The 144,179-nt window shown below is 34.0% G+C and overlaps 22 non-coding genes across 22 annotated transcripts in view; all 22 read right to left on the reverse strand.

Annotated features, from left to right (window-relative positions):
* Positions 1-5,193: 5,193 nt before the first annotated feature.
* On the reverse strand, positions 5,194-11,294 carry IAQ61_001556. The gene has a single exon (XR_010715453.1). It is a non-coding gene; the product is annotated as a 28S ribosomal RNA (ribosomal RNA).
* A 165-nt stretch (positions 11,295-11,459) lies between these two features.
* On the reverse strand, positions 11,460-13,256 carry IAQ61_001557. The gene has a single exon (XR_010715454.1). It is a non-coding gene; the product is annotated as an 18S ribosomal RNA (ribosomal RNA).
* A 6,803-nt stretch (positions 13,257-20,059) lies between these two features.
* On the reverse strand, positions 20,060-21,856 carry IAQ61_001558. The gene has a single exon (XR_010715455.1). It is a non-coding gene; the product is annotated as an 18S ribosomal RNA (ribosomal RNA).
* A 5,617-nt stretch (positions 21,857-27,473) lies between these two features.
* IAQ61_001559 lies at positions 27,474-29,270 on the reverse strand. The gene has a single exon (XR_010715456.1). It is a non-coding gene; the product is annotated as an 18S ribosomal RNA (ribosomal RNA).
* A 5,635-nt stretch (positions 29,271-34,905) lies between these two features.
* On the reverse strand, positions 34,906-36,702 carry IAQ61_001560. Its single transcript, XR_010715457.1, has one exon. It is a non-coding gene; the product is annotated as an 18S ribosomal RNA (ribosomal RNA).
* A 6,044-nt stretch (positions 36,703-42,746) lies between these two features.
* Positions 42,747-44,543, reverse strand: IAQ61_001561. Its single transcript, XR_010715458.1, has one exon. It is a non-coding gene; the product is annotated as an 18S ribosomal RNA (ribosomal RNA).
* A 392-nt stretch (positions 44,544-44,935) lies between these two features.
* IAQ61_001562 lies at positions 44,936-51,726 on the reverse strand. The gene has a single exon (XR_010715459.1). It is a non-coding gene; the product is annotated as a 28S ribosomal RNA (ribosomal RNA).
* Positions 51,727-51,891: 165 nt separating this feature from the next.
* IAQ61_001563 lies at positions 51,892-53,688 on the reverse strand. Its single transcript, XR_010715460.1, has one exon. It is a non-coding gene; the product is annotated as an 18S ribosomal RNA (ribosomal RNA).
* A 5,671-nt stretch (positions 53,689-59,359) lies between these two features.
* IAQ61_001564 lies at positions 59,360-61,156 on the reverse strand. The gene has a single exon (XR_010715461.1). It is a non-coding gene; the product is annotated as an 18S ribosomal RNA (ribosomal RNA).
* Position 61,157: 1 nt separating this feature from the next.
* IAQ61_001565 lies at positions 61,158-68,240 on the reverse strand. The gene has a single exon (XR_010715462.1). It is a non-coding gene; the product is annotated as a 28S ribosomal RNA (ribosomal RNA).
* A 6,800-nt stretch (positions 68,241-75,040) lies between these two features.
* IAQ61_001566 lies at positions 75,041-76,677 on the reverse strand. The gene has a single exon (XR_010715463.1). It is a non-coding gene; the product is annotated as an 18S ribosomal RNA (ribosomal RNA).
* Positions 76,678-82,999: 6,322 nt separating this feature from the next.
* IAQ61_001567 lies at positions 83,000-84,796 on the reverse strand. The gene has a single exon (XR_010715464.1). It is a non-coding gene; the product is annotated as an 18S ribosomal RNA (ribosomal RNA).
* Positions 84,797-90,704: 5,908 nt separating this feature from the next.
* Positions 90,705-92,501, reverse strand: IAQ61_001568. The gene has a single exon (XR_010715465.1). It is a non-coding gene; the product is annotated as an 18S ribosomal RNA (ribosomal RNA).
* A 6,202-nt stretch (positions 92,502-98,703) lies between these two features.
* Positions 98,704-100,500, reverse strand: IAQ61_001569. The gene has a single exon (XR_010715466.1). It is a non-coding gene; the product is annotated as an 18S ribosomal RNA (ribosomal RNA).
* A 6,220-nt stretch (positions 100,501-106,720) lies between these two features.
* IAQ61_001570 lies at positions 106,721-108,517 on the reverse strand. Its single transcript, XR_010715467.1, has one exon. It is a non-coding gene; the product is annotated as an 18S ribosomal RNA (ribosomal RNA).
* A 359-nt stretch (positions 108,518-108,876) lies between these two features.
* Positions 108,877-115,715, reverse strand: IAQ61_001571. Its single transcript, XR_010715468.1, has one exon. It is a non-coding gene; the product is annotated as a 28S ribosomal RNA (ribosomal RNA).
* Positions 115,716-115,880: 165 nt separating this feature from the next.
* On the reverse strand, positions 115,881-117,677 carry IAQ61_001572. The gene has a single exon (XR_010715469.1). It is a non-coding gene; the product is annotated as an 18S ribosomal RNA (ribosomal RNA).
* Positions 117,678-124,092: 6,415 nt separating this feature from the next.
* Positions 124,093-125,889, reverse strand: IAQ61_001573. The gene has a single exon (XR_010715470.1). It is a non-coding gene; the product is annotated as an 18S ribosomal RNA (ribosomal RNA).
* Positions 125,890-126,467: 578 nt separating this feature from the next.
* On the reverse strand, positions 126,468-133,553 carry IAQ61_001574. Its single transcript, XR_010715471.1, has one exon. It is a non-coding gene; the product is annotated as a 28S ribosomal RNA (ribosomal RNA).
* Positions 133,554-133,718: 165 nt separating this feature from the next.
* IAQ61_001575 lies at positions 133,719-135,515 on the reverse strand. The gene has a single exon (XR_010715472.1). It is a non-coding gene; the product is annotated as an 18S ribosomal RNA (ribosomal RNA).
* Positions 135,516-136,760: 1,245 nt separating this feature from the next.
* On the reverse strand, positions 136,761-143,873 carry IAQ61_001576. The gene has a single exon (XR_010715473.1). It is a non-coding gene; the product is annotated as a 28S ribosomal RNA (ribosomal RNA).
* Positions 143,874-144,038: 165 nt separating this feature from the next.
* IAQ61_001577 overlaps positions 144,039-144,179 on the reverse strand; it is a 1,797-nt gene continuing 1,656 nt past the window's right edge. The window contains exon 1 of the ribosomal RNA XR_010715474.1: positions 144,039-144,179. This exon is cut by the window's right edge and continues 1,656 nt beyond it. This is a non-coding gene — a ribosomal RNA (18S ribosomal RNA).

A 144,179-nucleotide genomic window follows, 5' to 3' on the forward strand; every position in this document is an offset into this window, starting at 1 on the left:
TATAGCTATAACCCTCTAGGTTGTAGGCTTAACCTTAGGGACTATAGGGAGCCTGTTAATATTAGGGATCCTAGTAAGCCTAGCTTAACTACTAGCTATTTTCCTTTCTAGACTTCTAATAACTATTTAGGGTTTGTTATTTTATTTAGGATCTTCTAGTAGTAGCTTTATTAGATACTTGTGGTTTTGTTAGATATCTAAAGTTTTTAGTGTAGTTTATTATAGTAGCAGCGGCGCAGGTAGAATATATACAGGAACACGCGTGCCTTCCTATTATACTTGCGCCTTCCTATTATTCTCCTACCTTTACTTTATTCCACCTTTACTTGTTTATTATCCTTCTACCTTTACTTATTTATTACCCTTCTACCTTTACTTTCTTATTATCCTTATTATAATTGCTTATCTGCGCGCAGGTAGGTAGTTAGTATAGCTAATTAGAGCGTTGTATATCTAAAGGGTGAAATTAGCGCACCCTTTAGATACCTATTTAGGACTAGCGCGCTTCCTACCTTCCCCCTACTAATCTTACGCCCGTCCTATAGCGCATCTTTTTCCTAAGTTTTAACACTAAAGTATTAATACTATTAACTCTTAATTATTAATTATCTTCCTCTTAATTACTTTTGCTAGAATCTAAGAGGTTAAAATATTAGTATTCTGCTTATTCTTTATCTAAGAGCGTCCTAGGCCTAATCTTAAGAGTAGGACTACCTATATCTAGTTGCAGGATTTCCTAGTCCTAATTCTCTAATTTAACTTCCTTATTTTCTTCTCTTCCCTCTATACCTAACTTATTAAACTACGTAGGCGGCGCTTAGAAGATATACCTATTTTCCTATAGTGCCCTATCCTATAACTTTATAAGTCCTTAGTCTTCCTAGTTTACCTTATCCTAGCTTCTTTAGTAGAAGATCTTTACCCTCTAGCCTAGTATTATATATATAAACTTACTTCTATCTAAATCTTTTAGCTAATATATCCCTAACTCTAGAAAGCACTACACTACTAGGTATAGACCTAGCTATTTATTACTAAGTTTCCTATCTCTAGATATATCTATCTAGTAGACAAAATCCTATAGTAGTACTAGTAAGCTAGGGCTAATTTCCTCTCTTTAAATTTCCTTGTAGTTATCCTAATATTCTTTCTTCTATAAGCGTAGCCTATTAATTCTTAATACTATATCCTTAAGAAACTAATCTCTTAGGTTAACCTAGGCGGCCCTTACTACTAGTAGCTAAGCCCTATCTATTATCTGCCTAAAGGGAAGCGTCTGCTATATTAGAAGAGCTAGTTTAATAGGGAGCACTAGGTTCTAACTAGTAACTAGCTAGTATATAGAGTATCTAGTATTTTCTTAAATAGATATTTAGTTAGCTAGGAGTACTATTAGTAGATTAGAGACTTAGCTCCCCTAGAGCTTTGCAAGTGCGTTAATAATTAGTTTATATCCTCCTTTAATTTTTCTATTAGCCTAAGGGTTATAGGCAGAGATCTAAACCCTACGTATACTATAAATAGTAGCTAAATTATAAATAACTTTTTAGAAGTTAGGCCCCTTATTAACTATAATCCTTTGCGCTATACTCTATCTATATAGGATGTCTTTAAATATAAATTTAGTAATAGTTTTTAATCTATTATTTAGTAATACTTATGCTTTAGGCCACCTACTTAAATAGTCCTAGGCTATTACTAGGAATTATTTCCTAGAATTATAAGGCATGTAGACTATATTAATAGCTACTATCTCCTATAGCGCATAGGAGTAGGTGTTAGTAAGTATATTAACCTTTTTCTTGCTACTTTATTTCTAATACTTATAACACGTGCGTAAAGTAAGCCTTACTATCTTATATATCCTTTCCTACTAATATCGCTAAGCTATTATTAAGTAGATAGCATTTACCCTATAGTAACTAATAAGGCGATGTATTTCCTATATAGTAGCAATCCTAATATCTTTATTATTAACTACTTGTCTTACTACTATATTTTAAGATATCTTGCAGAAGAGGAACCTATCTCTTATAAAGAAGTTTAATACTTGTTTCTTCTATACCCTTAACTCCTTCTATAGAATGTCTAGGATTTTAAACCTAACTAGAAACTAGGCAATTCCTTCTAATTTAGCGCTATATTTAGGACGTAGTACTTTATCCTTTATTAGATTATATAACTTAACGTTAGCAATTATATGCTTAATAAAGTCTTTAATATTATCTTTAGTTTTATTAGGGGGTTCCTATTTATCCTCTTTTAGATATTGTGATAGAGTATCTATAACTATATTCTTCTTACCTAGAACATGTTAAATTTTAAAGTCCTATACTAAAATAGCAGCAAGCCACCTATTTATTACTCCTCCTAGTATTTTGCTTAAGGACTAATTAAGCTAAGTAATTAAGGTTTAAGCGTCTATCTTAATTATAAATAGTGTTCTATAGAGCTAAACTCTAAACTTTTTTAGGGCCTATAGCACTACTCTATACTCTAGCTTAGTAGAGTGCTACTTTGCTTTAGACTTTAACTATACAGTGCTTTTAAACTAGCATAGGTGTTACCTTCTATCTAGTCCTATTTATTCTAGGGAAGCTCCTACGCCTTCCCTACTAGCGTCTACTATAAGGTAGATAGTTCCTCTAGTCTTGTAATTAATAGTTATTAGGGCTAGTGCTGTAGTAATAAAATGCTTAAGCTCTTTTATTACTTCCCTCTATAGTTCTTCCTATATCTACCTAGTGTTGCCTTGCAGGAGTATAAATAATAGCTTTACTTAGATAGCAAAGCTAGGAACTTATATCTAGTAGTAGACATAGATCCTAATAAATATCTAGACTTCCTTTATATTTCTGCATTCTAGCTATTTTACAATCTTTTCTACCTTTATATAGTTAGGGTATCTTCCTTTAAAACTAATCTTATAGCCTATAATACTAAGATAAGCTATACCCTAATAATATTTCTTTCCTAAAACTATACCCCCTACTTGCTTAATATCTGCTAGGACTTAGTTAAGCTACTGCACATACTTAAGCACAAATCTCTAGACCCTAGGAAGCGCCTCTTTACCCCTATAGTTAGTCTTAGGCCCCCCTATAGTTATATTATCTATAAATAGCATTATATAAGGGGAATAATTACGTAGTATTTTTATTATAATTCTCTAAAAGGCTACTACTAAGTTTATTGCTCCTTATACTATAGTGTAGGATTATAGTAGGCTAATAGGGGTGTGTATAGTAGTTATATCTCTACTATCTAGGTAAAGGGTAATCTAGTTATATCCTAAAAACATGTCTATTAGGGATAATATCTTGCACCTAGCAAATTTCTTAGAGAATTTATCTATAGTTAGAGGTAGGTTTACGTCCCTCTAGCTAACCTTGTTTATATAGATAGTATTTTAGACTAGTTAGTACTTCCTATCTTTCTTTACTACTAAGAAATATAGGTTCTAGTATAGACTATTACACCTCTTAAGTGTTCCTTAATCTAGACACTCTTCTAATATCTAAATAAATTCTTCTTCTATAGCCTTAGCTACTAGGAAACTGCGTATTTACTATACTTTATATAGGATTATCTTTATTTAGTAAGGTAGGCTAATATCTTAAGTAATATGTCTACTTTCTCTAAAGTTAAAGGCAATAGCTACTTCTCTATTAAGAATTATTTCTTAAAACAGATTCCTTTCTACTACTAATAAGTCTAGACTAAATTTCTATTCTTGCATCCTCTTAGTAGTTAGCCTAGACCCTCTTAGAAATAATATATATCTTTTCTTAAAAAGATAGTTAAAAGGGCTAAGGTTAACTCTTTCGCGAATACTAAGCTTTAGTAGTTAGTTTTCCTTAGCTACTATTTTCTAGTCCTCCCTTCTAAACTCTATATCCTTATCCTTCTCTTTTAGGTTATCTACTAGTTAGATTTTCTTGCTAACTTTTTTATACTTAGTGCTTACCTTAGTAACTATTTGCGCTACTTTTTATTATACACCTTAATTTAGCTTATATATTACTAATATTAGGTTTAGCTCTTAGATAGCCTATAGGTCTTCGCTTGCCCCTACACTATATCCTATAGTTTATGCTGCCTATTTTTCTAGTATCTTTTTATCTTCTAAGGTAAATAGTTATCTATATTTACTAAATCCAGCTTATAGCTCTATATAGTCTGCCTCTTGTAGAAATTTTAAATATGCTACATGTTCTACTATATAGTATTTATCTCCTAGGTATTAATTTTATAGGATCTCTTTCCTAAGCAAGGGTCCTGCTATTAGTTTTCTAACTCGTCTTCCTCTTCTATTTTATCTCTATCTTCAAGCTTTAGATCTAAGGCTATAAAGACTATATTCCTTTCCCTATTTAAGGATAGCACCTAGCAGGTAACCCTCCTATAGATATTGTACTAAATAGCTAGCCTAGTAGAGGTACACTATAGCCCTCCTAATATAGCTAAGTAGGTTAGGTTTGTAATTACCCTAAAATAAGTTAGGGTCTCTACCTCCCCTATATATACTAGCACATTCCACGCGGTTCTAAGAAATAGGTCTATCCTGCTGTTAGCTATAACTACCCCCTACGTATACCCTAGGGTCTAGGTTAGTGTCTTAATAGGTACCTATAACGCCTATATAGCACTTAATCTTAAGAGATTTATTTATACCTCTATATTAATTAGGTAGTTTACTATATTCCCTCTTATACTAGTCTAGTAGGTTAGTAGTTCTATATAGAGAGTTATCTAATTTAATTCCTAGTTAGTATAAGACTTGTCTTTTTCTTCTTATATAACTAAATCTTTTCTATACCTTTCTAAGTTTTGTCTAAATTAGAGCCTTACTTAGGTATTAAGTACTTCTAGCATCGCGCGTATATTACGCTAACCTAGTATAGGGCTCTTTACCTCTAGCTCCTCTAATTAGTTAATATATCTAAAGGGTAAAATTAGCGCACCCTTTAGATACCTATTTAGGACTAGCGTACTTTCTAGGCCTCCTAGCTCTACTATATTTACCCTACTAAATCCGCGTGTTTAAACTCGCCACATACATGCCTCAAGTGGAGAAAACCCACGCTTTGCTACGCTTACTAGGAGCGGATGCTAGGCAGGGCTGTCCCCCAAGATCTGTTGAATAGTTTAGTAGTGCTAGCTATCTACAGACCCTAAATTTTGCCTACTGCTAAAACTTTAATAGTAGGACTTTAGGTGCCAACTATAAAACTAGGCGCAATAGCAGGGTTGCTTTAGTATATAGGCCTAGGCCTGCCTAGTTAAGTAGAAGAGTAATCTCTAAGCCCCTAATTACCTACTAATTAGAGCGAATCTAAACTAGGCAGAAATCTAGGAAACAAGGCTAGCTATTATAAAACTAAAACTTTTAAATTTAGTCTAACTGCCACTAAAATAGGCGCAGAGCGCTAACAATAGGGAGTTGTAGGGAGTATAGACGCGGACACGAGCAAAAATTGCCCCCTTAGTGCCTAATAACGCTAGTTTAACTGCCTAATCTAAGAACTACGCGTAGTAGATTTAACCTTAGTTAGTTAGTTAGGTATTTAGTATTTAAGAATCTATTTACCCTCCTTATATATTATAGGAACGGGTTTTAGTTTAATTTTTGCGTTACAGGGTTAGTGTAGTAGAAAATAGCTTAGAGGTACACTTTTTTATATATAAAACTGTGTAGATATACGTAGCCCTATACAAACTATAAACCCGTATTCGCTAGATAAGAGTAACTTAGAATTTTATTAGTAGTAGGTAAATATATAGATAAGGATATCTACTCTAATATCTATACTCTACTATAACTACTGTATCTATATTAACTATAGATATATTAGCTCTATCTATATCTACTTAATATATAAGGCAAGAAATAGAGATAGTATAAAAGAAGAATATAAAGGTATTATTTAATACTAGTAGGTTATAAAAGAAAGTATAGTAGGACTAGCTAGTAGAGAAAAGGTTTTATAAAATATAAGGATATACTTAACAGTAAAGAATAATAGATAATAGTATGATATAATAAGTATTATAAAAAGGATATAATAGCTACTAGTATAGAATAGTCTAAAGTTATAGAAAGGACTAAAGTAATAGAATAAATAAAAGGTATAGAACGCGCTAAAGTTATAGAACACTAACCCTAAAAAATAAAAAGTTATAGAACGCCCTAAAGTTATAGAACGCCCTAAAGTTATAGAACGCCCTAAGCTTATAGAATAGCCTATAGGATTTTTTTAAATATTAATAGAATACCCTAAAGGTTTAAATAATCTATAGTTATAGAATAGCCTAGAGGAATCTTTAAGTATAGAAGGCTATAAAGTTATAGAATAGTACCCCTAAAAAATAAAAAGTTATAGAACGCCCTAATATTATAGAACACTACCTCTAAAAAAGAAAAAGTTATAGAACGCTCTAAAGTTATAGAACACTACCTCTAAAAAAGAAAAAGTTATAGAACGCCCTAAAGTTATAGAACACTACCCCTAAAAAATAAAAAGTTGTAGAACGCCCTAAAATTATAGAACGCCCTAAAGTTATAGAACGCCCTAAAGTTATAGAACGCCCTAAAGTTATAGAACGCCCTAAAGTTACAGAACGCCCTAAAGTTATAGAACGCCCTAAAGTTATAGAACACTACCTCTAAAAAAGAAAAAGTTATAGAACACTCTAATATTATAGAATACTAACCCTAAAAAATAAAAAGTTATAGAACGCCCTAGAGTTATAGAACACTACCCCTAAAAAATAAAAAGTTATAGAACGCCCTAAAGTTATAGAACACTACCTCTAAAAAAGAAAAAGTTATAGAACGCCCTAGAGTTATAGAACACTACCCCTAAAAAATAAAAAGTTATAGAACGCCCTAATATTATAGAACACTACCTCTAAAAAAGAAAAAGTTATAGAACGCCCTAAAGTTATAGAACACTACCCCTAAAAAATAAAAAGTTATAGAACGCCCTAAAGTTATAGAACACTACCTCTAAAAAAAAAAAGTTATAGAACGCCCTAAAGTTATAGAACACTACCCCTAAAAAATAAAAAGTTGTAGAACGCCCTAAAGTTATAGAACGCCCTAAAGTTATAGAACACTACCTCTAAAAAAGAAAAAGTTATAAACGCCCTAAAGTTATAGAACACTACCCTAAAAAATAAAAAGTTATAGAACGCCCTAAAGTTATAGAACGCCCTAAGCTTATAGAATAGCCTACAGGATTTTTTTAAATATTAATAGAATACCCTAAAGGTTTAAATAATCTATAGTTATAGAATAGCCTAGAGGAATTTTTAAGTATAGAAGGCTATAAAGTTATAGAATAGTACCCCTAAAAAATAAAAAGTTATAGAACGCTCTTAAGTTATAGATCACTGCCTAAAAATCTATATAGATTATCTTAAATCCTTTCTTAATCTTCCTATACTATATATTAACTGCCTAAGGTACGTACATATATAACCTATTCTTTTGTATATTTTGCAAGGATTGCTCCTAGCTCTAGCCCTCTCTATCTTGCAATTACTATATAACTTGTTTGCTATAGCCCTCTTCCTTCTATTAATAGCAGCTGTTTAGGCAGTAGTTTTGCAAATAAGGAGGGTATAATATCCTAATTTTAACTAAGCTAGCAACAGGCTTACGCTTAGTAGCTCGTAACAACAAGGCTACTTAACTACTTACACAACCTAGCTAGATAACTAAGTTATTTATAAAGGATTTAATCCTGCGCACTATATAATTATAATACACTAGCTAACAACCCTAACTTTAATAGGGCTGCTAACGCTAATCTAGTAAGGTTCTAGGCTAAAGGCCTATTTATATCTAACTAGTGTAGGCAGAAATCACCCTATTCTAGCATAGATTCTAACTTAGAGGCGTTTAGCTATAATCTAGCAGATAGTAGCTTCGCGGCAATACCTAGTTAGATAGCCGCAAAAACTAATTATCTAAAACCGCAGTTCCTCTCGTACTAAGCGGTATTACTATTAGGGCAAGGTTATTAGTAGGGTAAAACTAACCTATCTTACGACAGTCTAAACCTAGCTTACATTCCCTATTAGTAGGTAAATAATCTAACGCTTACTAAATTCTACTTTAGTATAATAGGAAGAGCTAATATTAAAGGATTAAAAAGCAACGTTGCTATAAACGCTTGGCTGCCACAAGCTAGTTATCCCTATAGTAACTTTTCTAGCACCTTTAGCCTTAAATTTTAAGGGACTAAAGGATTAATAGGCTACACTTTTATAGTTTATATTCACACTAAAAATTAAAATTAAGGGGACTTTTACCCTTTTACTCTACTAGAGATTTCTATTCTCTATAAGTCCCCCTTAGGACACCTACGTTATAGTTTAATAGATATGCCACCCTAGCTAAACTCCCTACCTAATAATATCTTTAACCTAGATTAGCCTATAAAGGACCTTAAACGCTAGAAGTTAGGTAGTAAGGCCTAGCTCTGCTTTATTAAATAAGTAAAAACATAATAAGGGTAGTAGTATTTTACTAGCGCTAAAGCTCCTACCTATTCTACACCCCCTATATCTTTTTATAATATTAAACTAGAGTTAAGCTTAATAGGGTCTTCTTTCCCCGCTAATTTAGCTAAGCCTGTTCCCTTAGCTATAGTTTTGCTAGATAGTAGATAGGGATAGTAGGAATCTTGTTAATCTATTTATGCGCGTTACTAATTAGATAATATGGTATTTAGCTACCTTAAGAGAGTTATAGTTACTCCTACTATTTACCCGCGCTTAGTTAAATCTCTTTACTTTAATATTTAGAGTACTAGGCAGAAATTATATTATATTAATACTACTTTCTAGCTATTATAATGCTATATTTTAATTAGATAGTTAGATTCCCCTTATCTATACTAGTTCTAAGTTAGTTGTTAAACATACGCTAGATAGCTAAAACCTACTAAGGGTGTCTGCACCCTAGCGCTAAGAGGCGCCTACCTTGCAGTTAGTGCCCTTCTGCGCTAGAGGCTTCTCCCTAAGGCCTAACGTACCTAACCCTTAGAGCTAATCCTTTTCCTAAAGTTATAGATCTATTTTGCTAACTTCCCTTATCTATATTATTCTATTAACTAGAGGCTTTTTACCTTAGAGACCTGCTATAGTTATAAGTATAACCTAGCGTAAAAACTATTTCTTTAAGTAGATTTTTAAGGCTTATTAGGAGCGTACTAAATGCTATAAAAGTGTAGCACTCTTCTAGCTATTAAACCCTAGCTCTAGATAAACTAATTTTAGGGTAACAGACTATTAAGAAGAAAAGAGAACTCTTCTTAGGGCTCCTGCTAAGGTCTCTGCTCTTAGTTGCGTTGCCGCAGAGAATCTATATCTAGGTGCTAGAATATTAACTAGCTTCCCTTTTAAGGGCGCAGCGTAAGCACTAATATTAAAATAGAATTACCCTATCTCTTAGGATTAACTAACCTGTGTCTAACTACTGTTTACACAGAACCTTTCCTTACTTTAGTCCTTAAAGTTCTTATTTAAGTATTTGCTACTACTACTAAGATCTGCACTAGAGGCTGTTCTACCTAAGGTTACCCCTAAGGCTTCGTCACGAGCCTCTACGCCTGCCTACTTGCTAGGGCTTAAATCTTGCCCTAGCAGCAGGGTATAGGTAACACGCTTAAGCGCTATCTATTTTTAGGGCTAGTTTATTTAGTAGGTAAGTTATTATATACTCCTTAGTAGATTCTAACTTCTATAGCTACTATCCTGCTATCTAGATAAACTAACACCTTTTGTAGTATCTAATAAGCGTGCATTCTAGCACCTTAACCCTATGTTTAGTTTATCCTATATTGCTAGTTCTGCTTACTAAAAATAGCCTACTAGTAATAGTATATTTAAGTGTCTACGTTTAATTAAGTAATAAGGACTTCTTATATATTTAAAGTTTAAGAATAGGTAAAGGTTATTTTAACCCCTAGGCCTCTAATTATTTACTTTACCTTATAAAACTAAATACGTTACTGCTATCCTAAGGGAAACTTTAGTAGGAACTAGCTACTAGATAGTTTAATTAGTCTTTTGCCCCTAAACCTAAATTTAATGATTAATTTGCATGTTAGAACTACTGCGAGCCTCTACTAGAGTTTCCTCTAGCTTTACCCTATTTAAGTATAGTTCACTATCTTTTAGGTCCTAATAGCTATACTCTTACTTAAATCCTTCTAAAGACATTAGGATTAGTTAATAGTGCACCCTAAAAGGGTTGCTACCTCTGTTTACTTTTATTACGCGTCTAGGCTTAACACCTAAACACTTGCATAGATATTAGACTCCTTAGTCTATGTTTTAAGACAGGCCGCTTATAGCTATTACGCTAGCATCCTAGTAGATGCGCAGACCTTAGTCTAGGCTAGTTGCATGTTGTCTCCCCTATAAGGCCTCCCTAAAGGGAGGTACGTAATAGAGACCTTTATCTAACTGCCTAAACTAATACTAGCCTGCCTATAGAAGAGTGCACTAGATAAAAGCCTAGATAAGTAACTATAGGCAAGTCTAACTGCAAGCGCTTCCCTTTTAACAATTTCACGTGCTATTTAACTCTCTTTTTAAAGTGCTTTTTATTTTTTAATTACTCTACTTATGCGCTATTAGTCTCTAGCTAGTATTTAGCTTTAGAAGAAATTTACCTCCTATTTAGAGCTATATTCCTAAATAACTTAACTTGTTAAAGGGGCTTTACACAGCGAAGGCTAGCGACTACGTATAGGATTCTTACCCTCTATAACGTCCTGTTCTAAGGAACTTAGACTGCTGCTAACGCTAAAGCGCCCTCTGCAAATTACAACTTAGACCCTAAAAGAGCCAGATTTTAAATTTAAGCTGTTGCCACTTTACTTGCTATTACTAGGGCAATCCCTATTAGTTTCTTTTCCTCTACTTATTAATATGCTTAAGTTTAGCGGGTATCCCTACCTAATCTAAGGTTAAGAGCTTAAAAAGTGTCTTAATAGATGCTAATAACTATAATAAGAGGCGCAAAATATGCTGCGCTCTAGGCTAATGTGCTAGCTACTAATTATTTTAAGGCGAGTCCTAAGTAGAATAAACACCTAATACTAAGTAGAGCTTAAGGGTACAAATAACGCTTAAACAGGCATGCCCTATAGAATACTAAGGGGCGCAATATGCGTTTAAAGATTTAATAATTTACTAAATTCTATAATTTACACTACTTATTGCATTTCGCTGCATTCTTTATTAATACTAGAACCAAGAGATCTATTGTTAAAAGTTATAATTTATTATATTATTACTAACGCTAACTATAATTGCAAGTGGTTTTAGGGGATCTAATTAGTAGGTAAGCCTACTAAGGAAACAAATAGTACGCAAAAAACATAGGCAGAATCAAAGTAGACTGCCGCTACTAATTAAGGCGGTAGTACTTTAAAAATAGGTAATAATCCTTCTATAGGTTTACCTACAGAAACCTTATTATAACTTTTACTTCCTCTAAATAACTAAGTTTAACAAACTTTCTAGCTTAGGGTAGTTATTGCTAACCTCCCTAAGCTAGTCTAAAGGCCTTACTAAGCTATTTAATTAGTAGTAGCAATAGGTGGTGTGTACAAAGGGCAGGGACGTAATTAACGCATGCTAATAACACGCGCTTACTAGGTATTCCTTATTAAAGAGTAATAATTGCAATGCTCTATCCCTAGCACAATAGAGTTTAATAAGATTACCTAGACCTTTTAGTTAAGGTAAAGAACTTGTTAGCTCTATTAGTGTAGCGCGCGTGTGGCCTAGAACATCTAAGGGTATTATAGACCTGTTATTGCCTTAAACTTTAATTAGCTTAAGCTAATAGTCCCTCTAAGAAGCTAGCGACTAGCTAAAGCTAGCCTAGCTATTTAGCAGGTTAAGGTCTTGTTTGTTATTGCAATTAAGTAGACAAATCACTCTACTAACTAAGAATAGCTATGCACTACCACCTAAAAAATTAAGAAAGAGCTCTTAATCTATTAATCCTTATTTTATCTAGACCTAGTAAGTTTCCCTATGTTAAGTTAAATTAAGCCGCAGGCTCTACGCCTAGTAGTGCCCTCCCGTTAATTTCTTTAAGTTTTAGCCTAACGACCATACTCCCCCTAGAACCTAAAAACTTTAATTTCTTGTAAGGTGCCAAGCGAGTTAGAAAAAGAACATCACCTAATCCCTAGTTAGCATAGTTTATAGTTAAGACTACGACAGTATCTAATTGTCTTTAATCCCCTAACTTTTATTTACTAATTAATAAAAATATCCTTAGCAAATACTTTTGTAGTAGTTAGTCTTTAATAAATCTAAGAATTTCACCTCTAACAATTAAATACTAATGCCCCTAACTATCCCTATTAATTATTATAGCGGTCCTAGAAACTAATAAAATAGGACCATATGTCCTATTCTATTATTCTATGCTAACGTATTTAAGCAAAGGCCTACTTTAAACACTCTAATTTTTTTAAAGTAAAAGTCCTAGTCCCTAACACGCCTAGTAAAGGGCATAAGGTTCTCTAGAAGGAAGGCCTGGCTAGACAAGTACACGCAGTAAGGCAGACCTGCTAGCTAGACCTAAGTTTTAACTATAAGCTTTTTAACTGCAACAACTTTAATATACGCTATTAGAGCTAGAATTACTGCAGCTGCTAGCACTAGACTTGCCCTCTAATTGTTCCTTATTAAGAGGTTTAAATTATACTTATTCTAATTACAAGACCTAAAAGAGCCCTATATTAGTATTTATTGTTACTACCTCCCTATGCTAGGATTAGGTAATTTGCGCGCCTGCTGCCTTCCTTAGATATGGTAGCTATTTCTTAGGCTCCCTCTCTAGAATTAAACCCTAATTCCCCGTTACCCGTTAAAACTATAGTAAGCTAATACCTTACTATTAAAAGTTAATAGGGTAGAAATTTGAATAAACTATTGCTAGCGTAAGGCTATGCAATCTATAAAGTTATTATAAATTACTAAGAAGCCCTAAAGGGCGTTAGTTTTTTATCTAATAAATACACCCCTTCTAAAGTTAGGGTTTTTAGCATGTATTAGCTCTAGAATTACTATAGTTATCTAAGTAGTAAGGTACTATTAAATAAACGATAACTAATTTAATAAGCTATTCGCAGTTTTATAGTATAATTACTTATACTTAGATATATATAGCTTAATCTTTAAGACAAGTATATAACTACTAGTAGAATTAACTAGGTAATAATCCTAATGCCTAATACGCCAAAGCGCATAAGCACTACCCCTAAAAGGAGGCAGAAAGTACGTGATAAGAAATCGCAGAAGCAATTCTAGCTACTAGCATAACAGCACACAAGGCACTAGTTATAACTAGTAACTAATTTAATTGCCCCTACTAAGTTTCTTAAGGAATAGTCTATAATAAAGCCTAATAGGTATTTCTGCGTGTTTAAACTTGCTATATACATGCCTTAAGTAGAGAAAACCTACGCTTTACTACGCTTACTAGGAGCGGATGCTAGGTAGGGCTGTCCCCTAAGATCTATTAAATAGTTTAGTAGTGCTAGCTATCTATAGACCCTAAATTTTGCCTACTACTAAAACTTTAATAGTAGGACTTTAGGTGCTAACTACAAAACTAGGCGCAATAGCAGGGTTGCTTTAGTATATAGGCCTAGGCCTGCCTAGTTAAGTAGAAGAGCAATCTCTAAGCCCCTAATTACCCACTAATTAGAGCAAATCTAAACTAGGTAGAAATCTAGGAAACAAGGCTAGCTATTATAAAACTAAAACTTTTAAATTTAGTCTAACTACTGCTAAAACAGGCGTAGAGCGCTAATAATAGGGAGTTATAGGGAGTATAGACGCGGACATAAGCAAAAATTGCCCCCTTAGTGCCTAATAATGCTAGTTTAACTGCCTAATCCAAGAACTACGCGTAGCAGATTTAACCTTAGTTAGTTAGTTAGGTATTTAGTATTTAAGAATCTATTTGCCTTCCTTATATATTATAGGAATAGGTTTTAGTTTAATTTTCGCGTTGCAGGGTTAGTGTAGTAGAAAATAGCTTAGAGGTACACTTTTTTGTATATAAAACTATGTAGACATGCGTAGCCCTATATAAACCATAAACCCGCATTCGCTAGATAAGAGTAACTTGGAATTTTATTAGTAGTAGGTAAATATATAGATAAGGATATCTACTCTAATATCTATACTCTACTATAACTACTATATCTATATTAACTATAGATCTATTAGCTCTATCTATATCTACTTAATAGATAAGGCAAGAAATAGAGATAGTATAAAAGAAGAATATAAAGGTATTATTTAATACTAGTAGGTTATAAAAGAAAGTATAGTAGGACTAGCTAGTAGAGAAAAGGTTTTATAAAATATAAGGATATACTTAACAGTAAAGAATAATAGATAATAGTATGATATAATAAGTATTATAAAAAGGATATAATAGCTACCAGTATAGAATAGTCTAAAGTTATAGAAAGGAGTAAAGTAATAGAATAAATAAAAGGTATAGAACGCGCTAAAGTTATAGAACACTAACCCTAAAAAATAAAAAGTTATAGAACGCCCTAAAGTTATAGAACGCCCTAAAGTTATAGAACGCCCTAAGCTTATAGAACGCCCTAAAGTTATAGAACGCTACCCCTAAAAATAAAAAGTTGTAGAACGCCCTAAAGTTATAGAACACTACCTCTAAAAAAGAAAAAGTTATAGAACGCCCTAGAGTTATAGAACACTACCTCTAAAAAAGAAAAAGTTATAGAACGCTCTAAAGTTATAGAACACTACCTGTAAAAAAGAAAAAGTTATAGAACGCCCTAAAGTTATAGAACACTACACCTAAAAAATAAAAAGTTATAGAACGCCCTAAAGTTATAGAACGCCCTAAAGTTATAGAACGCCCTAAAGTTATAGAACACTACCTCTAAAAAAGAAAAAGTTATAGAACACTCTAATATTATAGAACACTACCTCTAAAAAAGAAAAAGTTATAGAACACTCTAATATTATAGAATACTAACCCTAAAAAATAAAAAGTTATAGAACGCCCTAGAGTTATAGAACGCCCTAAAGTTATAGAACACTACCCCTAAAAAATAAAAAGTTGTAGAACGCCCTAAAGTTATAGAACGCCCTAAAGTTATAGAACGCCCTAAAGTTATAGAACACCCTAAGCTTATAGAAGGCCCTAAAGTTATAGAACGCCCTAAAGTTATAGAACGCTACCCCTAAAAATAAAAAGTTGTAGAACGCCCTAAAGTTATAGAATACTACCTCTAAAAAAGAAAAAGTTATAGAACGCCCTAAAGTTATAGAACACTACCCCTAAAAAATAAAAAGTTATAGAACGCCCTAAAGTTATAGAACGCCCTAAAGTTATAGAACACTACCTCTAAAAAAGAAAAAGTTATAGAACGCCCTAGAGTTATAGAACACTACCTCTAAAAAAGAAAAAGTTATAGAACGCCCTAAAGTTATAGAACACTACCCCTAAAAAATAAAAAGTTGTAGAACGCCCTAAAGTTATAGAACGCCCTAAAGTTATAGAATACTACCTCTAAAAAAGAAAAAGTTATAGAACGCTCTAAAGTTATAGAACACTACCTATAAAAAAGAAAAAGTTATAGAACGCCCTAAAGTTATAGAACACTACACCTAAAAAATAAAAAGTTATAGAACGCCCTAAAGTTATAGAACGCCCTAAAGTTATAGAACGCCCTAAAGTTATAGAACGCCCTAAAGTTATAGAACACCCTAAAGTTATAGAACGCCCTAAGCTTATAGAATAGCCTACAGTATTTTTTTAAATATTAATAGAATACCCTAAAGGTTTAAATAATCTATAGTTATAGAATAGCCTAGAGGAATTTTCAAGTATAGAAGGCTATAAAGTTATAGAACAGTACCCCTAAAAAATAAAAAGTTATAGAACGCTCTTAAGTTATAGATTACTGCCTAAAAATCTATATAGATTGTCTTAAATCCTTTCTTAATCTTCCTATGCTATATATTAACTGCCTAAGGTACGTACACATATAACCTATTCTTTTGTATATTTTGCAAGGATTGCTCCTAGCTCTAGCCCTCTCTATCTTGCAATTACTATATAACTTGTTCGCTATAGCCCTCTTCCTTCTATTAATAGTAGCTATTTAGGCAGCAGTTTTGCAAATAAGGAGGGCATAATATCCTAATTTTAACTAAGCTAGTAACAGGCTTACGCTTAGTAGCTTGTAACAATAAGGCTACTTAACTACTTACACGACCTAGCTAGATAACTAAGTTATCTATAAAGGATTTAATCCTGCGCACTATATAATTATAATACACTAGCTAACAACCCTAACTTTAATAGGGCTACTAACGCTAATCTAGTAAGGTTCTAGGCTAAAGGCCTATTTGTATCTAACTAGTGCAGGCAGAAATTACCCTATTCTAGCATAGATTCTAACTTAGAGGCGTTTAGCTATACTCTAGCAGATAGTAGCTTTGCGGCAATACCTAGTTAGATAGCCGCAAAAACTAATTATCTAAAACCGCGGTTCCTCTTGTACTAAGTAGTATTACTATTAGGGCAAGGTTATTAGTAGGGTAAAACTAACCTATCTTATAATAGTCTAAACCTAGCTTACATTCCCTATTAGTAGGTAAATAATCTAACGCTTACTAAATTCTGCTTTAGTATAATAGGAAGAGCTAATATTAAAGGATTAAAAAGCAATATTGCTATAAACGCTTAGCTGCTATAAGCTAGTTATCCCTATAGTAACTTTTCTAGCACCTCTAGCCTTAAATTTTAAGGGACTAAAGGATTAATAGGCCACACTTTTATAGTTTGTATTCACACTAAAAATTAAAATTAAGGGGACTTTTACCCTTTTACTCTACTAGAGATTTCTATTCTCTATAAGTCCCCCTTAGGACACCTGCGTTATAGTTTAATAGATATACCACCCTAGCTAAACTCCCTACCTAACAATATCTTTAACCTAGATTAGCCTATAAAGGACCTTAAACGCTAGAAGTTAGGTAGTAAGGCCTAGCTCTGCTTTATTAAATAAGTAAAAAAACAATAAGGGTAGTAGTATTTTACTAGCGCTAAAGCTCCTACCTATTCTACACCCCCTATATCTTTTTATAATATTAAACTAGAGTTAAGCTTAATAGGGTCTTCTTTCCCTGCTAATTTAGCTAAGCCTGTTCCCTTAGCTGTAGTTTCGCTAGATAGTAAATAGGGATAGTAGGAATCTTATTAATCTATTTATGCGCGTTACTAATTAGATAACAAGGCATTTAGCTACCTTAAGAGAGTTATAGTTACTCCTACTATTTACCCGCGCTTAGTTAAATCTCTTTACTTTAATATTTAGAGCACTAGGCAGAAATTATATTATATTAATACTACTTTCTAGCTATTATAATGCTATATTTTAATTAGATAGTTAGATTCCCCTTATCTATACTAGTTCTAAGTTAGTTGTTAAACATACGCTAGATAGCTAAAACCTGCTAAGGGTGTCTGCACCCTAGCGCTAAGAGGCGCCTACCTTGTAGTTAGTACCCTTCTACGCTAGAGGCTTCTCCCTAAGGCCTAACGTACCTAACCCTTAGAGCTAATCCTTTTCCTAAAGTTACAGATCTATTTTACTAACTTCCCTTATCTATATTATTCTATTAACTAGAGGCTTTTTACCTTAGAGACCTGCTATAGTTATAAGTATAACCTAGCGTAAAAACTATTTCTTTAAGTAGATTTTTAAGGCTTGTTAGGAGCGCACTAAACGCTGTAAAAGTATAGCACTCTTCTAGCTATTAAACCCTAGCTCTAGATAAACTAATTTTAGGGTAACAAACTATTAAGAAGAAAAGAGAACTCTTCTTAGGGCTCCCGCTAAGGTCTCTGCTCTTAGTTGCGTTACTACAGAGAATCTACATCTAGGTGCTAGAATATTAACTAGCTTCCCTTTTAAGGGCGTGGTGTAAGCACTAATATTAAAATAGAATTACCCTATCTCTTAGGATTAACTAACCTGTGTCTAACTACTATTTATATAGAACCTTTCCCTACTTTAGTCCTTAAAGTTCTTATTTAAGTATTTGCTACTACTACTAAGATCTACACTAGAGGCTATTCTACCTAGTATTACCCCTAAGGCTTTGTTACAAGCCTCTACGCTAGCCTACTTGCTAGGGCTTAAATCTTGCCCTAGCGGCGGGGTATAGGTAACACGCTTAAGCGCCATCTATTTTTAGGGCTAGTTTATTTAGTAGGTAAGTTATTATACACTCCTTAGCGGATTCTAACTTCTATAGCTACTATCCTGCTATCTAGATAAACTAACACCTTTTGTAGTGTCTAATAAGCGTGTATTCTAGCACCTTAACCCTGCGTTTAGTTTATCCTGTATTGCTAGTTCTGCTTACTAAAAATAGCCTACTAGTAATAGTATATTTAAGTGTCTATATTTAATTAAGTAATAAGGACTTCTTATATATTTAAAGTTTAAGAATAGGTAAAGGTTATTTTAACCCCTAGGCCTCTAATTATTTGCTTTACCTTATAAAACTAAATACGTTACTGCTATCCTAAGGGAAACTTTAGTAGGAACTAGCTACTAGATAGTTTAATTAGTCTTTCGCCCCTATACCTAAATTTAATAATTAATTTGCACGTTAGAACTGCTGCAAGCCTCTACTAGAGTTTCCTCTAGCTTTACCCTATTTAAGCATAGTTCACTATCTTTTAGGTCCTAATAGCTATGCTCTTACTTAAATCCTTCTAAAGATATTAGGATTAGTTAATAGTGCACCCTAAAAGGGTTCCTACCTCTGTTTACTTTTATTACGCGTCTAGGCTTAATACCTAAACACTTATATAGATATTAGACTCCTTAGTCTATATTTTAAGATAGGCCGCTTATAGCTATTACGCTAGCATCCTAGCAGATACGTAGACCTTAGTCTAGGCTAGTTACATATTGTCTCCCCTATAAGGCCTCCCTAAAGGGAGGTACGTAACAGAGACCTTTATCTAACTACCTAAACTAATACTAGCCTACCTATAGAAGAGTGCACTAGATAAAAGCCTAGATAAGCAACTATAGGCAAGTCTAGCTGCAAGCGCTTCCCTTTTAACAATTTCACGTGCTATTTAACTCTCTTTCTAAAGTGCTTTTTATCTTTTAATTACTCTACTTATACGCTATTAGTCTCTAGCTAGTATTTAGCTTTAGAAGAAATTTACCTCCTATTTAGAGCTATATTCCTAAATAACTTAACTTATTAAAAGGGCTTTATATAGCAAAGGCTAGCGACTATATATAGGATTCTTACCCTCTATAACGTCCTATTCTAAGGAACTTAGACTACTACTAATACTAAAGCGCCCTCTGCAAATTATAACTTGGACCCTAAAAGAGCTAGATTTTAAATTTAAGCTATTGCCGCTTTACTCGCTGTTACTAGGGTAATCCCTATTAGTTTCTTTTCCTCTGCTTATTAATATGCTTAAGTTTAGCAGGTATCCCTACCTAATCTAAGGTTAAGAGCTTAAAAAGTGTCTTAATAGATGCTAATAACTATAATAAGAGGCGTAAAATATGCTGCGCTCTAGGCTAATATGCTAGCTACTAATTATTTTAAGGCAAGTCCTAAGTAGAACAAACACCTAATACTAAGCAGAGCTTAAGGGTACAAATAACGCTTAAACAGGCATGCCCTATAGAATACTAAGGGGCGTAATATGTATTTAAAGATTTAATAATTTACTAAATTCTATAATTTATACTACTTATCACATTTTGCTGCGTTCTTTATTAATACTAGAACTAAGAGATCTATTATTAAAAGTTATAATTTGTTATATTATTACTAACGCTAACTATAATTATAAGTAGTTTTAGGGGATCTAATTAGTAGGCAAGCCTACTAAGGAAACAAATAGTACGCAAAAAATATAGGTAGAATTAAAGTAGACTACTACTACTAATTAAGGCGGTAGTGCTTTAAAAATAGGTAATAATCCTTCTACAGGTTTACCTATAGAAACCTTGTTATGACTTTTACTTCCTCTAAATAACTAAGTTTAACAAACTTTCTAGCTTAGGGTAGTTATTACTAACCTCCCTAAGCTAGTCTAAAGGCCTTACTAAGCTATTTAATTAGTAGTAGCGACAGGCAGTATGTATAAAGGGCAGGGACGTAATTAACGCATGCTAATAACACGCGCTTACTAGGTATTCCTTGTTAAAGAGTAATAATTGCAATGCTCTATCCCTAGTATAATAGAGTTTAACAAGATTACCTAGACCTTTTAGTTAAGGTAAAGAACTTATTAGCTCTGTTAGTGTAGCGCGCGTGTGGCCTAGAACATCTAAGGGTATTATAGACCTGTTATTGCGTTAAACTTCAATTAGCTTAAGCTAATAGTCCCTCTAAGAAGCTAGCAACTAGCTAAAGCTAGCCTAGCTATTTAGCAGGTTAAGGTCTTGTTTGTTATCACAATTAAGTAGACAAATTACTCTACTAACTAAGAATAGCTATGCACCACCACCTAAAAAATTAAGAAAGAGCTCTTAATCTATTAATCCTTATTTTATCTAGACCTAGTAAGTTTCCCTGTGTTAAGTTAAATTAAGCCGCAGGCTCTACGCCTAGTAGTGCCCTTCTATTAATTTCTTTAAGTTTCAGCCTTGCAACTATACTCCCCCTAGAACCTAAAAACTTTGATTTCTTGTAAGGTGCCAAGCGAGTTAGAAAAAGAATATTGCCTAATCCCTAGTTAGCATAGTTTACGGTTAAGACTACAATAGTATCTAATTATCTTTAATCCCCTAACTTTTATTTACTAATTAATAAAAATATCCTTAGCAAATACTTTTGTAGTAGTTAGTCTTTAATAAATCTAAGAATTTCACCTCTAATAATTAAATACTAATGCCCCTAACTATCCCTATTAATTATTATAGCAGTCCTAGAAACTAATAAAATAGGACCACACGTCCTATTCTATTATTCTATGCTAATATATTTAAGCAAAGGCCTGCTTTAAACACTCTAATTTTTTTAAAGTAAAGGTCCTAGTCCCTAACACGCCTAGTAAAGGGTATAAGGTTCTCTAGAAGGAAGGCCTAGCTAGACAAGTACACGTAGTGAGGTGGACCTACTAGCTAGACCTAAGTTTTAACTATAAGCTTTTTAACTGCAATAACTTTAATATACGCTATTAGAGCTAGAATTACTATAGCTACTAGCACTAGACTTGCCCTCTAATTGTTCCTTATTAAGAGGTTTAAATTGTACTTATTCTAATTACAAGACCTAAAAGAGCCCTATATTAGTATTTATTATTACTACCTCCCTATGTTAGGATTAGGTAATTTGCGCGCCTGCTGCCTTCCTTAGATATAGTAGCTATTTCTTAGGCTCCCTCTCTAGAATTAAACCCTAATTCCCTGTTACCTATTAAAACTATAGTAAGCTAATACCTTACTATTAAAAGTTAATAGGGCAGAAATTTAAATAAACTGTTGCTAGCGCAAGGCTATATAATCTGTAAAGTTATTATAAATTACTAAAAAGCCCTAAAGGGCGTTAGTTTTTTATCTAATAAATACACCCCTTCTAAAGTTAGGGTTTTTAGCATGTATTAGCTCTAGAATTACTATAGTTATCTAAGTAGTAAGGTACTATTAAATAAACAATAACTAATTTAATAAGCTATTCGCAGTTTTATGGTATAATTACTTATACTTAGATATATATAGCTTAATCTTTAAGATAAGTATATAACTACTAGTAGAATTAACTAGGTAACAATCCTAATGCCTAATACGCTAAAGCGCATAAGCACTACCCCTAAAAGGAGGTAGAAAGTACGTGATAAGAAATCGCAGAAGCAATTCTAGCTACTAGCATAACAGCACACAAGGCACTAGTTATAAATAGTAACTAATTTAATTGCCCCTACTAAGTTTCTTAAGGAATAGTCTGTAATAAAGCCTAATAGGTATTTCTGCGTGTTTAAACTCGCTACATATATACCTTAAGTAGAGAAAACCCACGCTTTACCACGCTTACTAGGAGCAGATGCTAGGCAGGGCTGTCCCCTAAGATCTGTTAAATAGTTTAGCAGTGCTAGCTATCTATAGACCCTAAATTTTGCCTACTACTAAAACTTTAATAGTAGGACTTTAGGTGCTAACCACAAAACTAGGCGCAATAGCAGGGTTGCTTTAGTATATAGGCCTAGGCCTGCCTAGTTAAGTAGAAGAGTAATCTCTAAGCCCCTAATTACCTACTAATTAGAGCAAATCTAAACTAGGCAGAAATCTAGGAAACAAGGCTAGCTATTATAAAACTAAAACTTTTAAATTTAGTCTAACTACTGCTAAAACAGGCGTAGAGCGCTAATAATAGGGAGTTATAGGGAGTATAGACGCGGACATAAGCAAAAATTGCCCCCTTAGTACCTAATAATGCTAGTTTAACTGCCTAATCCAAGAACTACGCGTAGCAGATTTAACCTTAGTTAGTTAGTTAGGTATTTAGTATTTAAGAATCTATTTGCCTTCCTTATATATTATAGGAATAGGTTTTAGTTTAATTTTCGCGTTGCAGGGTTAGTGTGGTAGAAAATAGCTTAGAGGTACACTTTTTTGTATATAAAACTATATAGACATGCGTAGCCCTATATAAACTATAAACCTGTATTCGCTAGATAAGAGTAACTTAGAATTTTATTAGTAGTAGGTAAATATATAGATAAGGATATCTACTCTAATATCTATACTCTACTATAACTACTATATCTATATTAACTATAGATCTATTAGCTCTATCTATATCTACTTAATAGATAAGGCAAGAAATAGAGATAGTATAAAAGAAGAATATAAAGGTATTATTTAATACTAGTAGGTTATAAAAGAAAGTATAGTAGGACTAGCTAGTAGAGAAAAGGTTTTATAAAATATAAGGATATACTTAATAGTAAAGAATAATAGATAATAGTATGATATAATAAGTATTATAAAAAGGATATAATAGCTACTAGTATAGAATAGTCTAAAGTTATAGAAAGGAGTAAAGTAATAGAATAAATAAAAGGTATAGAACGCGCTAAAGTTATAGAACACTAACCCTAAAAAATAAAAAGTTATAGAACGCCCTAAAGTTATAGAACGCCCTAAGCTTATAGAATAGCCTACAGGATTTTTTTAAATATTAATAGAATACCCTAAAGGTTTAAATAATCTATAGTTATAGAATAGCCTAGAGGAATTTTTAAGTATAGAAGGCTATAAAGTTATAGAATAGTACCCCTAAAAAATAAAAAGTTATAGAACGCTCTTAAGTTATAGATCACTGCCTAAAAATCTGTATAGATTATCTTAAATCCTTTCTTAATCTTCCTATGCTATATATTAACTGCCTAAGGTACATACATATATAACCTGTTCTTTTGTATATTTTGCAAGGATTGCTCCTAGCTCTAGCCCTCTCTATCTTGCAATTACTATATAACTTGTTTGCTATGGCCCTCTTCCTTCTATTAATAGTAGCTGTTTAGGCAGTAGTTTTGCAAATAAGGAGGGTATAATATCCTAATTTTAACTAAGCTAGCAACAGGCTTACGCTTAGTAGCTCGTAACAATAAGGCTACTTAACTACTTACACGACCTAGCTAGATAACTAAGTTATTTATAAAGGATTTAATCCTGCGCACTATACAATTACAATACACTAGCTAACAACCCTAACTTTAATAGGGCTACTAACGCTAATCTAGTAAGGTTCTAGGCTAAAGGCCTATTTGTATCTAACTAGTGCAGGCAGAAATCACCCTATTCTAGCATAGATTCTAACTTAGAGGCGTTTAGCTATAATCTAGCAGATAGTAGCTTTGCGGCAATGCCTAGTTAGATAGCCACAAAAACTAATTATCTAAAACCGCAGTTCCTCTTGTACTAAGTAGTATTACTATTAGGGTAAGGTTATTAGTAGGGTAAAACTAACCTATCTTACAACAGTCTAAACCTAGCTTACGTTCCCTATTAGTAGGTAAATAATCTAACGCTTACTAAATTCTGCTTTAGTATAATAGGAAGAGCTAATATTAAAGGATTAAAAAGCAATATTGCTATAAACGCTTAGCTGCTATAAGCTAGTTATCCCTATAGTAACTTTTCTAGCACCTCTAGCCTTAAATTTTAAGGGACTAAAGGATTAATAGGCCACACTTTTATAGTTTGTATTCACACTAAAAATTAAAATTAAGGGGACTTTTACCCTTTTACTCTACTAGAGATTTCTATTCTCTATAAGTCCCCCTTAGGACACCTGCGTTATAGTTTAATAGATGTGCCGCCCTAGCTAAACTCCCTACCTAATAATATCTTTAACCTAGATTAGCCTATAAAGGACCTTAAACGCTAGAAGTTAGGTAGTAAGGCCTAGCTCTGCTTTATTAAATAAGTAAAAAAACAATAAGGGTAGTAGTATTTTACTAGCGCTAAAGCTCCTACCTATTCTACACCCCCTATATCTTTTTACAATATTAAACTAGAGTTAAGCTTAATAGGGTCTTCTTTCCCTGCTAATTTAGCTAAGCCTGTTCCCTTAGCTATAGTTTCGCTAGATAGTAGATAGGGATAGTAGGAATCTTGTTAATCTATTTATGCGCGTTACTAATTAGATAACAAGGTATTTAGCTACCTTAAGAGAGTTATAGTTACTCCTACTATTTACCTGCGCTTAGTTAAATCTCTTTGCTTTAATATTTAGAGCACTAGGCAGAAATTATATTATATTAATACTACTTTCTAGCTATTATAATGCTATATTTTAATTAGATAGTTAGATTCCCCTTATCTATACTAGTTCTAAGTTAGTTGTTAAATATACGCTAGATAGCTAAAACCTGCTAAGGGTGTCTGCACCCTAGCGCTAAGAGGCGCCTACCTTATAGTTAGTACCCTTCTACGCTAGAGGCTTCTCCCTAAGGCCTAACGTACCTAACCCTTAGAGCTAATCCTTTTCCTAAAGTTACAGATCTATTTTACTAACTTCCCTTATCTATATTATTCTATTAACTAGAGGCTTTTTACCTTAGAGACCTGCTATAGTTATAAGTATAACCTAGCGTAAAAACTATTTCTTTAAGTAGATTTTTAAGGCTTATTAGGAGCGCACTAAACGCTGTAAAAGTGTAGCACTCTTCTAGCTATTAAACCCTAGCTCTAGACAAACTAATTTTAGGGTAACAAACTATTAAGAAGAAAAGAGAACTCTTCTTAGGGCTCCTGCTAAGGTCTCTGCTCTTAGTTGCGTTACCACAGAGAATCTACATCTAGGTGCTAGAATATTAACTAGCTTCCCTTTTAAGGGCGCGGCGTAAGCACTAATATTAAAATAGAATTACCCTATCTCTTAGGATTAACTAACCTATGTCTAACTGCTATTTACATAGAACCTTTCCCTACTTTAGTCCTTAAAGTTCTTATTTAAGTATTTGCTACTACTACTAAGATCTACACTAGAGGCTGTTCTACCTAGGGTTACCCCTAAGGCTTTGTCACAAGCCTCTACGCTAGCCTACTTGCTAGGGCTTAAATCTTGCCCTAGCGGCGGGGTATAGGTAACACGCTTAAGCGCCATCTATTTTTAGGGCTAGTTTATTTAGTAGGTAAGTTATTATACACTCCTTAGCAGATTCTAACTTCTATAGCTACTATCCTGCTATCTAGATAAACTAACACCTTTTGTAGTGTCTAATAAGCGTGCATTCTAGCACCTTAACCCTACGTTTAGTTTATCCTGTATTGCTAGTTCTGCTTACTAAAAATAGCCTACTAGTAATAGTATATTTAAGTGTCTATATTTAATTAAGTAATAAGGACTTCTTATATATTTAAAGTTTAAGAATAGGTAAAGGTTATTTTAACCCCTAGGCCTCTAATTATTTGCTTTACCTTATAAAACTAAATACGTTACTGCTATCCTAAGGGAAACTTTAGTAGGAACTAGCTACTAGATAGTTTAATTAGTCTTTCGCCCCTATACCTAAATTTAACAATTAATTTGCACGTTAGAACTGCTGCAAGCCTCTACTAGAGTTTCCTCTAGCTTTACCCTATTTAAGCATAGTTTACTATCTTTTAGGTCCTAATAGCTATGCTCTTACTTAAATCCTTCTAAAGATATTAGGATTAGTTAATAGTGCACCCTAAAAGGGTTCCTACCTCTGTTTACTTTTATTACGCATCTAGGCTTAACACCTAAACACTTATATAGATATTAGACTCCTTAGTCTATATTTTAAGATAGGCCGCTTATAGCTATTACGCTAGCATCCTAGCAGATACGCAGACCTTAGTCTAGGCTAGTTACATATTGTCTCCCCTATAAGGCCTCCCTAAAGGGAGGTACGTAATAGAGACCTTTATCTAACTACCTAAACTAATACTAGCCTACCTATAGAAGAGTGCACTAGATAAAAGCCTAGATAAGTAACTATAGGCAAGTCTAGCTGCAAGCGCTTCCCTTTTAACAATTTCACGTGCTATTTAACTCTCTTTCTAAAGTGCTTTTTATCTTTTAATTACTCTACTTATACGCTATTAGTCTCTAGCTAGTATTTAGCTTTAGAAGAAATTTACCTCCTATTTAGAGCTATATTCCTAAATAACTTAACTTATTAAAAGGGCTTTACATAGCAAAGGCTAGCAACTATATATAGGATTCTTACCCTCTATAACGTCCTATTCTAAGGAACTTAGACTACTACTAATGCTAAAGCGCCCTCTGCAAATTATAACTTGGACCCTAAAAGAGCTAGATTTTAAATTTAAGCTATTGCCGCTTCACTTGCTGTTACTAGGGTAATCCCTATTAGTTTCTTTTCCTCTGCTTATTAATATGCTTAAGTTTAGCAGGTATCCCTACCTAATCTAAGGTTAAGAGCTTAAAAAGTGTCTTAATAGATGCTAACAACTATAATAAGAGGCGTAAAATATGCTGCGCTCTAGGCTAATATGCTAGCTACTAATTATTTTAAGGCAAGTCCTAAGTAGAATAAACACCTAATACTAAGCAGAGCTTAAGGGTACAAATAACGCTTAAACAGGCATGCCCTATAGAATACTAAGGGGCGTAATATGTATTTAAAGATTTAATAATTTACTAAATTCTATAATTCACACTACTTATCACATTTTGCTGCGTTCTTTATTAATACTAGAACTAAGAGATCTATTATTAAAAGTTATAATTTATTATATTATTACTAACGCTAACTATAATTATAAGTAGTTTTAGGGGATCTAATTAGTAGGCAAGCCTACTAAGGAAACAAATAGTACGCAAAAAATATAGGTAGAATTAAAGTAGACTACTACTACTAATTAAGGCGGTAGTGCTTTAAAAATAGGTAATAATCCTTCTACAGGTTTACCTATAGAAACCTTGTTATAACTTTTACTTCCTCTAAATAACTAAGTTTAACAAACTTTCTAGCTTAGGGTAGTTATTACTAACCTCCCTAAGCTAGTCTAAAGGCCTTACTAAGCTATTTAATTAGTAGTAGCGACAGGCAGTATATATAAAGGGCAGGGACGTAATTAACACATACTAATAACACGCGCTTACTAGGTATTCCTTGTTAAAGAGTAATAATTGCAATGCTCTATCCCTAGTATAATAGAGTTTAATAAGATTACCTAGACCTTTTAGTTAAGGTAAAGAACTTATTAGCTCTGTTAGTGTAGCGCGCGTGTGGCCTAGAACATCTAAGGGTATTATAGACCTGTTATTACGTTAAACTTCAATTAGCTTAAGCTAATAGTCCCTCTAAGAAGCTAGCAACTAGCTAAAGCTAGCCTAGCTATTTAGCAGGTTAAGGTCTTGTTTGTTATTACAATTAAGTAGACAAATTACTCTACTAACTAAGAATAGCTATACACCACCACCTAAAAAATTAAGAAAGAGCTCTTAATCTATTAATCCTTATTTTATCTAGACCTAGTAAGTTTCCCTGTGTTAAGTTAAATTAAGCCGCAGGCTCTACGCCTAGTAGTGCCCTTCTATTAATTTCTTTAAGTTTCAGCCTTGCAACTATACTCCCCCTAGAACCTAAAAACTTTAATTTCTTATAAGGTGCCAAGCGAGTTAGAAAAAGAATATTGCCTAATCCCTAGTTAGCATAGTTTATGGTTAAGACTACAATAGTATCTAATTATCTTTAATCCCCTAACTTTTATTTACTAATTAATAAAAATATCCTTAGCAAATACTTTTGTAGTAGTTAGTCTTTAATAAATCTAAGAATTTCACCTCTAATAATTAAATACTAATGCCCCTAACTATCCCTATTAATTATTATAGCAGTCCTAGAAACTAATAAAATAGGACCACACGTCCTATTCTATTATTCTATGCTAATATATTTAAGCAAAGGCCTGCTTTAAACACTCTAATTTTTTTAAAGTAAAGGTCCTAGTCCCTAACACGCCTAGTAAAGGGTATAAGGTTCTCTAGAAGGAAGGCCTAGCTAGACAAGTACACGTAGTGAGGTGGACCTACTAGCTAGACCTAAGTTTTAACTATAAGCTTTTTAACTGCAATAACTTTAATATACGCTATTAGAGCTAGAATTACTATAGCTACTAGCACTAGACTTGCCCTCTAATTGTTCCTTATTAAGAGGTTTAAATTGTACTTATTCTAATTACAAGACCTAAAAGAGCCCTATATTAGTATTTATTATTACTACCTCCCTATGTTAGGATTAGGTAATTTGCGCGCCTGCTACCTTCCTTAGATGTAGTAGCTATTTCTTAGGCTCCCTCTCTAGAATTAAACCCTAATTCCCTGTTACCTATTAAAACTATAGTAAGCTAATACCTTACTATTAAAAGTTAATAGGGCAGAAATTTAAATAAACTGTTGCTAGCGCAAGGCTATATAATCTGTAAAGTTATTATAAATTACTAAAAAGCCCTAAAGGGCGTTAGTTTTTTATCTAATAAATACACCCCTTCTAAAGTTAGGGTTTTTAGCATGTATTAGCTCTAGAATTACTATAGTTATCTAAGTAGTAAGGTACTATTAAATAAACGATAACTAATTTAATAAGCTATTCGCAGTTTTATAGTATAATTACTTATACTTAGATATATATAGCTTAATCTTTAAGATAAGCATATAACTACTAGTAGAATTAACTAGGTAATAATCCTAATACCTAATACGCTAAAGCGCATAAGCACTACCCCTAAAAGGAGGTAGAAGGTACGTGATAAGAAATCGCAGAAGCAATTCTAGCTACTAGTATAACAGCACACAAGGCACTAGTTATAAATAGTAACTAATTTAATTGCCCCTACTAAGTTTCTTAAGGAATAGTCTATAATAAAGCCTAATAGGCGTTTCTGCGTGTTTAAACTCGCTATATACATGCCTTAAGTAGAGAAAACCTACGCTTTACCACGCTTACTAGGAGCGGATACTAGGCAGGGCTGTCCCCTAAGATCTGTTAAATAGTTTAGCAGTGCTAGCTATCTATAGACCCTAAATTTTGCCTACTACTAAAACTTTAATAGTAGGACTTTAGGTGCTAACTACAAAACTAGGCGCAATAGCAGGGTTGCTTTAGTATATAGGCCTAGGCCTGCCTAGTTAAGTAGAAGAGTAATCTCTAAGCCCCTAATTACCTACTAATTAGAGCGAATCTAAACTAGGTAGAAATCTAGGAAACAAGGCTAGCTATTATAAAACTAAAACTTTTAAATTTAGTCTAACTACTACTAAAATAGGCGCAGAGCGCTAATAATAGGGAGTTGTAGGGAGTATAGACGTGGATATAAGCAAAAATTGCCCCCTTAGTACCTAATAACGCTAGTTTAACTACCTAATCTAAGAACTGCGCGTAGCAGATTTAACCTTAGTTAGTTAGTTAGGTATTTAGTATTTAAGAATCTATTTGCCTTCCTTATATATTATAGGAATAGGTTTTAGTTTAATTTTTGCGTTATAGGGTTAGTGTAGTAGAAAATAGCTTAGAGGTACACTTTTTTGTATATAAAACTATATAGACATGCGTAGCCCTATATAAACTATAAACCTGTATTCGCTAGATAAGAGTAACTTAGAATTTTATTAGTAGTAGGTAAATATATAGATAAGGATATCTACTCTAATATCTATACTCTACTATAACTACTATATCCATATTAACTATAGATCTATTAGCTCTATCTATATCTACTTAATAGATAAGGCAAGAAATAGAGATAGTATAAAAGAAGAATATAAAGGTATTATTTAATACTAGTAGGTTATAAAAGAAAGTATAGTAGGACTAGCTAGTAGAGAAAAGGTTTTATAAAATATAAGGATATACTTAACAGTAAAGAATAATAGATAATAGTATGATATAATAAGTATTATAAAAAGGATATAATAGCTACTAGTATAGAATAGTCTAAAGTTATAGAAAGGAGTAAAGTAATAGAATAAATAAAAGGTATAGAACGCGCTAAAGTTATAGAACACTAACCCTAAAAAATAAAAAGTTATAGAACGCCCTAAAGTTATAGAACGCCCTAAAGTTATAGAACGCCCTAAGCTTATAGAATAGCCTACAGGATTTTTTTAAATATTAATAGAATACCCTAAAGGTTTAAATAATCTATAGTTATAGAATAGCCTAGAGGAATTTTTAAGTATAGAAGGCTATAAAGTTATAGAATAGTACCCCTAAAAAATAAAAAGTTATAGAACGCTCTTAAGTTATAGATCACTGCCTAAAAATCTGTATAGATTATCTTAAATCCTTTCTTAATCTTCCTATGCTATATATTAACTGCCTAAGGTACATACATATATAACCTGTTCTTTTGTATATTTTGCAAGGATTGCTCCTAGCTCTAGCCCTCTCTATCTTGCAATTACTATATAACTTGTTCGCTATAGCCCTCTTCCTTCTATTAATAGTAGCTATTTAGGCAGCAGTTTTGCAAATAAGGAGGGCATAATATCCTAATTTTAACTAAGCTAGTAACAGGCTTACGCTTAGTAGCTTGTAACAATAAGGCTACTTAACTACTTACACGACCTAGCTAGATAACTAAGTTATCTATAAAGGATTTAATCCTACGCACTATATAATTATAATACACTAGCTAACAACCCTAACTTTAATAGGGCTACTAACGCTAATCTAGTAAGGTTCTAGGCTAAAGGCCTATTTGTATCTAACTAGTGCAGGCAGAAATTACCCTATTCTAGCATAGATTCTAACTTAGAGGCGTTTAGCTATAATCTAGCAGATAGTAGCTTTACGGCAATACCTAGTTAGATAGCCGCAAAAACTAATTATCTAAAACCGCGGTTCCTCTTGTACTAAGTAGTATTACTATTAGGGCAAGGTTATTAGTAGGGTAAAACTAACCTATCTTACGATAGTCTAAACCTAGCTTATATTCCCTATTAGTAGGTAAATAATCTAACGCTTACTAAATTCTGCTTTAGTATAATAGGAAGAGCTAATATTAAAGGATTAAAAAGCAATATTGCTATAAACGCTTAGCTGCTATAAGCTAGTTATCCCTATAGTAACTTTTCTAGCACCTCTAGCCTTAAATTTTAAGGGACTAAAGGATTAATAGGCTACACTTTTATAGTTTGTATTCACACTAAAAATTAAAATTAAGGGGACTTTTACCCTTTTGCTCTACTAGAGATTTCTATTCTCTATAAGTCCCCCTTAGGACACCTACGTTATAGTTTAATAGATGTGCCACCCTAGCTAAACTCCCTACCTAATAATATCTTTAACCTAGATTAGCCTATAAAGGACCTTAAACGCTAGAAGTTAGGTAGTAAGGCCTAGCTCTGCTTTATTAAATAAGTAAAAAAACAATAAGGGTAGTAGTATTTTACTAGCGCTAAAGCTCCTACCTATTCTACACCCCCTATATCTTTTTATAATATTAAACTAGAGTTAAGCTTAATAGGGTCTTCTTTCCCTGCTAATTTAGCTAAGCCTGTTCCCTTAGCTGTGGTTTTGCTAGATAGTAGATAGGGATAGTAGGAATCTTATTAATCTATTTATGCGCGTTACTAATTAGATAATAAGGTATTTAGCTACCTTAAGAGAGTTATAGTTACTCCTACTATTTACCTGCGCTTAGATAAATCTCTTTGCTTTAATATTTAGAGCACTAGGTAGAAATTACATTATATTAATACTACTTTCTAGCTATTATAATGCTATATTTTAATTAGATAGTTAGATTCCCCTTATCTATACTAGTTCTAAGTTAGTTGTTAAATATACGCTAGATAGCTAAAACCTGCTAAGGGTGTCTGCACCCTAGCGCTAAGAGGCGCCTACCTTACAGTTAGTGCCCTTCTACGCTAGAGGCTTCTCCCTAAGGCCTAATGTACCTAACCCTTAGAGCTAATCCTTTTCCTAAAGTTATAGATCTATTTTGCTAACTTCCCTTATCTATATTATTCTATTAACTAGAGGCTTTTTACCTTAGAGACCTGCTATAGTTATAAGTATAACCTAGCGTAAAAACTATTTCTTTAAGTAGATTTTTAAGGCTTGTTAGGAGCGTACTAAATACTGCAAAAGTGCAGCGCTCTTCTAGCTATTAAACCCTAGCTCTAGATAAACTAATTTTAGGGTAATAGACTATTAAGAAGAAAAGAGAACTCTTCTTAGGGCTCCTGCTAAGGTCTCTGCTCTTAGTTGCGTTGCTGCAGAGAATCTATATCTAGGTGCTAGAATATTAACTAGCTTCCCTTTTAAGGGCGCGGCGCAAGCACTAATATTAAAATAGAATTACCCTATCTCTTAGGATTAACTAACCTGTGTCTAACTGCTATTTACATAGAACCTTTCCCTACTTTAGTCCTTAAAGTTCTTATTTAAGTATTTACTACTACTACTAAGATCTACACTAGAGGCTATTCTACCTAGGGTTACCCCTAAGGCTTTGTTATAAGCCTCTACGCCTGCCTACTCGCTAGGGCTTAAATCTTGCCCTAGCGGCGGGGTATGGGTAACACGCTTAAGCGCTATCTATTTTTAGGGCTAGTTTATTTAGTAGGTAAGTTGTTACACACTCCTTAGCAGATTCTAACTTCTATAGCTACTATCCTGCTATCTAGATAAACTAACACCTTTTGTAGTGTCTAATAAGCGTGTATTCTAGCACCTTAACCCTATATTTAGTTTATCCTATATTACTAGTTCTACTTACTAAAAATAGCCTACTAGTAATAGTATATTTAAGTGTCTACGTTTAATTAAGTAATAAGGACTTCTTACATATTTAAAGTTTAAGAATAGGAAAAGGTTATTTTAACCCCTAGGCCTCTAATTATTCGCTTTACCTTATAAAACTAAATACGTTACTACTATCCTAAGGGAAACTTTAGTAGGAACTAGCTACTAGATAGTTTAATTAGTCTTTCGCCCCTATGCCTAAATTTAATAATTAATTTGCACGTTAGAACTGCTGCGAGCCTCTACTAGAGTTTTCTCTAGCTTTACCCTATTTAAGCATAGTTTACTATCTTTTAGGTCCTAATAGCTATACTCTTACTTAAATCCTTCTAAAGATATTAGGATTAGTTAATAGTGCACCCTAAAAGGGTTCCCACCTCTGTTTACTTTTATTACGCGTCTAGGCTTAACACCTAAACACTTGTATAGATATTAGACTCCTTAGTCTATATTTTAAGATAGGCCGCTTATAGCTATTACGCTAGTATCCTAGTAGATGCGCGGACCTTAGTCTAGGCTAGTTGCATATTATCTCCCCTATAAGGCCTCCCTAAAGGGAGGTACGTGATAGAGACCTTTATCTAACTACCTAAACTAATGCTAGCCTGCCTATAGAAGAGTGCACTAGATAAAAGCCTAGATAAGTAACTATAGGCAAGTCTAGCTGCAAGCGCTTCCCTTTTAATAATTTTACGTGCTATTTAACTCTCTTTCTAAAGTGCTTTTTATCTTATAATTACTCTACTTGTGCGCTATTAGTCTCTAGCTAGTATTTAGCTTTAGAAGAAATTTACCTCCTATTTAGAGCTATATTCCTAAATAACTTAACTTATTAAAGGGGCTTTATATAGCAAAGGCTAGCAACTACGTATAGGATTCTTACTCTCTATAACATCCTATTCTAAGGAACTTAGACTACTACTAACGCTAAAGCGCCCTCTGCAAATTATAACTTAGACCCTAATAGAGCTAGATTTTAAATTTAAGCTGTTGCCGCTTTACTTGCTGTTACTAGGGCAATCCCTATTAGTTTCTTTTCCTCCGCTTATTAATATGCTTAAGTTTAGTAGGTATCCCTACCTAATCTAAGGTTAAGAGCTTAAAAAGTATCTTAATAGATACTAACAACTATAACAAGAGGCGTAAAATATGCTGCGCTCTAGGCTAATATACTAGCTGCTAATTATTTTAAGGCGAGTCCTAAGTAGAATAAACACCTAATACTAAGCAGAGCTTAAGGGTATAAATAACGCTTAAACAGGCATGCCCTATAGAATACTAAGGGGCGCAATGTGCGTTTAAAGATTTAATAATTTACTAAATTCTATAATTTACACTACTTATTATATTTCACTACGTTCTTTATTAATGCTAGAACTAAGAGATCTATTATTAAAAGTTGTAATTTATTACATTATTACTAACGCTAACTATAATTATAAGTGGTTTTAGGGGATCTAATTAGTAGGTAAGCCTACTAAGGAAACAAATAGTACGCAAAAAACATAGGCAGAATTAAAGTAGACTACTACTACTAATTAAGGCGGCAGTGCTTTAAAAATAGGTAATAATCCTTCTGCAGGTTTACCTATAGAAACCTTGTTATAACTTTTACTTCCTTTAAATAACTAAGTTTAACAAACTTTCTAGCTTAGGGTAGTTATTACTAACCTCCCTAAGCTAGTCTAAAGGCCTTACTAAGCTATTTAATTAGTAGTAGCAATAGGCAGTGTGTATAAAGGGCAGGGACGTAATTAACGCATACTAATAACACGCGCTTACTAGGTATTCCTTGTTAAAGAGCAATAATTGTAATGCTCTATCCCTAGCACAATAGAGTTTAACAAGATTACCTAGACCTTTTAGTTAAGGTAAAGAATATATTAGCTCTGTTAGTGTAGCGCGCGTGTAGCCTAGAATATCTAAGGGTATTATAGACCTGTTATTGCCTTAAACTTCTATTAGCTTAAGCTAATAGTCCCTCTAAGAAGCTAGTAACTAGCTAAAGCTAGCCTAGCTATTTAGCAGGTTAAGGTCTTATTTGTTATCGCAATTAAGCAGACAAATTACTCTACTAACTAAGAATAGCTATGCACCACTACCTAAAAAATTAAGAAAGAGCTCTTAATCTATTAATCCTTATTTTATCTAGACCTAGTAAGTTTCCCCGTGTTAAGTTAAATTAAGCTGTAGGCTCCACGCCTAGTAGTGCCCTTCTGTTAATTTCTTTAAGTTTTAGCCTTGCGACCATACTCCCCCTAGAACCTAAAAACTTTAATTTCTTGTAAGGTGCTAAGCAAGTTAGAAAAAGAACATTACCTAATCCCTAGTTAGCATAGTTTATAGTTAAGACTACAATAGTATCTAATTGTCTTTAATCCCCTAACTTTTGTTTACTAATTAATAAAAATATCCTTAGTAAATGCTTTTGCAGTAGTTAGTCTTTAATAAATCTAAGAATTTCACCTCTAATAATTAAATACTAATACCCCTAACTATCCCTATTAATTATTACAGTAGTCCTAGAAACTAACAAAATAGGACTGCACGTCCTATTCTATTATTCTATGCTAACGTATTTAAGCAAAGGCCTGCTTTAAACACTCTAATTTTTTTAAAGTAAAAGTCCTAGTCCCTAACACGCCTAGTAAAGGGTATAAGGTTCTCTAGAAGGAAGGCCTAGCTAGACAAGTACATGCGGTAAGGTAGACCTGCTAGCTAGACCTAAGTTTTAACTACAAGCTTTTTAACTGCAACAACTTTAATATACGCTATTAGAGCTAGAATTACTATAGCTACTAGCACTAGACTTGCCCTCTAATTGTTCCTTATTAAGAGGTTTAAATTATACTTATTCTAATTACAAGACCTAAAAGAGCCCTATATTAGTATTTATTATTACTACCTCCCTGTGTTAGGATTAGGTAATTTGCGCGCCTGCTGCCTTCCTTAGATATAGTAGCTGTTTCTTAGGCTCTGTCTCTAGAATCAAACCCTAATTCCCTGTTACCTGTTAAAACTATAGTAAGCTAATACCTTACTATTAAAAGTTAATAGGGCAGAAATTTAAATAAACTGTCGCTAGCGTAAGGCTATGCAATCTGTAAAGTTATTATAAATTACTAAGAAGCCCTAAAGGGCGTTAGTTTTTTATCTAATAAATACACCCCTTCTAAAGTTAGGGTTTTTAGTATGTATTAGCTCTAGAATTACTACAGTTATCTAAGTAGTAAGGTACTATTAAATAAATAATAACTGATTTAATAAGCTATTCGCAGTTTTATAGTATAATTACTTATACTTAGATATGCATAGCTTAATCTTTAAGACAAGTATATAACTACTAGCAGAATTAACTAGGTAACAATCCTAATACCTAATACGCTAAAGCGCACAAGCACTACCCCTAAAAGGAGGTAGAAAGTACGTGATAAGAAATTATAGAAGCAATTCTAGCTACTAGCATAACAGCACACAAGGCACTAGTTACAACTAGCAACTAATTTAATTGCCCCTACTAAGTTTCTTAAGGAATAGTCTGCAACAAAGCCTAATAGGCGTTTCTGCATGTTTAAACTCGCCATATACATGCCTTAAGTAGAGAAAACCTACGCTTTACCACGCTTACTAGGAGCGGATACTAGGTAGGGCTATCCCCTAAGATCTATTAAATAGTTTAGCAGTGCTAGCTATCTATAGACCCTAAATTTTGCCTACTGCTAAAACTTTAATAGTAGGACTTTAGGTGCTAACCACAAAACTAGGCGCAATAGCAGGGTTGCTTTAGCATATAGGCCTAGGCCTGCCTAGTTAAGTAGAAGAGTAATCTCTAAGCCCTTAATTACCTACTAATTAGAGCAAATCTAAACTAGGTAGAAATCTAGGAAACAAGGCTAGCTATTATAAAACTAAAACTTTTAAATTTAGTCTAACTACTGCTAAAATAGGCGCAGAGCGCTAATAATAGGGAGTTATAGGGAGTATAGACGCAGACATAAGCAAAAATTGCCCCCTTAGTGCCTAATAACGCTAGTTTAACCGCCTAATCCAAGAACTACGCGTAGCAGATTTAACCTTAGTTAGTTAGTTAGGTATTTAGTATTTAAGAATCTATTTGCCCTCCTTATATATTATAGGAACAGGTTTTGGTTTAATTTTTGTATTGCAGGGTTAGTGTAGTAGAAAATAGCTTAGAGGTACACTTTTTTATATGTAAAACTATGTAGATATGCGCAGCCCTATACAAACTATAAACCTGTATTCGCTAGATAAGAGTAACTTAGAATTTTATTAGTAGTAGGTAAATATATAGATAAGGATATCTACTCTAATATCTATACTCTACTATAACTACTATATCTATATTAACTATAGATCTATTAGCTCTATCTATATCTACTTAATAGATAAGGCAAGAAATAGAGATAGTATAAAAGAAGAATATATAGGTATTATTTAATACTAGTAGGTTATAAAAGAAAGCATAGTAGGACTAGCTAGTAGAGAAAAGGTTTTATAAAATATAAGGATATACTTAACAGTAAAGAATAATAGATAATAGTATAATATAATAAGTATTATAAAAAGGATATAATAGCTACTAGTATAGAATAGTCTAAAGTTATAGAAAGGACTAAAGTAATAGAATAAATAAAAGGTATAGAACGCGCTAAAGTTATAGAATACTAACCCTAAAAAATAAAAAGTTATAGAACGCCCTAAAGTTATAGAACGCCCTAAAGTTATAGAACACTACCTCTAAAAAAGAAAAAGTTATAGAACACTCTAATATTATAGAACACTACCTCTAAAAAAGAAAAGTTATAGAACACTCTAATATTATAGAATACTAACCCTAAAAAATAAAAAGTTATAGAACACTCTAATATTATAGAACACTACCTCTAAAAAAGAAAAAGTTATAGAACACTCTAATATTATAGAATACTACACCTAAAAAATAAAAAGTTGTAGAACGCCCTAAAGTTATAGAACGCCCTAAAGTTATAGAACACTACCTCTAAAAAAGAAAAAGTTATAGAACACTCTAATATTATAGAATACTAACTCTAAAAAAGAAAAAGTTATAGAACGCCCTAAAGTTATAGAACACTACCCCTAAAAAATAAAAAGTTGTAGAACGCCCTAAAGTTATAGAACGCCCTAAGCTTATAGAATAGCCTACAGGATTTTTTTAAATATTAATAGAATACCCTAAAGGTTTAAATAATCTATAGTTATAGAATAGCCTAGAGGAATTTTTAAGTATAGAAGGCTATAAAGTTATAGAATAGTACCCCTAAAAAATAAAAAGTTATAGAACGCTCTTAAGTTATAGATCACTGCCTAAAAATCTATATAGATTATCTTAAATCCTTTCTTAATCTTCCTATGCTATATATTAACTGCCTAAGGTACGTACACATATAACCTGTTCTTTTGTATATTTTGCGAGGATTGCTCCTAGCTCTAGCCCTCTCTATCTTGCAATTACTATATAACTTGTTTGCTATAGCCCTCTTCCTTCTATTAATAGCAGCTATTTAGGCAGTAGTTTTGCAAATAAGGAGGGTATAATATCCTAATTTTAACTAAGCTAGCAATAGGCTTACGCTTAGTAGCTTGTAACAACAAGGCTACTTAACTACTTACACGACCTAGCTAGACAACTAAGTTATTTATAAAGGATTTAATCCTGCGCACTATACAATTGCAATACACTAGCTAATAACCCTAACTTTAATAGGGCTGCTAACGCCAATCTAGTAAGATTCTAGGCTAAAGGCCTATTTGTATCTAACTAGTGCAGGCAGAAATTACCCTATTCTAGTATAGATTCTAACTTAGAGGCGTTTAGCTATAATCTAGCAGATAGTAGCTTTGCAGCAATGCCTAGTTAGACAGCCACAAAAACTAATTATCTAAAACCGCAGTTCCTCTTGTACTAAGTAGTATTACTATTAGGGCAAGGTTATTAGTAGGGTAAAACTAACCTATCTTATAATAGTCTAAACCTAGCTTACGTTCCTTATTAGTGGGTAAATAATCTAACGCTTACTAAATTCTACTTTAGTATAATAGGAAGAGCTAATATTAAAGGATTAAAAAGCAATATTGCTATAAACGCTTAGCTGCCATAAGCTAGTTATCCCTATAGTAACTTTTCTAGCACCTCTAGCCTTAAATTTTAAGGGACTAAAGGATTAATAGGCCACACTTTTATAGTTTGTATTCACACTAAAAATTAAAATTAAGGGGACTTTTACCCTTTTACTCTACTAGAGATTTCTGTTCTCTATAAGTCCCCCTTAGGACACCTGCGTTATAGTTTAATAGATGTGCTGCCCTAGCTAAACTCCCTACCTAACAATATCTTTAACCTAGATTAGCCTATAAAGGACCTTAAACGCTAGACGTTAGGTAGTAAGGCCTAGCTCTACTTTATTAAATAAGTAAAAAAATAATAAGGGTAGTAGTATTTTACTAGCGCTAAAGCTCCTACCTATTCTACACCCCCTATATCTTTTTATAATGTTAAACTAGAGTTAAGCTTAATAGGGTCTTCTTTCCCCGCTAATTTAGCTAAGCCTGTTCCCTTAGCTATAGTTTTGCTAGATAGTAGATAGGGATAGTAGGAATCTTATTAATCTATTTATGCGCGTTACTAATTAGATAATAAGGTATTTAGCTACCTTAAGAGAGTTATAGTTACTCCTACTATTTACCTGCGCTTAGTTAAATCTCTTTGCTTTAATATTTAGAGCACTAGGTAGAAATTATATTATATTAATACTACTTTCTAGCTATTGCAATACTATATTTTAATTAGATAGTTAGATTCCCCTTATCTATACTAGTTCTAAGTTAGTTGTTAAACGTACGCTAGATAGCTAAAACCTACTAAGGGTGTCTGCACCCTAGCGCTAAGAGGCGCCTACCTTGCGGTTAGTGCCCTTCTGCGCTAGAGGCTTCTCCCTAAGGCCTAACGTACCTAACCCTTAGAGCTAATCCTTTTCCTAAAGTTACAGATCTATTTTACTAACTTCCCTTATCTATATTATTCTATTAACTAGAGGCTTTTTACCTTAGAGACCTGCTATAGTTATAAGTATAACCTAGCGTAAAAACTATTTCTTTAAGTGGATTTTTAAGGCTTATTAGAAGCGCACTAAATACTACAAAAGTGCAGCACTCTTCTAGCTATTAAACCCTAGCTCTAGATAAACTAATTTTAGGGTAACAGACTATTAAGAAGAAAAGAGAACTCTTCTTAGGGCTCCCGCTAAGGTCTCTGCTCTTAGTTGCGTTGCCGCGGAGAATCTATATCTAGGTGCTAGAATATTAACTAGCTTCCCTTTTAAGGGCGTGGCGCAAGTACTAATATTAAAACAGAATTACCCTATCTCTTAGGATTAACTAACCTGTGTCTAACTACTATTTATATAGAACCTTTCCCTACTTTAGTCCTTAAAGTTCTTATTTAAGTATTTACTACTACTACTAAGATCTGTACTAGAGGCTATTCTACCTAGGGTTACCCCTAAGGCTTTATTATAAGCCTCTACGCCTGCCTACTTGCTAGGGCTTAAATCTTGCCCTAGCGGCGGGGTATAGGTAACACGCTTAAGCGCCATCTATTTTTAGGGCTAGTTTATTTAGTAGGTAAGTTATTACACACTCCTTAGTAGATTCTAACTTCTATAGCTACTATCCTGCTGTCTAGATAAACTAACACCTTTTGTAGTGTCTAATAAGCGTGTATTCTAGCACCTTAACCCTGCGTTTAGTTTATCCTGTATTACTAGTTCTACTTACTAAAAATAGCCTACTAGTAATAGTATATTTAAGTATCTATATTTAATTAAGTAATAAGGACTTCTTACATATTTAAAGTTTAAGAATAGGTAAAGGTTATTTTAACCCCTAGGCCTCTAATTATTTGCTTTACCTTATAAAACTAAATACGTTACTACTATCCTAAGGGAAACTTTAGTAGGAACTAGCTACTAGATAGTTTAATTAGTCTTTTGCCCCTATGCCTAAATTTAATGATTAATTTGCACGTTAGAACTGCTGCGAGCCTCTACTAGAGTTTTCTCTAGCTTTACCCTATTTAAGCATAGTTTACTATCTTTTAGGTCCTAATAGCTATGCTCTTACTTAAATCCTTCTAAAGATATTAGGATTAGTTAATAGTGCACCCTAAAAGGGTTCCTACCTCTGTTTACTTTTATTACGCGTCTAGGCTTAATACCTAAATACTTGTATAGATGTTAGACTCCTTAGTCTATGTTTTAAGATAGGCCGCTTACAGCTATTACGCTAGCATCCTAGTAGATGCGCAGACCTTAGTCTAGGCTAGTTGCATGTTATCTCCCCTATAAGGCCTCCCTAAAGGGAGGTACGTGACAGAGACCTTTATCTAACTACCTAAACTAATGCTAGCCTACCTATAGAAGAGTGCACTAGATAAAAGCCTAGATAAGTAACTATAGGCAAGTCTAGCTGCAAGCGCTTCCCTTTTAATAATTTCACGTGCTATTTAACTCTCTTTCTAAAGTGCTTTTTATCTTTTAATTACTCTACTTGTGCGCTATTAGTCTCTAGCTAGTATTTAGCTTTAGAAGAAATTTACCTCCTATTTAGAGCTACATTCCTAAATAACTTAACTTGTTAAAGGGGCTTTATATAGCAAAGGCTAGTAACTACGTATAGGATTCTTACCCTCTATAACGTCCTGTTCTAAGGAACTTAGACTACTACTAACGCTAAAGCGCCCTCTGTAAATTATAACTTAGACCCTAAAAGAGCTAGATTTTAAATTTAAGCTATTGCCGCTTTACTTGCCGTTACTAGGGCAATCCCTATTAGTTTCTTTTCCTCCGCTTATTAATATGCTTAAGTTTAGTAGGTATCCCTACCTAATCTAAGGTTAAGAGCTTAAAAAGTATCTTAATAGATACTAACAACTATAACAAGAGGCGTAAAATATACTACGCTCTAGGCTAATATACTAGCTGCTAATTGTTTTAAGGCGAGTCCTAAGTAGAATAAACACCTAATACTAAGCAGAGCTTAAGGGTACAAATAACGCTTAAATAGGCATGCCCTATGGAATACTAAGGGGCGTAATGTGCGTTTAAAGATTTAATAATTTACTAAATTCTATAATTTACACTACTTATTATATTTTGCTGCGTTCTTTATTAATACTAGAACTAAGAGATCTATTATTAAAAGTTGTAATTTATTATATTATTACTAACGCTAACTGCAATTATAAGTGGTTTTAGGGGATCTAATTAGTAGGTAAGCCTACTAAGGAAACAAATAGTACGCAAAAAACATAGGCAGAATTAAAGTAGACTGCCGCTACTAATTAAGGCGGCAGTGCTTTAAAAATAGGTAATAATCCTTCCGCAGGTTTACCTATAGAAAGCTTGTTACAACTTTTACTTCCTCTAAATAACTAAGTTTAACAAACTTTCTAGCTTAGGGTAGTTATTACTAACCTCCCTAAGCTAGTCTAAAGGCCTTACTAAGCTATTTAATTAGTAGTAGCGACAGGTGGTGTATATAAAGGGTAGGGATGTAATTAACGTATACTAATAACACGCGCTTACTAGGTATTCCTTGTTAAAGAGTAATAATTGTAATGCTCTATCCCTAGCACAACAGAGTTTAACAAGATTACCTAGACCTTTTAGTTAAGGTAAAGAACTTATTAGCTCTATTAGTGTAGCGCGCGTGCGGCCTAGAATATCTAAAGGTATTATAGACCTGTTATTGCCTTAAACTTCTATTAGCTTAAGCTAATAGTCCCTCTAAGAAGCTAGTAACTAGCTAAAGCTAGCCTAGCTATTTAGCAGGTTAAGGTCTTATTTGTTATCGCAATTAAGCAGACAAATCACTCTACTAACTAAGAATAGCTATGCACTACTACCTAAAAAATTAAGAAAGAGCTCTTAATCTATTAATCCTTATTTTATCTAGACCTAGTAAGTTTCCCTGTGTTAAGTTAAATTAAGCCGCAGGCTCCACGCCTAGTGGTGCCCTTCTATTAATTTCTTTAAGTTTTAGCCTTGCGACTATACTCCCCCTAGAACCTAAAAACTTTAATTTCTTGTAAGGTGCTAAGCAAGTTAGAAAAAGAACATCGCCTAATCCCTAGTTAGCATAGTTTATAGTTAAGACTACGATAGTATCTAATTGTCTTTAATCCCCTAACTTTTGTTTACTAATTAATAAAAATATCCTTAGTAAATGCTTTTGCAGTAGTTAGTCTTTAATAAATCTAAGAATTTCACCTCTAATAATTAAATACTAATACCCCTAACTATCCCTATTAATTATTATAGTAGTCCTAGAAACTAACAAAATAGGACTGCACGTCCTATTCTATTATTCTATGCTAACGTATTTAAGCAAAGGCCTGCTTTAAACACTCTAATTTTTTTAAAGTAAAAGTCCTAGTCCCTAACACGCCTAGTAAAGGGCATAAGGTTCTCTAGAAGGAAGGCCTAGCTAGACAAGTACATGCGGTAAGGTAGACCTGCTAGCTAGACCTAAGTTTTAACTACAAGCTTTTTAACTGCAACAACTTTAATATACGCTATTAGAGCTAGAATTACTATGGCTACTAGCACTAGACTTGCCCTCTAATTGTTCCTTGTTAAGAGGTTTAAATTATACTTATTCTAATTACAAGACCTAAAAGAGCCCTATATTAGTATTTATTGTTACTACCTCCCTATGTTAGGATTAGGTAATTTGCGCGCCTGCTGCCTTCCTTAGATGTGGTAGCTGTTTCTTAGGCTCCCTCTCTAGAATTAAACCCTAATTCCCCGTTACCTATTAAAACTATAGTAAGCTAATACCTTACTATTAAAAGTTAATAGGGTAGAAATTTAAATAAACTATTACTAGCGTAAGGCTATGCAATCTATAAAGTTATTATAAATTACTAAGAAGCCCTAAAGGGCGTTAGTTTTTTATCTAATAAATACACCCCTTCTAAAGTTAGGGTTTTTAGCATATATTAGCTCTAGAATTACTATAGTTATCTAAGTAGTAAGGTACTATTAAATAAATAATAACTAATTTAATAAGCTATTCGCAGTTTTATAGTATAATTACTTATACTTAGATATACATAGCTTAATCTTTAAGACAAGTATATAACTACTAGTAGAATTAACTAGGTAATAATCCTAATACCTAATACGCTAAAGCGCACAAGCACTACCCCTAAAAGGAGGCAGAAAGTACGTGATAAGAAATTGTAGAAGCAATTCTAGCTACTAGCATAATAGCACACAAGGCACTAGTTATAACTAGCAACTAATTTAATTGCCCCTACTAAGTTTCTTAAGGAATAGTCCGCAATAAAGCCTAATAGGCGTTTCTGTGTGTTTAAACTCGCCACATACATGCCTTAAGTAGAGAAAACCTACGCTTTGCCACGCTTACTAGGAGCGGATGCTAGGTAGGGCTGTCCCCTAAGATCTATTAAATAGTTTAGCAGTGCTAGCTATCTATAGACCCTAAATTTTGCCTACTACTAAAACTTTAATAGTAGGACTTTAGGTGCTAACCACAAAACTAGGCGCAATAGCAGGGTTGCTTTAGTATATAGGCCTAGGCCTGCCTAGTTAAGTAGAAGAGTAATCTCTAAGCCCCTAATTACCTACTAATTAGAGCAAATCTAAACTAGGTAGAAATCTAGGAAACAAGGCTAGCTATTATAAAACTAAAACTTTTAAATTTAGTCTAACTACTACTAAAACAGGCGTAGAGCGCTAATAATAGGGAGTTATAGGGAGTATAGACGTAGACACAAGCAAAAATTGCCCCCTTAGTGCCTAACGACGCTAGTTTAACTGCCTAATCTAAGAACTGCGCGCAGCAGATTTAACCTTAGTTAGTTAGTTAGGTATTTAGTATTTAAGAATCTATTTGCCCTCCTTATATATTATAGGAATAGGTTTTAGTTTAATTTTCGCGTTGCGGGGTTAGTGCAGTAGAAAATAGCTTAGAGGTACACTTTTTTATATGTAAAACCGTGTAGATATGCGCAGCCCTATACAAACTATAAACCTGTATTCGCTAGATAAGAGTAACTTGGAATTTTATTAGTAGTAGGTAAATATATAGATAAGGATATCTACTCTAATATCTATACTCTACTATAACTACTATATCTATATTAACTATAGATCTATTAGCTCTATCTATATCTACTTAATAGATAAGGCAAGAAATAGAGATAGTATAAAAGAAGAATATAAAGGTATTATTTAATACTAGTAGGTTATAAAAGAAAGTATAGTAGGACTAGCTAGTAGAGAAAAGGTTTTATAAAATATAAGGATATACTTAATAGTAAAGAATAATAGATAATAGTATAATATAATAAGTATTATAAAAAGGATATAATAGCTACTAGTATAGAATAGTCTAAAGTTATAGAAAGGACTAAAGTAATAGAATAAATAAAAGGTATAGAACGCGCTAAAGTTATAGAACACTAACCCTAAAAAATAAAAAGTTATAGAACGCCCTAAAGTTATAGAACGCCCTAAAGTTATAGAACGCCCTAAGCTTATAGAAGGCCCTAAAGTTATAGAACGTCCTAAAGTTATAGAACGCTACCCCTAAAAATAAAAAGTTGTAGAACTCCCTAAAGTTATAGAACACTACCTCTAAAAAAGAAAAAGTTATAGAACGCCCTAAAGTTATAGAACACTACACCTAAAAAATAAAAAGTTGTAGAACGCCCTAAAGTTATAGAACGCCCTAAAGTTATAGAACGCCCTAAAGTTATAGAACACTACCTCTAAAAAAGAAAAAGTTATAGAACACTCTAATATTATAGAACACTACCTCTAAAAAAGAAAAAGTTATAGAACACTCTAATATTATAGAATACTAACCCTAAAAAATAAAAAGTTATAGAACACTCTAATATTATAGAACACTACCTCTAAAAAAGAAAAAGTTATAGAACACTCTAATATTATAGAATACTAACCCTAAAAAATAAAAAGTTATAGAACGCCCTAAAGTTATAGAACGCCCTAAAGTTATAGAACGCCCTAAAGTTATAGAACACTACCACTAAAAAAGAAAAAGTTATAGAACACTCTAATATTATAGAATACTAACCCTAAAAAATAAAAAGTTGTAGAACGCCCTAAAGTTATAGAACGCCCTAAAGTTATAGAATACTACCTCTAAAAAATAAAAAGTTATAGAACGCCCTAGAGTTATAGAACACTACCCCTAAAAAATAAAAGGTTATAGAACGCCCTAATATTATAGAACACTACCTCTAAAAAAGAAAAAGTTATAGAACACTCTAATATTATAGAATACTAACCCTAAAAAATAAAAAGTTATAGAACGCCCTAGCGTTATAGAACACTACCCCTAAAAAATAAAAAGTTATAGAACGCCCTAAAGTTATAGAACACTACCTCTAAAAAAGAAAAAGTTATAGAACGCCCTAGAGTTATAGAATACTACCTCTAAAAAAGAAAAAGTTATAGAACACTCTAAAGTTATAGAACACTACCTCTAAAAAAGAAAAAGTTATAGAACGCCCTAGAGTTATAGAATACTACCTCTAAAAAAGAAAAAGTTATAGAACGCTCTAAAGTTATAGAACAATACCTCTAAAAAAGAAAAAGTTATAGAACGCCCTAAAGTTATAGAACACTACACCTAAAAAATAAAAAGTTGTAGAACGCCCTAAAGTTATAGAACGCCCTAAAGTTATAGAACGCCCTAAAGTTATAGAACACTACCTCTAAAAAAGAAAAAGTTATAGAACACTCTAATATTATAGAACACTACCTCTAAAAAAGAAAAAGTTATAGAACACTCTAATATTATAGAATACTAACCCTAAAAAATAAAAAGTTGTAGAACGCCCTAAAGTTATAGAACGCCCTAAAGTTATAGAACGCCCTAAAGTTATAGAACGCCCTAAAGTTATAGAACACTACCCCTAAAAAATAAAAAGTTGTAGAACGCCCTAAAGTTGTAGAACGCCCTAAAGTTATAGAACGCTACCTCTAAAAAAGAAAAAGTTATAGAACACTCTAATATTATAGAATACTAACCCTAAAAAATAAAAAGTTGTAGAACGCCCTAAAGTTATAGAACGCCCTAAAGTTATAGAACGCCCTAAGCTTATAGAAGGCCCTAAAGTTATAGAACGCCCTAAAGTTATAGAATACTAACCCTAAAAAATAAAAAGTTATAGAACGCCCTAAAGTTATAGAACGCCCTAAAGTTATAGAACGCCCTAAGCTTATAGAATAGCCTACAGGATTTTTTTAAATATTAATAGAATACCCTAAAGGTTTAAATACTCTATAGTTATAGAATAGCCTAGAGGAATTTTCAAGTATAGAAGGCTATAAAGTTATAGAATAGTACCCCTAAAAAATAAAAAGTTATAGAACGCTCTTAAGTTATAGATCACCACCTAAAAATCTGTATAGATTATCTTAAATCCTTTCTTAATCTTCCTATGCTATATATTAACTGCCTAAGGTACGTACATACATAACCTATTCTTTTGTATATTTTGCGAGGATTGCTCCTAGCTCTAGCCCTCTCTATCTTGCAATTACTATATAACTTGTTTGCTATAGCCCTCTTCCTTCTATTAATAGTAGCTGTTTAGGTAGTAGTTTTGCAAATAAGGAGGGTATAATATCCTAATTTTAACTAAGCTAGCAACGGGCTTACGCTTAGTAGCTTATAACAACAAGGCTACTTAACTACTTACACGACCTAGCTAGATAACTAAGTTATCTATAAAGGATTTAATCCTGCGCACTATACAATTGCAATACACTAGCTAATAACCCTAACTTTAATAGGGCTGCTAACGCTAATCTAGTAAGGTTCTAGGCCAAAGGCCTATTTGTATCTAACTAGTGTAGGCGGAAATTACCCTATTCTAGCATAGATTCTAACTTAGAGGCGTTTAGCTATAATCTAGTAGATAGTAGCTTTGCAGCAATGCCTAGTTAGACAGCTGCAAAAACTAATTATCTAAAACCGCGGTTCCTCTCGTACTAAGCAGTATTACTATTAGGGCAAGGTTATTAGTAGGGTAAAACTAACCTATTTTACAACAGTCTAAACCTAGCTTACGTTCCCTATTAGTAGGTAAACAATCTAACGCTTACTAAATTCTACTTTAGTATAATAGGAAGAGCTAATATTAAAGGATTAAAAAGCAATATTACTATAAACGCTTGGCTGCCACAAGCTAGTTATCCCTATAGTAACTTTTCTAGCACCTCTAGCCTTAAATTTTAAGGGACTAAAGGATTAATAGGCTACACTTTTATAGTTTGTATTCACACTAAAAATTAAAATTAAGGGGACTTTTACCCTTTTACTCTACTAGAGATTTCTATTCTCTATAAGTCCCCCTTAGGACACCTATGTTATAGTTTAATAGATATGCCGCCCTAGCTAAACTCCCTACCTAATAATATCTTTAACCTAGATTAGCCTATAAAGGACCTTAAACGCTAGAAGTTAGGTAGTAAGGCCTAGCTCTGCTTTATTAAATAAGTAAAAAAACAATAAGGGTAGTAGTATTTTACTAGCGCTAAAGCTCCTACCTATTCTACACCCCCTATATCTTTTTACAATATTAAACTAGAGTTAAGCTTAATAGGGTCTTCTTTCCCTGCTAATTTAGCTAAGCCTGTTCCCTTAGCTATAGTTTTGCTAGATAGTAGATAGGGATAGTAGGAATCTTGTTAATCTATTTATGCGCGTTACTAATTAGATAATAAGGCATTTAGCTACCTTAAGAGAGTTATAGTTACTCCTACTATTTACCTGCGCTTAGTTAAATCTCTTTACTTTAATATTTAGAGCACTAGGTAGAAATTATATTATATTAATACTACTTTCTAGCTATTGCAATACTATATTTTAATTAGATAGTTAGATTCCCCTTATCTATACTAGTTCTAAGTTAGTTATTAAATATACGCTAGATAGCTAAAACCTACTAAGGGTGTCTGCACCCTAGCGCTAAGAGGCGCCTACCTTGCGGTTAGTGCCCTTCTACGCTAGAGGCTTCTCCCTAAGGCCCAACGTACCTAACCCTTAGAGCTAATCCTTTTCCTAAAGTTATAGATCTATTTTGCTAACTTCCCTTATCTATATTATTCTATTAACTAGAGGCTTTTTACCTTAGAGACCTGCTATAGTTATAAGTATAACCTAGCGTAAAAACTATTTCTTTAAGTAGATTTTTAAGGCTTGTTAGGAGCGCACTAAATGCTGTAAAAGTGTAGCACTCTTCTAGCTATTAAACCCTAGCTCTAGACAAACTAATTTTAGGGTAACAAACTATTAAGAAGAAAAGAGAACTCTTCTTAGGGCTCCTGCTAAGGTCTCTGCTCTTAGTTGCGTTACCACAGAGAATCTACATCTAGGTGCTAGAATATTAACTAGCTTCCCTTTTAAGGGCGTGGCGTAAGCACTAATATTAAAATAGAATTACCCTATCTCTTAGGATTAACTAACCTATATCTAACTACTATTTACATAGAACCTTTCCCTACTTTAGTCCTTAAAGTTCTTATTTAAGTATTTACTACTACTACTAAGATCTACACTAGAGGCTGTTCTACCTAAGGTTACCCCTAAGGCTTTGTTACAAGCCTCTACGCCTGCCTACTTGCTAAGGCTTAAATCTTGCCCTAGCAGCAGGGTATAGGTAACACGCTTAAGCGCTATCTATTTTTAGGGCTAGTTTATTTAGTAGGTAAGTTGTTACACACTCCTTAGTAGATTCTAACTTCTATAGCTACTATCCTACTATCTAGATAAACTAACACCTTTTGTAGTATCTAATAAGCGTGTATTCTAGCACCTTAACCCTATATTTAGTTTATCCTATATTGCTAGTTCTGCTTACTAAAAATAGCCTAGTAGTAATAGTATATTTAAGTGTCCACGTTTAATTAAGTAATAAGGACTTCTTACATATTTAAAGTTTAAGAATAGGTAAAGGTTATTTTAACCCCTAGGCCTCTAATTATTTGCTTTACCTTATAAAACTAAATACGTTACTGCTATCCTAAGGGAAACTTTAGTAGGAACTAGCTACTAGATAGTTTAATTAGTCTTTCGCCCCTATACCTAAATTTAACGATTAATTTGCATGTTAGAACTGCTACGAGCCTCTACTAGAGTTTCCTCTAGCTTTATCCTATTTAAGCATAGTTCACTATCTTTTAGGTCCTAATAGCTATGCTCTTACTTAAATCCTTCTAAAGATATTAGGATTAGTTAATAGTGCACCCTAAAAGGGTTCCTACCTCTGTTTACTTTTATTACGCGTCTAGGCTTAACACCTAAACACTTATATAGATATTAGACTCCTTAGTCTATATTTTAAGATAGGCCGCTTATAGCTATTACGCTAGCATCCTAGCAGATACGCGGACCTTAGTCTAGGCTAGTTACATGTTATCTCCCCTATAAGGCCTCCCTAAAGGGAGGTACGTAATAGAGACCTTTATCTAACTACCTAAACTAATACTAGCCTACCTATAGAAGAGTGCACTAGATAAAAGCCTAGATAAGTAACTATAGGCAAGTCTAGCTGCAAGCGCTTCCCTTTTAATAATTTCACGTGCTATTTAACTCTCTTTCTAAAGTGCTTTTTATCTTTTAATTACTCTACTTGTGCGCTATTAGTCTCTAGCTAGTATTTAGCTTTAGAAGAAATTTACCTCCTATTTAGAGCTATATTCCTAAATAACTTAACTTGTTAAAGGGGCTTTACACAGCAAAGGCTAGCAACTACGTATAGGATTCTTACCCTCTATAACGTCCTATTCTAAGGAACTTAGACTACTACTAACGCTAAAGCGCGCTCTGCAAATTACAACTTAGACCCTAAAAGAGCTAGATTTTAAATTTAAGCTGTTGCCGCTTTACTTGCTATTACTAGGGCAATCCCTATTAGTTTCTTTTCCTCCGCTTATTAATATGCTTAAGTTTAGTAGGTATCCCTACCTAATCTAAGGTTAAGAGCTTAAAAAGTGTCTTAATAGATGCTAATAACTATAATAAGAGGCGCAAAATGTGCTGCGCTCTAGGCTAATGTGCTAGCTACTAATTATTTTAAGGCGAGTCCTAAGTAGAATAAACACCTAATACTAAGCAGAGCTTAAGGGTATAAATAACGCTTAAACAGGCATGCCCTATAGAATACTAAGGGGCGCAATGTGCGTTTAAAGATTTAATAATTTACTAAATTCTATAATTTACACTACTTATTGCATTTCACTACGTTCTTTATTAATGCTAGAACTAAGAGATCTATTATTAAAAGTTATAATTTATTATATTGTTACTAACGCTAACTACAATTGCAAGTGGTTTTAGGGGATCTAATTAGTAGGTAAGCCTACTAAGGAAACAAATAGTACGCAAAGAACATAGGCAGAATTAAAGTAGACTGCCGCTACTAATTAAGGCGGCAGTACTTTAAAAATAGGTAATAATCCTTCTATAGGTTTACCTATAGAAACCTTATTATAACTTTTACTTCCTCTAAATAACTAAGTTTAACGAACTTTCTAGCTTAGGGTAGTTATTGCTAACCTCCCTAAGCTAGTCTAAAGGCCTTACTAAGCTATTTAATTAGTAGTAGCAATAGGCAGTGTGTATAAAGGGTAGGGACGTAATTAACGCATGCTAATAACACGCGCTTACTAGGTATTCCTTGTTAAAGAGTAATAATTGCAATGCTCTATCCCTAGCACAATAGAGTTTAATAAGATTACCTAGACCTTTTAGTTAAGGTAAAGAACTTGTTAGCTCTGTTAGTGTAGCGCGCGTGTGGCCTAGAATATCTAAGGGCATTATAGACCTGTTATTGCCTTAAACTTCTATTAGCTTAAGCTAATAGTCCCTCTAAGAAGCTAGCGACTAGCTAAAGCTAGCCTAACTATTTAGCAGGTTAAGGTCTTGTTTGTTATTGCAATTAAGTAGACAAATCACTCTACTAACTAAGAATAGCTATGCACTACCACCTAAAAAATTAAGAAAGAGCTCTTAATCTATTAATCCTTATTTTATCTAGACCTAGTAAGTTTCCCTGTGTTAAGTTAAATTAAGCCGCAGGCTCTACGCCTAGTAGTGCCCTTCTATTAATTTCTTTAAGTTTTAGCCTTGCGACTATACTCCCCCTAGAACCTAAAAACTTTGATTTCTTGTAAGGTGCTAAGCGAGTTAGAAAAAGAACATTGCCTAATCCCTAGTTAGCATAGTTTACAGTTAAGACTACAATAGTATCTAATTATCTTTAATCCCCTAACTTTTATTTACTAATTAATAAAAATATCCTTAGCAAATACTTTTGTAGTAGTTAGTCTTTAATAAATCTAAGAATTTCACCTCTAACAATTAAATACTAATGCCTCTAACTATCCCTATTAATTATTATAGCGGTCCTAGAAACTAATAAAATAGGACCACACGTCCTATTCTATTATTCTATGCTAACGTATTTAAGCAAAGGCCTACTTTAAACACTCTAATATTGTTAAAGTAAAAGTCCTAGTCCCTAACACGCCTAGTAAAGGGCATAAGGTTCTCTAGAAGGAAGGCCTGGCTAGACAAGTACACGCAGTAAGGCAGACCTGCTAGCTAGACCTAAGTTTTAACTACAAGCTTTTTAACTGCAACAACTTTAATATACGCTATTAGAGCTAGAATTACTGCAGCTGCTAGCACTAGACTTGCCCTCTAATTGTTCCTTGTTAAGAGGTTTAAATTATACTTATTCTAATTACAAGACCTAAAAGAGCCCTATATTAGTATTTATTGTTACTACCTCCCTGTGTTAGGATTAGGTAATTTGCGCGCCTGCTGCCTTCCTTAGATATAGTAGCTGTTTCTTAGGCTCCCTCTCTAGAATTAAACCCTAATTCCCTATTACCTGTTAAAACTATAGTAAGCTAATACCTTACTATTAAAAGTTAATAGGGCAGAAATTTAAATAAACTGTTACTAGCGTAAGGCCATACAATCTGTAAAGTTATTATAAATTACTAAGAAGCCCTAAAGGGCGTTAGTTTTTTATCTAATAAATACACCCCTTCTAAAGTTAGGGTTTTTAGCATGTATTAGCTCTAGAATTACTATAGTTATCTAAGTAGTAAGGTACTATTAAATAAACGATAACTAATTTAATAAGCTATTCGCAGTTTCACAGTATAATTACTTATACTTAGATATATATAGCTTAATCTTTAAGATAAGCATATAACTACTAGTAGAATTAACTAGGTAATAATCCTAATACCTAATACGCTAAAGCGCACAAGCACTACCCCTAAAAGGAGGTAGAAAGTACGTGATAAGAAATCGCAGAAGCAATTCTAGCTACTAGCATAATAGCACACAAGGCACTAGTTACAACTAGCAACTAATTTAATTGCCCCTACTAAGTTTCTTAAGGAATAGTCTATAACAAAGCCTAATAGGTGTTTCTACGTGTTTAAACTCGCCACATACATGCCTTAAGTAGAGAAAACCCACGCTTTACCACGCTTACTAGGAGCGGATACTAGGTAGGGCTGTCCCCTAAGATCTGTTAAATAGTTTAGTAGTGCTAGCTATCTATAGACCCTAAATTTTGCCTACTACTAAAACTTTAACAGTAGGACTTTAGGTGCTAACTACAAAACTAGGCGCAACAGCAGGGTTACTTTAGTATATAGGCCTAGGCCTGCCTAGTTAAGTAGAAGAGCAATCTCTAAGCCCCTAATTACCTACTAATTAGAGCAAATCTAAACTAGGCAGAAATCTAGGAAACAAGGCTAGCTATTATAAAACCAAAACTTTCAAATTTAGTCTAACTGCCGCTAAAACAGGCGCAGAGCGCTAACAACAGGGAGTTGTAGGGAGTATAGACGCGGACATAAGCAAAAATTGCCCCCTTAGTACCTAATAACGCTAGTTTAACTGCCTAATCCAAGAACTGCGCGCAGCAGATTTAACCTTAGTTAGTTAGTTAGGTATTTAGTATTTAAGAATCTATTTGCCTTCCTTATATATTATAGGAATAGGTTTTAGTTTAATTTTCGCGTTGCAGGGTTAGTGTAGTAGAAAATAGCTTAGAGGTACACTTTTTTATATATAAAACTATATAGACATGCGTAGCCCTATATAAACTATAAACCTGTATTCGCTAGATAAGAGTAACTTGGAATTTTATTAGTAGTAGGTAAATATATAGATAAGGATATCTACTCTAATATCTATACTCTACTATAACTACTATATCTATATTAACTATAGATCTATTAGCTCTATCTATATCTACTTAATAGATAAGGCAAGAAATAGAGATAGTATAAAAGAAGAATATAAAGGTATTATTTAATACTAGTAGGTTATAAAAGAAAGTATAGTAGGACTAGCTAGTAGAGAAAAGGTTTTATAAAATATAAGGATATACTTAACAGTAAAGAATAATAGATAATAGTATGATATAATAAGTATTATAAAAAGGATATAATAGCTACTAGTATAGAATAGTCTAAAGTTATAGAAAGGACTAAAGTAATAGAATAAATAAAAGGTATAGAACGCGCTAAAGTTATAGAACACTAACCCTAAAAAATAAAAAGTTATAGAACGCCCTAAAGTTATAGAACGCCCTAAAGTTATAGAACGCCCTAAAGTTATAGAACGCCCTAAAGTTATAGAACGCCCTAAGCTTATAGAATAGCCTACAGGATTTTTTTAAATATTAATAGAATACCCTAAAGGTTTAAATAATCTATAGTTATAGAATAGCCTAGAGGAATTTTTAAGTATAGAAGGCTATAAAGTTATAGAATAGTACCCCTAAAAAATAAAAAGTTATAGAACGCTCTTAAGTTATAGATCACTGCCTAAAAATCTGTATAGATTATCTTAAATCCTTTCTTAATCTTCCTATGCTATATATTAACTGCCTAAGGTACATATATATATAACCTGTTCTTTTGTATATTTTGCGAGGATTGCTCCTAGCTCTAGCCCTCTCTATCTTGTAATTACTATATAACTTGTTCGCTATGGCCCTCTTCCTTCTATTAATAGTAGCTATTTAGGCAGTAGTTTTGCAAATAAGGAGGGTATAATATCCTAATTTTAACTAAGCTAGCAATAGGCTTACGCTTAGTAGCTTGTAACAGTAAGGCTACTTAACTACTTACACAACCTAGCTAGATAACTAAGTTATTTATAAAGGATTTAATCCTGCGCACTATACAATTACAATACACTAGCTAACAACCCTAACTTTAATAGGGCTGCTAACGCTAATCTAGTAAGGTTCTAGGCTAAAGGCCTATTTATATCTAACTAGTGTAGGCAGAAATCACCCTGTTCTAGCATAGATTCTAACTTAGAGGCGTTTAGCTATAATCTAGCAGATAGTAGCTTCGCGGCAATGCCTAGTTAGATAGCCACAAAAACTAATTATCTAAAACCGCAGTTCCTCTTGTACTAAGTAGTATTACTATTAGGGTAAGGTTATTAGTAGGGTAAAACTAACCTATCTTACAATAGTCTAAACCTAGCTTACGTTCCCTATTAGTAGGTAAATAATCTAACGCTTACTAAATTCTACTTTAGTATAATAGGAAGAGCTAATATTAAAGGATTAAAAAGCAATATTACTATAAACGCTTGGCTGCCACAAGCTAGTTATCCCTATAGTAACTTTTCTAGCACCTCTAGCCTTAAATTTTAAGGGACTAAAGGATTAATAGGCTACACTTTTATAGTTTGTATTCACACTAAAAATTAAAATTAAGGGGACTTTTACCCTTTTACTCTACTAGAGATTTCTATTCTCTATAAGTCCCCCTTAGGACACCTGCGTTATAGTTTAATAGATATGCCGCCCTAGCTAAACTCCCTACCTAATAATGTCTTTAACCTAGATTAGCCTATAAAGGACCTTAAACGCTAGAAGTTAGGTAGTAAGGCCTAGCTCCGCTTTATTAAATAAGTAAAAAAACAATAAGGGTAGTAGTATTTTACTAGCGCTAAAGCTCCTACCTATTCTACACCCCCTATATCTTTTTATAATATTAAACTAGAGTTAAGCTTAATAGGGTCTTCTTTCCCTGCTAATTTAGCTAAGCCTGTTCCCTTAGCTGTGGTTTCGCTAGATAGTAGATAGGGATAGTAGGAATCTTATTAATCTATTTATACGCGTTACTAATTAGATAATAAGGTATTTAGCTACCTTAAGAGAGTTATAGTTACTCCTACTATTTACCTGCGCTTAGTTAAATCTCTTTGCTTTAATATTTAGAGCACTAGGTAGAAATTATATTATATTAATACTACTTTCTAGCTATTACAATACTATATTTTAATTAGATAGTTAGATTCCCCTTATCTATACTAGTTCTAAGTTAGTTGTTAAATATACGCTAGATAGCTAAAACCTGCTAAGGGTGTCTACACCCTAGCGCTAAGAGGCGCCTACCTTGTAGTTAGTGCCCTTCTACGCTAGAGGCTTCTCCCTAAGGCCTAATATACCTAACCCTTAGAGCTAATCCTTTTCCTAAAGTTATAGATCTATTTTACTAACTTCCCTTATCTATATTATTCTATTAACTAGAGGCTTTTTACCTTAGAGACCTACTATAGTTATAAGTATAACCTAGCGTAAAAACTATTTCTTTAAGTAGATTTTTAAGGCTTATTAGGAGCGCACTAAACGCTGTAAAAGTGTAGCGCTCTTCTAGCTATTAAACCCTAGCTCTAGATAAACTAATTTTAGGGTAATAGACCGTTAAGAAGAAAAGAGAACTCTTCTTAGGGCTCCTGCTAAGGTCTCTGCTCTTAGTTGCGTTGCTGCAGAGAATCTACATCTAGGTGCTAGAATATTAACTAGCTTCCCTTTTAAGGGCGTGGCGCAAGCACTAATATTAAAATAGAATTACCCTATCTCTTAGGATTAACTAACCTGTGTCTAACTACTATTTACATAGAACCTTTCCCTACTTTAGTCCTTAAAGTTCTTATTTAAGTATTTACTACTACTACTAAGATCTGCACTAGAGGCTATTCTACCTAGGGTTACCCCTAAGGCTTTGTTACAAGCCTCTACGCCTGCCTACTCGCTAGGGCTTAAATCTTGCCCTAGCGGCGGGGTATAGGTAACACGCTTAAGCGCTATCTATTTTTAGGGCTAGTTTATTTAGTAGGTAAGTTATTATACACTCCTTAGTAGATTCTAACTTCTATAGCTACTATCCTACTATCTAGATAAACTAACACCTTTTGTAGTGTCTAATAAGCGTGTATTCTAGCACCTTAACCCTACGTTTAGTTTATCATGTATTACTAGTTCTACTTACTAAAAATAGCCTACTAGTAATAGTATATTTAAGTGTCTACATTTAATTAAGTAATAAGGACTTCTTACATATTTAAAGTTTAAGAATAGGAAAAGGTTATTTTAACCCCTAGGCCTCTAATTATTCGCTTTACCTTATAAAACTAAATACGTTACTACTATCCTAAGGGAAACTTTAGTAGGAACTAGCTACTAGATAGTTTAATTAGTCTTTCGCCCCTATACCTAAATTTAACAATTAATTTGCACGTTAGAACTGCTACAAGCCTCTACTAGAGTTTCCTCTAGCTTTACCCTATTTAAGCATAGTTCACTATCTTTTAGGTCCTAATAGCTATGCTCTTACTTAAATCCTTCTAAAGATATTAGGATTAGTTAATAGTGCACCCTAAAAGGGTTCCTACCTCTGTTTACTTTTATTACGCGTCTAGGCTTAACACCTAAACACTTGTATAGATGTTAGACTCCTTAGTCTATATTTTAAGATAGGCCGCTTATAGCTATTACGCTAGCATCCTAGCAGATGCGCGGACCTTAGTCTAGGCTAGTTACATGTTGTCTCCCCTATAAGGCCTCCCTAAAGGGAGGTACATAATAGAGACCTTTATCTAACTACCTAAACTAATGCTAGCCTGCCTATAGAAGAGTGCACTAGATAAAAGCCTAGATAAGTAACTATAGGCAAGTCTAGCTACAAGCGCTTCCCTTTTAATAATTTTACGTGCTATTTAACTCTCTTTCTAAAGTGCTTTTTATCTTTTAATTACTCTACTTGTACGCTATTAGTCTCTAGCTAGTATTTAGCTTTAGAAGAAATTTACCTCCTATTTAGAGCTATATTCCTAAATAACTTAACTTGTTAAAGGGGCTTTACATAGCAAAGGCTAGCGACTACGTATAGGATTCTTACCCTCTATAACGTCCTATTCTAAGGAACTTAGACTACTACTAACGCTAAAGCGCCCTCTGCAAATTATAACTTAGACCCTAATAGAGCTAGATTTTAAATTTAAGCTGTTGCCGCTTTACTTGCTGTTACTAGGGCAATCCCTATTAGTTTCTTTTCCTCCGCTTATTAATATGCTTAAGTTTAGTAGGTATCCATACCTAATCTAAGGTTAAGAGCTTAAAAGGTATCTTAATAGATGCTAACAACTATAACAAGAGGCGTAAAATATGCTGCGCTCTAGGCTAATATACTAGCTGCTAATTATTTTAAGGCGAGTCCTAAGTAGAATAAACACCTAATACTAAGCAGAGCTTAAGGGTATAAATAACGCTTAAACAGGCATGCCCTATAGAATACTAAGGGGCGCAATGTGCGTTTAAAGATTTAATAATTTACTAAATTCTATAATTTACACTACTTATTGCATTTCACTACGTTCTTTATTAATGCTAGAACTAAGAGATCTATTATTAAAAGTTATAATTTATTACATTATTACTAACGCTAACTACAATTATAAGTGGTTTTAGGGGATCTAATTAGTAGGTAAGCCTACTAAGGAAATAAATAGTACGCAAAAAATATAGGCAGAATTAAAGTAGACTACTACTACTAATTAAGGCGGCAGTGCTTTAAAAATAGGTAATAATCCTTCTGCAGGTTTACCTATAGAAACCTTGTTACAACTTTTACTTCCTCTAAATAACTAAGTTTAACAAACTTTCTAGCTTAGGGTAGTTATTACTAACCTCCCTAAGCTAGTCTAAAGGCCTTACTAAGCTATTTAATTAGTAGTAGCAACGGGTAGTGTGTATAAAGGGTAGGGACGTAATTAACGCATACTAATAACACGCGCTTACTAGGTATTCCTTGTTAAAGAGCAATAATTGCAATGCTCTATCCCTAGCACGACAGAGTTTAACAAGATTACCTAGACCTTTTAGTTAAGGTAAAGAACTTGTTAGCTCTGTTAGTGTAGCGCGCGTGCGGCCTAGAATATCTAAGGGTATTACAGACCTGTTATTACCTTAAACTTCTATTAGCTTAAGCTAATAGTCCCTCTAAGAAGCTAGCGACTAGCTAAAGCTAGCCTAGCTATTTAGCAGGTTAAGGTCTTGTTTGTTATCGCAATTAAGCAGACAAATTACTCTACTAACTAAGAATAGCTATGCACTACTACCTAAAAAATTAAGAAAGAGCTCTTAATCTATTAATCCTTATTTTATCTAGACCTAGTAAGTTTCCCTGTGTTAAGTTAAATTAAGCCGCAGGCTCTACGCCTAGTAGTGCCCTTCTATTAATTTCTTTAAGTTTTAGCCTTGCGACTATACTCCCCCTAGAACCTAAAAACTTTAATTTCTTGTAAGGTGCCAAGCGAGTTAGAAAAAGAACATCGCCTAATCCCTAGTTAGCATAGTTTACAGTTAAGACTACAACAGTATCTAATTATCTTTAATCCCCTAACTTTTGTTTACTAATTAATAAAAACATCCTTAGCAAATGCTTTTGTAGTAGTTAGTCTTTAATAAATCTAAGAATTTCACCTCTAATAATTAAATACTAATACCCCTAACTATCCCTATTAATTATTATAGCAGTCCTAGAAACTAACAAAATAGGACTGCACGTCCTATTCTATTATTCTATGCTAACGTATTTAAGCAAAGGCCTGCTTTAAACACTCTAATTTTTTTAAAGTAAAAGTCCTAGTCCCTAACACGCCTAGTAAAGGGTATAAGGTTCTCTAGAAGGAAGGCCTAGCTAGACAAGTACACGCGGTAAGGCAGACCTGCTAGCTAGACCTAAGTTTTAACTACAAGCTTTTTAACTGCAACAACTTTAATATACGCTATTAGAGCTAGAATTACTACAGCTGCTAGCACTAGACTTGCCCTCTAATTGTTCCTTGTTAAGAGGTTTAAATTATACTTATTCTAATTACAAGACCTAAAAGAGCCCTATATTAGTATTTATTATTACTACCTCCCTATGTTAGGATTAGGTAATTTGCGCGCCTGCTGCCTTCCTTAGATATAGTAGCTGTTTCTTAGGCTCCCTCTCTAGAATTAAACCCTAATTCCCTGTTACCTGTTAAAACTATAGTAAGCTAATACCTTACTATTAAAAGTTAATAGGGCAGAAATTTAAATAAACTGTCGCTAGCGTAAGGCTATGCAATCTGTAAAGTTATTATAAATTACTAAGAAGCCCTAAAGGGCGTTGGTTTTTTATCTAATAAATACACCCCTTCTAAAGTTAGGGTTTTTAGCATGTATTAGCTCTAGAATTACTATAGTTATCTAAGTAGTAAGGTACTATTAAATAAACAATAACTAATTTAATAAGCTATTCGCAGTTTTATAGTATAATTACTTATACTTAGACATGCATAGCTTAATCTTTAAGACAAGTATATAACTACTAGCAGAATTAACTAGGTAACAATCCTAATACCTAATACGCTAAAGCGCATAAGCACTACCCCTAAAAGGAGGCAGAAAGTACGTAATAAGAAATTGCAGAAGCAATTCTAGCTACTAGCATAATAGCACACAAGGCACTAGTTACAACTAGCAACTAATTTAATTGCCCCTACTAAGTTTCTTAAGGAATAGTCTGCAATAAAGCCTAATAGGCGTTTCTGCGTGTTTAAACTCGCCATATACATGCCTTAAGTAGAGAAAACCTACGCTTTGCCACGCTTACTAGGAGCGGATGCTAGGCAGGGCTGTCCCCTAAGATCTGTTAAATAGTTTAGCAGTGCTAGCTATCTATAGACCCTAAATTTTGCCTACTACTAAAACTTTAACAGTAGGACTTTAGGTGCTAACCACAAAACTAGGCGCAATAGCAGGGTTGCTTTAGCATATAGGCCTAGGCCTGCCTAGTTAAGTAGAAGAGCAATCTCTAAGCCCCTAATTACCTACTAATTAGAGCGAATCTAAACTAGGCAGAAATCTAGGAAACAAGGCTAGCTATTATAAAACCAAAACTTTTAAATTTAGTCTAACTACTACTAAAACAGGCGCAGAGCGCTAATAACAGGGAGTTATAGGGAGTATAGACGCGGACACAAGCAAAAATTGCCCCCTTAGTGCCTAACAACGCTAGTTTAACTGCCTAATCCAAGAACTGCGCGCAGCAGATTTAACCTTAGTTAGTTAGTTAGGTATTTAGTATTTAAGAATCTATTTGCCCTCCTTATATATTATAGGAACAGGTTTTGGTTTAATTTTTGCGTTGCGGGGTTAGTGCAGCAGAAAATAGCTTAGAGGTACACTTTTTTGTATGTAAAACCGTGTAGACATGCGCAGCCCTATACAAACCATAAACCCGTATTCGCTAGATAAGAGTAACTTAGAATTTTATTAGTAGTAGGTAAATATATAGATAAGGATATCTACTCTAATATCTATACTCTACTATAACTACTATATCTATATTAACTATAGATCTATTAGCTCTATCTATATCTACTTAATAGATAAGGCAAGAAATAGAGATAGTATAAAAGAAGAATATAAAGGTATTATTTAATACTAGTAGGTTATAAAAGAAAGTATAGTAGGACTAGCTAGTAGAGAAAAGGTTTTATAAAATATAAGGATATACTTAACAGTAAAGAATAATAGATAATAGTATAATATAATAAGTATTATAAAAAGGATATAATAGCTACTAGTATAGAATAGTCTAAAGTTATAGAAAGGACTAAAGTAATAGAATAAATAAAAGGTATAGAACGCGCTAAAGTTATAGAACACTAACCCTAAAAAATAAAAAGTTATAGAACGCCCTAAAGTTATAGAACGCCCTAAAGTTATAGAACACACTTAAAGAAAGTTATAGAACGCCCTAAAGTTATAGAACACTACCCCTAAAAAATAAAAAGTTGTAGAACGCCCTAAAGTTATAGAACCCCAAAGTTATAGAACGCCCTAAAGTTATAGAACACTACCTCTAAAAAAGAAAAAGTTATAGAACACTCTAATATTATAGAACACTACCTCTAAAAAAGAAAAAGTTATAGAACACTCTAATATTATAGAATACTAACCCTAAAAAATAAAAAGTTATAGAACACTCTAATATTATAGAACACTACCTCTAAAAAAGAAAAAGTTATAGAACACTCTAATATTATAGAACACTACCCCTAAAAAATAAAAAGTTGTAGAACGCCCTAAAGTTATAGAACGCCCTAAAGTTATAGAACACACCCTAAAAAAAAAAAGTTATAGAACGCCCTAAAGTTATAGAACGCCCTAAAGTTATAGAACGCCCTAAAGTTATAGAACACTACCCCTAAAAAATAAAAAGTTATAGAACGCCCTAAATAGAACGCCCTAAAGTTATAGAACACTACCTCTAAAAAAGAAAAAGTTATAGAACACTCTAATATTATAGAATACTAACCCTAAAAAATAAAAAGTTATAGAACGCCCTAAAGTTATAGAACGCCCTAAAGTTATAGAACACTACCTCTAAAAAAGAAAAAGTTATAGAACACTCTAATATTATAGAATACTAACCCTAAAAAATAAAAAGTTATAGAACGCCCTAAAGTTATAGAACGCCCTAAAGTTATAGAACGCCCTAAAGTTATAGAACACTACCTCTAAAAAAGAAAAAGTTATAGAACACCCTAATATTATAGAATACTAACCCTAAAAAATAAAAAGTTATAGAACGCCCTAAAGTTATAGAACGCCCTAAAGTTATAGAACGCCCTAAAGTTATAGAACACTACCCCTAAAAAATAAAAAGTTGTAGAACGCCCTAAAGTTATAGAACGCCCTAAAGTTATAGAACGCCCAAAGTTATAGAACACTACCCCTAAAAAATAAAAAGTTGTAGAACGCCCTAAAGTTATAGAACGCCCTAAAGTTATAGAACGCCCTAAAGTTATAGAACACTACCTCTAAAAAATAAAAAGTTATAGAACGCCCTAAAGTTATAGAACACTACCCCTAAAAAATAAAAAGTTATAGAACGCCCTAAAGTTATAGAACCCCTAAAGTTATAGAACCCCTAAAGTTATAGAACACTACCTCTAAAAAAGAAAAAGTTATAGAACGCCCTAAAGTTATAGAACACTACACCTAAAAAATAAAAAGTTGTAGAACGCCCTAAAGTTATAGAACGCCCTAAAGTTATAGAACACTACCCCTAAAAAATAAAAAGTTATAGAACGCCCTAAAGTTATAGAACTCCCTAAAGTTATAGAACACTACCTCTAAAAAAGAAAAAGTTATAGAACGCCCTAAAGTTATAGAACACTACACCTAAAAAATAAAAAGTTGTAGAACGCCCTAAAGTTATAGAACGCCCTAAAGTTATAGAACACTACCTCTAAAAAAGAAAAAGTTATACAACGCCCTAAAGTTATAGAACACTACACCTAAAAAATAAAAAGTTATAGAACGCCCTAAAGTTATAGAACGCCCTAAGCTTATAGAATAGCCTACAGGATTTTTTTAAATATTAATAGAATACCCTAAAGGTTTAAATAATCTATAGTTATAGAATAGCCTAGAGGAATTTTTAAGTATAGAAGGCTATAAAGTTATAGAACAGTACCCCTAAAAAATAAAAAGTTATAGAACGCTCTTAAGTTATAGATCACCGCCTAAAAATCTGTATAGATTATCTTAAATCCTTTCTTAATCTTCCTATGCTATATATTAACTGCCTAAGGTACGTATACATATAACCTGTTCTTTTGTATATTTTGCGAGGATTGCTCCTAGCTCTAGCCCTCTCTATCTTGCAATTACTATATAACTTGTTTGCTATAGCCCTCTTCCTTCTATTAATAGTAGCCGTTTAGGCAGTAGTTTTGCAAATAAGGAGGGCATAATATCCTAATTTTAACTAAGCTAGCAACGGGCTTACGCTTAGTAGCTCGTAACAATAAGGCTACTTGACTACTTACACGACCTAGCTAGACAACTAAGTTATCTACAAAGGATTCAATCCTGCGCACTGTACAATTGCAATACACTAGCTAACAACCCTAACTTTAATAGGGCTGCTAACGCCAATCTAGTAAGGTTCTAGGCTAAAGGCCTATTTGTATCTAACTAGTGCAGGCGGAAATCACCCTATTCTAGCATAGATTCTAACTTAGAGGCGTTTAGCTATAATCTAGCAGATAGTAGCTTCGCGGCAATATCTGGTTAGATAGCTGCAAAAACTAATTATCTAAAACCGCGGTTCCTCTTATACTAAGCGGTATTACTATTAGGGCAAGGTTATTAGTAGGGTAAAACTAACCTGTCTTACGACGGTCTAAACCTAGCTTACGTTCCCTATTAGTGGGTGAACAATCTAACGCTTACTAAATTCTGCTTTAGTATAATAGGAAGAGCTAATATCAAAGGATTAAAAAGCAACGTCGCTATAAACGCTTGGCTGCCACAAGCTAGTTATCCCTGTAGTAACTTTTCTAGCACCTCTAGCCTTAAATTTTAAGGGACTAAAGGATTAATAGGCTACACTTTTATGGTTTGTATTCACACTAAAAATCAAAATTAAGGGGACTTTTGCCCTTTTACTCTACTAGAGATTTCTGTTCTCTATAAGTCCCCCTTAGGATACCTGCGTTATAGTTTAATAGATGTGCTGCCCTAGCCAAACTCCCTACCTAATAATATCTTTAACCTAGATTAGCCTACGAAGGACCTTAAACGCTAGAAGTTAGGTAGTGAGGCCTAGCTCTGCTTTATCAAATAAGTAAAAAAATGATAAGGGTAGTGGTATTTTACTAGCGCTAAAGCTCCTACCTATTCTACACCCCCTATGTCTTTTTATAATATTAAACTAGAGTTAAGCTTAACAGGGTCTTCTTTCCCTACTAATTTAGCTAAGCCCGTTCCCTTAGCTGTGGTTTCGCTAGATAGTAGATAGGGACAGTAGGAATCTTGTTAATCTATTTATACGCGTTACTAATTAGATAACAAGGTATTTAGCTACCTTAAGAGAGTTATAGTTACTCCTGCTATTAACCCGCGCTTAGTTAAATCTCTTTACTTTAATATTTAGAGCACTAGGTAGAAATTATATTGCGTTAACACTACTTTCTAGCTATTGCAATGCTATATTTTAATTAGATAGTTAGATTCCCCTTATCTATACTAGTTCTAAGTTAGTTGTTAAACGTACGCTAGACGGCTAAAACCTGCTAAGGGTGTCTGCACCCCAGTGCTAAGAGGCGCCTACCTTGCGGTTAGTGCCCTTCTGCGCTAGAGGCTTCTCCCTAAGGCCTAACGTACCTAACCCTTAGAGCTAATCCTTTTCCTAAAGTTACAGATCTATTTTGCTAACTTCCCTTATCTACATTATTCTATTAACTAGAGGCTTTTTACCTTAGAGACCTGCTACAGTTATAAGTACGACCTAGCGTAAAAACTATTTCTTTAAGTAGATTTTTAAGGCTTGTTAGGAGCGTACTAAACGCCGCAAAAGTGCAGCGCTCTTCTAGCTATTAAACCCTAGCTCTAGACAAACTAATTTTAGGGTGATAGACTGTTAAGAAGAAAAGAGAACTCTTCTTAGGGCTCCTGCTAAGGTCTCTGCTCTTAGTTGCGTTGCCGCAGAGAATCTATATCTAGGTGCTAGAATATTAACTAGCTTCCCTTTTAAGGGCGCGGCGCAAGCACTAATATTAAAACAGAATTACCCTATCTCTTAGGATTAACTAACCTGTGTCTAACTACTATTCACACAGAACCTTTCCCTACTTTAGTCCTTAAAGTTCTTATTTAAGTATTTGCTACTACTACTAAGATCTGCACTAGAGGCCGTTCTACCTAGGGTTACCCCTAAGGCTTCGTCACAAGCCTCCACGCCTGCCTACTCGCTAGGGCTTAAATCTTGCCCTAGCGGCGGGGTATAGGTAACACGCTTAAGCGCTATCTATTTTTAGGGCTAGTTTATTTAGCAGGTAAGTTATTACACACTCCTTAGCAGATTCTAACTTCTATAGCTACCGTCCTGCTGTCTAGATAAACTAACACCTTTTGTAGTGTCTAATAAGCGTGCATTCTAGCACCTTAACCCTGCGTTTAGTTTATCCTGTATTGCTAGTTCTGCTTACTAAAAATAGCCTACTAGTAACAGTACATTTAAGTGTCTACGTTTAATTAAGTAACAAGGACTTCTTACATATTTAAAGTTTAAGAATAGGTAAAGGTTATTTTAACCCCTAGGCCTCTAATTATTTGCTTTACCTTATAAAACTAAATACGTTACTGCTATCCTAAGGGAAACTTTAGTAGGAACTAGCTACTAGATAGTTTAATTAGTCTTTCGCCCCTATGCCTAAATTTAATAATTGATTTGCACGTTAGAACCGCTGCGAGCCTCTACTAGAGTTTCCTCTAGCTTTACCCTATTTAAGCATAGTTTACCATCTTTTAGGTCCTAATAGCTATGCTCTTACTTAAATCCTTCCAAAGACATTAGGATTAGTTAATAGTGCACCCTAAAAGGGTTCCTACCTCCATTCACTTTTATTACGCGTCTAGGCTTAACACCTAAACACTTGCATAGATATTAGACTCCTTAGTCTATGTTTTAAGACAGGCCGCTTACAGCTATTACGCTAGCATCCTAGCAGATGCGCGGACCTTAGTCTAGGCTAGTTACATGTTGTCTCCCCTATAAGGCCTCCCTAAAGGGAGGTACGTGACAGAGACCTTTATCTAACCGCCTAAACTAATACTAGCCTACCTATAGAAGAGTGCACTAGATAAAAGCCTAGATAAGCAACTACAGGCAAGTCTAGCTACAAGCGCTTCCCTTTTAACAATTTCACGTGCTATTTAACTCTCTTTCTAAAGTGCTTTTTATCTTTTAATTACTCTACTTGTGCGCTATTAGTCTCTAGCTAGTATTTAGCTTTAGAAGAAATTTACCTCCTATTTAGAGCTGCATTCCTAAATAACTTAACTTGTTAAAGGGGCTTTACACGGCGAAGGCTAGTAACTACGTATAGGATTCTTACCCTCTATAACGTCCTATTCTAAGGAACTTGGACTACTGCTAACGCTAAAGCGCCCTCTGCAAATTATAACTTAGACCCTAAAAGAGCTAGATTTTAAATTTAAGCTGTTGCCGCTTTACTTGCTGTTACTAGGGCAATCCCTGTTAGTTTCTTTTCCTCTGCTTATTAATATGCTTAAGTTTAGCAGGTATCCCTACCTAATCTAAGGTTAAGAGCTTAAAAAGTGTCTTAATGGATGCTAACAACCATAACAAGAGGCGTAAAATGTGCTGCGCTCTAGGCTAATATACTAGCTGCTAATTATTTTAAGGCGAGTCCTAAGTAGAATAAACACCTAACACTAAGCAGAGCTTAAGGGTACAAATAACGCTTAAACAGGCATGCCCTATAGAATACTAAGGGGCGCAATATGCGTTTAAAGATTTAATAATTTACTAAATTCTGCAATTCACACTACTTATCGCATTTCGCTGCGTTCTTTATTAATGCTAGAACTAAGAGATCTGTTATTAAAAGTTGTAATTTATTATAGTGTTACTAACGCTAACTACAATTGCAAGTAGTTTTAGGGGATCTAATTAGTAGGCAAGCTTACTAAGGAAACAAATAGTACGCAAAAAACATAGGCAGAATTAAAGTAGACTGCCGCCACTAATTAAGGTAGTAGTACTTTAAAAATAGGTAATAATCCTTCTACAGGTTCACCTATAGAAACCTTGTTACGACTTTTACTTCCTCTAAATAACTAAGTTTAACGAACTTTCTGGCTTAGGGTAGTTGTTACTAACCTCCCTAAGCTAGTCTAAAGGCCTTACTAAGCTATTTAATTAGTAGTAGCGACAGGCAGTGTGTACAAAGGGCAGGGACGTAATTAACGCATGCTAATAACACGCGCTTACTAGGTATTCCTTGTTAAAGAGCAATAATTGCAATGCTCTATCCCTAGCACGACAGAGTTTAACAAGATTACCTAGACCTTTTAGTTAAGGTAAAGAACTTGTTAGCTCTATTAGTGTAGCGCGCGTGCGGCCTAGAACATCTAAGGGTATTATAGACCTGTTATTGCCTTAAACTTCTATTAGCTTAAGCTAATAGTCCCTCTAAGAAGCTAGCGACTAGCCAAAGCTAGCCTAGCTATTTAGCAGGTTAAGGTCTTGTTTGTTATTACAATTAAGCAGATAAATTACTCTACTAACTAAGAACGGCCATGCACTACTACCTAAAAAATCAAGAAAGAGCTCTTAATCTGTTAATCCTTATTTTATCTAGACCTAGTAAGTTTCCCCGTGTTAAGTTAAATTAAGCCGCAGGCTCTACGCCTAGTAGTGCCCTTCTGTTAATTTCTTTAAGTTTTAGCCTTGTAACTATCCCCCCCTAGAACCTAAAAACTTTAATTTCTCGTAAGGTGCTGAGCGAGTTAGAAAAAGAACATCGCCTAATCCCTAGTTAGCATAGTTTACGGTTAAGACTACAACAGTATCTAATCGTCTTTAAATTTATTATTTTTAAGAGTAAGCGGGGTTCTATTAATAAGATATTGTAAGACTTCACACCTGCGCGCGACTACAGGACCCCTTTCTCTTTATTACTATGTTTACCTTAATAGGTTAAGTTTTAGTTTAAAATTTATTGCAGTATTAAGTTAAAGTTTCTAGGAAGCGTTTGCAGCCCTAATTATACATGTACCTACGCCGCTAGCAGCAGGAGAGTATTATTATTTATTGTTAGATATTATCTATAACTTGTAGGAAGTTAGATATAGCTTTTTCGCGTGGGTTGTGCCTAAAGAGTTTTAAGAACTCTTTGCTAAGCTCTGGGTCTTGTCTATTAATAGCCACTAGGCGGCGTGATTTAATTTCTACCTTTACTAGTAGTTTAAACTCACGTACTATATCTCCTTCTGTTATGTTAGCTTTTTCTTAGAAAGACCACCTGCACCTCTCTCTCTAGATTGCCTACATAGTAGTGCCCTATAGGAGACGCCATCGCTTATTATATATTAATCTTGATCCACCTTTATTATAAAGTGAATAAATTAACATAGAAGTCTATATTTTAGGGAACCTTAGTTTCTTTTTCTTATTTAGCCTTGCTATAAGTTTCTAAACTTCTCTTAATTTCTGGTATACTTTTTGTGCCATAGGGCAGTCCTAGAAGAGATGTTTAGCAAGTTGTAAGGTTCCACATTGTGGACACTGTCCGCCATTTGGCATCTAGTTAAGCCTAGTATTAAGAGCTCCATGGTATAATCCCTAGAGTAAGTCTAAGAATTTTGGCCAATTAAAAGATCTTACAATTACTAAATTCTAGATTTAGGTATCTGTTATTCGTGTTATATTTGTACGGTTAATAGTGCAAGCTGCTTTAAAGTTTTCAAGATTATCTACAGGAGGTTTTGCAATTTCTGTATTATCTCTATGCGCAAAAGGAAGGAGGAAGTGGTATACATTATGGTTTATCTAGTTCTTAAGAGGGTAATAGCCTATGCCCACTCTATTATCTTTATTAACTATCTAGGGGGAGTATAGCCTATACATCTGTTATGCCACTAGATATTTTAGGGGAAATCTATAACTTTCTAGTATATTACATATTTGACCACTTCCTTTTCTCTAGTAAACTCCCTCTGCCTTGATAAATTTATTATACCACATTTTAGGCATATTCTTAAGGAAGGTGGCTGCAGCTCGCTCTTAAGTCTGCGTTGTTCTATTTACTCTTCCATTTGCAACTTTAACTAAGTTGCCTAGCTTTTGGATAGGGCTAATTAAATTAGCTCCTGTCCTTATTTCTCTCTAGCATCGTGCACCCTATCTTGGGTGGCTAGCTTTTAAGATATCTAAGTCTGGGTGGAACTAAAAATTAAGGGTTAGCACCCCTCTTAAATTTGGTGGCTTAACTATATGTGACTTATAATAATCCTACTATCTAATCTATGCCTTTATAGATAGAGGGAATCTTTTACTCCCTTTCCCTAAAGACTTTATCTAGGGTTAGGTAATTAGATTCTTTGCTTCCTTATAGCTTAAACACCTTTACATGACTTCTTAAACTATGTAATACTAGACTAGCTTGGTCTTAGACCAAATTCCTTCCTTAAGTTTAGCTGCCCACTTAAGGGTTAATGCCTTTCTTATAGTTCGAATGTCTAGGAGTCCTAGCCCTCCTTCTTCTAGGGGTTAGTAAGTATATTTATAGGCTATTGGCCCTCTACAGACTTTTATATTAGCTTTAGTCTTATGTATAAACCTGTGGATTACTCTTATAAACTTAGTGATTTCACTATCTGTGATATAACATACCCTTAAGAAGTGTGTTAGTAATCCTTCTAGGGCCTAGTTTGCATATGCCACCCTTTGGAACCTAGACAGATATTTAGCTCTTTGTTTAATTCCCCTAAGTTTATTTTTAATTTTCTCTATTTGGTTTTCCTATATTAGCGAATAATTAACGTCTACTCCTACTAGGACTCTAAGGTGTTTTATAGTGTTATGTTCACTATGTATAACTTTAACCCTATCGTCTAATTGTGTAGGAATATTCTAACTAGCATTAATTGCTATAATCCTTGTCTTATTAAGGTGTAGTTTCTGCCTAGACGCTTTTGCATAACGTTAATACACTTTCTTAAAGACTCTCTATTGCGATAGTAATGTAAGGATTAACACTATGTTATCTGCATACATTAATATCTTGTGCACATTTCTATTAGAATCTTAAAAGCCTAGTAGTGCTTTACACTCTTTTACTGCTAGCGCAAGTGGCTTAATAGCCACGTTATACAGCGGACACGACAAGGGATTACCTTGTCTTAATCTACGAAGGATGCGAAATGTTTTTAACATTTCTCTATTAATCTTAACTGCTATAGTAGCATTTTAAGCTATTGTTTGTAGGCACTAAATCTACCCTTTAGGGAACCTAATCTGCTTTAAGCATTTCCACAGATATTTATGTTCCACCTAATTATAGGCTTTTTCTTGGTCTAGAAAACATATATAGACTTCTTCCTCCCTACTTTTAGCTAAGTTAATTATTAATTAAATGTGCATAATATTATTATAAATATTTCGCCTAGGTATAAAGCCTGTCTAATGCTCCCTAATAACTTTATTAAAGCCTATTTGCGCCTTATAGGTAATAATGCCTATAACCAATTTTGACAATGGGTTAGTTAGACTTAGTGGTTAATAATTTTCTGGTAGGGTTGGATCCCCTTTTTTATACAGGATTTTTATAACGGAATTCTACTAATCTTGTGGTAGTGTAACCCTCTTAAAGTCCTAGGGGTTAAGCACTATGTTAGCATATAATGCCAGCATGTTAATAAGTTCTAGGCTCTCCTTATTATCTCTAGTACCTGCGTTAGCAAGGCGCTTATAGAGTTTATAGGGGATACCCTGGTTGCCTAGTGCACAACCATTTTTCTATTTTGCTAGTATAATTTTAACATTGTCCTGGTCTATGTGTCTGTACCCTATAGTGAGCTATTTGTTACTTTTAGGTAGTAACTTTATAATCCTTTTAGCACTCTTATTATGTGAACCCTAAGAAGTGTACAGTTCTTTATAAAACTTCCTATAAATACGTAGTATATGTTTTTGTCTAGTTCTAAGTTTGCCTTTATTATTAGTTACTGCCTTAATTAAATAGGGTGGCAGTCTATCCTTTAGTCTCCGCCAGAATTGCGCAGTGTTGCCTGCTAAGGATTTAATCACTCCCTAAAATCCTCGTAGCTGCCTATTATGGTTTATAGCTAAGTTATGGGCATCTAATCTTATTTTTAGTGCTTTAAGACAGTCTCCTTGTAGTGAAGTTAGTTGGGGTTTTTGATCTAACATAATAATTTTGCTTATTATCTTATTCTTTGATCTCTTCCTTCTTTGAAGGAGCTTTTGTTGGTTACTTTTCACAGTATCCCTTAGCCTATTTAGGAATAATTTGATTTAATCCATGACCTGTTAAGGTTTAACCCCCTCTATTATTTTATACTAGTTTCTGTTATTAGTAATATTCTTAGTACCTTTTATTGCCTTAGCTATATTCTTAGCTACAAAGTTGTGCAAGTTCTTAGATATTTGCGGACTATTTGTTAAATCTGCATTTATTCTCTAAAAACTTGGGCCTATTTTTACATAACCTCCTACTGCAATTTTAGTTATTGTAGCAGCGTGGTTAGTCCATGGTTGCTTTATTCTAATGGTCCACTTACTAGTGCAACCCTAAAGGCTGTTACAAATATAGATACGGTTAATACGACTTGCAGACCTAAGGGCATTAGATGCCTAAAATGTATACTGCCTTTTATTTTGATGTGTCTTTCGCTATCTATCTTTAAAGTTAGAAGGGTGTACAGCCTTATTTAGGGCTTTAAGGATTCTTAAGTCTTCTAATCTAGCTAGATTTCGATCCTTAGCTATAGAAGTCTTATTCTAGTCTCCTGCTATTATTATAGGTTGTAGATTTTGTATTTTATCTACTAACCTTTTAAAGTAAGCTACACTTTTAGTTTTAGCATTTGGGGTATATATGCCTATTACTGTAAGTTCTTTCCTATAATAAGTAAACTTCACCCCTAGCTATCTACTATCTATATCTATTGTTATGGTTTTAATAGTTTAATTTAGGACTAAGTGTTTATTAAGTATTACAATAGTAACCCTACAGGAATCCTAGTAGGGAGCATTAGAGACCTATAATGCGTCTCTATACATCTTATTTACACTATTTATTTGATTAAGCGTAAGATAGGTTTTAGTTAAGATTGCCACCTTAGCTTTTTAATCCTTAAGATAGGCTATTATTTGCTATATCTTTTCTAATCCTGCACCCTTTATATTTACTGTAAGTACTCTTATTTTAGTAATGCAAGGGAAAGAATTAAAAATCACACAAGTAAGCTAGAATTCGCAATGTAGATTAAATTACTACACTGCTATAAGAGGCCTATCTAGTAGTACAAATTTAAGGCACCACACTTTGTTATTTGCCTATATCTATCCTACGCTGTTCTGTCGAAAAATCCTATATTTAGTTAGCATAAAATCACTGTTAAAAAAAGAAATACAAACCTGCTATCCTTAAGTCACACTTTATCCTTGAAAAAAATTAGCTGCTTAATTAGTGCGACTAGTATTTAGCGGCTTTCGCTAGCTTTACTTAGCGTTAGACAAGTATAATTGTTTACTCCCTTCTTGCTCTTCTTGTTCGCCTACTTTAGCTCTGTTTAAGGAGAAGTTAGCAGCAGCGCAAGTTAGGTAGTGCTTTTCTTTAGTAGATAGTGTTAATTGGGCGTTAGGTGTCTTGCAATCCTAGGATGTATAGCTAGCAGTGCTATAGAGTCTACAGGCGCCTTTAGGATTAGTGGTAACTAACAGTGGAGAGCTATCTTCTGTCTTGATGCGCTTGATAAATGTTAGTGTTAAACTAAATTTTAGCACCTAAGTTCCGTTAATAATGCCCTACTTCTACTATTTCTATCCCTTAAACTATAGTATATAGTAACTAGCAGCGACGAATACAGACTGTACAGCGGTTCTAACTTCTAACGCGGTATAGCCTAGAGCAGGTATGTGCTAGATTGCGTCTAACTTACTATCTGTCTAGCTAAAAGGATAACACTAAACTAGAACTATAGTATCTTGCTAATAAAAAACTGCACCTTTAATCTTTACAATGCCGCGGTCTTAAGACGCTGTGTCTTTAAATGTAGCAGTAATGTATAATACTGCTACTTTTGTAATCTTATCTAGTCCCTTAATGCCTTTTAACTGCGTTCTAATAAACGAGTCTAAGTGCAAGAAAAGAGCGGTGCGGTTCTTTGTCTGTCTATAGGTAAGACCTATCTAGATAGTGCAGTTATCCCTCGTAAGCCTCGCCTTCTAACTTTTAGTTAGGCGTGTCCTAGTAGGTTCCCTTGGTGTAGGGGCCTTCTTTCGCGTTTTGGTCGTCTTCTTCTAGGCTGCTTAGTTAGTTTTCTAGGTCCTGCTTTAAAATTAGTAGGGTTCCTGTAAATAAACAGGGGGAAAAAGAACAACTCTTGGTCCTTAGCAAATGCTTTCTAGGCCTTGTCCTTCTCTTTTACTAGCTTATTACTCTTAACCTTCTTCTTCTTAGTTAGTCTTAAAGGTATTAGCAGGTCTTTGGTTAGTGGTGTCGTGTTAGGCGAAGTATTAGTCGTGCGCTTTCGCTTGGTCTAGTCCTTCTTCTTCTCTACTCTACCCTTCTTACCTTCTCCTTCCTTCTCCTTCCCCTTTTTACAGGGGATAGGGGTAGATTTAGGCACTACACAAGTTAATATGTGATACTAACTTTTTATAATATGCCTATTTAAACTTACTCTTAAGTTAATTGTTTAGGGTCCTAACTCTCTTCCCTTTGTCTACTTTTAAATATAATGCGGTTTTTAGCCTAAGTGACTTAGAACTTAGACTACGTTAAAGGGCGATTAGCTTAAAGGGCTTAGAGGTAGACAGCGGAGTTTTTAGATTTAAATACTATAAACGAGGTATTTGGTCCTTCTACACTAAAGTTTCCTAAGGTGTTTCTAAACTAGACTAGGATACAGGGCAAAAAATTAGTGTTAAAGTAGAGTTATAGCTATTATTGTAAAAGTGTGTGTAAGGTTAAAAATTTTACGCTATTATTATAAGCGCTATTAATTATTTGTACAAATAATCTCTAGGGGGGGTAAGAACCTCTTTAAGGACTTAGGTAGGCATTTAGCCGTAAGTCGTGTGATAACTATTAACTATATTATACCTTATAGTTAACAGCTTTACATAAATATATATACTTCTAGCGTTACTCCTCCCCTCTGCGTTAGTATTGTACCTACTAACTTATAGAAGTAGCCTTAGACTCCCTAAAATGTAGTGCACTTTTTATAGTAACCACAGGAGTTGTTTGTTAATAATGCACTAGTATATGCATTGCCTCCCTAGGGAGGGACAGTATCTAATTATCTTTGATCCCCTAACTTTTGTTTACTAATTAATAAAAATATCCTTAGTAAATGCTTTTGCAGTAGTTAGTCTTTAATAAATCTAAGAATTTTACCTCTAATAATTAAATACTAATGCCCCTAACTGTCCCTATTAATTATTACGGCGGTCCTAGAAACTAACAAAATAGGACTGCACGTCCTATTCTATTATTCTATACTAACGTATTTAAGCAAAGGCCTACTTTAAACACTCTAATTTTTTTAAAGTAAAAGTCCTAGTCCCTAACACGCCTAGTAAAGGGCATAAGGTTCTCTAGAAGGAAGGCCTGGCCAGACAAGTACACGCGGTGAGGTGGACCTACTAGCTAGACCTAAGTTTTAACTACAAGCTTTTTAACTGCAATAACTTTAATATACGCTATTAGAGCTAGAATTACTGTAGCTGCTAGCACTAGACTTGCCCTCTAATTATTCCTTATTAAGAGGTTTAAATTATACTTATTCTAATTATAAGACCCAAAAGAGCCCTATATTAGTATTTATTGTTACTACCTCCCTGTGTTAGGATTAGGTAATTTGCGCGCCTGCTGCCTTCCTTAGATGTGGTAGCTGTTTCTTAGGCTCCCTCTCTAGAATTAAACCCTAATTCCCTGTTACCTATTAAAACTATAGTAAGCTAATACCTTACTATTAAAAGTTAATAGGGCAGAAATTTAAATAAACTGTCGCTGGCGCAAGGCTATGCGATCTGTAAAGTTATTATAAATTACTAAGAAGCCCTAAAGGGCGTTAGTTTTTTATCTAATAAATACACCCCTTCTAAAGTTAGGGTTTTTAGCATGTATTAGCTCTAGAATTACTATAGTTATCTAAGTAGTAAGGTACTATTAAATAAACAATAACTAATTTAATAAGCTATTCGCAGTTTTACAGTATAATTGCTTATACTTAGATATGTATAGCTTAATCTTTAAGATAAGCATATAACTACTAGCAGAATTAACTAGGTAACAATCCTAATGCCTAATACGCTAAAGCGCACAAGCACTACCCCTAAAAGGAGGTAGAAAGTACGTGATAAGAAATCGCAGAAGCAATTCTAGCTACTAGTATAATAGCACATAAGGCACTAGTTATAACTAGCAACTAATTTAATTACCCCTACTAAGTTTCTTAAGGAATAGTCTATAACAAAGCCTAATAGGTGTTTCTGCGTGTTTAAACTCGCCACATACATGCCTTAAGTAGAGAAAACCTATACTTTGCCACGCTTACTAGGAGCAGATGCTAGGTAGGGCTGTCCCCTAAGATCTATTAAATAGTTTGGCAGTGCTAGCTATCTATAGACCCTAAATTTTGCCTACTACTAAAACTTTAATAGTAGGACTTTAGGTGCTAACCACAAAACTAGGCGTAATAGCAGGGTTGCTTTAGCATATAGGCCTAGGCCTGCCTAGTTAAGTAGAAGAGCAATCTCTAAGCCCCTAATTACCTACTAATTAGAGCGAATCTAAACTAGGCAGAAATCTAGGAAACAAGGCTAGCTATTATGAAACTAAAACTTTTAAATTTAGTCTAACTGCTGCTAAAATAGGCGCAGAGCGCTAATAACAGGGAGTTATAGGGAGTATAGACGCGGACACGAGCAAAAATTGCCCCCTTAGTGCCTAATAACGCTAGTTTAACCGCCTAATCTAAGAACTGCGCGCAGCAGATTTAACCTTAGTTAGTTAGTTAGGTATTTAGTATTTAAGAATCTATTTGCCCTTCTTATATATTATAGGAATAGGTTTTAGTTTAATTTTCGCGTTACGGGGTTAGTGTAGCAGAAAATAGCTTAGAGGTACACTTTTTTATATGTAAAACTGTGTAGACATACGTAGCCCTATATAAACTATAAACCTGTATTCGCTAGATAAGAGTAACTTGGAATTTTATTAGTAGTAGGTAAATATATAGATAAGGATATCTACTCTAATATCTATACTCTACTATAACTACTATATCTATATTAACTATAGATCTATTAGCTCTATCTATATCTACTTAATAGATAAGGCAAGAAATAGAGATAGTATAAAAGAAGAATATAAAGGTATTATTTAATACTAGTAGGTTATAAAAGAAAGTATAGTAGGACTAGCTAGTAGAGAAAAGGTTTTATAAAATATAAGGATATACTTAACAGTAAAGAATAATAGATAATAGTATAATATAATAAGTATTATAAAAAGGATATAATAGCTACTAGTATAGAATAGTCTAAAGTTATAGAAAGGACTAAAGTAATAGAATAAATAAAAGGTATAGAACGCGCTAAAGTTATAGAACACTAACCCTAAAAAATAAAAAGTTATAGAACGCGCTAAAGTTATAGAACGCCCTAAAGTTATAGAACGCCCTAAGCTTATAGAAGGCCCTAAAGTTATAGAACGCCCTAAAGTTATAGAACGCTACCCCTAAAAATAAAAAGTTATAGAACGCCCTAAAGTTATAGAACACTACCTCTAAAAAAGAAAAAGTTATAGAACGCTCTAAAGTTATAGAACACTACCTCTAAAAAAGAAAAAGTTATAGAACGCCCTAAAGTTATAGATCACTACCCCTAAAAAATAAAAAGTTGTAGAACGCCCTAAAGTTATAGAACGCCCTAAAGTTATAGAACGCCCTAAAGTTATAGAACGCCCTAAAGTTATAGAACACTACCCCTAAAAAATAAAAAGTTATAGAACACTCTAATATTATAGAACACTACCTCTAAAAAAGAAAAAGTTATAGAACACTCTAATATTATAGAATACTAACCATAAAAAATAAAAAGTTATAGAACACTCTAATATTATAGAACACTACCTCTAAAAAAGAAAAAGTTATAGAACACTCTAATATTATAGAATACTAACCCTAAAAAATAAAAAGTTGTAGAACGCCCTAAAGTTATAGAACGCCCTAACGTTAAAGAACGCCCTAAGCTTATAGAAGGCCCTAAAGTTATAGAACGCCCTAAAGTTATAGAATACTAACCCTAAAAAATAAAAAGTTATAGAACGCCCTAAAGTTATAGAACGCCCTAAAGTTATAGAACGCCCTAAGCTTATAGAATAGCCTACAGGATTTTTTTAAATATTAATAGAATACCCTAAAGGTTTAAATAATCTATAGTTATAGAATAGCCTAGAGGAATTTTCAAGTATAGAAGGCTATAAAGTTATAGAATAGTACCCCTAAAAAATAAAAAGTTATAGAACGCTCTTAAGTTATAGATCACCGCCTAAAAATCTATATAGATTATCTTAAATCCTTTCTTAATCTTCCTATACTATATATTAACTGCCTAAGGTACGTACACACATAACCTGTTCTTTTGTATATTTTGCGAGGATTACTCCTAGCTCTAGCCCTCTCTATCTTACAATTACTATATAACTTGTTTACTATAGTCCTCTTCCTTCTATTAATAGTAGCTATTTAGGCAGCAGTTTTGCAAATAAGGAGGGCATAATATCCTAATTTTAACTAAGCTAGCAATAGGCTTACGCTTAGTAGCTTGTAACAACAAGGCTACTTAACTACTTACACGACCTAGCTAGATAACTAAGTTATCTATAAAGGATTTAATCCTGCGCACTATATAATTACAATATACTAGCTAATAACCCTAACTTTAATAGGGCTGCTAACGCCAATCTAGTAAGGTTCTAGGCCAAAGGCCTATTTGTATCTAACTAGTATAGGCGGAAATTACCCTATTCTAGCATAGATTCTAACTTAGAGGCGTTTAGCTATAATCTAGCAGATAGTAGCTTTGCGGCAATGCCTAGTTAGACAGCCGCAAAAACTAATTATCTAAAACCGCGGTTCCTCTTGTACTAAGCGGTATTACTATTAGGGCAAGGTTATTAGTAGGGTAAAACTAACCTATCTTACAACAGTCTAAACCTAGCTTACGTTCCCTATTAGTAGGTAAACAATCTAACGCTTACTAAATTCTGCTTTAGTATAATAGGAAGAGCTAATATTAAAGGATTAAAAAGCAATATTACTATAAACGCTTAGCTACCACAAGCTAGTTATCCCTATAGTAACTTTTCTAGCACCTCTAGCCTTAAATTTTAAGGGACTAAAGGATTAATAGGCTACACTTTTATAGTTTGTATTCACACTAAAAATTAAAATTAAGGGGACTTTTACCCTTTTGCTCTACTAGAGATTTCTATTCTCTATAAGTCCCCCTTAGGACACCTACGTTATAGTTTAATAGATGTGCCACCCTAGCTAAACTCCCTACCTAATAATATCTTTAACCTAGATTAGCCTATAAAGGACCTTAAACGCTAGAAGTTAGGTAGTAAGGCCTAGCTCTGCTTTATTAAATAAGTAAAAAAACGATAAGGGTAGTAGTATTTTACTAGCGCTAAAGCTCCTACCTATTCTACACCCCCTATATCTTTTTATAATGTTAAACTAGAGTTAAGCTTAATAGGGTCTTCTTTCCCCGCTAATTTAGCTAAGCCTGTTCCCTTAGCTATAGTTTCGCTAGATAGTAAATAAGGATAGTAGGAATCTTATTAATCTATTTATGTGCGTTACTAATTAGATAATAAGGTATTTAGCTACCTTAAGAGAGTTATAGTTACTCCTACTATTTACCCGCGCTTAGTTAAATCTCTTTGCTTTAATATTTAGAGCACTAGGCAGAAATTACATTATATTAATACTACTTTCTAGCTATTGTAATACTATATTTTAATTAGATAGTTAGATTCCCCTTATCTATACTAGTTCTAAGTTAGTTGTTAAACGTACGCTAGATAGCTAAAACCTGCTAAGGGTGTCTGCACCCTAGCGCTAAGAGGCGCCTACCTTGCAGTTAGTGCCCTTCTACGCTAGAGGCTTCTCCCTAAGGCCTAACGTACCTAACCCTTAGAGCTAATCCTTTTCCTAAAGTTATAGATCTATTTTGCTAACTTCCCTTATCTACATTATTCTATTAACTAGAGGCTTTTTACCTTAGAGACCTACTATAGTTATAAGTACAACCTAGCGTAAAAACTATTTCTTTAAGCGGATTTTTAAGGCTTGTTAGGAGCGCACTAAATACTATAAAAGTGTAGCACTCTTCTAGCTATTAAACCCTAGCTCTAGACAAACTAATTTTAGGGTAACAGACTGTTAAGAAGAAAAGAGAACTCTTCTTAGGGCTTCTGCTAAGGTCTCCGCTCTTAGTTACGTTACTGCAGAGAATCTATATCTAGGTGCTAGAATATTAACTAGCTTCCCTTTTAAGGGCGTAGTGTAAGCACTAACATTAAAATAGAATTACCTTATCTTTTAGGATTAACTAACCCGTGTCTAACTACTGTTTACACAGAACCTTTCCCTACTTTAGTCCTTAAAGTTCTTATTTAAGTATTTGCTACTACTACTAAGATCTGCACTAGAGGCTATTCTACCTAGGGTTACCCCTAAGGCTTTGTCACGAGCCTCTACGCCTGCCCACTCGCTAGGGCTTAAATCTTGCCCTAGCGGTAGGGTATAGGTAACACGCTTAAGCGCTATCTATTTTTAGGGCTAGTTTATTTAGCAGGTAAGTTATTACACACTCCTTAGTAGATTCTAACTTCTATAGCTACTATCCTGCTGTCTAGATAAACTAACACCTTTTGTGGTATCTAATAAGCGTGCATTCTAGCACCTTAACCCCACGTTTAGTTTATCCTACATTGCTAGTTCTACTTACTAAAAATAGCCTACTAGTAACAGTACATTTAAGTGTCCACGTTTAATTAAGTAATAAGGACTTCTTATATATTTAAAGTTTAAGAATAGGTAAAGGTTATTTTAACCCCTAGGCCTCTAATTATTTGCTTTACCTTATAAAACTAAATACGTTACTACTATCCTAAGGGAAACTTTAGTAGAAACTAGCTACTAGATAGTTTAATTAGTCTTTCGCCCCTATGCCTAAATTTAACAATTAATTTGCACGTTAGAACTGCTGCGAGCCTCTACTAGAGTTTCCTCTAGCTTTACCCTATTTAAGCATAGTTTACTATCTTTTAGGTCCTAATAGCTATGCTCTTACTTAAATCCTTCTAAAGATATTAGGATTAGTTAATAGTGCACCCTAAAAGGGTTCCTACCTCTATTTACTTTTATTACGCGTCTAGGCTTAATACCTAAATACTTGTATAGATATTAGACTCCTTAGTCTATATTTTAAGATAGGCCGCTTATAGCTATTACGCTAGCATCCTAGTAGATACGCAGACCTTAGTCTAGGCTAGTTGCATATTGTCTCCCCTATAAGGCCTCCCTAAAGGGAGGTACGTAATAGAGACCTTTATCTAACTACCTAAACTAATACTAGCCTGCCTATAGAAGAGTGCACTAGATAAAAGCCTAGATAAGTAACTATAGGCAAGTCTAGCTACAAGCGCTTCCCTTTTAACAATTTCACGTGCTATTTAACTCTCTTTCTAAAGTGCTTTTTATCTTTTAATTACTCTACTTGTACGCTATTAGTCTCTAGCTAGTATTTAGCTTTAGAAGAAATTTACCTCCTATTTAGAGCTACATTCCTAAATAACTTAACTTGTTAAAGGGGCTTTACACAGCAAAGGCTAGTAACCACGTATAGGATTCTCACCCTCTATAACGTCCTGTTCTAAGAAACTTAGACTACTACTAACGCTAAAGCGCCCTCTGCAAATTATAACTTAGACCCTAAAAGAGCTAGATTTTAAATTTAAGCTGTTACCGCTTCACTCGCCGTTACTAGGGTAATCCCTATTAGTTTCTTTTCCTCCGCTTATTAATATGCTTAAGTTTAGCAGGTATCCCTACCTAATCTAAGGTTAAGAGCTTAAAAAGTGTGTTAATAGATACTAACAACTATAACAAGAGGCGTAAAATATGCTGCGCTCTAGGCTAATATACTAGCTGCCAATTATTTTAAGGCGAGTCCTAAGTAGAATAAACACCTAATACTAAGCAGAGCTTAAGGGTACAAATAACGCTTAAACAGGTATACCCTATAGAATACTAAGGGGCGCAATATGCGTTTAAAGATTTAATAATTTACTAAATTCTGTAATTTACACTACTTATTACATTTCGCTGCATTCTTTATTAATGCTAGAACCAAGAGATCTATTGTTAAAAGTTGTAATTTATTATATTGTTACTAACGCTAACTGCAATTGCAAGTGGTTTTAGGGGATCTAATTAGTAGGTAAGCCTACTAAGGAAACAAATAGTACGCAAAAAACATAGGCAGAATTAAAGTAGACTACTACTACTAATTAAGGCGGCAGTGCTTTAAAAATAGGTAATAATCCTTCTGCAGGTTTACCTATAGAAACCTTGTTACAACTTTTACTTCCTCTAAATAACCAAGTTTAACAAACTTTCTAGCTTAGGGTAGTTATTACTAACCTCCCTAAGCTAGTCTAAAGGCCTTACTAAGCTATTTAATTAGTAGTAGTGACGGGCGGTGTGTATAAAGGGCAGGGACGTAATTAACGCATGCTAATAACACGCGCTTACTAGGCATTCCTTATTAAAGAGTAATAATTGCAATACTCTATCCCTAGCACGACAGAGTTTAACAAGATTACCTAGACCTTTTAGTTAAGGTAAAGAACTTGTTAGCTCTGTTAGTGTAGCGCGCGTGCAGCCTAGAATATCTAAGGGCATTACAGACCTGTTATTGCCTTAAACTTCTATTAGCTTAAGCTAATAGTCCCTCTAAGAAGCTAGTAACTAGCTAAAGCTAGCCTAGCTATTTAGTAGGTTAAGGTCTTGTTTATTATCGTAATTAAGCAGACAAATCACTCTACTAACTAAGAACAGCTATGCACCACTACCTAAAAAATCAAGAAAGAGATCTTAATCTGTTAATCCTTATTTTATCTAGACCTAGTAAGTTTCCCTATGTTAAGTTAAATTAAGCTGCAGGCTCCACGCCTAGTAGTGCCCTTCTATTAATTTCTTTAAGTTTTAGCCTTGCGACTATACTCCCCCTAGAACCTAAAAACTTTAATTTCTTGTAAGGTGCTAAGCGAGTTAGAAAAAGAATATCGCCTAATCCCTAGTTAGCATAGTTTATGGTTAAGACTACGACAGTATCTAATTATCTTTAATCCCCTAACTTTTGTTTACTAATTAATAAAAACATCCTTAGCAAATACTTTTGCAGTAGTTAGTCTTTAATAAATCTAAGAATTTTACCTCTAATAATTAAATACTAATGCCCCTAACTATCCCTATTAATTATTATAGTAGTCCTAGAAACTAACAAAATAGGACCATACGTCCTATTCTATTATTCTATGCTAATATATTTAAGCAAAGGCCTGCTTTAAACACTCTAATTTTTTTAAAGTAAAAGTCCTAGTCCCTAACACGCCTAGTAAAGGGCATAAGGTTCTCTAGAAGGAAGGCCCAGCTAGACAAGTACACGCGGTAAGGCGGACCTGCTAGCTAGACCTAAGCTTTAACTACAAGCTTTTTAACTACAACAACTTTAATATACGCTATTAGAGCTAGAATTACCACAGCTACTAGCACTAGACTTGCCCTCTAATTATTCCTTATTAAGAGGTTTAAATTATACTTATTCTAATTACAAGACCTAAAAGAGCCCTATATTAGTATTTATTGTCACTACCTCCCTATGTTAGGATTAGGTAATTTGCGCGCCTGCTGCCTTCCTTAGATGTGGTAGCTATTTCTTAGGCTCCCTCTCTAGAATTAAACCCTAATTCCCCATTACCCGTTAAAACTATAGTAAGCTAATACCTTACTATTAAAAGTTAATAGGGCACAAATTTGAATAAACTGTTACTAGCGTAAGGCTATACAATCTGTAAAGTTATTATAAATCACTAAGAAGCCCTAAAGGGCGTTAGTTTTTTATCTAATAAATACACCCCTTCTAAAGTTAGGGTTTTTAGCATGTATTAGCTCTAGAATTACTATAGTTATCTAAGTAGTAAGGTACTATTAAATAAACAATAACTAATTTAATAAGCTATTCGCAGTTTCACAGTATAATTGCTTATACTTAGACATGCATAGCTTAATCTTTAAGATAAGCATATAACTACTAGTAGAATTAACTAGGTAATAATCCTAATGCCTAATACGCTGAAGCGCACAAGCACTACCCCTAAAAGGAGGTAGAAAGTACGTAATAAGAAATTATAGAAGCAATTCTAGCTACTAGCATAACAGCACATAAGGCACTAGTTACAACTAGCAACTAATTTAATTACCCCTACTAAGTTTCTTAAGGAATAGTCTGTAATAAAGCCTAATAGGCGTTTCTGCGTGTTTAAACTCGCCACATACATGCCTTAAGTAGAGAAAACCTACGCTTTACCACGCTTACTAGGAGCGGATACTAGGTAGGGCTATCCCCTAAGATCTATTAAATAGTTTAGCAGTGCTAGCTATCTATAGACCCTAAATTTTGCCTACTGCTAAAACTTTAACAGTAGGACTTTAGGTGCTAACCACAAAACTAGGCGCAATAGCAGGGTTGCTTTAGCATATAGGCCTAGGCCTGCCTAGTTAAGTAGAAGAGCAATCTCTAAGCCCTTAATTACCTACTAATTAGAGCAAATCTAAACTAGGTAGAAATCTAGGAAACAAGGCTAGCTATTATAAAACTAAAACTTTTAAATTTAGTCTAACTACTGCTAAAACAGGCGCAGAGCGCTAATAACAGGGAGTTATAGGGAGTATAGACGCGGACACAAGTAAAAATTGCCCCCTTAGTGCCTAATAACGCTAGTTTAACTGCCTGATCCAAGAACTACGCGCAGTAGATTTAACCTTAGTTAGTTAGTTAGGTATTTAGTATTTAAGAATCTATTTGCCCTCCTTATATATTATAGGAACAGGTTTTGGTTTAATTTTCGCGTTGCGGGGTTAGTGCAGTAGAAAATAGCTTAGAGGTACACTTTTTTATATGTAAAACTGTGTAGACATACGTAGCCCTATACAAACTATAAACCTGTATTTGCTAGATAAGAGTAACTTAGAATTTTATTAGTAGTAGGTAAATATATAGATAAGGATATCTACTCTAATATCTATACTATACTATAACTACTGTATCTATATTAACTATAGATCTATTAGCTCTATCTATATCTACTTAATAGATAAGGCAAGAAATAGAGATAGTATAAAAGAAGAATATAAAGGTATTATTTAATACTAGTAGGTTATAAAAGAAAGTATATTAGGACTAGCTAGTAGAGAAAAGGTTTTATAAAATATAAGGATATACTTAACAGTAAAGAATAATAGATAATAGTATAATATAATAAGTATTATAAAAAGGATATAATAGCTACTAGTATAGAATAGTCTAAAGTTATAGAAAGGACTAAAGTAATAGAATAAATAAAAGGTATAGAACGCGCTAAAGTTATAGAACACTAACCCTAAAAAATAAAAAGTTATAGAACGCCCTAAAGTTATAGAACGCCCTAAAGTTATAGAACGCCCTAAGCTTATAGAAGGCCCTAAAGTTATAGAACGCCCTAAAGTTATAGAACGCCCTAAAGTTATAGAACGCCCTAAAGTTATAGAACACTACCCCTAAAAAATAAAAAGTTGTAGAACGCCCTAAAGTTATAGAACGCCCTAAAGTTATAGAACGCCCTAAAGTTATAGAACACTACCTCTAAAAAAGAAAAAGTTATACAACGCCCTAAAGTTATAGAACACTACACCTAAAAAATAAAAAGTTATAGAACGCCCTAAAGTTATAGAACGCCCTAAGCTTATAGAATAGCCTACAGGATTTTTTTAAATATTAATAGAATACCCTAAAGGTTTAAATAATCTATAGTTATAGAATAGCCTAGAGGAATTTTCAAGTATAGAAGGCTATAAAGTTATAGAACAGTACCCCTAAAAAATAAAAAGTTATAGAACGCTCTTAAGTTATAGATCACCGCCTAAAAATCTGTATAGATTATCTTAAATCCTTTCTTAATCTTCCTATGCTATATATTAACTGCCTAAGGTACGTACACACATAACCTATTCTTTTGTATATTTTGCGAGGATTGCTCCTAGCTCTAGCCCTCTCTATCTTGCAATTACTATATAACTTGTTTGCTATAGCCCTCTTCCTTCTATTAATAGTAGCTATTTAGGCAGCAGTTTTGCAAATAAGGAGGGCATAATATCCTAATTTTAACTAAGCTAGCAACGGGCTTACGCTTAGTAGCTTGTAACAACAAGGCTACTTAACTACTTACACGACCTAGCTAGATAACTAAGTTATCTGTAAAGGATTTAATCCTGCGCACTGTATAATTACAATACACTAGCTAATAACCCTAACTTTAATAGGGCTGCTAACGCTAATCTAGTAAGGTTCTAGGCCAAAGGCCTATTTGTATCTAACTAGTGTAGGCAGAAATCACCCTATTCTAGCATAGATTCTAACTTAGAGGCGTTTAGCTATAATCTAGCAGATAGTAGCTTTGTAGCAATACCTAGTTAGATAGCTATAAAAACTAATTATCTAAAACCGCGGTTCCTCTTGTACTAAGCAGTATTACTATTAGGGCAAGGTTATTAGTAGGGTAAAACTAACCTATCTTACAACAGTCTAAACCTAGCTTACGTTCCCTATTAGTAGGTGAACAATCTAACGCTTACTAAATTCTGCTTTAGTATAATAGGAAGAGCCAATATTAAAGGATTAAAAAGCAACGTCGCTATGAACGCTTGGCTGCCACAAGCTAGTTATCCCTATGGTAACTTTTCTAGCACCTCTAGCCTTAAATTTCAAGGGACTAAAGGATTAATAGGCTACACTTTTATAGTTTGTATTTACACTAAAAATTAAAATTAAGGGGACTTTTGCCCTTTTACTCTACTAGAGATTTCTATTCTCTATAAGTCCCCCTTAGGACACCTATATTATAGTTTAATAGATGTGCTGCCCTAGCTAAACTCCTTACCTAATAATATCTTTAACCTAGATTAGCCTATAAAGGACCTTAAACGCTAGAAGTTAGGTAGTAAGGCCTAGCTCTACTTTATTAAATAAGTAAAAAAACGATAAGGGTAGTAGTATTTCACTAGCGCTAAAGCTCCTACCTATTCTACACCCCCTATATCTTTTTACAATGTTAAACTAGAGTTAAGCTTAATAGGGTCTTCTTTCCCCGCTAATTTAGCTAAGCCTATTCCCTTAGCTATAGTTTCGCTAGATAGTAGATAGGGATAGTAGGAATCTTGTTAATCTATTTATGCGCGTTACTAATTAGATAATAAGGTATTTAGCTACCTTAAGAGAATTATAGTTACTCCTGCTGTTTACCCGCGCTTAGTTAAATCTCTTTACTTTAATATTTAGAGCACTAGGCAGAAATTATATTATATTAACACTACTTTCTAGCTATTATAATACTATATTTTAATTAGATAGTTAGATTCCCCTTATCTATACTAGTTCTAAGTTAGTTATTAAATGTACGCTAGACAGCTAAAACCTGCTAAGGGTGTCTGTACCCTAGCGCTAAGAGGCGCCTACCTTGTAGTTAGTGCCCTTCTACGCTAGAGGCTTCTCCCTAAGGCCTAACGTACCTAACCCTTAGAGCTAATCCTTTTCCTAAAGTTATAGATCTATTTTGCTAACTTCCCTTATCTATATTATTCTATTAACTAGAGGCTTTTTACCTTAGAGACCTACTATAGTTATAAGTACGACCTAGCGTAAAAACTATTTCTTTAAGTAGATTTTTAAGGCTTGTTAGGAGCGTACTAAATGCTGCAAAAGTGCAGCGCTCTTCTAGCTATTAAACCCTAGCTCTAGACAAACTAATTTTAGGGTGACAGACTATTAAGAAGAAAAGAGAACTCTTCTTAGGGCTCCTGCTAAGGTCTCTACTCTTAGTTACGTTGCCGCGGAGAATCTATATCTAGGTGCTAGAATATTAACTAGCTTCCCTTTTAAGGGCGCGGCGTAAGCACTAATATTAAAATAGAATTACCCTATCTCTTAGGATTAACTAACCTATATCTAACTACTATTTATACAGAACCTTTCCCTACTTTAGTCCTTAAAGTTCTTATTTAAGTATTTGCTACTACTACTAAGATCTGCACTAGAGGCTATTCTACCTAGGGTTACCCCTAAGGCTTTGTTACGAGCCTCTACGCCTGCCTACTTGCTAGGGCTTAAATCTTGCCTTAGCGGCGGGGTATAGGTAACACGCTTAAGCGCCATCTATTTTTAGGGCTAGTTTATTTAGTAGGTAAGTTATTACACACTCCTTAGTAGATTCTAACTTCTATAGCTACTATCCTGCTGTCTAGATAAACTAACACCTTTTGTAGTGTCTAATAAGCGTGTATTCTAGCACCTTAACCCTACGTTTAGTTTATCCTGTATTACTAGTTCTGCTTACTAAAAATAGCCTACTAGTAATAGTACATTTAAGTGTCTATATTTAATTAAGTAACAAGGACTTCTTACATATTTAAAGTTTAAGAATAGGTAAAGGTTATTTTAACCCCTAGGCCTCTAATTATTTGCTTTACCTTATAAAACTAAATACGTTACTGCTATCCTAAGGGAAACTTTAGTAGGAACTAGCTACTAGATAGTTTAATTAGTCTTTTGCCCCTATGCCTAAATTTAATAATTAATTTGCACGTTAGAACCACTGCGAGCCTCTACTAGAGTTTCCTCTAGCTTTACCCTATTTAAGCATAGTTTACTATCTTTTAGGTCCTAATAGCTATACTCTTACTTAAATCCTTCTAAAGATATTAGGATTAGTTAATAGTGCACCCTAAAAGGGTTCCTACCTCTATTTACTTTTATTACGCGTCTAGGCTTAACACCTAAACACTTGCATAGATATTAGACTCCTTAGTCTATATTTTAAGACAGGCCGCTTATAGCTATTACGCTAGCATCCTAGTAGATGCGCGGACCTTAGTCTAGGCTAGTTGTATATTGTCTCCCCTATAAGGCCTCCCTAAAGGGAGGTACGTAATAGAGACCTTTATCTAACTACCTAAACTAATACTAGCCTGCCTATAGAAGAGTGCACTAGATAAAAGCCTAGATAAGCAACTATAGGCAAGTCTAGCTGCAAGCGCTTCCCTTTTAACAATTTCACGTGCTATTTAACTCTCTTTCTAAAGTGCTTTTTATCTTTTAATTACTCTACTTGTACGCTATTAGTCTCTAGCTAGTATTTAGCTTTAGAAGAAATTTACCTCCTATTTAGAGCTACATTCCTAAATAACTTAACTTATTAAAGGGGCTTTACACAGCAAAGGCTAGTAACTACGTATAGGATTCTTACCCTCTATAACGTCCTATTCTAAGGAACTTAGACCGCTGCTAACGCTAAAGCGCCCTCTGTAAATTACAACTTAGACCCTAAAAGAGCTAGATTTTAAATTTAAGCTGTTGCCGCTTCACTCACCGTTACTAGGGCAATCCCTATTAGTTTCTTTTCCTCTGCTTATTAATATACTTAAGTTTAGCGGGTATCCCTACCTAATCTAAGGTTAAGAGCTTAAAAAGTGTCTTAATAGATACTAACAACTATAACAAGAGGCGTAAAATATGCTGCGCTCTAGGCTAATATACTAGCTACTAATTATTTTAAGGCAAGTCCTAAGTAGAATAAACACCTAACACTAAGCAGAGCTTAAGGGTACAAATAACGCTTAAACAGGCATGCCCTATAGAATACTAAGGGGCGCAATATGCGTTTAAAGATTTAATAATTTACTAAATTCTATAATTCACACTACTTATCGCATTTTGCTGCGTTCTTTATTAATACTAGAACTAAGAGATCTATTGTTAAAAGTTGTAATTTATTATAGTGTTACTAACGCTAACTATAATTATAAGTGGTTTTAGGGGATCTAATTAGTAGGTAAGCCTACTAAGGAAACAAATAGTACGCAAAAAACATAGGCAGAATTAAAGTAGACTGCTGCTACTAATTAAGGCGGCAGTGCTTTAAAAATAGGTAATAATCCTTCTACAGGTTCACCTATAGAAACCTTGTTACGACTTTTACTTCCTCTAAATAAGTAAGTTTAACAAACTTTCTAGCTTAGGGTAGTTATTACTAACCTCCCTAAGCTAGTCTAAAGGCCTTACTAAGCTATTTAATTAGTAGTAGTGACGGGCGGTGTGTATAAAGGGTAGGGACGTAATTAACGCATGCTAATAACACGCGCTTACTAGGCATTCCTTGTTAAAGAGCAATAATTGTAATGCTCTATCCCTAGCACAATAGAGTTTAATAAGATTACCTAGACCTTTTAGTTAAGGTAAAGAACTTGTTAGCTCTATTAGTGTAGCGCGCGTGCGGCCTAGAATATCTAAGGGCATTATAGACCTGTTATTGCCTTAAACTTCTATTAGCTTAAGCTAATAGTCCCTCTAAGAAGCTAGCAACTAGCTAAAGCTAGCCTAGCTATTTAGCAGGTTAAGGTCTTGTTCGTTATTGCAATTAAGCAGACAAATTACTCTACTAACTAAGAATAGCTATGCACTACTACCTAAAAAATCAAGAAAGAGCTCTTAATCTATTAATCCTTATTTTATCTAGACCTAGTAAGTTTCCCTGTGTTAAGTCAAATTAAGCTGCAGGCTCCACGCCTAGTGGTGCCCTTCTATTAATTTCTTTAAGTTTCAGCCTTGCGACCATACTCCCCCTAGAACCTAAAAACTTTAATTTCTCGTAAGGTGCTAAGCGAGTTAGAAAAAGAACATCGCCTAATCCCTAGTTAGCATAGTTTATAGTTAAGACTACAATAGTATCTAATTATCTTTAATCCCCTAACTTTTATTTACTAATTAATAAAAACATCCTTAGTAAATGCTTTTGTAGTAGTTAGTCTTTAATAAATCTAAGAATTTCACCTCTAACAATTAAATACTAATACCCCTAACTATCCCTATTAATTATTATAGTAGTCCTAGAAACCAACAAAATAGGACCGCACGTCCTATTCTATTATTCTATGCTAACGTATTTAAGCAAAGGCCTGCTTTAAACACTCTAATTTTTTTAAAGTAAAAGTCCTAGTCCCTAACACGCCCAGTAAAGGGTATAAGGTTCTCTAGAAGGAAGGCCTAGCTAGACAAGTACACGCGGTAAGGCGGACCTGCTAGCTAGACCTAAGCTTTAACTACAAGCTTTTTAACTGCAACAACTTTAATATACGCTATTAGAGCTAGAATTACTACGGCTGCTAGTACTAGACTTGCCCTCTAATTATTCCTTGTTAAGAGGTTTAAATTATACTTATTCTAATTATAAGACCTAAAAGAGCCCTATATTAGTATTTATTATTACTACCTCCCTATGTTAGGATTAGGTAATTTGCGCGCCTGCTACCTTCCTTAGATGTGGTAGCTATTTCTTAGGCTCCCTCTCTAGAATTAAACCCTAATTCCCCGTTACCTGTTAAAACTATGGTAAGCTAATACCTTACTATTAAAAGTTAATAGGGCAGAAATTTGAATAAACTATCGCTGGCGCAAGGCTATGCGATCCATAAAGTTATTATAAATTACTAAGAAGCCCTAAAGGGCGTTGGTTTTTTATCTAATAAATACACCCCTTCTAAAGTTAGGGTTTTTAGCATGTATTAGCTCTAGAATTACTATAGTTATCTAAGTAGTAAGGTACTATTAAATAAACAATAACTAATTTAATAAGCTATTCGCAGTTTCACAGTATAATTGCTTATACTTAGATATGCATAGCTTAATCTTTAAGATAAGCATATAACTACTAGTAGAATTAACTAGGTAATAATCCTAATGCCTAATACGCCGAAGCGCACAAGCACTACCCCTAAAAGGAGGTAGAAAGTACGTAATAAGAAATTGTAGAAGCAATTCTAGCTACTAGTATAATAGCACACAAGGCACTAGTTATAACTAGCAACTAATTTAATTGCCCCTACTAAGTTTCTTAAGGAATAGTCTATAACAAAGCCTAATAGGCGTTTCTACGTGTTTAAACTCGCCACATATATGCCTTAAGTAGAGAAAACCCACGCTTTGCTACGCTTACTAGGAGCAGATGCTAGGTAGGGCTGTCCCCTAAGATCTGTTAAATAGTTTAGCAGTGCTAGCTATCTACAGACCCTAAATTTTGCCTACTACTAAAACTTTAATAGTAGGACTTTAGGTGCTAACCACAAAACTAGGCGCAATAGTAGGGTTGCTTTAGCATATAGGCCTAGGCCTGCCTAGTTAAGTAGAAGAGCAATCTCTAAGCCCCTAATTACCCACTAATTAGAGCAAATCTAAACTAGGCAGAAATCTAGGAAACAAGGCTAGCTATTATAAAACTAAAACTTTTAAATTTAGTCTAACTACCACTAAAATAGGCGCAGAGCGCTAACAATAGGGAGTTGTAGAGAGTATAGACGCAGACACAAGCAAAAATTGCCCCCTTAGTGCCTAATAACGCTAGTTTAACTGCCTGATCCAAGAACTACGCGCAGCAGATTTAACCTTAGTTAGTTAGTTAGGTATTTAGTATTTAAGAATCTATTTGCCCTCCTTATATATTATAGGAACAGGTTTTAGTTTAATTTTCGCGTTATAGGGTTAGTGCAGTAGAAAATAGCTTAGAGGTACACTTTTTTATATATAAAACTGTGTAGACATGCGCAGCCCTATATAAACTATAAACCTGTATTTGCTAGATAAGAGTAACTTAGAATTTTATTAGTAGTAGGTAAATATATAGATAAGGATATCTACTCTAATATCTGTACTCTACTATAACTACTGTATCTATATTAACTATAGATCTATTAGCTCTATCTATATCTACTTAATAGATAAGGCAAGAAATAGAGATAGTATAAAAGAAGAATATAAAGGTATTATTTAATACTAGTAGGTTATAAAAGAAAGTATAGTAGGACTAGCTAGTAGAGAAAAGGTTTTATAAAATATAAGGATATACTTAACAGTAAAGAATAATAGATAATAGTATGATATAATAAGTATTATAAAAAGGATATAATAGCTACTAGTATAGAATAGTCTAAAGTTATAGAAAGGACTAAAGTAATAGAATAAATAAAAGGTATAGACCGCGCTAAAGTTATAGAACACTAACCCTAAAAAATAAAAAGTTATAGAACGCCCTAAAGTTATAGAACGCCCTAAAGTTATAGAACGCCCTAAGCTTATAGAAGGCCCTAAAGTTATAGAACGCCCTAAAGTTATAGAACGCCCTAAAGTTATAGAACACTACCTCTAAAAAAGAAAAAGTTATAGAACACTCTAATATTATAGAATACTACCTCTAAAAAAGAAAAAGTTATAGAACACTCTAATATTATAGAATACTAACCCTAAAAAATAAAAAGTTATAGAACACTCTAATATTATAGAACACTACCTCTAAAAAAGAAAAAGTTATAGAACACTCTAATATTATAGAATACTAACCCTAAAAAATAAAAAGTTGTAGAAAGCCCTACAGTTATAGAACGCCCTAAAGTTATAGAACGCCCTAAAGTTATAGAACACTACCTCTAAAAAATAAAAAGTTATAGAACGCCCTAGAGTTATAGAACACTACCCCTAAAAAATAAAAAGTTATAGAACGCCCTAATATTATAGAACACTACCTCTAAAAAAGAAAAAGTTATAGAACACTCTAATATTATAGAATACTAACCCTAAAAAATAAAAAGTTATAGAACGCCCTAAAGTTATAGAACGCCCTAAAGTTATAGAACGCCCTAAGCTTATAGAATAGCCTACAGGATTTTTTTAAATATTAATAGAATACCCTAAAGGTTTAAATACTCTATAGTTATAGAATAGCCTAGAGGAATTTTTAAGTATAGAAGGCTATAAAGTTATAGAATAGTACCCCTAAAAAATAAAAAGTTATAGAACGCTCTTAAGTTATAGATCACTGCCTAAAAATCTATATAGATTATCTTAAATCCTTTCTTAATCTTCCTATGCTATATATTAACTGCCTAAGGTACATACACACACAACCTATTCTTTTGTATATTTTGCGAGGATTGCTCCTAGCTCTAGCCCTCTCTATCTTACAATTACTATATAACTTGTTCGCTATAGCCCTCTTCCTTCTATTAATAGTAGCTATTTAGGCAGCAGTTTTGCAAATAAGGAGGGCATAATATCCTAATTTTAACTAAGCTAGCAACGGGCTTACGCTTAGTAGCTTGTAACAACAAGGCTACTTAACTACTTACACGACCTAGCTAGATAACTAAGTTATCTGTAAAGGATTTAATCCTGCGCACTGTATAATTACAATACACTAGCTAATAACCCTAACTTTAATAGGGCTGCTAACGCTAATCTAGTAAGGTTCTAGGCCAAAGGCCTATTTGTATCTAACTAGTGCAGGTGGAAATTACCCTATTCTAGCATAGATTCTAACTTAGAGGCGTTTAGCTATAATCTAGTAGATAGTAGCTTCGCGGTAATGCCTAGTTAGATAGCTGCAAAAACTAATTATCTAAAACTGTAGTTCCTCTCGTACTAAGCGGTATTACTATTAGGGCAAGGTTATTAGTAGGGTAAAACTAACCTATCTTACGACGGTCTAAACCTAGCTCACGTTCCCTATTAGTAGGTGAATAATCTAACGCTTACTAAATTCTACTTTAGTATAATAGGAAGAGCTAATATTAAAGGATTAAAAAGCAACGTCGCTATAAACGCTTGGCTGCCACAAGCTAGTTATCCCTATGGTAACTTTTCTAGCACCTCTAGCCTTAAATTTCAAGGGACTAAAGGATTAATAGGCCACACTTTTATGGTTTATATTTACACTAAAAATCAAAATTAAGGGGACTTTTGCCCTTTTACTCTACTAGAGATTTCTATTCTCTATAAGTCCCCCTTAGGACACCTACATTATAGTTTAATAGATATACCGCCCTAGCTAAACTCCCTACCTAACAATATCTTTAACCTAGATTAGCCTATAAAGGACCTTAAACGCTAGAAGTTAGGTAGTAAGGCCTAGCTCTGCTTTATTAAATAAGTAAAAAAACAATAAGGGTAGTAGTATTTCACTAGCGCCAAAGCTCCTACCTATTCTACACCCCCTATATCTTTTTATAATGTTAAACTAGAGTTAAGCTTAACAGGGTCTTCTTTCCCCGCTAATTTAGCTAAGCCTGTTCCCTTAGCTGTGGTTTCGCTAGATAGTAGATAGGGATAGTAGGAATCTTGTTAATCTATTTATACGCGTCACTAATTAGATAACAAGGCATTTAGCTACCTTAAGAGAGTTATAGTTACTCCTGCTGTTTACCTGTGCTTAGTTAAATCTCTTTGCTTTAATATTTAGAGCACTAGGCAGAAATTATATTATATTAATACTACTTTCTAGCTATTATAATACTATATTTTAATTAGATAGTTAGATTCCCCTTATCTATACTAGTTCTAAGTTAGTTGTTAAACGTACGCCAGACAGCTAAAACCTACTAAGGGTGTCTGCACCCTAGCGCTAAGAGGCGCCTACCTTGTAGTTAGTGCCCTTCTACGCTAGAGGCTTCTCCCTAAGGCCTAACGTACCTAACCCTTAGAGCTAATCCTTTTCCTAAAGTTATAGATCTATTTTGCTAACTTCCCTTATCTATATTATTCTATTAACTAGAGGCTTTTTACCTTAGAGACCTGCTATAGTTATAAGTACAACCTAGCGTAAAAACTATTTCTTTAAGTAGATTTTTAAGGCTTATTAGGAGCGCACTAAACGCTGCAAAAGTGTAGCACTCTTCTAGCTATTAAACCCTAGCTCTAGACAAACTAATTTTAGGGTAATAGACTGTTAAGAAGAAAAGAGAACTCTTCTTAGGGCTCCTGCTAAGGTCTCCGCTCTTAGTTGCGTTGCCACAGAGAATCTACATCTAGGTACTAGAATATTAACTAGCTTCCCTTTTAAGGGCGCAGCGTAAGCACTAATATTAAAACAGAATCACCCTATCTCTTAGGATTAACTAACCTGTATCTAACTACTATTTACACGGAACCTTTCCCTACTTTAGTCCTTAAAGTTCTTATTTAAGTATTTGCTACTACTACTAAGATCTACACTAGAGGCTGTTCTACCTAGGGTTACCCCTAAGGCTTCGTCACAAGCCTCTATGCCTGCCTACTTGCTAGGGCTTAAATCTTGCCCTAGCGGCAGGGTATAGGTAACACGCTTAAGCGCTATCTATTTTTAGGGCTAGTTTATTTAGCAGGTAAGTTATTACACACTCCTTAGTAGATTCTAACTTTTATAGCTACTATCCTGCTATCTAGATAAACTAACACCTTTTATAGTGTCTAATAAGCGTGCATTCTAGCACCTTAACCCTACGTTTAGTTTATCCTGTATTACTAGTTCTACTTACTAAAAATAGCCTACTAGTAATAGTACATTTAAGTGTCTACGTTTAATTAAGTAACAAGGACTTCTTATATATTTAAAGTTTAAGAATAGGTAAAGGTTATTTTAACCCCTAGGCCTCTAATTATTTGCTTTACCTTATAAAACTAAATACGTTACTACTATCTTAAGGGAAACTTTAGTAGGAACTAGCTACTAGATAGTTTAATTAGTCTTTCGCCCCTATACCTAAATTTAATAATTAATTTGCACGTTAGAACTACTGCAAGCCTCTACTAGAGTTTCCTCTAGCTTTACCCTATTTAAGCATAGTTTACTATCTTTTAGGTCCTAATAGCTATACTCTTACTTAAATCCTTCTAAAGATATTAGGATTAGTTAATAGTGCACCCTAAAAGGGTTCCTACCTCTGTTTACTTTTATTACGCGTCTAGGCTTAACACCTAAACACTTATATAGATATTAGACTCCTTAGTCTATATTTTAAGATAGGCCGCTTATAGCTATTACGCTAGTATCCTAGTAGATACGCAGACCTTAGTCTAGGCTAGTTGCATGTTATCTCCCCTATAAGGCCTCCCTAAAGGGAGGTACGTGACAGAGACCTTTATCTAACTACCTAAACTAATACTAGCCTGCCTGTAGAAGAGTGCACTAGATAAAAGCCTAGATAAGCAACTATAGGCAAGTCTAGCTATAAGCGCTTCCCTTTTAATAATTTCACGTGCTATTTAACTCTCTTTCTAAAGTGCTTTTTATCTTTTAATTACTCTACTTATACGCTATTAGTCTCTAGCTAGTATTTAGCTTTAGAAGAAATTTACCTCCTATTTAGAGCTATATTCCTAAATAACTTAACTTATTAAAGGGGCTTTACACGGCGAAGGCTAGCGACTATATATAGGATTCTTACCCTCTATAACGTCCTATTCTAAGGAACTTAGACTGCTACTAACGCTAAAGCGCCCTCTGCAAATTATAACTTGGACCCTAAAAGAGCTAGATTTTAAATTTAAGCTATTGCCGCTTCACTCGCCGTTACTAGGGCAATCCCTATTAGTTTCTTTTCCTCTGCTTATTAATATGCTTAAGTTTAGTAGGTATCCCTACCTAATCTAAGGTTAAGAGCTTAAAAAGTGTCTTAATAGATACTAATAACTATAATAAGAGGCGTAAAATGTGCTGCGCTCTAGGCTAATATGCTAGCTACTAATTGTTTTAAGGCGAGTCCTAAGTAGAATAAACACCTAACACTAAGCAGAGCTTAAGGGTACAAATAACGCTTAAACAGGCATGCCCTATAGAATACTAAGGGGCGCAATATGCGTTTAAAGATTTAATAATTTACTAAATTCTATAATTTACACTACTTATTGTATTTTGCTGCGTTCTTTATTAATGCTAGAACCAAGAGATCTATTATTAAAAGTTATAATTTATTATAGTGTTACTAATGCTAACTGCAATTGCAAGTGGTTTTAGGGGATCTAATTAGTAGGTAAGTCTACTAAGGAAATAAATAGTACGCAAAAAACATAGGCAGAATTAAAGTAGACTACTACTACTAATTAAGGCGGCAGTGCTTTAAAAATAGGTAATAATCCTTCTGCAGGTTTACCTATAGAAACCTTGTTACAACTTTTACTTCCTCTAAATAACTAAGTTTAACGAACTTTCTAGCTTAGGGTGGTTATTGCTAACCTCCCTAAGCTAGTCTAAAGGCCTCACTAAGCTATTTAATTAGTAGTAGCGACGGGTAGTATATACAAAGGGCAGGGACGTAATTAACGCATGCTAATAACACGCGCTTACTAGGCATTCCTTGTTAAAGAGCAATAATTACAATGCTCTATCCCTAGCACAATAGAGTTTAACAAGATTACCTAGACCTTTTAGTTAAGGTAAAGAACTTGTTAGCTCTATTAGTGTAGCGCGCGTGCGGCCTAGAATATCTAAGGGCATCACAGACCTGTTATTGCCTTAAACTTCTATTAGCTTAAGCTAATAGTCCCTCTAAGAAGCTAGCGACTAGCTAAAGCTAGCCTAGCTATTTAGCAGGTTAAGGTCTTGTTTGTTATTGTAATTAAGCAGACAAATTACTCTACTAACTAAGAATAGCTATACACCACTACCTAAAAAATCAAGAAAGAGCTCTTAATCTATTAATCCTTATTTTATCTAGACCTAGTAAGTTTCCCTGTGTTAAGTTAAATTAAGCCGCAGGCTCTACGCCTAGTGGTGCCCTTCTATTAATTTCTTTAAGTTTTAGCCTTGCGACTATACTCCCCCTAGAACCTAAAAACTTTAATTTCTTGTAAGGTGCCAAGCAAGTTAGAAAAAGAACATTGCCTAATCCCTAGTTAGCATAGTTTACGGTTAAGACTACGACGGTATCTAATTATCTTTAATCCCCTAACTTTTGTTTACTAATTAATAAAAACATCCTTAGCAAATACTTTTGCAGTAGTTAGTCTTTAATAAATCTAAGAATTTCACCTCTAATAATTAAATACTAATACCCCTAACTATCCCTATTAATTATTACAGCAGTCCTAGAAACTAACAAAATAGGACTATACGTCCTATTCTATTATTCTATACTAACGTATTTAAGCAAAGGCCTACTTTAAACACTCTAATTTTTTTAAAGTAAAAGTCCTAGTCCCTAACACGCCTAGTAAAGGGCATAAGGTTCTCTAGAAGGAAGGCCCAGCCAGACAAGTACACGCGGTAAGGCGGACCTGCTAGCTAGACCTAAGTTTTAACTACAAGCTTTTTAACTGCAACAACTTTAATATACGCTATTAGAGCTAGAATTACTATAGCTACTAGCACTAGACTTGCCCTCTAATTGTTCCTTGTTAAGAGGTTTAAATTATACTTATTCTAATTACAAGACCTAAAAGAGCCCTATATTAGTATTTATTATCACTACCTCCCTATGTTAGGATTAGGTAATTTGCGCGCCTGCTGCCTTCCTTGGATGTGGTAGCTATTTCTTAGGCTCCCTCTCTAGAATTAAACCCTAATTCCCTATTACCCGTTAAAACTATAGTAAGCTAATACCTTACTATTAAAAGTTAATAGGGCAGAAATTTAAATGAACTATTACTAGCGCAAGGCTATGCGATCTGTAAAGTTATTATAAATTACTAAGAAGCCCTAAAGGGCGTTAGTTTTTTATCTAATAAATACACCCCTTCTAAAGTTAGGGTTTTTAGCATGTATTAGCTCTAGAATTACTATAGTTATCTAAGTAGTAAGGTACTATCAAATAAATGATAACTAATTTAATAAGCCATTTGCAGTTTCACGGTATAATTGCTTATACTTAGACATGCATAGCTTAATCTTTAAGATAAGTATATAACTACTAGTAGAATTAACTAGGTAACAATCCTAATGCCTAATACGCCAAAGCGCACAAGCACTACCCCTGAAAGGAGGCAGAAAGTATGTAATAAGAAATTGCAGAAGCAATTCTAGCTACTAGCATAATAGCATATAAGGCACTAGTTACAACTAGTAACTAATTTAATTGCCCCTATTAAGTTTCTTAAGGAATAGTCCGCAACAAAGCCTAATAGGCGTTTCTGCGTGTTTAAACTCGCCACATACATGCCTTAAGTAGAGAAAACCTACGCTTTGCTACGCTTACTAGGAGCAGATACTAGGTAGGGCTGTCCCCTAAGATCTGTTAAATAGTTTAGCAGTGCTAGCTATCTACAGACCCTAAATTTTGCCTACTGCTAAAACTTTAATAGTAGGACTTTAGGTACTAACCACAAAACTAGGCGTAATAGCAGGGTTGCTTTAGTATATAGGCCTAGGCCTGCCTAGTTAAGTAGAAGAGTAATCTCTAAGCCCCTAATTACCTACTAATTAGAGCAAATCCAAACTAGGCAGAAATCTAGGAAACAAGGCTAGCTATTATAAAACTAAAACTTTTAAATTTAGTCTAACTACCGCTAAAATGGGCGCAGAGCGCTAATAATAGGGAGTTATAGGGAGTATAGACGCGGACATAAGCAAAAATTGCCCCCTTAGTGCCTAACAACGCTAGTTTAACTACCTAATCCAAGAACTGCGCGTAGCAGATTTAACCTTAGTTAGTTAGTTAGGTATTTAGTATTTAAGAATCTATTTGCCCTCCTTATATATTATAGGAATAGGTTTTGGTTTAATTTTTGCGTCGCGGGGTTAGTGTAGTAGAAAATAGCTTAGAGGTACACTTTTTTGTATATAAAACCGTGTAGACATACGCAGCCCTATACAAACTATAAACCTGTATTTGCTAGATAAGAGTAACTTGGAATTTTATTAGTAGTAGGTAAATATATAGATAAGGATATCTACTCTAATATCTATACTCTACTATAACTACTATATCTATATTAACTATAGATCTATTAGCTCTATCTATATCTACTTAATAGATAAGGCAAGAAATAGAGATAGTATAAAAGAAGAATATAAAGGTATTATTTAATACTAGTAGGTTATAAAAGAAAGTATAGTAGGACTAGCTAGTAGAGAAAAGGTTTTATAAAATATAAGGATATACTTAACAGTAAAGAATAATAGATAATAGTATGATATAATAAGTATTATAAAAAGGATATAATAGCTACTAGTATAGAATAGTCTAAAGTTATAGAAAGGACTAAAGTAATAGAATAAATAAAAGGTATAGAACGCGCTAAAGTTATAGAACACTAACCCTAAAAAATAAAAAGTTATAGAACGCCCTAAAGTTATAGAACGCCCTAAAGTTATAGAACGCCCTAAGCTTATAGAAGGCCCTAAAGTTATAGAACGCCCTAAAGTTATAGAACGCCCTAAAGTTATAGAACACTACCTCTAAAAAAGAAAAAGTTATAGAACACTCTAATATTATAGAACACTACCTCTAAAAAAGAAAAAGTTATAGAACACTCTAATATTATAGAATACTAACCCTAAAAAATAAAAAGTTATAGAACACTCTAATATTATAGAACACTACCTCTAAAAAAGAAAAAGTTATAGAACACTCTAATATTATAGAATACTAACCCTAAAAAATAAAAAGTTATAGAACGCCCTAAAGTTATAGAACGCCCTAAAGTTATAGAACGCCCTAAAGTTATAGAACGCCCTAAAGTTATAGAACACTACCTCTAAAAAATAAAAAGTTATAGAACGCCCTAGAGTTATAGAACACTACCCCTAAAAAATAAAAAGTTATAGAACGCCCTAATATTATAGAACACTACCTCTAAAAAAGAAAAAGTTATAGAACACTCTAATATTATAGAATACTAACCCTAAAAAATAAAAAGTTATAGAACGCCCTAAAGTTATAGAACGCCCTAAAGTTATAGAACGCCCTAAGCTTATAGAATAGCCTACAGGATTTTTTTAAATATTAATAGAATACCCTAAAGGTTTAAATAATCTATAGTTATAGAATAGCCTAGAGGAATTTTTAAGTATAGAAGGCTATAAAGTTATAGAACAGTACCCCTAAAAAATAAAAAGTTATAGAACGCTCTTAAGTTATAGATCACTGCCTAAAAATCTATATAGATTATCTTAAATCCTTTCTTAATCTTCCTATACTATATATTAACTGCCTAAGGTACGTACATACACAACCTGTTCTTTTGTATATTTTGCGAGGATTGCTCCTAGCTCTAGCCCTCTCTATCTTGCAATTACTATATAACTTGTTCGCTATAGCCCTCTTCCTTCTATTAACAGCAGCTATTTAGGCAGCAGTTTTACAAATAAGGAGGGCATAATATCCTAATTTTAACTAAGCTAGCAACAGGCTTACGCTTAGTAGCTTGTAACAATAAGGCTACTTAACTACTTACACGACCTAGCTAGATAACTAAGTTATCTATAAAGGATTTAATCCTGCGCACTATATAATTACAATACACTAGCTAACAACCCTAACTTTAATAGGGCTACTAACGCCAATCTAGTAAGGTTCTAGGCTAAAGGCCTATTTATATCTAACTAGTGCAGGCGGAAATTACCCTATTCTAGCATAGATTCTAACTTAGAGGCGTTTAGCTATAATCTAGCAGATGGTAGCTTTGCAGTAATGCCTAGTTAGACAGCTATAAAAACTAATTATCTAAAACTGCGGTTCCTCTTATACTAAGTGGTATTACTATTAGGGCAAGGTTATTAGTAGGGTAAAACTAACCTGTCTTATAATAGTCTAAACCTAGCTTACGTTCCCTATTAGTAGGTGAACAATCTAACGCTTACTAAATTCTACTTTAGTATAATAGGAAGAGCTAATATTAAAGGATTAAAAAGCAATATTACTATAAACGCTTAGCTGCCACAAGCTAGTTATCCCTGTGGTAACTTTTCTAGCACCTCTAGCCTTAAATTTTAAGGGACTAAAGGATTAATAGGCCACACTTTTATAGTTTGTATTCACACTAAAAATCAAAATCAAGGGGACTTTTGCCCTTTTACTCTACTAGAGATTTCTATTCTCTATAAGTCCCCCTTAGGACACCTACGTTATAGTTTAACAGATATGCTGCCCTAGCTAAACTCCCTACCTAACAATATCTTTAACCTAGATTAGCCTACAAAGGACCTTAAACGCTAGAAGTTAGGTAGTAAGGCCTAGCTCTACTTTATTAAATAAGTAAAAAAACAATAAGAGTAGTAGTATTTCACTAGCGCTAAAGCTCCTACCTATTCTACACCCCCTATATCTTTTCACAATGTTAAACTAGAGTCAAGCTTAATAGGGTCTTCTTTCCCCACTAATTTAGCTAAGCCTGTTCCCTTAGCTGTGGTTTTGCTAGATAGTAGATAGAGATAGTAGGAATCTTGTTAATCTATTTATACGCGTTACTAATTAGATAATAAGGTATTTAGCTACCTTAAGAGAGTTATAGTTACTCCTACTATTTACCTACGCTTAGTTAAATCTCTTTGCTTTAATATTTAGAGCACTAGGCAGAAATCACATTATATTAACACTACTTTCTAGCTATTACAATACTATGTTTTAATTAGACAGTTAGATTCCCCTTATCTATACTAGTTCTAAGTTAGTTGTTAAATGTACGCTAGACAGCTAAAACCTGCTAAGGGTGTCTACACCCTAGCGCTAAGAGGCGCCTACCTTGTAGTTAGTGCCCTTCTACGCTAGAGGCTTCTCCCTAAGGCCTAACGTACCTAACCCTTAGAGCTAATCCTTTTCCTAAAGTTACAGATCTATTTTACTAACTTCCCTTATCTATATTATTCTATTAACTAGAGGCTTTTTACCTTAGAGACCTGCTATAGTTATAAGTATAACCTAGCGTAAAAACTATTTCTTTAAGTAGATTTTTAAGGCTTATTAGGAGCGCACTAAATACTATAAAAGTGCAGCACTCTTCTAGCTATTAAACCCTAGGTCTAGATAAACTAATTTTAGGGTAATAGACTATTAAGAAGAAAAGAGAACTCTTCTTAGGGCTCCTGCTAAGGTCTCCGCTCTTAGTTGCGTTACCGCGGAGAATCTACATCTAGGTACTAGAATATTAACTAGCTTCCCTTTTAAGGGCGCGGTGTAAGCACTAATATTAAAATAGAATTACCCTATCTCTTAGGATTAACTAACCTGTGTCTAACTACTATTTACACAGAACCTTTCCCTACTTTAGTCCTTAAAGTTCTTATTTAAGTATTTGCTACTACTACTAAGATCTATACTAGAGGCTATTCTACCTAGGGTTACCCCTAAGGCTTTGTTACAAGCCTCTACGCCTGCCTACTCGCTAGGGCTTAAATCTTGCCCTAGCGGCGGGGTATAGGTAACACGCTTAAGCGCTATCTATTTTTAGGGCTAGTTTATTTAGCAGGTAAGTTATTACACACTCCTTAGTAGATTCTAACTTCTATAGCTACTATCCTACTATCTAGATAAACTAACACCTTTTGTAGTGTCTAATAAGCGTGTATTCTAGTACCTTAACCCTGCGTTTGGTTTATCCTACATCGCTAGTTCTGCTTACTAAAAATAGCCTACTAGTAACAGTATATTTAAGTGTCTACGTTTAATTAAGTAATAAGGACTTCTTATATATTTAAAGTTTAAGAATAGGTAAAGGTTATTTTAACCCCTAGGCCTCTAATTATTTGCTTTACCTTATAAAACTAAATACGTTACTACTATCCTAAGGGAAACTTTAGTAGGAACTAGCTACTAGATAGTTTAATTAGTCTTTCGCCCCTATGCCTAAATTTAACAATTAATTTGCACGTTAGAACCACTGCAAGCCTCTACTAGAGTTTCCTCTAGCTTTACCCTATTTAAGCATAGTTTACTATCTTTTAGGTCCTAATAGCTATACTCTTACTTAAATCCTTCTAAAGATATTAGGATTAGTTAATAGTGCACCCTAAAAGGGTTCCTACCTCTATTTACTTTTATTACGCGTCTAGGCTTAACACCTAAACACTCGCATAGATGTTAGACTCCTTAGTCTATGTTTTAAGACAGGCCGCTTACAGCTATTACGCTAGCATCCTAGCAGATGCGTAGACCTTAGTCTAGGCTAGTTGCATGTCGTCTCCCCTATAAGGCCTCCCTAAAGGGAGGTACGTAACAGAGACCTTTATCTAACTGCCTAAACTAATGCTAGCCTACCTATAGAAGAGTGCACTAGATAAAAGCCTAGATAAGTAACTATAGGTAAGTCTAGCTGCAAGCGCTTCCCTTTTAACAATTTTACGTGCTATTTAACTCTCTTTCTAAAGTGCTTTTTATCTTTTAATTACTCTACTTATACGCTATTAGTCTCTAGCTAGTATTTAGCTTTAGAAGAAATTTACCTCCTATTTAGAGCTATATTCCTAAATAACTTAACTTGTTAAAGGGGCTTTACATAGCAAAGGCTAGCGACCACGTATAGGATTCTTACCCTCTATAACATCCTATTCTAAGGAACTTAGACTACTGCTAACGCTAAAGCGCCCTCTATAAATTACAACTTAGACCCTAAAAGAGCTAGATTTTAAATTTAAGCTATTGCCGCTTTACTCGCTGTTACTAGGGCAATCCCTATTAGTTTCTTTTTCTCCGCTTATTAATATGCTTAAGTTTAGTAGGTATCCCTACCTAATCTAAGGTTAAGAGCTTAAAAAGTGTCTTAATAGATGCTAACAACTATAACAAGAGGCGCAAAATGTGCTGTGCTCTAGGCTAATGTGCTAGCTACTAATTATTTCAAGGCAAGTCCTAAGTAGAACAAACACCTAACACTAAGTAGAGCTTAAGGGTACAAATAACGCTTAAACAGGCATACCCTATAGAATACTAAGGGGCGCAATATGCGTTTAAAGATTTAATAATTTACTAAATTCTACAATTCACACTACTTATCGCATTTCGCTGCGTTCTTTATTAATACTAGAACTAAGAGATCTATTATTAAAAGTTATAATTTATTATAGTATTATTAACGCTAACTATAATTACAAGTGGTTTTAGGGGATCTAATTAGTAGGCAAGCCTACTAAGGAAACAAATAGTACGCAAAAAACATAGGCAGAATTAAAGTAGACTGCTACTACTAATTAAGGCGGCAGTGCTTTAAAAATAGGTAATAATCCTTCTGCAGGTTTACCTATAGAAACCTTGTTACGACTTTTACTTCCTCTAAATAACCAAGTTTAACAAACTTTCTAGCTTAGGGTAGTTATTACTAACCTCCCTAAGCTAGTCTAAAGGCCTTACTAAGCTATTTAATTAGTAGTAGTGATGGGCGGTGTGTATAAAGGGCAGGGACGTAATTAACGCATGCTAATAACACGCGCTTACTAGGCATTCCTTATTAAAGAGTAATAATTGCAATACTCTATCCCTAGCACGACAGAGTTTAACAAGATTACCTAGACCTTTTAGTTAAGGTAAAGAACTTGTTAGCTCTGTTAGTGTAGCGCGCGTGCAGCCTAGAATATCTAAGGGCATTACAGACCTGTTATTGCCTTAAACTTCTATTAGCTTAAGCTAATAGTCCCTCTAAGAAGCTAGTAACTAGCTAAAGCTAGCCTAGCTATTTAGTAGGTTAAGGTCTTGTTTATTATCGCAATTAAGCAGACAAATCACTCTACTAACTAAGAACAGCTATGCACCACTACCTAAAAAATCAAGAAAGAGATCTTAATCTGTTAATCCTTATTTTATCTAGACCTAGTAAGTTTCCCTATGTTAAGTTAAATTAAGCTGCAGGCTCCACGCCTAGTAGTGCCCTTCTATTAATTTCTTTAAGTTTTAGCCTTGCGACCATACTCCCCCTAGAACCTAAAAACTTTAATTTCTTGTAAGGTGCTAAGCGAGTTAGAAAAAGAACATCGCCTAATCCCTAGTTAGCATAGTTTATGGTTAAGACTACGACAGTATCTAATTATCTTTAATCCCCTAACTTTTGTTTACTAATTAATAAAAACATCCTTAGCAAATACTTTTGCAGTAGTTAGTCTTTAATAAATCTAAGAATTTTACCTCTAATAATTAAATACTAATGCCCCTAACTATCCCTATTAATTATTATAGTAGTCCTAGAAACTAACAAAATAGGACCATACGTCCTATTCTATTATTCTATGCTAATATATTTAAGCAAAGGCCTGCTTTAAACACTCTAATTTTTTTAAAGTAAAAGTCCTAGTCCCTAACACGCCTAGTAAAGGGCATAAGGTTCTCTAGAAGGAAGGCCCAGCTAGACAAGTACACGCGGTAAGGCGGACCTGCTAGCTAGACCTAAGCTTTAACTACAAGCTTTTTAACTACAACAACTTTAATATACGCTATTAGAGCTAGAATTACCACAGCTACTAGCACTAGACTTGCCCTCTAATTATTCCTTATTAAGAGGTTTAAATTATACTTATTCTAATTACAAGACCTAAAAGAGCCCTATATTAGTATTTATTGTCACTACCTCCCTATGTTAGGATTAGGTAATTTGCGCGCCTGCTGCCTTCCTTAGATGTGGTAGCTATTTCTTAGGCTCCCTCTCTAGAATTAAACCCTAATTCCCCATTACCCGTTAAAACTATAGTAAGCTAATACCTTACTATTAAAAGTTAATAGGGCACAAATTTGAATAAACTGTTACTAGCGTAAGGCTATACAATCTGTAAAGTTATTATAAATCACTAAGAAGCCCTAAAGGGCGTTAGTTTTTTATCTAATAAATACACCCCTTCTAAAGTTAGGGTTTTTAGCATGTATTAGCTCTAGAATTACTATAGTTATCTAAGTAGTAAGGTACTATTAAATAAACGATAACTAATTTAATAAGCTATTCGTAGTTTCACAGTATAATTACTTATACTTAGACATGCATAGCTTAATCTTTAAGACAAGCATATAACTACTAGCAGAATTAACTAGGTAACAATCCTAATGCCTAATACGCTAAAGCGCACAAGCACTACCCCTAAAAGGAGGCAGAAAGTACGTGATAAGAAATCGCAGAAGCAATTCTAGCTACTAGCATAATAGCATATAAGGCACTAGTTATAACTAGCAACTAATTTAATTGCCCCTACTAAGTTTCTTAAGGAATAGTCTGCAACAAAGCCTAATAGGCGTTTCCGCGTGTTTAAACTCGCCACATACATGCCTTAAGTAGAGAAAACCTACGCTTTGCCACGCTTACTAGGAGTAGATACTAGGTAGGGCTGTCCCCTAAGATCTGTTAAATAGTTTAGTAGTGCTAGCTATCTATAGACCCTAAATTTTACCTACTGCTAAAACTTTAATAGTAGGACTTTAGGTGCTAACCATAAAACTAGGCGTAATAGTAGGGTTGCTTTAGCATATAGGCCTAGGCCTGCCTAGTTAAGTAGAAGAGCAATCTCTAAGCCCCTAATTACCTACTAATTAGAGCAAATCTAAACCAGGCAGAAATCTAGGAAACAAGGCTAGCTATTATAAAACTAAAACTTTTAAATTTAGTCTAACTGCCGCTAAAACAGGCGCAGAGCGCTAACAATAGGGAGTTATAGGGAGTATAGACGCGGACACAAGCAAAAATTGCCCCCTTAGTGCCTAACAACGCTAGTTTAACTGCCTAATCTAAGAACTACGCGCAGTAGATTTAACCTTAGTTAGTTAGTTAGGTATTTAGTATTTAAGAATCTATTTGCCCTCCTTATATATTATAGGAATAGGTTTTAGTTTAATTTTCGCGTTGCGGGGTTAGTGTAGTAGAAAATAGCTTAGAGGTACACTTTTTTGTATGTAAAACTGTGTAGACATGCGCAGCCCTATATAAACTATAAACCTGTATTCGCTAGATAAGAGTAACTTAGAATTTTATTAGTAGTAGGTAAATATATAGATAAGGATATCTACTCTAATATCTATACTCTACTATAACTACTGTATCTATATTAACTATAGATCTATTAGCTCTATCTATATCTACTTAATAGATAAGGCAAGAAATAGAGATAGTATAAAAGAAGAATATAAAGGTATTATTTAATACTAGTAGGTTATAAAAGAAAGTATAGTAGGACTAGCTAGTAGAGAAAAGGTTTTATAAAATATAAGGATATACTTAACAGTAAAGAATAATAGATAATAGTATGATATAATAAGTATTATAAAAAGGATATAATAGCTACTAGTATAGAATAGTCTAAAGTTATAGAAAGGACTAAAGTAATAGAATAAATAAAAGGTATAGAACGCGCTAAAGTTATAGAACACTAACCCTAAAAAATAAAAAGTTATAGAACGCCCTAAAGTTATAGAACGCCCAAAAGTTATAGAACGCCCTAAGCTTATAGAAGGCCCTAAAGTTATAGAACGCCCTAAAGTTATAGAACGCTACCCCTAAAAATAAAAAGTTGTAGAACGCCCTAAAGTTATAGAACACTACCTCTAAAAAAGAAAAAGTTATAGAACGCTCTAAAGTTATAGAACACTACACCTAAAAAATAAAAAGTTGTAGAACGCCCTAAAGTTATAGAACGCCCTAAAGTTATAGAACGCCCTAAAGTTATAGAACACTACCCCTAAAAAATAAAAAGTTGTAGAACACTCTAATATTATAGAACACTACCTCTAAAAAAGAAAAAGTTATAGAACACTCTAATATTATAGAATACTAACCCTAAAAAATAAAAAGTTATAGAACACTCTAATATTATAGAACACTACCTCTAAAAAAGAAAAAGTTATAGAACACTCTAATATTATAGAACACTACCTCTAAAAAAGAAAAAGTTATAGAACACTCTAATATTATAGAATACTAACCCTAAAAAATAAAAAGTTATAGAACGCCCTAAAGTTATAGAACGCCCTAAAGTTATAGAACGCCCTAAAGTTATAGAACACTACCTCTAAAAAAGAAAAAGTTATAGAACACTCTAATATTATAGAATACTAACCCTAAAAAATAAAAAGTTATAGAACGCCCTAAAGTTATAGAACGCCCTAAAGTTATAGAACACTACCCCTAAAAAATAAAAAGTTATAGAACGCCCTAAAGTTATAGAACGCCCTAAAGTTATAGAACGCCCTAAAGTTATAGAACACTACCCCTAAAAAATAAAAAGTTGTAGAACGCCCTAAAGTTATAGAACGCCCTAAAGTTATAGAACGCCCTAAAGTTATAGAACACTACCCCTAAAAAATAAAAAGTTGTAGAACGCCCTAAAGTTATAGAACGCCCTAAAGTTATAGAACGCCCTAAAGTTATAGAACACTACCCCTAAAAAATAAAAAGTTGTAGAACGCCCTAAAGTTATAGAACGCCCTAAAGTTATAGAACGCCCTAAAGTTATAGAACACTACCCCTAAAAAATAAAAAGTTGTAGAACGCCCTAAAGTTATAGAACGCCCTAAAGTTATAGAACGCCCTAAAGTTATAGAACACTACCCCTAAAAAATAAAAAGTTGTAGAACGCCCTAAAGTTATAGAACGCCCTAAAGTTATAGAACGCCCTAAAGTTATAGAACACTACCCCTAAAAAATAAAAAGTTGTAGAACGCCCTAAAGTTATAGAACGCCCTAAAGTTATAGAACGCCCTAAAGTTATAGAATACTACCCCTAAAAAATAAAAAGTTGTAGAACGCCCTAAAGTTATAGAACGCCCTAAAGTTATAGAACGCCCTAAAGTTATAGAACACTACCCCTAAAAAATAAAAAGTTGTAGAACGCCCTAAAGTTATAGAACGCCCTAAAGTTATAGAACGCCCTAAAGTTATAGAACACTACCCCTAAAAAATAAAAAGTTGTAGAACGCCCTAAAGTTATAGAACTCCCTAAAGTTATAGAACACTACCTCTAAAAAAGAAAAAGTTATAGAACGCCCTAAAGTTATAGAACACTACACCTAAAAAATAAAAAGTTGTAGAACGCCCTAAAGTTATAGAACGCCCTAAAGTTATAGAACACTACCTCTAAAAAAGAAAAAGTTATACAACGCCCTAAAGTTATAGAACACTACACCTAAAAAATAAAAAGTTATAGAACGCCCTAAAGTTATAGAACGCCCTAAGCTTATAGAATAGCCTACAGGATTTTTTTAAATATTAATAGAATACCCTAAAGGTTTAAATAATCTATAGTTATAGAATAGCCTAGAGGAATTTTTAAGTATAGAAGGCTATAAAGTTATAGAATAGTACCCCTAAAAAATAAAAAGTTATAGAACGCTCTTAAGTTATAGATTACTGCCTAAAAATCTGTATAGATTATCTTAAATCCTTTCTTAATCTTCCTATGCTATATATTAACTGCCTAAGGTACGTACACACATAACCTGTTCTTTTGTATATTTTGCGAGGATTACTCCTAGCTCTAGCCCTCTCTATCTTGCAATTACTATATAACTTGTTTGCTATAGCCCTCTTCCTTCTATTAATAGTAGCCGTTTAGGCAGCAGTTTTGCAAATAAGGAGGGCATAATATCCTAATTTTAACTAAGCTAGCAACAGGCTTACGCTTAGTAGCTTGTAACAACAAGGCTACTTAACTACTTACACGACCTAGCTAGACAACTAAGTTATCTATAAAGGATTTAATCCTGCGCACTATATAATTGCAATACACTAGCTAACAACCCTAACTTTAATAGGGCTGCTAACGCCAATCTAGTAAGGTTCTAGGCTAAAGGCCTATTTATATCTAACTAGTGCAGGCGGAAATTACCCTATTCTAGCATAGATTCTAACTTAGAGGCGTTTAGCTATAATCTAGCAGATGGTAGCTTTGCGGTAATGCCTAGTTAGACAGCTGTAAAAACTAATTATCTAAAACTGCGGTTCCTCTTGTACTAAGCGGTATTACTATTAGGGCAAGGTTATTAGTAGGGTAAAACTAACCTATCTTACAACAGTCTAAACCTAGCTTACGTTCCCTATTAGTAGGTGAACAATCTAACGCTTACTAAATTCTGCTTTAGTATAATAGGAAGAGCTAATATTAAAGGATTAAAAAGCAACGTCGCTATAAACGCTTAGCTGCCACAAGCTAGTTATCCCTATAGTAACTTTTCTAGCACCTCTAGCCTTAAATTTTAAGGGACTAAAGGATTAATAGGCTACACTTTTATAGTTTGTATTCACACTAAAAATTAAAATTAAGGGGACTTTTGCCCTTTTGCTCTACTAGAGATTTCTATTCTCTATAAGTCCCCCTTAGGACACCTGCGTTATAGTTTAATAGATGTGCCGCCCTAGCTAAACTCCCTACCTAATAATATCTTTAACCTAGATTAGCCTATAAAGGACCTTAAACGCTAGAAGTTAGGTAGTAAGGCCTAGCTCCGCTTTATTAAATAAGTAAAAAAACAATAAGGGTAGTAGTATTTTACTAGCGCTAAAGCTCCTACCTATTCTACACCCCCTATATCTTTTTATAATATTAAACTAGAGTTAAGCTTAACAGGGTCTTCTTTCCCTGCTAATTTAGCTAAGCCTGTTCCCTTAGCTGTGGTTTCGCTAGATAGTAGATAGGGATAGTAGGAATCTCGTTAATCTATTTATGCGCGTTACTAATTAGATAACAAGGTATTTAGCTACCTTAAGAGAGTTATAGTTACTCCTGCTGTTTACCTGCGCTTAGTTAAATCTCTTTGCTTTAATATTTAGAGCACTAGGCAGAAATCACATTATATTAATACTACTTTCTAGCTATTATAATGCTATATTTTAATTAGATAGTTAGATTCCCCTTATCTATACTAGTTCTAAGTTAGTTGTTAAACGTACGCTAGACAGCTAAAACCTGCTAAGGGTGTCTGCACCCTAGCGCTAAGAGGCGCCTACCTTGCAGTTAGTGCCCTTCTACGCTAGAGGCTTCTCCCTAAGGCCTAACGTACCTAACCCTTAGAGCTAATCCTTTTCCTAAAGTTATAGATCTATTTTGCTAACTTCCCTTATCTATATTGTTCTATTAACTAGAGGCTTTTTACCTTAGAGACCTGCTACAGTTATAAGTACAACCTAGCGTAAAAACTATTTCTTTAAGTAGATTTTTAAGGCTTGTTAGGAGCGCACTAAACGCCGCAAAAGTGCAGCGCTCTTCTAGCTATTAAACCCTAGCTCTAGATAAACTAATTTTAGGGTAATAGACTATTAAGAAGAAAAGAGAACTCTTCTTAGGGCTCCTGCTAAGGTCTCCGCTCTTAGTTGCGTTACTGCAGAGAATCTACATCTAGGTGCTAGAATATTAACTAGCTTCCCTTTTAAGGGCGTAGCGTAAGCACTAATATTAAAATAGAATTACCCTATCTCTTAGGATTAACTAACCTATATCTAACTACTATTTACATAGAACCTTTCCCTACTTTAGTCCTTAAAGTTCTTATTTAAGTATTTACTACTACTACTAAGATCTATACTAGAGGCTATTCTACCTAGGGTTACCCCTAAGGCTTCGTCACAAGCCTCTACGCCTGCCTACTTGCTAGGGCTTAAATCTTGCCCTAGCGGCGGGGTATAGGTAACACGCTTAAGCGCTATCTATTTTTAGGGCTAGTTTATTTAGCAGGTAAGTTATTACACACTCCTTAGTAGATTCTAACTTCTATAGCTACTATCCTACTGTCTAGATAAACTAACACCTTTTGTAGTGTCTAATAAGCGTGCATTCTAGCACCTTAACCCCGCGTTTAGTTTATCCTGTATTGCTAGTTCTGCTTACTAAAAATAGCCTACTAGTAACAGTACATTTAAGTGTCTACATTTAATTAAGTAATAAGGACTTCTTATATATTTAAAGTTTAAGAATAGGTAAAGGTTATTTTAACCCCTAGGCCTCTAATTATTTGCTTTACCTTATAAAACTAAATACGTTACTACTATCCTAAGGGAAACTTTAGTAGGAACTAGCTACTAGATAGTTTAATTAGTCTTTCGCCCCTATGCCTAAATTTAACAATTAATTTGCACGTTAGAACCACTGCAAGCCTCTACTAGAGTTTCCTCTAGCTTTACCCTATTTAAGCATAGTTTACTATCTTTTAGGTCCTAATAGCTATACTCTTACTTAAATCCTTCTAAAGATATTAGGATTAGTTAATAGTGCACCCTAAAAGGGTTCCTACCTCTGTTTACTTTTATTACGCGTCTAGGCTTAACACCTAAACACTTGCATAGATATTAGACTCCTTAGTCTATGTTTTAAGATAGGCCACTTATAGCTATTACGCTAGTATCCTAGCAGATGCGCGGACCTTAGTCTAGGCTAGTTGCATGTTGTCTCCCTTATAAGGCCTCCCTAAAGGGAGGTACGTGACAGAGACCTTTATCTAACTGCCTAAACTAATACTAGCCTGCCTATAGAAGAGTGCACTAGACAAAAGCCTAGATAAGCAACTACAGGCAAGTCTAGCTATAAGCGCTTCCCTTTTAACAATTTCACGTGCTATTTAACTCTCTTTCTAAAGTGCTTTTTATCTTTTAATTACTCTACTTATGCGCTATTAGTCTCTAGCTAGTATTTAGCTTTAGAAGAAATTTACCTCCTATTTAGAGCTACATTCCTAAATAACTTAACTTGTTAAAGGGGCTTTACACGGCAAAGGCTAGTAACTATATATAGGATTCTTACCCTCTATAACGTCCTATTCTAAGGAACTTAGACTACTGCTAACGCTAAAGCGCCCTCTGTAAATTACAACTTGGACCCTAAAAGAGCTAGATTTTAAATTTAAGCTATTGCCACTTTACTCGCTGTTACTAGGGCAATCCCTATTAGTTTCTTTTCCTCCGCTTATTAATATACTTAAGTTTAGCAGGTATCCCTACCTAATCTAAGGTTAAGAGCTTAAAAAGTGTCTTAATAGATGCTAATAACTATAAGAAGAGGCGCAAAATGTGCTGCGCTCTAGGCTAATGTGCTAGCTACTAATTGTTTTAAGGCGAGTCCTAAGTAGAATAAATACCTAACACTAAGTAGAGCTTAAGGGTACAAATAACGCTTAAATAGGCATGCCCTATAGAATACTAAGGGGCGCAATATGTGTTTAAAGATTTAATAATTTACTAAATTCTGCAATTCACACTACTTATCGCATTTTGCTGCGTTCTTTATTAATGCTAGAACCAAGAGATCTATTATTAAAAGTTGTAATTTATTATAGTGTTACTAACGCTAACTGTAATTATAAGTGGTTTTAGGGGATCTAATTAGTAGGCAAGCCTACTAAGGAAACAAATAGTACGCAAAAAACATAGGCAGAATTAAAGTAGACTACCGCCACTAATTAAGGCGGTAGTGCTTTAAAAATAGGTAATAATCCTTCTACAGGTTTACCTACAGAAACCTTGTTACGACTTTTACTTCCTCTAAATAACTAAGTTTAACGAACTTTCTAGCTTAGGGTAGTTATTACTAACCTCCCTAAGCTAGTCTAAAGGCCTTACTAAGCTATTTAATTAGTAGTAGCGACGGGTAGTGTGTATAAAGGGCAGGGACGTAATTAACGTATGCTAATAACACGCGCTTACTAGGTATTCCTTGTTAAAGAGTAATAATTGCAATACTCTATCCCTAGCATAACAGAGTTTAACAAGATTACCTAGACCTTTTAGTTAAGGTAAAGAACTTGTTAGCTCTGTTAGTGTAGCGCGCGTGCAGCCTAGAATATCTAAGGGCATTATAGACCTGTTATTGCCTTAAACTTCTATTAGCTTAAGCTAATAGTCCCTCTAAGAAGCTAGCGACTAGCTAAAGCTAGCCTAGCTATTTAGTAGGTTAAGGTCTTGTTTGTTATTGCAATTAAGCAGACAAATTACTCTACTAACTAAGAATAGCTATGCACTACCACCTAAAAAATTAAGAAAGAGCTCTTAATCTGTTAATCCTTATTTTATCTAGACCTAGTAAGTTTCCCCGTGTTAAGTTAAATTAAGCCGCAGGCTCTACGCCTAGTGGTGCCCTTCTATTAATTTCTTTAAGTTTTAGCCTTACAACTATACTCCCCCTAGAACCTAAAAACTTTGATTTCTTGTAAGGTGCCAAGCGAGTTAGAAAAAGAACATCGCCTAATCCCTAGTTAGCATAGTTTATAGTTAAGACTACAACAGTATCTAATTATCTTTAATCCCCTAACTTTTGTTTACTAATTAATAAAAACATCCTTAGCAAATGCTTTCGTAGTAGTTAGTCTTTAATAAATCTAAGAATTTCACCTCTAATAATTAAATACTAATGCCCCTAACTGTCCCTATTAATTATTATAGTAGTCCTAGAAACTAATAAAATAGGACCACATGTCCTATTCTATTATTCTATGCTAACGTATTTGAGCAAAGGCCTGCTTTAAACACTCTAATTTTTTTAAAGTAAAAGTCCTAGTCCCTAACACGCCTAGTAAAGGGCATAAGGTTCTCTAGAAGGAAGGCCTGGCTAGATAAGTACACGTAGTAAGGTGGACCTGCTAGCTAGACCTAAGTTTTAACTACAAGCTTTTTAACTGCAACAACTTTAATATACGCTATTAGAGCTAGAATTACTGCGGCTGCTAGCACTAGACTTGCCCTCTAATTGTTCCTTGTTAAGAGGTTTAAATTGTACTTATTCTAATTACAAGACCTAAAAGAGCCCTGTATTAGTATTTATTGTCACTACCTCCCTATGTTAGGATTAGGTAATTTGCGCGCCTACTGCCTTCCTTAGATGTGGTAGCCATTTCTTAGGCTCCCTCTCTAGAATTAAACCCTAATTCCCTATTACCTGTTAAAACTATAGTAAGCTAATACCTTACTATTAAAAGTTAATAGGGCAGAAATTTAAATAAACTGTCGCTGGTGCAAGGCTATGCGATCTGTAAAGTTATTATGAATTACTAAGAAGCCCTAAAGGGCGTTAGTTTTTTATCTAATAAATACACCCCTTCTAAAGTTAGGGTTTTTAGCATGTATTAGCTCTAGAATTACTACAGTTATCTAAGTAGTAAGGTACTATCAAATAAACGATAACTAATTTAATAAGCTATTTGCAGTTTCACAGTATAATTGCTTATACTTAGACATGCATAGCTTAATCTTTAAGACAAGCATATAACTACTAGCAGAATTAACTAGGTAACAATCCTAATGCCTAATACGCCAAAGCGCACAAGCACTACCCCTAAAAGGAGGCAGAAAGTACGTGATAAGAAATCGCAGAAGCAATTCTAGCTACTAGCATAATAGCACACAAGGCACTAGTTATAACTAGCAACTAATTTAATTGCCCCTACTAAGTTTCTTAAGGAATAGTCCGCAACAAAGCCTAATAGGCGTTTCTGCGTGTTTAAACTCGCCACATACATGCCTTAAGTAGAGAAAACCTACGCTTTGCCACGCTTACTAGGAGCGGATGCTAGGCAGGGCTGTCCCCTAAGATCTGTTAAATAGTTTAGCAGTGCTAGCTATCTACAGACCCTAAATTTTGCCTACTACTAAAACTTTAACAGTAGGACTTTAGGTGCTAACCACAAAACTAGGCGTAATAGCAGGGTTGCTTTAGTATATAGGCCTAGGCCTGCCTAGTTAAGTAGAAGAGTAATCTCTAAGCCCCTAATTACCTACTAATTAGAGTAAATCTAAACTAGGTAGAAATCTAGGAAACAAGGCTAGCTATTATAAAACTAAAACTTTTAAATTTAGTCTAACTGCCGCTAAAATAGGCGTAGAGCGCTAACAATAGGGAGTTATAGGGAGTATAGACGCGGATATAAGCAAAAATTGCCCCCTTAGTGCCTAACAACGCTAGTTTAACTGCCTAATCTAAGAACTACGCGCAGCAGATTTAACCTTAGTTAGTTAGTTAGGTATTTAGTATTTAAGAATCTATTTGCCCTCCTTATATATTATAGGAATGGGTTTTAGTTTAATTTTTGCGTTGCAGGGTTAGTGTAGCAGAAAATAGCTTAGAGGTACACTTTTTTGTATATAAAACCATGTAGATATACGCAGCCCTATACAAACTATAAACCCGTATTCGCTAGATAAGAGTAACTTGGAATTTTATTAGTAGTAGTTAAATATATAGATAAGGATATCTACTCTAATATCTATACTCTACTATAACTACTGTATCTATATTAACTATAGATCTATTAGCTCTATCTATATCTACTTAATAGATAAGGCAAGAAATAGAGATAGTATAAAAGAAGAATATAAAGGTATTATTTAATACTAGTAGGTTATAAAAGAAAGTATAGTAGGACTAGCTAGTAGAGAAAAGGTTTTATAAAATATAAGGATATACTTAACAGTAAAGAATAATAGATAATAGTATGATATAATAAGTATTATAAAAAGGATATAATAGCTACTAGTATAGAATAGTCTAAAGTTATAGAAAGGACTAAAGTAATAGAATAAATAAAAGGTATAGAACGCGCTAAAGTTATAGAACACTAACCCTAAAAAATAAAAAGTTATAGAACGCCCTAAAGTTATAGAACGCCCTAAAGTTATAGAACGCCCTAAGCTTATAGAAGGCCCTAAAGTTATAGAACGCCCTAAAGTTATAGAACGCTACCCCTAAAAATAAAAAGTTGTAGAACGCCCTAAAGTTATAGAACACGACCTCTAAAAAAGAAAAAGTTATAGAACGCTCTAAAGTTATAGAACACTACCTCTAAAAAAGAAAAAGTTATAGAACGCCCTAAAGTTATAGAACACTACACCTAAAAAATAAAAAGTTGTAGAACGCCCTAAAGTTATAGAACGCCCTAAAGTTATAGAATACTACCTCTAAAAAAGAAAAAGTTATAGAACACTCTAATATTATAGAACACTACCTCTAAAAAAGAAAAAGTTATAGAACACTCTAATATTATAGAATACTAACCCTAAAAAATAAAAAGTTATAGAACACTCTAATATTATAGAACACTACCTCTAAAAAAGAAAAAGTTATAGAACACTCTAATATTATAGAACACTACCTCTAAAAAAGAAAAAGTTATAGAACACTCTAATATTATAGAATACTAACCCTAAAAAATAAAAAGTTGTAGAACGCCCTAAAGTTATAGAACGCCCTAAAGTTATAGAACGCCCTAAAGTTATAGAACACTACCTCTAAAAAAGAAAAAGTTATAGAACACTCTAATATTATAGAATACTAACCCTAAAAAATAAAAAGTTGTAGAACGCCCTAAAGTTATAGAACGCCCTAAAGTTATAGAACACTACACCTAAAAAATAAAAAGTTATAGAACGCCCTAAAGTTATAGAACGCCCTAAAGTTATAGAACGCCCTAAGCTTATAGAATAGCCTACAGGATTTTTTTAAATATTAATAGAATACCCTAAAGGTTTAAATAATCTATAGTTATAGAATAGCCTAGAGGAATTTTTAAGTATAGAAGGCTATAAAGTTATAGAATAGTACCCCTAAAAAATAAAAAGTTATAGAACGCTCTTAAGTTATAGATTACTGCCTAAAAATCTATATAGATTATCTTAAATCCTTTCTTAATCTTCCTATACTATATATTAACTGCCTAAGGTACGTACACACATAACCTGTTCTTTTGTATATTTTGCGAGGATTGCTCCTAGCTCTAGCCCTCTCTATCTTGCAATTACTATATAACTTGTTTGCTATAGCCCTCTTCCTTCTATTAATAGCAGCCGTTTAGGCAGCAGTTTTGCAAATAAGGAGGGCATAATATCCTAATTTTAACCAAGCTAGCAACAGGCTTACGCTTAGTAGCTTATAACAATAAGGCTACTTAACTACTTACACGACCTAGCTAGACAACTAAGTTATCTATAAAGGATTTAATCCTGCGCACTGTACAATTACAATACACTAGCTAACAACCCTAACTTTAATAGGGCTGCTAACGCTAATCTAGTAAGGTTCTAGGCCAAAGGCCTATTTGTATCTAACTAGTGCAGGCAGAAATTACCCTATTCTAGCATAGATTCTAACTTAGAGGCGTTTAGCTATAATCTAGTAGATAGTAGCTTTGCGGCAATACCTAGTTAGATAGCCGCAAAAACTAATTATCTAAAACCGCGGTTCCTCTTATACTAAGTGGTATTACTATTAGGGCAAGGTTATTAGTAGGGTAAAACTAACCTATCTTACAACGGTCTAAACCTAGCTCACGTTCCCTATTAGTAGGTGAACAATCTAACGCTTACTAAATTCTACTTTAGTATAATAGGAAGAGCTAATATTAAAGGATTAAAAAGCAACGTCGCTATAAACGCTTGGCTGCCACAAGCTAGTTATCCCTGTGGTAACTTTTCTAGCACCTCTAGCCTTAAATTTTAAGGGACTAAAGGATTAATAGGCTACACTTTTATAGTTTGTATTCACACTAAAAATTAAAATTAAGGGGACTTTTGCCCTTTTACTCTACTAGAGATTTCTATTCTCTATAAGTCCCCCTTAGGACACCTACGTTATAGTTTAATAGATGTGCTACCCTAGCTAAACTCCCTACCTAATAATATCTTTAACCTAGATTAGCCTATAAAGGACCTTAAACGCTAGAAGTTAGGTAGTAAGGCCTAGCTCTACTTTATTAAATAAGTAAAAAAACAATAAGGGTAGTAGTATTTTACTAGCGCTAAAGCTCCTACCTATTCTACACCCCCTATATCTTTTTATAATATTAAACTAGAGTTAAGCTTAATAGGGTCTTCTTTCCCTGCTAATTTAGCTAAGCCTGTTCCCTTAGCTATAGTTTTGCTAGATAGTAGATAGGGATAGTAGGAATCTTATTAATCTATTTATGCGCGTTACTAATTAGATAATAAGGTATTTAGCTACCTTAAGAGAGTTATAGTTACTCCTACTATTTACCCGCGCTTAGTTAAATCTCTTTACTTTAATATTTAGAGTACTAGGCAGAAATTATATTATATTAATACTACTTTCTAGCTATTATAATACTATATTTTAATTAGATAGTTAGATTCCCCTTATCTATACTAGTTCTAAGTTAGTTATTAAACGTACGCTAGATGGCTGAAACCTGCTAAGGGTGTCTGCACCCTAGCGCTAAGAGGCGCCTACCTTGCAGTTAGTGCCCTTCTACGCTAGAGGCTTCTCCCTAAGGCCTAACGTACCTAACCCTTAGAGCTAATCCTTTTCCTAAAGTTATAGATCTATTTTACTAACTTCCCTTATCTATATTGTTCTATTAACTAGAGGCTTTTTACCTTAGAGACCTGCTGCAGTTATAAGTACAACCTAGCGTAAAAACTATTTCTTTAAGCAGATTTTTAAGGCTTGTTAGAAGCGTACTAAATACTATAAAAGTGCAGCGCTATTCTAGCTATTAAACCCTAGCTCTAGATAAACTAATTTTAGGGTAATAGACTGTTAAGAAGAAAAGAGAACTCTTCTTAGGGCTCCTGCTAAGGTCTCTGCTCTTAGTTGCGTTGCCGCGGAGAATCTATATCTAGGTGCTAGAATATTAACTAGCTTCCCTTTTAAGGGCGCAGCGCAAGCACTAATATTAAAATAGAATTACCCTATCTCTTAGGATTAACTAACCTGTGTCTAACTGCTGTTTATATAGAACCTTTCCCTACTTTAGTCCTTAAAGTTCTTATTTAAGTATTTGCTACTACTACTAAGATCTGCACTAGAGGCTATTCTACCTAGGGTTACCCCTAAGGCTTCGTCACAAGCCTCTACGCCTGCCTACTTGCTAGGGCTTAAATCTTGCCCTAGCGGCGGGGTATAGGTAACACGCTTAAGCGCTATCTATTTTTAGGGCTAGTTTATTTAGCAGGTAAGTTGTTACACACTCCTTAGTAGATTCTAACTTCTATAGCTACTGTCCTGCTGTCTAGATAAACTAACACCTTTTGTAGTGTCTAATAAGCGTGCATTCTAGCACCTTAACCCTGCGTTTAGTTTATCCTACATCGCTAGTTCTACTTACTAAAAATAGCCTACTAGTAACAGTATATTTAAGTGTCCACGTTTAATTAAGTAATAAGGACTTCTTATATATTTAAAGTTTAAGAATAGGTAAAGGTTATTTTAACCCCTAGGCCTCTAATTATTTGCTTTACCTTATAAAACTAAATACGTTACTGCTATCCTAAGGGAAACTTTAGTAGAAACTAGCTACTAGATAGTTTAATTAGTCTTTCGCCCCTATACCTAAATTTAACAATTAATTTGCACGTTAGAACCGCTGCAAGCCTCTACTAGAGTTTCCTCTAGCTTTACCCTATTTAAGCATAGTTTACTATCTTTTAGGTCCTAATAGCTATGCTCTTACTTAAATCCTTCTAAAGATATTAGGATTGGTTAATAGTGCACCCTAAAAGGGTTCCTACCTCTGTTTACTTTTATTACGCGTCTAGGCTTAACACCTAAACACTTACATAGATATTAGACTCCTTAGTCTATGTTTTAAGATAGGCCGCTTACAGCTATTACGCTAGTATCCTAGCAGATACGCGGACCTTAGTCTAGGCTAGTTACATGTCGTCTCACCTATAAGGCCTCCCTAAAGGGAGGTATATAACAGAGACCTTTATCTAACTACCTAAACTAATACTAGCCTACCTATAGAAGAGTGCACTAGATAAAAGCCTAGATAAGTAACTATAGGCAAGTCTAGCTATAAGCGCTTCCCTTTTAACAATTTTACGTGCTATTTAACTCTCTTTCTAAAGTACTTTTTATCTTTTAATTACTCTACTTGTGCGCTATTAGTCTCTAGCTAGTATTTAGCTTTAGAAGAAATTTACCTCCTATTTAGAGCTATATTCCTAAATAACTTAACTTATTAAAGGGGCTTTACACAGCGAAGGCTAGCAACTACGTATAGGATTCTTACCCTCTATAACGTCCTATTCTAAGGAACTTGGACTACTACTAACGCTAAAGCGCCCTCTGCAAATTACAACTTAGACCCTAAAAGAGCTAGATTTTAAATTTGAGCTATTGCCGCTTTACTCGCTATTACTAGGGCAATCCCTATTAGTTTCTTTTCCTCTGCTTATTAATATGCTTAAGTTTAGCGGGTATCCCTACCTAATCTAAGGTTAAGAGCTTAAAAAGTGTCTTAATAGATACTAACAACTATAACAAGAGGCGCAAAATATGCTGCGCTCTAGGCTAATATGCTAGCTACTAATTGTTTTAAGGCAAGTCCTAAGTAGAACAAACACCTAACACTAAGCAGAGCTTAAGGGTACAAATAACGCTTAAACAGGCATGCCCTATAGAATACTAAGGGGCGTAATATGTATTTAAAGATTTAATAATTTACTAAATTCTATAATTTACACTACTTATAGCATTTCGCTGCGTTCTTTATTAATGCTAGAACTAAGAGATCTGTTGTTAAAAGTTGTAATTTATTATAGTATTACTAACGCTAACTGCAATTGCAAGTGGTTTTAGGGGATCTAATTAGTAGGCAAGCCTACTAAGGAAACAAATAGTACGCAAAAAACATAGGCAGAATTAAAGTAGACTACTACTACTAATTAAGGCGGCAGTGCTTTAAAAATAGGTAATAATCCTTCTGCAGGTTCACCTACAGAAACCTTGTTACAACTTTTACTTCCTCTAAATAACTAAGTTTAACAAACTTTCTAGCTTAAGGTGGTTATTACTAACCTCCCTAAGCTAGTCTAAAGGCCTTACTAAGCTATTTAATTGGTAGTAGTAATAAGCGGTGTGTACAAAGGGCAGGGACGTAATTAACGCATGCTAATAACACGCGCTTACTAGGCATTCCTTGTTAAAGAGTAATAATTGCAATGCTCTATCCCTAGCATAATAGAGTTTAACAAGATTACCTAGACCTTTTAGTTAAGGTAAAGAACTTGTTAGCTCTGTCAGTGTAGCGCGCGTGCGGCCTAGAATATCTAAGGGCATTATAGACCTGTTATTGCCTTAAACTTCTATTAGCTTAAGCTAATAGTCCCTCTAAGAAGCCAGCAACTAGCCAAAGCTAGCCTAGCTATTTAGCAGGTTAAGGTCTTGTTTGTTATTGTAATTAAGCAGACAAATTACTCTACTAACTAAGAATAGCTATGCACCACTACCTAAAAAATTAAGAAAGAGCTCTTAATCTATTAATCCTTATTTTATCTAGACCTAGTAAGTTTCCCTATGTTAAGTTAAATTAAGCCGCAGGCTCCACGCCTAGTAGTGCCCTTCTGTTAATTTCTTTAAGTTTTAGCCTTGCGACTATACTCCCCCTAGAACCTAAAAACTTTAATTTCTTGTAAGGTGCTAAGCGAGTTAGAAAAAGAACATTGCCTAATCCCTAGTTAGCATAGTTTATGGTTAAGACTACGACAGTATCTAATTGTCTTTAATCCCCTAACTTTTGTTTACTAATTAATAAAAATATCCTTAGCAAATGCTTTTAAAGTAGTTAGTCTTTAATAAATCTAAGAATTTCACCTCTAACAATTAAATACTAATGCCCCTAACTGTCCCTATTAATTATTACAGCGGTCCTAGAAACTAACAAAATAGGACTATACGTCCTATTCTATTATTCTATGCTAACGTATTTAAGCAAAGGCCTGCTTTAAACACTCTAATTTTTTCAAAGTAAAAGTCCTAGTCCCTAACACGCCTAGTAAAGGGTATAAGGTTCTCTAGAAGGAAGGCCTAGCTAGACAAGTACACGCGGTGAGGCGGACCTGCTAGCTAGACCTAAGTTTTAACTATAAGCTTTTTAACTGCAACAACTTTAATATACGCTATTAGAGCTAGAATTACTATAGCTACTAGCACTAGACTTGCCCTCTAATTGTTCCTCGTTAAGAGGTTTAAATTATACTTATTCTAATTACAAGACCTAAAAGAGCCCTATATTAGTATTTATTGTTACTACCTCCCTATATTAGGATTAGGTAATTTACGCGCCTGCTGCCTTCCTTGGATGTGGTAGCTATTTCTTAGGCTCCCTCTCTAGAATTAAACCCTAATTCCCCGTTACCCGTTAAAACCATAGTAAGCCAATACCTTACTATTAAAAGTTAATAGGGCAGAAATTTGAATAAACTGTTGCTAGCGCAAGGCCATGCGATCTGTAAAGTTATTATAAATTACTAAGAAGCCCTAAAGGGCGTTGGTTTTTTATCTAATAAATACACCCCTTCTAAAGTTAGGGTTTTTAGCATGTATTAGCTCTAGAATTACTATAGTTATCTAAGTAGTAAGGTACTATCAAATAAACGATAACTAATTTAATAAGCCATTTGTAGTTTTACAGTATAATTACTTATACTTAGACATGTATAGCTTAATCTTTAAGATAAGTATATAACTACTAGCAGAATTAACTAGGTAATAATCCTAATGCCTAATACGCTAAAGCGTACAAGCACTACCCCTAAAAGGAGGCGGAAAGTACGTGATAAGAAATTGCAGAAGCAATTCTAGCTACTAGCATAACAGCACATAAGGCACTAGTTATAACTAGTAACTAATTTAATTACCCCTACTAAGTTTCTTAAGGAATAGTCTATAATAAAGCCTAATAGGCGTTTCTGCGTGTTTAAACTCGCTATATACATGCCTTAAGTGGAGAAAACCTACGCTTTGCTACGCTTACTAGGAGTGGATGCTAGGCAGGGCTGTCCCCTAAGATCTATTAAATAGTTTAGTAGTGCTAGCTATCTATAGACCCTAAATTTTGCCTACTACTAAAACTTTAACAGTAGGACTTTAGGTGCTAACCACAAAACTAGGCGTAATAGCAGGGTTGCTTTAGCATATAGGCCTAGGCCTGCCTAGTTAAGTAGAAGAGTAATCTCTAAGCCCCTAATTACCTACTAATTAGAGCGAATCTAAACTAGGTAGAAATCTAGGAAACAAGGCTAGCTATTATAAAACCAAAACTTTCAAATTTAGTCTAACTACCGCTAAAATAGGCGTAGAGCGCTAATAATAGGGAGTTGTAGAGAGTATAGACGCAGACATAAGCAAAAATTGCCCCCTTAGTGCCTAACAACGCTAGTTTAACCGCCTAATCTAAGAACTGCGCGCAGCAGATTTAACCTTAGTTAGTTAGTTAGGCATTTAGTATTTAAGAATCTATTTGCCCTCCTTATATATTATAGGAACGGGTTTTAGTTTAATTTTTACGTCGTGGGGTTAGTGCAGTAGAAAATAGCTTAGAGGTACACTTTTTTATATATAAAACTGTGTAGACATGCGTAGCCCTATACAAACCATAAACCCGTATTCGCTAGATAAGAGTAACTTAGAATTTTATTAGTAGTAGGTAAATATATAGATAAGGATATCTACTCTAATATCTATACTCTACTATAACTACTATATCTATATTAACTATAGATCTATTAGCTCTATCTATATCTACTTAATAGATAAGGCAAGAAATAGAGATAGTATAAAAGAAGAATATAAAGGTATTATTTAATACTAGTAGGTTATAAAAGAAAGTATAGTAGGACTAGCTAGTAGAGAAAAGGTTTTATAAAATATAAGGATATACTTAATAGTAAAGAATAATAGATAATAGTATAATATAATAAGTATTATAAAAAGGATATAATAGCTACTAGTATAGAATAGTCTAAAGTTATAGAAAGGACTAAAGTAATAGAATAAATAAAAGGTATAGAACGCGCTAAAGTTATAGAACACTAACCCTAAAAAATAAAAAGTTATAGAACGCCCTAAAGTTATAGAACGCCCTAAAGTTATAGAACGCCCTAAGCTTATAGAAGGCCCTAAAGTTATAGAACGCCCTAAAGTTATAGAACGCTACCCCTAAAAATAAAAAGTTGTAGAACGCCCTAAAGTTATAGAACACTATCTCTAAAAAAGAAAAAGTTATAGAACGCTCTAAAGTTATAGAACACTACCTCTAAAAAAGAAAAAGTTATAGAACGCCCTAAAGTTATAGAACACTACACCTAAAAAATAAAAAGTTGTAGAACGCCCTAAAGTTATAGAACGCCCTAAAGTTATAGAACGCCCTAAAGTTATAGAACACTACCTCTAAAAAAGAAAAAGTTATAGAACACTCTAATATTATAGAACACTACCTCTAAAAAAGAAAAAGTTATAGAACACTCTAATATTATAGAATACTAACCCTAAAAAATAAAAAGTTATAGAACACTCTAATATTATAGAACACTCTAATATTATAGAACACTACCTCTAAAAAAGAAAAAGTTATAGAACACTCTAATATTATAGAACACTACCTCTAAAAAAGAAAAAGTTATAGAACACTCTAATATTATAGAATACTAACCCTAAAAAATAAAAAGTTATAGAACGCCCTAAAGTTATAGAACGCCCTAAAGTTATAGAACGCCCTAAAGTTATAGAACACTACCTCTAAAAAAGAAAAAGTTATAGAACACTCTAATATTATAGAATACTAACCCTAAAAAATAAAAAGTTGTAGAAAGCCCTAAAGTTATAGAACGCCCTAAAGTTATAGAACGCCCTAAAGTTATAGAACACTACCTCTAAAAAATAAAAAGTTATAGAACGCCCTAGAGTTATAGAACACTACCCCTAAAAAATAAAAAGTTGTAGAACGCCCTAAAGTTATAGAACGCCCTAAAGTTATAGAACGCCCTAAAGTTATAGAACACTACCCCTAAAAAATAAAAAGTTATAGAACGCCCTAAGCTTATAGAAGGCCCTAAAGTTATAGAACGCCCTAAAGTTATAGAACGCTACCTCTAAAAAAGAAAAAGTTATAGAACACTCTAATATTATAGAATACTAACCCTAAAAAATAAAAAGTTGTAGAACGCCCTAAAGTTATAGAACGCCCTAAAGTTATAGAACGCCCTAAAGTTATAGAACACTACCTCTAAAAAAGAAAAAGTTATAGAACACTCTAATATTATAGAATACTAACCCTAAAAAATAAAAAGTTGTAGAACGCCCTAAAGTTATAGAACGCCCTAAAGTTATAGAATACTACCCCTAAAAAAGAAAAAGTTATAGAACACTCTAATATTATAGAACACTACCTCTAAAAAAGAAAAAGTTATAGAACACTCTAATATTATAGAATACTAACCCTAAAAAATACAAAGTTATAGAACGCCCTAAAGTTATAGAACGCCCTAAAGTTATAGAACGCCCTAAAGTTATAGAACACTACCCCTAAAAAATAAAAAGTTGTAGAACGCCCTAAAGTTATAGAACGCCCTAAAGTTATAGAACGCCCTAAAGTTATAGAACACTACCTCTAAAAAGAAAAAGTTATAGAACACTCTAATATTATAGAATACTAACCCTAAAAAATAAAAAGTTATAGAACGCCCTAAAGTTATAGAACGCCCTAAAGTTATAGAACGCCCTAAAGTTATAGAACACTACCCCTAAAAAATAAAAAGTTGTAGAACGCCCTAAAGTTATAGAACACTACCTCTAAAAAAAAAAAGTTATAGAACGCCCTAAAGTTATAGAATACTACCCCTAAAAAATAAAAAGTTGTAGAACGCCCTAAAGTTATAGAACGCCCTAAAGTTATAGAACGCCCTAAGTTATAGAACGCCCTAAAGTTATAGAACGCCCTAAAGTTATAGAACGCCCTAAAGTTATAGAACGCCCTAAAGTTATAGAACACTACCCCTAAAAAATAAAAAGTTGTAGAACGCCCTAAAGTTATAGAACGCCCTAAAGTTATAGAACGCCCTAAAGTTATAGAACACTACCCCTAAAAAATAAAAAGTTGTAGAACGCCCTAAAGTTATAGAACGCCCTAAAGTTATAGAACGCCCTAAAGTTATAGAACACTACCCCTAAAAAATAAAAAGTTGTAGAACGCCCTAAAGTTATAGAACGCCCTAAAGTTATAGAACGCCCTAAAGTTATAGAACACTACCCCTAAAAAATAAAAAGTTGTAGAACGCCCTAAAGTTATAGAACGCCCTAAGCTTATAGAATAGCCTACAGGATTTTTTTAAATATTAATAGAATACCCTAAAGGTTTAAATAATCTATAGTTATAGAATAGCCTAGAGGAATTTTCAAGTATAGAAGGCTATAAAGTTATAGAACAGTACCCCTAAAAAATAAAAAGTTATAGAACGCTCTTAAGTTATAGATCACCACCTAAAAATCTATATAGATTATCTTAAATCCTTTCTTAATCTTCCTATACTATATATTAACTGCCTAAGGTACGTACACACATAACCTGTTCTTTTGTATATTTTGCGAGGATTGCTCCTAGCTCTAGCCCTCTCTATCTTGCAATTACTATATAACTTATTTGCTATAGCCCTCTTTCTTCTATTAATAGTAGCCATTTAGGTAGCAGTTTTGCAAATAAGGAGGGTATAATATTCTAATTTTAACCAAGCTAGCAACAGGCTTACGCTTAGTAGCTCGTAACAATAAGGCTACTTAACTACTTACACGACCTAGCTAGACAACTAAGTTATCTATAAAGGATTTAATCCTGCGCACTGTATAATTATAATACACTAGCTAACAACCCTAACTTTAATAGGGCTGCTAACGCTAATCTAGTAAGGTTCTAGGCTAAAGGCCTATTTGTATCTAACTAGTATAGGCAGAAATCACCCTATTCTAGCATAGATTCTAACTTAGAGGCGTTTAGCTATAATCTAGTAGATGGTAGCTTTGCGGCAATACCTAGTTAGACAGCCGCAAAAACTAATTATCTAAAACCACAGTTCCTCTTGTACTAAGCAGTATTACTATTAGGGCAAGGTTATTAGTAGGGTAAAACTAACCTGTCTTACAACAGTCTAAACCTAGCTCACGTTCCCTATTAGTAGGTAAACAATCTAACGCTTACTAAATTCTGCTTTAGTATAATAGGAAGAGCTAATATTAAAGGATTAAAAAGCAACGTCGCTATAAACGCTTAGCTGCCACAAGCTAGTTATCCCTATAGTAACTTTTCTAGCACCTCTAGCCTTAAATTTTAAGGGACTAAAGGATTAATAGGCTATACTTTTATAGTTTGTATTCACACTAAAAATTAAAATTAAGGGGACTTTTGCCCTTTTACTCTACTAGAGATTTCTATTCTTTATAAGTCCCCCTTAGGACACCTACGTTATAGTTTAATAGATGTGCCACCCTAGCTAAACTCCCTACCTAATAATATCTTTAACCTAGATTAGCCTATAAAGGACCTTAAACGCTAGAAGTTAGGTAGTAAGGCCTAGCTCCGCTTTATTAAATAAGTAAAAAAACAATAAGGGTAGTAGTATTTTACTAGCGCTAAAGCTCCTACCTATTCTACACCCCCTATATCTTTTTACAATATTAAACTAGAGTCAAGCTTAATAGGGTCTTCTTTCCCCGCTAATTTAGCTAAGCCTATTCCCTTAGCTATGGTTTTGCTAGATAGTAGATAGGGATAGTAGGAATCTTGTTAATCTATTTATGCGCGTTACTAATTAGATAATAAGGCATTTAGCTACCTTAAGAGAGTTATAGTTACTCCTGCTATTTACCTACGCTTAGTTAAATCTCTTTACTTTAATATTTAGAGCACTAGGTAGAAATTATATTATATTAACACTACTTTCTAGCTATTGCAATACTATGTTTTAATTAGATAGTTAGATTCCCCTTATCTATACTAGTTCTAAGTTAGTTGTTAAACGTACGCTAGATAGCTAAAACCTGCTAAGGGTGTCTGCACCCTAGCGCTAAGAGGCGCCTACCTTGTAGTTAGTGCCCTTCTACGCTAGAGGCTTCTCCCTAAGGCCCAACGTACCTAACCCTTAGAGCTAATCCTTTTCCTAAAGTTATAGATCTATTTTGCTAACTTCCCTTATCTATATTATTCTATTAACTAGAGGCTTTTTACCTTAGAGACCTGCTATAGTTATAAGTATAACCTAGCGTAAAAACTATTTCTTTAAGCAGATTTTTAAGGCTTATTAGGAGCGCACTAAACGCTGTAAAAGTGCAGCACTCTTCTAGCTATTAAACCCTAGCTCTAGACAAACTAATTTTAGGGTAATAGACTATTAAGAAGAAAAGAGAACTCTTCTTAGGGCTTCTACTAAGGTCTCCGCTCTTAGTTGCGTTACTACGGAGAATCTATATCTAGGTGCTAGAATATTAACTAGCTTCCCTTTTAAGGGCGCGGCGTAAGCACTAATATTAAAATAGAATTACCCTATCTCTTAGGATTAACTAACCCGTGTCTAACTACTGTTTATATAGAACCTTTACCTACTTTAGTCCTTAAAGTTCTTATTTAAGTATTTGCTACTACTACTAAGATCTACACTAGAGGCTATTCTACCTAGGGTTACCCCTAAGGCTTTGTTACAAGCCTCTACGCCTGCCTACTTACTAGGGCTTAAATCTTGCCCTAGCGGCGGGGTATAGGTAACACGCTTAAGCGCTATCTATTTTTAGGGCTAGTTTATTTAGCAGGTAAGTTATTACACACTCCTTAGTAGATTCTAACTTCTATAGCTACTATCCTGCTATCTAGATAAACTAACACCTTTTGTAGTGTCTAATAAGTGTGTATTCTAGCACCTTAACCCTACATTTAGTTTATCCTGTATTGCTAGTTCTACTTACTAAAAATAGCCTACTAGTAATAGTATATTTAAGTGTCTACGTTTAATTAAGTAATAAGGACTTCTTATATATTTAAAGTTTAAGAATAGGTAAAGGTTGTTTTAACCCCTAGGCCTCTAATTATTTGCTTTACCTTATAAAACTAAATACGTTACTGCTATTCTAAGGGAAACTTTAGTAGAAACTAGCTACTAGATAGTTTAATTAGTCTTTCGCCCCTATGCCTAAATTTAACAATTAATTTGCACGTTAGAACCGCTGCAAGCCTCTACTAGAGTTTCCTCTAGCTTTACCCTATTTAAGCATAGTTTACTATCTTTTAGGTCCTAATAGCTATACTCTTACTTAAATCCTTCTAAAGATATTAGGATTAGTTAATAGTGCACCCTAAAAGGGTTCCTACCTCTATTCACTTTTATTACGCGTCTAGGCTTAACACCTAAACACTTATATAGATGTTAGACTCCTTAGTCTATATTTTAAGATAGGCTGCTTACAGCTATTACGCTAGTATCCTAGCAGATACGCGGACCTTAGTCTAGGCTAGTTACATGTTATCTCCCCTATAAGGCCTCCCTAAAGGGAGGTACGTAACAGAGACCTTTATCTAACTACCTAAACTAATACTAGCCTACCTATAGAAGAGTGCACTAGATAAAAGCCTAGATAAGTAACTACAGGCAAGTCTAGCTGCAAGCGCTTCCCTTTTAACAATTTCACGTGCTATTTAACTCTTTTTCTAAAGTGCTTTTTATCTTTTAATTACTCTACTTATACGCTATTAGTCTCTAGCTAGTATTTAGCTTTAGAAGAAATTTACCTCCTATTTAGAGCTATATTCCTAAACAACTTAACTTGTTAAAGGGGCTTTACACGGCGAAGGCTAGTAACCACGTATAGGATTCTTACTCTCTATAACGTCCTATTCTAAGGAACTTAGACTACTACTAACGCTAAAGCGCCCTCTGCAAATTACAACTTAGACCCTAAAAGAGCTAGATTTTAAATTTAAGCTGTTGCCGCTTCACTCGCCGTTACTAGGGCAATCCCTATTAGTTTCTTTTCCTCTGCTTATTAAAATGCTTAAGTTTAGTAGGTATCCCTACCTAATCTAAGGTTAAGAGCTTAAAAAGTGTCTTAATAGATACTAATAACTATAACAAGAGGCGCAAAATGTGCTGCGCTCTAGGCTAATGTGCTAGCTACTAATTGTTTTAAGGCGAGTCCTAAGTGAAATAAACACCTAACACTAAGTAGAGCTTAAGGGTACAAATAACGCTTAAACAGGCATGCCCTATAGAATACTAAGGGGCGCAATGTGCGTTTAAAGATTTAATAATTTACTAAATTCTATAATTTATACTACTTATTGCATTTCACTGCATTCTTTATTAATGCTAGAACTAAGAGATCTGTTGTTAAAAGTTGTAATTTATTATAGTGTTACTAACGCTAACTGCAATTACAAGTGGTTTTAGGGGATCTAATTAGTAGGTAAGCCTACTAAGGAAACAAATAGTACGCAAAAAACATAGGCAGAATTAAAGTAGACTACTACTACTAATTAAGGCGGCAGTGCTTTAAAAATAGGTAATAATCCTTCTACAGGTTCACCTACAGAAACCTTGTTACAACTTTTACTTCCTCTAAATAACTAAGTTTAACAAACTTTCTAGCTTAGGGTAGTTATTACTAACCTCCCTAAGCTAGTCTAAAGGCCTTACTAAGCCATTTAATTAGTAGTAGCGACAGGCGGTGTGTATAAAGGGTAGGGACGTAATTAACGCATGCTAATAACACGCGCTTACTAGGCATTCCTTATTAAAGAGCAATAATTACAATACTCTATCCCTAGCACGACAGAGTTTAATAAGATTACCTAGACCTTTTAGTTAAGGTAAAGAACTTGTTAGCTCTGTTAGTGTAGCGCGCGTGCGGCCTAGAATATCTAAGGGCATTATAGACCTGTTATTGCCTTAAACTTCTATTAGCTTAAGCTAATAGTCCCTCTAAGAAGCTAGCGACTAGCTAAAGCTAGCCTAGCTATTTAGCAGGTTAAGGTCTTATTTGTTATCGCAATTAAGCAGACAAATTACTCTACTAACTAAGAATAGCTATACACCACTACCTGAAAAATTAAGAAAGAGCTCTTAATCTATTAATCCTTATTTTATCTAGACCTAGTAAGTTTCCCTATGTTAAGTCAAATTAAGCCGCAGGCTCCACGCCTAGTGGTGCCCTTCTATTAATTTCTTTAAGTTTTAGCCTTGCGACCATACTCCCCCTAGAACCTAAAAACTTTGATTTCTTGTAAGGTGCTAAGCGAGTTAGAAAAAGAACATTGCCTAATCCCTAGTTAGCATAGTTTACGGTTAAGACTACAACAGTATCTAATTATCTTTAATCCCCTAACTTTTGTTTACTAATTAATAAAAACATCCTTAGCAAATGCTTTCGCAGTAGTTAGTCTTTAATAAATCCAAGAATTTTACCTCTAATAATTAAATACTAATGCCCCTAACTATCCCTATTAATTATTACAGTAGTCCTAGAAACTAATAAAATAGGACTATACGTCCTATTCTATTATTCTATGCTAACGTATTTAAGCAAAGGCCTGCTTTAAACACTCTAATTTTTTCAAAGTAAAAGTCCTAGTCCCTAACACGCCTAGTAAAGGGCATAAGGTTCTCTAGAAGGAAGGCCTAGCTAGACAAGTACACGCAGTGAGGCGGACCTGCTAGCTAGACCTAAGTTTTAACTACAAGCTTTTTAACTACAATAACTTTAATATACGCTATTAGAGCTAGAATTACCGCAGCTGCTAGTACTAGACTTGCCCTCTAATTGTTCCTTATTAAGAGGTTTAAATTATACTTATTCTAATTACAAGACCTAAAAGAGCCCTATATTAGTATTTATTGTTACTACCTCCCCGTGTTAGGATTAGGTAATTTGCGCGCCTACTGCCTTCCTTGGATGTGGTAGCTATTTCTTAGGCTCCCTCTCTAGAATTAAACCCTAATTCCCTATTACCTGTTAAAACTATGGTAAGCTAATACCTTACTATTAAAAGTTAATAGGGCAGAAATTTAAATAAACTATCGCTAGCGCAAGGCTATGCGATCTGTAAAGTTATCATAAATTACTAAGAAGCCCTAAAGGGCGTTGGTTTTTTATCTAATAAATACACCCCTTCTAAAGTTAGGGTTTTTAGCATGTATTAGCTCTAGAATTACTATAGTTATCTAAGTAGTAAGGTACTATCAAATAAACGATAACTAATTTAATAAGCCATTCGCAGTTTTACAGTATAATTGCTTATACTTAGACATGCATAGCTTAATCTTTAAGACAAGCATATAACTACTAGCAGAATTAACTAGGTAATAATCCTAATGCCTAATACGCTAAAGCGCACAAGCACTACCCCTAAAAGGAGGCAGAAAGTATGTAATAAGAAATCGCAGAAGCAATTCTAGCTACTAGCATAATAGCACACAAGGCACTAGTTACAACTAGTAACTAATTTAATTACCCCTACTAAGTTTCTTAAGGAATAGTCTATAATAAAGCCTAATAGGCGTTTCCGCATGTTTAAACTCGCCACATACATGCCTTAAGTAGAGAAAACCTACGCTTTGCTACGCTTACTAGGAGCGGATGCTAGGTAGGGCTGTCCCCTAAGATCTATTAAATAGTTTAGCAGTGCCAGCCATCTATAGACCCTAAATTTTGCCTACTACTAAAACTTTAATAGTAGGACTTTAGGTGCTAACTATAAAACTAGGCGCAATAGCAGGGTTGCTTTAGCATATAGGCCTAGGCCTGCCTAGTTAAGTAAAAGAGCAATCTCTAAGCCCCTAATTACCCACTAATTAGAGCGAATCTAAACTAGGCAGAAATCTAGGAAACAAGGCTAGCTATTATAAAACCAAAACTTTTAAATTTAGTCTAACTGCCACTAAAATAGGCGCAGAGCGCTAACAATAGGGAGTTATAGGGAGTATAGACGCAGACACAAGCAAAAATTGCCCCCTTAGTGCCTAACGACGCTAGTTTAACCGCCTAATCTAAGAACTACGCGCAGTAGATTTAACCTTAGTTAGTTAGTTAGGCATTTAGTATTTAAGAATCTATTTGCCCTCCTTATATATTATAGGAATAGGTTTTGGTTTAATTTTTGCGTCGCGGGGTTAGTGTAGTAGAAAATAGCTTAGAGGTACACTTTTTTGTATGTAAAACCGTGTAGACATACGCAGCCCTATATAAACTATAAACCTGTATTCGCTAGATAAGAGTAACTTGGAATTTTATTAGTAGTAGGTAAATATATAGATAAGGATATCTACTCTAATATCTATACTCTACTATAACTACTATATCTATATTAACTATAGATCTATTAGCTCTATCTATATCTACTTAATAGATAAGGCAAGAAATAGAGATAGTATAAAAGAAGAATATAAAGGTATTATTTAATACTAGTAGGTTATAAAAGAAAGTATAGTAGGACTAGCTAGTAGAGAAAAGGTTTTATAAAATATAAGGATATACTTAACAGTAAAGAATAATAGATAATAGTATGATATAATAAGTATTATAAAAAGGATATAATAGCTACTAGTATAGAATAGTCTAAAGTTATAGAAAGGACTAAAGTAATAGAATAAATAAAAGGTATAGAACGCGCTAAAGTTATAGAACACTAACCCTAAAAAATAAAAAGTTATAGAACGCCCTAAAGTTATAGAACGCCCTAAAGTTATAGAACACCCTAAGCTTATAGAAGGCCCTAAAGTTATAGAACGCCCTAAAGTTATAGAACGCTACCCCTAAAAATAAAAAGTTGTAGAACGCCCTAAAGTTATAGAACACTACCTCTAAAAAAGAAAAAGTTATAGAACGCTCTAAAGTTATAGAACACTACCTCTAAAAAAGAAAAAGTTATAGAACGCCCTAAAGTTATAGAACACTACACCTAAAAAATAAAAAGTTGTAGAACGCCCTAAAGTTATAGAACGCCCTAAAGTTATAGAACGCCCTAAAGTTATAGAACACTACCTCTAAAAAAGAAAAAGTTATAGAACACTCTAATATTATATAACACTACCTCTAAAAAAGAAAAAGTTATAGAACACTCTAATATTATAGAATACTAACCCTAAAAAATAAAAAGTTATAGAACACTCTAATATTATAGAACACTACCTCTAAAAAAGAAAAAGTTATAGAACACTCTAATATTATAGAACACTACCTCTAAAAAAGAAAAAGTTATAGAATACTCTAATATTATAGAATACTAACCCTAAAAAATAAAAAGTTATAGAACGCCCTAAAGTTATAGAACGCCCTAAAGTTATAGAACGCCCTAAAGTTATAGAACGCCCTAAAGTTATAGAACACTACCCCTAAAAAATAAAAAGTTGTAGAACGCCCTAAAGTTATAGAACGCCCTAAAGTTATAGAAAGCCCTAAAGTTATAGAACACTACCCCTAAAAAATAAAAAGTTGTAGAACGCCCTAAAGTTATAGAACGCCCTAAAGTTATAGAACGCCCTAAAGTTATAGAACACTACCCCTAAAAAATAAAAAGTTATAGAACGCCCTAATATTATAGAACACTACCTCTAAAAAAGAAAAAGTTATAGAACACTCTAATATTATAGAATACTAACACTAAAAAATAAAAAGTTATAGAACGCCCTATAGTTATAGAACACTACCCCTAAAAAATAAAAAGTAATAGAACGCCCTAAAGTTATAGAACACTACCTCTAAAAAAGAAAAAGTTATAGAACGCCCTAAAGTTATAGAACACTACCCCTAAAAAATAAAAAGTTGTAGAACGCCCTAAAGTTATAGAACGCCCTAAAGTTATAGAACGCCCTAAAGTTATAGAACACTACCCCTAAAAAATAAAAAGTTGTAGAACGCCCTAAAGTTATAGAACGCCCTAAAGTTATAGAACGCCCTAAAGTTATAGAACACTACCCCTAAAAAATAAAAAGTTATAGAACGCCCTAAGCTTATAGAAGGCCCTAAAGTTATAGAACGCCCTAAAGTTATAGAACGCTACCTCTAAAAAAGAAAAAGTTATAGAACACTCTAATATTATAGAATACTAACCCTAAAAAATAAAAAGTTGTAGAACGCCCTAAAGTTATAGAACGCCCTAAAGTTATAGAACGCCCTAAAGTTATAGAACACTACCTCTAAAAAAGAAAAAGTTATAGAACACTCTAATATTATAGAATACTAACCCTAAAAAATAAAAACTTGTAGAACGCCCTAAAGTTATAGAACGCCCTAAAGTTATAGAACACTACCCCTAAAAAAGAAAAAGTTATAGAACACTCTAATATTGTAGAATACTACCTCTAAAAAAGAAAAAGTTATAGAACACTCTAATATTATAGAATACTAACCCTAAAAAATAAAAAGTTATAGAACGCCCTAAAGTTATAGAACGCCCTAAAGTTATAGAACGCCCTAAAGTTATAGAACACTACCCCTAAAAAATAAAAAGTTGTAGAACGCCCTAAAGTTATAGAACGCCCTAAAGTTATAGAACGCCCTAAAGTTATAGAACACTACCCCTAAAAAAGAAAAAGTTATAGAACACTCTAATATTATAGAATACTACCTCTAAAAAAGAAAAAGTTATAGAACACTCTAATATTATAGAATACTAACCCTAAAAAATAAAAAGTTATAGAACGCCCTAAAGTTATAGAACGCCCTAAAGTTATAGAACGCCCTAAAGTTATAAAACACTACCCCTAAAAAATAAAAAGTTATAGAACGCCCTAAAGTTATAGAACGCCCTAAAGTTATAGAACGCCCTAAAGTTATAGAACACTACCTCTAAAAAAGAAAAAGTTATAGAACACTCTAATATTATAGAATACTAACCCTAAAAAATAAAAAGTTGTAGAACGCCCTAAAGTTATAGAACGCCCTAAAGTTATAGAACACTACCCCTAAAAAATAAAAAGTTGTAGAACGCCCTAAAGTTATAGAATACTACCTCTAAAAAAGAAAAAGTTATAGAACGCCCTAAAGTTATAGAATACTACCCCTAAAAAATAAAAAGTTGTAGAACGCCCTAAAGTTATAGAACGCCCTAAAGTTATAGAACGCCCTAAAGTTATAGAACACTACCCCTAAAAAATAAAAAGTTGTAGAACGCCCTAAAGTTATAGAACGCCCTAAAGTTATAGAACGCCCTAAAGTTATAGAACACTACCCCTAAAAAATAAAAAGTTGTAGAACGCCCTAAAGTTATAGAACGCCCTAAAGTTATAGAACGCCCTAAAGTTATAGAACACTACCCCTAAAAAATAAAAAGTTGTAGAACGCCCTAAAGTTATAGAACGCCCTAAAGTTATAGAACGCCCTAAAGTTATAGAACACTACCCCTAAAAAAGAAAAAGTTTAGAACGCCCTAAAGTTATAGAACCCCTAAAATAGAACGCCCTAAAGTTATAGAACACTACACCTAAAAAATAAAAAGTTGTAGAACGCCCTAAAGTTATAGAACGCCCTAAAGTTATAGAACACTACCTCTAAAAAAGAAAAAGTTATACAACGCCCTAAAGTTATAGAACACTACACCTAAAAAATAAAAAGTTATAGAACGCCCTAAAGTTATAGAACGCCCTAAGCTTATAGAATAGCCTACAGGATTTTTTTAAATATTAATAGAATACCCTAAAGGTTTAAATAATCTATAGTTATAGAATAGCCTAGAGGAATTTTTAAGTATAGAAGGCTATAAAGTTATAGAATAGTACCCCTAAAAAATAAAAAGTTATAGAACGCTCTTAAGTTATAGATCACCGCCTAAAAATCTATATAGATTATCTTAAATCCTTTCTTAATCTTCCTATGCTATATATTAACTGCCTAAGGTACGTACACACATAACCTGTTCTTTTGTATATTTTGCAAGGATTGCTCCTAGCTCTAGCCCTCTCTATCTTGCAATTACTATATAACTTGTTCGCTATAGCCCTCTTCCTTCTATTAATAGTAGCCGTTTAGGCAGTAGTTTTGCAAATAAGGAGGGCATAATATCCTAATTTTAACCAAGCTAGCAACAGGCTTACGCTTAGTAGCTTGTAATAACAAGGCTACTTAACTACTTACACGACCTAGCTAGACAACTAAGTTATCTACAAAGGATTTAATCCTGCGCACTATACAATTACAATACACTAGCTAACAACCCTAACTTTAATAGGGCTGCTAACGCTGATCTAGTAAGGTTCTAGGCCAAAGGCCTATTTGTATCTAACTAGTGCAGGCAGAAATCACCCTATTCTAGCATAGATTCTAACTTAGAGGCGTTTAGCTATAATCTAGCAGATGGTAGCTTCGCGGCAATACCTAGTTAGACAGCCGCAAAAACTAATTATCTAAAACTGCGGTTCCTCTTGTACTAAGCGGTATTACTATTAGGGCAAGGTTATTAGTAGGGTAAAACTAACCTATCTTACAACAGTCTAAACCTAGCTTACGTTCCCTATTAGTAGGTAAATAATCTAACGCTTACTAAATTCTGCTTTGGTATAATAGGAAGAGCCAATATTAAAGGATCAAAAAGCAACGTCGCTATAAACGCTTAGCTGCCACAAGCTAGTTATCCCTGTAGTAACTTTTCTAGCACCTCTAGCCTTAAATTTTAAGGGACTAAAGGATTAATAGGCTACACTTTTATAGTTTGTATTCACACTAAAAATTAAAATTAAGGGGACTTTTGCCCTTTTACTCTACTAGAGATTTCTATTCTCTATAAGTCCCCCTTAGGACACCTGCGTTATAGTTTAATAGATGTGCCGCCCTAGCTAAACTCCCTACCTAACAATATCTTTAACCTAGATTAGCCTACAAAGGACCTTAAACGCTAGAAGTTAGGTAGTAAGGCCTAGCTCTGCTTTATTAAATAAGTAAAAAAACAATAAGGGTAGTAGTATTTTACTAGCGCTAAAGCTCCTACCTATTCTACACCCCCTATATCTTTTTATAATATTAAACTAGAGTTAAGCTTAATAGGGTCTTCTTTCCCCGCTAATTTAGCTAAGCCTGTTCCCTTAGCTGTGGTTTCGCTAGATAGTAGATAGGGATAGTAGGAATCTTGTTAATCTATTTATGCGCGTTACTAATTAGATAATAAGGCATTTAGCTACCTTAAGAGAGTTATAGTTACTCCCGCTATTTACCCGCGCTTAGTTAAATCTCTTTGCTTTAATATTTAGAGCACTAGGCAGAAATCACATTATATTAATACTACTTTCTAGCTATTATAATACTATATTTTAATTAGACAGTTAGATTCCCCTTATCTATACTAGTTCTAAGTTAGTTGTTAAACGTACGCTAGACGGCTAAAACCTGCTAAGGGTGTCTGCACCCTAGCGCTAAGAGGCGCCCACCTTGCGGTTAGTGCCCTTCTGCGCTAGAGGCTTCTCCCTAAGGCCTAACGTACCTAACCCTTAGAGCTAATCCTTTTCCTAAAGTTATAGATCTATTTTACTAACTTCCCTTATCTACATTGTTCTATTAACTAGAGGCTTTTTACCTTAGAGACCTACTACAGTTATAAGTACAACCTAGCGTAAAAACTATTTCTTTAAGTAGATTTTTAAGGCTTATTAGGAGCGCACTAAATACTACAAAAGTGTAGCGCTCTTCTAGCTATTAAACCCTAGCTCTAGACAAACTAATTTTAGGGTAACAGACTATTAAGAAGAAAAGAGAACTCTTCTTAGGGCTCCTGCTAAGGTCTCCGCTCTTAGTTACGTTGCCGCAGAGAATCTACATCTAGGTGCTAGAATATTAACTAGCTTCCCTTTTAAGGGCGTGGCGTAAGCACTAATATTAAAATAGAATTACCCTATCTCTTAGGATTAACTAACCTGTGTCTAACTGCTATTTACACAGAACCTTTCCCTACTTTAGTCCTTAAAGTTCTTATTTAAGTATTTGCTACTACTACTAAGATCTGCACTAGAGGCTATTCTACCTAGGGTTACCCCTAAGGCTTTGTCACAAGCCTCTACGCCTGCCTACTTGCTAGGGCTTAAATCTTGCCCTAGCAGCAGGGTATAGGTAACACGCTTAAGCGCTATCTATTTTTAGGGCTAGTTTATTTAGCAGGTAAGTTATTACACACTCCTTAGTAGATTCTAACTTCTATAGCTACTATCCTGCTATCTAGATAAACTAACACCTTTTGTAGTGTCTAATAAGCGTGCATTCTAGCACCTTAACCCCACGTTTAGTTTATCCTGCATTGCTAGTTCTGCTTACTAAAAATAGCCTACTAGTAACAGTACATTTAAGTGTCTACGTTTAATTAAGTAATAAGGACTTCTTATATATTTAAAGTTTAAGAATAGGTAAAGGTTATTTTAACCCCTAGGCCTCTAATTATTTGCTTTACCTTATAAAACTAAATATGTTACTGCTATCCTAAGGGAAACTTTAGCAGGAACTAGCTACTAGATAGTTTAATTAGTCTTTCGCCCCTATGCCTAAATTTAACAATTAATTTGCACGTTAGAACCGCTGCGAGCCTCTACTAGAGTTTCCTCTAGCTTTACCCTATTTAAGCATAGTTTACTATCTTTTAGGTCCTAATAGCTATACTCTTACTTAAATCCTTCTAAAGATATTAGGATTGGTTAATAGTGCACCCTAAAAGGGTTCCCACCTCTGTTTACTTTTATTACGCGTCTAGGCTTAACACCTAAACACTTATATAGATATTAGACTCCTTAGTCTATATTTTAAGACAGGCCGCTTATAGCTATTACGCTAGCATCCTAGCAGATGCGCAGACCTTAGTCTAGGCTAGTTGCATGTCGTCTCCCCTATAAGGCCTCCCTAAAGGGAGGTACGTAATAGAGACCTTTATCTAACTGCCTAAACTAATACTAGCCTGCCTATAGAAGAGTGCACTAGACAAAAGCCTAGATAAGCAACTACAGGCAAGTCTAGCTGCAAGCGCTTCCCTTTTAACAATTTTACGTGCTATTTAACTCTCTTTCTAAAGTGCTTTTTATCTTTTAATTACTCTACTTATACGCTATTAGTCTCTAGCTAGTATTTAGCTTTAGAAGAAATTTACCTCCTATTTAGAGCTATATTCCTAAACAACTTAACTCGTTAAAGGGGCTTTACACGGCGAAGGCTAGCAACTACATATAGGATTCTTACCCTCTATAACGTCCTATTCTAAGGAACTTAGACTACTACTAACGCTAAAGCGCCCTCTACAAATTACAACTTAGACCCTAAAAGAGCCAGATTTTAAATTTAAGCTGTTGCCGCTTCACTCGCTGTTACTAGGGCAATCCCTATTAGTTTCTTTTCCTCCGCTTATTAATATACTTAAGTTTAGCGGGTATCCCTACCTAATCTAAGGTTAAGAGCTTAAAAAGTGTCTTAATAGATACTAACAACTATAACAAGAGGCGCAAAATGTGCTGCGCTCTAGGCTAATATGCTAGCTACCAATTGTTTTAAGGCAAGTCCTAAGTAGAACAAACACCTAACACTAAGCAGAGCTTAAGGGTACAAATAACGCTTAAACAGGCATGCCCTATAGAATACTAAGGGGCGCAATATACGTTTAAAGATTTAATAATTTACTAAATTCTATAATTTACACTACTTATCGCATTTCGCTGCGTTCTTTATTAATGCTAGAACTAAGAGATCTATTATTAAAAGTTGTAATTTATTACAGTGTTACTAACGCTAACTGTAATTGCAAGTGGTTTTAGGGGATCTAATTAGTAGGCAAGCCTACTAAGGAAACAAATAGTACGCAAAAAACATAGGCAGAATTAAAGTAGACTACTACCACTAATTAAGGCGGCAGTGCTTTAAAAATAGGTAATAATCCTTCTGCAGGTTCACCTACAGAAACCTTGTTACGACTTTTACTTCCTCTAAATAACTAAGTTTAACAAACTTTCTAGCTTAGGGTAGTTATTACTAACCTCCCTAAGCTAGTCTAAAGGCCTTACTAAGCTAT

This window comes from Plenodomus lingam, assembly GCF_022343315.1.
Source record: "Plenodomus lingam strain CAN1 chromosome Unknown contig_12, whole genome shotgun sequence".
NCBI classification, from domain to species: Eukaryota; Fungi; Ascomycota; class Dothideomycetes; order Pleosporales; family Leptosphaeriaceae; genus Plenodomus; species Plenodomus lingam.